Below are 140,478 nucleotides of genomic sequence, written 5' to 3'. Positions count from 1 at the left end.
TTTTGCCTTTCATCAAAACCTTTTTGTTTCCAACACTGCCACAGAAGCCATCCTGCTGATTTTATGCCTTCTGAGGCAGCTGAGCTATCCTGGGTGTGAAATAAATCTCCAAGAGCTTGTGAGACCTGGCTGGACCTGGGGCACACATCACTGTGCCCCACTAGGGCTGAGGGAACACAGGGCTGACAGGGATCCAGGGAATTCCGTGGCACTGGGGCAGAATTCCACGCCAGGTCCTGCTGTTAAAGGGAATTAAAACCCTCTGGACCTCTGCAAGGAGTCTGTGCCTGTCTCTTGTTGGGATGCAGGTCCCAAAGTCACAGGAATTGGGAGGTTTTGGACATTGCTGAGTGAGCTGTGGGGGAATCTCCACCCCTGGGAGTATCCAAAGGCAGGATGGGGGCTGGAGATTTGGGGATGTGCTGTGCTGGGCACGCTGGCACTGCCTGTGGTTGGCTTTGGTGGCCTTTCCCAACCTTGGAGGCCTTTCACAACCTTGGAGGCCTTTCCCAACCTTGGAGGCCTTTTCCAACCTTGGAGGTCTTTCCCAACCTTGGAGGCCTTTTCCAACCTTGGAGGCCTTTTCCAACCTTGGTGGTTTTTCCCAACCTTGGAGGCCTTTTCCAACCTTGGAGGCCTCTCCCAGCCTTGGAGGCCTTTCAAAACCTTGGAGACCTCTCCCAACCTTGGAGGCCTTTTCCAACCTTGGAGGTCTTTCCCAACCTTGGAGGTTTTTCCCAACCTTGGAGGTTTTTCCCAACCTTGGAGGTCTTTCCCAACCTTGGAGGCCTTTCCCAACCTTGGAGGCCTTTTCCAACCTTGGAGGCCTCTCCCAGCCTTGGAGGCCTTTCAAAACCTTGGAGACCTCTCCCAACCTTGGAGGCCTTTTCCAACCTTGGAGGCCTTTCCCAACCTTGGAGGTCTTTCTCAACCTTGGAGGCCTTTCCCAACCTTGGAGGTTTTTCCCAACCTTGGAGGCCTTTCCCAACCTTGGAGGCCTTTTCCAACCTTGGAGGTCTTTCTCAACCTTGGAGGCCTTTCCCAACCTTGGAGGTTTTTCCCAACCTTGGAGGCCTTTCCCAACCTTGGAGGCCTTTTCCAAACCTTGGTGGTTTTTCCCAACCTTGGAGGCCTCTCCCAACCTTGGAGGTCTTTCCCAACCTTGGAGGCCTTTCCCAACCTTGGAGGTTTTTCCCAACCTTGGAGGTCTTTCCCAACCTTGGAGGCCTTTCCCAACCTTGGAGGTTTTTCCCAACCTTGGAGGCCTTTTCCAGCCTTGGAGGCCTCTCCCAACCTTGGAGGCCTTTCCCAACCTTGGAGGTCTTTTCCAACCCTGGAAGCCTTTCCCAGCCTTGGCGGTTTTTCCCAACCTTGGAGGTCTTTTCCAGTCTTGGAGGTTTTTCCCAACCTTGGAGGCCTTTCCCAACCTTGGAGGTCTTTCCCAACCTTGGAGGCCTTTCCCAGCCTTGGAGGTCTTTCCCAACCTTGGAGGTCTTTTCCAACCTTGGAGGTCTTTTCCAACCTTGGAGGCCTTTCCCAGCCTTGGGGGCCTTTTCCAACCTTGGAGGCCTTTTCCAACCTTGAAGGTCTTTTTCAACCTTGGAGGTCTTTCCCAGCCTTGGAGGCCTTTCCCAACCTTGGAGGTTTTTCCCAACCTTGGAGGCCTTTTCCAGCCTTGGAGGCCTCTCCCAACCTTGGAGGCCTTTCCCAGCCTTGGTGGTCTTTTCCAACCCTGGAGGCCTTTTCCAGTCTTGGAGGTTTTTCCCAACCTTGGAGGTCTTTTCCAGTCTTGGAGGTCTTTCCCAACCTTGGAGGCCTCTCCCAACCTGAGTGGTTCTGTTCCCGGGTCCCTGCAGCTCCTGGCTTTGAGCTGGCAGTGCTGGGGAGGTGCAAGGCCAGGTCATTACTGACTCTGACCCTAACAAACCCAAACCTGAGTGACTCCTGGGGAATTCCCTGCTCCTGGACTCCTTCCAGCAGGAATCTGAGGCACTTTTGGACTCCTACAGGCGCCATTCAGCATCATTAAGCACCTGAACACCTTTACAGATCGGTCCCCAGGAAATCTCCTGGCCAAATCCTGCAATGTTTGCTGGTTTTACACAAAAGCAACTTTTTCAGGAGCACAAATCCTATTTCCAGCTGAGGAACAGGCAGAGGACAGTGTAACCCACAGCATTGCTGCAAGGTTCCTGTCTCCTGCAAACCCAGTTCAGGGTGTTTCACCTTCCTGCAGGGATGGAAAGAAATAATTTCTTTACTGGACAAAACAACAATTTTTCTCTCTGCTGTCCAGTTGCAGATGGGAACAAGTTTGTCACACCTTGGCTCCATCAGAGCTGGGTTCTGGTGCCTGTAAATTCTGTTTAATTAATGAACTCTGCCCTTTCTCAGAGCATGGCTGGAGCCAGGGGAGCTGGTGGCAGGTGAAGAGTGGTTTTGCTGAAAAAATGTTTAAAAATACAGCCTGACACCTGAACAGAACACAAAATGAGCTGCCAAGAGGGCAGTGCAAACCAAGGGACAAAATCAACATTATCAGACAACTGGGTACCAAAATGTGCAGTGGAATATTCAGACAGAAGGTGTCTGGGCAATGGGATTGTCAGAATATATCTTAAACATTGTTCCAAGCTAAAATATCTTCAGGCAGATGGATAAACCCACTGCTTTCCTCCTTTTTGTGAGTTTTTTGCATATTTAATTATCCACCCTACTCTGCTGCTTTTTTTGCATGGTTTCTGCTGGGGACTGAAAATCAAGAGTTCAATTCTTACCAGACCTGATCATTCATCTTCAGAGGGACTGACTTATTACATTAATGAACAGATGGCTTTTGTTGTATGAGCTTTTTTCTTGGCTTCATTACTTTATTTTTTTCCTCCAGTTTCCATGTCCTTTCTCTTGCTAAAATATAACCTGGTTAATTCAAGGGCCCTCTTTGCTGTTTGTACATGCACAGAGAAGATCCAGACTGATCTAGGAGAGTTTTTAAGCATTATCCCAGAAAAAAAAAAAAAAAAAAAAATTTCTTTCTTTTCCCATCCTTTTAGCTGTAGTAACACTTTAACTGCTGTAGTTTTGATTTGGACACAGGAGGGCACCAGAATTCCATTTCTTAAACTTCAGTTGTGCCACAAAAAAAAAAAAGAGGAGAGGATTTCAGGAAAGTCTCTGTAAGAACAGGGCTTCATTTAATGACTTTAACTTCATATTTTAATACTTAGAGACGTTTAGAAATGTAGAGGAAGGTTCTGCTTTTGCAGCCTGATCGTTTGCAAATGTGCTGCTCTTTCAGCTGTAAAGGACCCAGGAGTAACATGACTTTTGTAGAGCATTAAAAATGCGGGTGACCCTCAGACACCCAGATTCTCCCAGCTCTGATCAGTCCCTCAGAATCAGGGGTTTGATGTGGCTGAGAGTTCATTTCTGCTGCAGCCTCAATTAGAATTTAATTATTGATCCTGCTCCTGCTGGGGGCAGAGTAGAACAGGCTCCCACCAATGGCCCTGTGAAGCAACAGAGAAAATGAGCAGGAAAACATGGATCTGGTGATAAAAAATGAAATAAAAGACTTTCTGAACTCCTCCAGCTTTCAGTGAGAGCTGAGCTCACTCCCTGACATTTGCAAACCCTGAAATTTGATGGAGCATTCCCCAAGTTCCCCATTTGGGTAAAACCAGCACTCCAGTTGCTACTTGCCTGCCTTTCATGCTTTGCTCTGGTTTTCATTTGCTGCCAAGAATTTGTTTCACCTGGGCTGGGAAAACACTGGCACAGCTCAGGCAGCTTATCTCAAAATCAGGAATCTTACAGTAAAATCAGGGCCTGGGCTGTCAGTTCCACTCCTGAGCAGAAAATTGGCAGCCAGAATTCAGCAGCCCTTGGAAAAGAGTTGGTGTCTCCATGAAAACTTTTCTTCTGTAATGATCTGGCCCCAGATCTCAGCAGGTTCCTCAGTCCCCCTCCTGTCCCCTACAGGACACCTCTCATGGAGCTGTTTCTCCTCTTTTTTGAGGGGTTGTGCTGCAGAAATCAGTTCCCAGGCCAAGTAAAATAAAAGAAATAAAGAAAGAAATAAAACTGCCTTTCTAAGGAAAGAAGCAGCTGGTTTTGCTCTGCTGAGGAAAAACATTTTAACTGATTTTGGGTGTTAGCACACAGAGGGCACCTTGAATTTCAGCAAGGAATATTCCATTCAAAGCACTGAAACTTTACAAGATTTAACCATCAGCCCTGGAGGGTGATGGATGGAGCATTCCCAGGATGGAAGGGAATGCAGAGTGATCCAAACCCCATTCTCCTCTGCTTCTCTTGTTGCCATACACTGCCCAAAAAGGCCACAGAAAAGCCACATCCCAATCACAGCAGGGAATAGTTTGAAATCCAGGTAGTCCAAAACCAGACCTAGAAAATCACAGTTAATTGTCCTGACATCCCAGTGCCACCGCTCTTCACATGAAGGCCTCACAGCCCTTTGCAATATGAAGTTCCCATCTATAAAGCCTGGCTGAATCTTTCAGGATTTGCCAAAGCCATGAATATTTTCTGTTCCCACAGCTGGGACACCCCATCCCAGCAGGAGGGGCCTCTCTGTGAGCCCCCAGCTCCAGGGAAACCCCGCTCAATCCTCAACCAGAGGAACAGCAGCTCTTTCTGCATGAGAACAAGGGGTTTATGTGCCAGAACAGCGTCTGAGCGAGGCTGGCTGTGCTGTGTTGGTGTTTCATAAATAACAAATCAGTTGAGCAGCTCCAGGTTGCAAATCTCGTCTCCTTTTCCTTCTGTGCCTCCCTCCACGCTCTGTGCTGAGGCCTCAGGTGCTGCTGCAGTTCTCAGGAGCACCTTGAGCCCCTGGAGCATCTCTCCAGCTGCAGCCCTTGGACAAGACCCAACCATCATTTCAGGGCAGGGTTTGGGTCAGGGTAATGAATTTTCTATAAATTCATTTTTCATTTTCTATAAATTCCTATTGGGTTATGAATTTTCTGTCATTTTTTCAACCTCTGAGCCTCAAGCTGGGCCCCCCAGGGGGTTCCCCTGTTGGGAGAGACCCTCCTGGAGCTGTTTTGTGTCGGGAAAGAGATGCACTGGATTTTTTTTTTTTTTTGGTCTTCATGTTCTTGTTTATTATTATCTTATCTAAAGGTTTGCACGCTGTCCACACCAGGCTCAGTGCACTGGGAAAGCACCACAAAAATGGCCAACAATCTCTTGGTACAAGGTCTTTTAAGACTAAACTATCCAATTAAGGAAGGACATCTAGATTATTTCCCCTTTTAACCCAATAACTGATCCCAAAGAGCTGCAATGCAGATTTTTCCACCCAATTACAAAATGCCACCCAAACCCATGGAGAAGAAGGAAGAAGAAGCATGAAGAAGAAACCCAGGACAAAACCCTGTGCCCTCCATCTTGCTTCCATCCACAACACACTAAAAACCCCAAACCCTCAATTTCTCACCCAGTGACACACCTACACTGCTCTCTATAATCTATTTTACACTTTTGTGGATTCTGGTCTATCTTGAAGTCCAGGAAACTTTCTCCATGAATGAGGTCAAAGTCAGAGCTCCCATGGGGGTCAGGGTGCCCCAGAGCAGCCACAGAAATATTCCCTGTGGTGCCCTGGGTTTCCACAGTTTTCTGTACATTCATTTCCCCGATTTGGCTGCCTGCTGCACCCTGGGTGTGACAGGACTGCACATCCTGGGTGAGTAACACTGTGCGTGTGTGTGACAAACCCAGCTCTGTCCTGGGGGTGCCACATCAGCACCACTGCTACAAAAACCAGGGCACTGTGCACTGGGACTGTGCCTAAGAGTGACACTGAGTGTTCTGAGTGCAGCTTTTGGCTTTTGTTTGGGTTCATTTGTTAGAGCAAATTGCTGATCATTAATTCTTATTTATGCTGCTCTGCCCCTTCCAGGCGCCAGTGAAGAGGAAGGAAAACTGAACTTACTGGAAACACAGGTGAGAGAGGAGGGAGTATGGAAAACTCTTCCTGAACACGCCAGGCTGGGATCAGAGACCCAAAGTGATCTGCCCAGGGCACCCCGAGAGCTGAGCAATAACTCTGCCCTGCTGCCTCTCACTTGCAGTGTAAAATGATCAAAAATGTGACGATCTCTCCAGATCTTTGTGCTTTAATGCAATTAAAGAGTGGTCAGGTGTTAAAATACTCTGAATGATCATTGCTCTCTTTCATGAGACAGAGGTGTCCTGTCCATGTCAGGGGGCTGGAAGGAGATAAGATTAAAGTCCCCTCCAGCCCCAACATTCCATGAACCCATGGGCTCCACAGGCACTAACACAGACCACATCCAGTTACTACAGCCCCGGAGAGATGGGAAGAGCCTGGATCTCCCCAGTTTGGCCCTAAGGCTGGGTGAACAATGTGATTTAACACCTCTCTAGGTGTCACTGAGCAGCCCTGTCCCGGGACCTTTGCCAGCCCAGCCCACAGTCCTGCAGGATGCAGCCAGCCCTGCTCTGGCCCTGCAGGACCCAGCTGGTGCTCAGCGGGTCCCCGTGTCCCCACTGGAGGTGCTTCACCTCCAAGCCCTTGCTGGAGTGGCAGCTCCTGGCCCTGGAGTGGGGCTTGGCGTCACCAAGCGCCGAGTCAATCTCTAGAACATCGAGTCTCCTGTCAAGTGTGGCCCTTGTGACATTTCCCAGATGCCTGGAGTGCTTTTCCAGTAACCTCGTTGTTTTCTTAGCTATTAATGAGTTACTCTGAAAGCACAGCAGCCTTGGAGCAGCCTGGGCTGGTGGAAGGGGTTGGGATGAGATGGCACGAAGGTCCCTCCCCACCCAAACCATGCTGTGATTCTGTAGAATCCCAGAATATCCTGAGCTGGAAAGGACATGTGGGATCACTGATCCAGCTCCTGGTCCTGCACAGACACCCCAAAATCCCACCCTGGGCACCCTTGGAGCGGTGTCCAAACCCTCCAGGAGCTGTGGCAGCCTCGGGGCCGTGCCCATTCCCTGGGGAGCCTGGGCAGTGCCAGCACCTCTGGGGGAAGAGCCTTTCCTAAAATCCAACCTTTCCCTGATCCCCAACCTCTCCCTGACCCCCAGGCTCTCCCTGATCCCCAACCTTTCCCTCATGTCCAGCCTCTCCCTGATCCCCAACCTCTCCCTGATCCCCAACCTTTCCCTCATGTCCAGCCTCTCCCTGATCCCCAACCTCTCCCTGATCCCCAACCTTTCCCTCATGTCCAACTTCTCGCTGACCCCCAGGCTCTGGCTGACAGTGAATCTCCTCATTTTCAGCGCCAGCAGGACCATTTCTCCTCCCTCACACCCAACCCCTGAGGCAGCCATACCGAATCCAGACCCAGCCCAGACCCGGCCCAGTCCCGAGCGGCTCCGGCCGTGTCCCGGTGCCGGGGCGGGGCCGTGCGGGGCAGGTGATGCCGGGGGCGGGGAGAGCCGCCTCCTTCTCTTCTTCCTCCTCCTCTTTCTCTTCCTCCTCCTCCTTCTCGTCCCGCCGCGCTCTCCCCGCCCTCTCCTCTCTCGGCGCGCCGGGGAGGCTGCGAAGTTTGGGCGTGTGCGGGGAGTTCGTGGAGCGTGTTTGGGACCGGCTGTGGGCGCCAGGAGCGGGCCAGGAACGGGGCCAGGAGCGGGGCATGGCTCAGCTGCCCGGGGCGCCCGGCCCGCGGCTCCAGCACGGGGCTGCGGCGGCCGAGGCGCGGCGCTGAGGAAACCCCGGGACCCCCCGAACCCCCCGGGACCCCCGGAGCCGCCGGCATGGCCCGCTGGATCCCCACCAAGCGCGAGAAGTACGGGGTCGGTGAGTGATGCCCGCCGGGATGCCCCGGACCTGTGCGCCCCTTCCCATCCCATTCCCTCTGTTCGGTACCTTCTCTCCCCCTCCGTCCCATCCCTTCTCTTCCATCCCGTCCCTTTCCCTCCTTTTCCTTCTCTCCTTCCTCTCCTTTCGCTCCCATCCCTCTCGGGCTCCGGTCCCGGTCCGGCAGTGCCCGCTCCCCGAATCCCTCGGGGTGTGTGTCCAGCGCTGGCTTCCAGGAATCCCTCAAAGTTCAGGGCTGACTTTTATCATTTTGCCTCTCCAGCATGTTTTACACTGAAAAAAGCTATAGCACAGCAGAAAAAATTTGCCTGCTGGTGTGCCTGGAAAGAGATGTGGCTGGAAAAGGATGAAGAGGGTGTCATGGGCAGATTGAGGGCTCTGGGTGATGTCTTTGCCAGCGGCTGGAAATCTTGATTTAGGGTGAGGGATGGGGAGAGCTTGACTGGAAATGTCCCAGGCCAGGCTGGACGGGCTTGGGCAACCTGGGATAGTGGAAGGTGTCCCTGCCCACGGCAGAAGTGAAACTGGAGAAGCTTTAAGGACCTTCTGACCCAAACTATTCCGTGATTCTGTTTCCATGATTCACAGACTGACACCTTCTACCTCCGGCTCTGTCCCCTGTTTAAAAGGATTTTTCTGAGTGCTGGCTCACTTGTGTCTAACAGGAACAGAACTCTGTGGTGTTGCTGATAAAATTCCGCTTTGCTTGAGAGTTTTAAACCCACAGTTTTGAGGTTGGTGGTGAGAACTGGGCAGGGAGCATTTGGCAGGAAGCCACTTATGACACAGCGAGCTTTTGATAATTTATGTTACTAATAGTGATCTTCTGTGCCACTGGTGCTCAGCACTGGACTTCTCAATGTGAGAAAAAATTACTAATTTCGTGCTTGCAAAGTGTTCATCACCCCAGCTCCCCTGAGGGTGTTCAGCCTGCGAGTTTGGAGGTGAAAAACCTCACCCTGCACGATTTTCACAGCAAATTGAGCTGGGTGACCCCTCCAGTTCAGTGTGGCTGTGCAGGAGCTGCAGAGACATTTTACAGCCTTATCTGGTTTCTCCAGGTAACTGGCAGGGTGTGGAGTGCTGACACCCTGAACTTTGTTTCTTGCTGTTTATCCATGGAAGTGTGCACATGAGATTGCTGTGGGCATCTGTAATTTCCAAACTTCGGTGGATGATCAGATAACCCATATCCTGTGGGGTGATGGGCTCTGCTGGTGTTTTCTGAGCACACCTTTGAGCTGTTCCCCAGCTGGAATGGCCTTGGGCAGCAGATGAATCAGAGGCACTCCTCTGACTTCCCTTTTATTTATTACCTTCCGGGGTGAGTTTTCCGTGCTGGCCCCAGCCAGCTGCTCCTTGTGACAGCTCCTCTCCCACAAAGGGCACTGGCCTGAGAGTAAGCAGGGTGGAGGGAAAAAACGCCTCTTCCTGCATGTTTCCACCCAAAAAGTGTGTGCTGGGACGTAGCCTGTGAGTCCTGGGTGGTCAGCTGGGTGAAAAAGGTGTTTTCTCTGCCCAAGTGACATGGGGGCTGTCCTGCTGCAGCTCTGGGGTTTCATTTGCAGCCAGGACTGATAAGGTTGATCCACAGGCAGTGCCAGAATTATTGAGGCACTGCCTGGCTTTGACTCACTGCATTGTAATTTTGTCATTTTGGTGTTTGCAGGCTTGATGAGTTTCTTATCTGTGTGTCCTGTGCCCAGCTCTCACTGCTTTGGGGTTACCTGGGAGGGTTGATGGGGTTTGAGAGGGAGATTTGGGCTTTTGGGCTGGGACTGTACCAGGGCTGGAGTGGCTGCAAGGAGGGGAATGCTCTGGGTTGTGTGGGTTGGTGACACATCCCACATGTTACACATGAAGTGTAACAACGCAGCTTTTGTTCAGAAGGAAAAGAAGAGACTGAGGGGGGATCCCACCAATTCATATAAACACCTCCAAAGGGTGCCAGGATGGTGCCAGAGCCTTCCCAGCCATGGCCATAAAATAAAACACAAGTTCCACCTCACCACGAGGAAGAACTTTTTCCATGTTCTGTGGAACAGCTCCAGGGAGGGCCTGAAATGTCCCTCTCTGGAGACATCCCAAACCCACCTGGATGATTCCTGTGTCCTCTGCTCCAGCTGGCCCTGCTGGATGAACTCCTGAGGTCCCTTCCACCCCTAAATAGTCGGGGATTCTGCAAAAGAACACCCAGATTGTAGCTGCTGTGGAAACTTCTGTAGAACTACTTGGATTTATTTAAAACGTGACCTGGAATCACGGCAGTGTAGTGGGGAATTCCAGGAAGTCAGCTGTGTGATTCAGTGTCACTTGTCTGATTTCTGCCCTTCAGAAGGGTTTCTGTGCTGGGTTCTGTTTTACAGATCCATGCATTGTGAGTTGCAGTGGATTTGCTGGGTTTATTCTGCCCTGAGCTGGTTGAAGCTGGGGAGGGAAGATGGCAGAGGGCTGAGTTTGGAGTGGCGGCAGCAGGGAGGGCAAAACTGGGAATTGCAGTTTTTAGGTAATCAAACGTGAGAGACAAGCAGCTTGCAGCTCCTCCCTGGCAGTGAATTCCCAAGCAAGTGACAGATGGGGTTTGGGGAGGGACAGAAACACCACGGAGCAGCTCACAGGCAGCATCTCCTCCTGCCTGGCTCTGACAGAGCCTCCTTGCCGCAGGTTCACCTCTGATGGCAGACTGAGGGAGCGTCTTCATGGGAAGCTGATCAGTTCTTGGGCCACGCTGAACACAATAACCTGTTCTGGTCATGTGCTTCTCTCCAAAAGGAGTTGTCATTTGCAGAAATCCTTTCACAAAGTCTCCTTCCAGTCAAAGAACTCTGCTCTGAGGGAAAGAACACCTTAGTGAATGCCTAAGACTTTTAACTTTTCTTATCTATTTGATTTAAAGTTATTAACTCAGAGCATAAGGAACCAATAATGTAATTACTTTCTTTTTCTGCTGGCAGTAACCTGGATTTGCACTTTACCTCCAACACCTGGGTTGTAAAAGCAATTCTGTCATTGCTCATCAGCTGTGCCTCACTTTGTGGCCTGGAGCCTTGATGGAGGGAGAGAACCTGGAGTCTGTGGAATCCTAAATTAGCCTGTAATAAATCCATTATAAACAAGCAGCCAGGTCCCTTTTCCTGACCCTTTCTTTCACCCAGAGCAGGGCAGGGTGGCAGTGCTGCCTTGGGGCCAGGTGCTTTCCAGTGGCTGCAGTGATGATGGATCAGGCACACCAGGTTCTTGTGGCCCCTCTAACTATGAACCAACAGGATGTGAAATGTTTATTCATCCTTGTGCAGCCTGAGCTGCAAATGCACCAATTGTTCAGTGAATACACAAATCTGAGCTTCCAGAATCAGGAATTATTAACTCAGGTTTGCTTGGAAGAGCTCTGAGATGTGAAAAGCAGAGTAATTTGCATTTTGGGGAAGGTGGTGGCTTGCACCTGGATGCACTGGGAGGGCTGGGGGGATTCCACAGTCCTGAGGGAACAGCTGGAGCTGTGCCAGGGGGTTTTGGGTTGGATTTTAGGAAAGGCTCTTCCCCCAGAGGTGCTGGCACTGCCCAGGCTCCCCAGGGAATGGGCACGGCCCCGAGGCTGCCACAGCTCCAGGAGGGTTTGGGCAGCCAGGGATACCCAGGGTGGGATTTTGGGGTGTCTGTGCAGGGCCTGGGTTGGATCAGTGATCCCAGTGGGTCCCTTCCAGCCCAGGACACTCCATGATTCCTTGACCCTCATGTTTGGGGAGGGTGGGATTCTGGGGTGTCTGTGTAAGGCCTGGGTTGGATCAGTGATCCCAGTGGGTCCCTTCCAGCCCAGGCCATTCCATGATTCCTTGACCCTCATTTCTGGGGCAGTGTGGCTGTTCCACAGAGTGTGTGTGGTGGGACTGGGGAGGGAGCTGGGAGATTATCCTGGCATTGCCCTGCCCGGTTTGGGTGGCCTCACCCTGGCACCTGTCCTGGCTGGCAGGAGCACAGACTGGGTTGCTTTCTTTGAAGATAAGCACTGAAGTCTTTCCTTTGTCACATCCCACTGGTGGCTGGTTCCAGTCGTGGCTCAGGAGTGGCAGCAGCTCCCAAACCCCAAGCAGGGCCTGGCAGCCCTGGGTGACTGATGGAGCAGGGAGGGAGCTCAGGACCAGCTCTGCTCACCGTGCTTTGGTTTGTGGTGACTCCAGTGAGGCCTTGGAGTGGCTGCCTGGAACAGGGGCTAGACAGAGTTAGAGAATAAGGTGGGCATATTATTATTATTATTATTATTATTATTATTATTATTATTGATAAATAACAGCAAATCAATAAATATTTATTAATAATAGCAAATTAATAAATATTTATTAATAATATAATTAATAAAGATTTGTTTATTTATAAATAAAAATATAAATATGTATTAATAATAAAATGGTAAATATTAATAATATAATAAATATAAATAACAAATTAATAAATATTAATGATATAATAATTAAAGAGAATTCATAACAAATTAATAGATATTTATTAATAATAGATAATATTAAAGGCCTTAAAGGTAGCTACACCTTGGCCAGTCAGCAGCCTCCAAGGTGCACAGTGGTCCTGAGTTTTTCAGACAAATGTGAGTTTGGTTCATTTACATATCAGGGGTTAATTGTCCAATTACAGCTCCAGGTAATGAAGCCATTTACCCCCAATTCACTTTTGTTGATGTTTTTTGGGGCCTGGGGCAGCAGAGTGTCCCTGGATCTCAGGGCTGGAGGGATTGTTCTGTATGCCCAAAATGGGAAGCCAGTAACCAACACTCTCTGTGGAGTTCAGAGGGATGCACCAAGGCAGGGCAGGATCTGGAAAACAGAAATGCCAAAACTTGAGGCATCACCTGGGGTGCTGGGCCAACAGCTCCTGGCTCCCTGTCCCGTTCCAGGCACCTGCAGAGCTCTCTCTTCAGTCTGGGATCAAAGCCCTGCTCAGTGCTGGGAGTTTGCATCGTGTCAAATTAGGGCAAAATCCATATTTGTCTCAACTTGCTCCTTGCTTTCCCCCACCGTTCCTGTTCTGACTTGGAGCTCACATCCCCTCTTGTGCCTCTGGTTCCTTGCAGGGGCTCCAGAGGCTGGAAAAGCCAATCCCCCCATTCCAGCTGCAGAGCTGCCCACCTTCCTTCCTGTGCGTGCAAACTCTGCTCATTTCTCCTGCTTTATTATCGTTTATGGCTAAAAATTGGCTGATGGCAATGCCAGCAAAATTCCCAAAGGGGAAAAGCAAACCCTTGGCATTGTTAACAGCAAAGAATTGAATTTTCCCAGCAGATGACACTTCATTTCTGACCTAGTTTCCAACTTTTATTGCTGTGTCTGCAGTTGATTTGATGTGAAATTTGGCTGAGCTGCTTCTTGCTTCCATACTCTTTTCTATTTTTTTTTTAAATCTATATTAGCCAGGGTCTGTCTTCTCTTATTTTTGGTGATTTCCACTCTATTGCTGAAGTCATTCCCTGTGAAATTAATCCTGTGGACTTCAAAGGCATCTCATTGCCATGAACAAGACTTGTCAATGTTCCTTATCTTACTCTTGCTTTGAAAAGAAATATTTCCCCAAGTGTTTTGTGACTTGTGTTGAGTTTGTGACTGACACCACCTTGGTGTTCAGGAACTGTCCCACAGTTCATCTTTTTAACAATTAAATCCCTTTTTGGAGGCTCTAAAGAGGCACCCACAGCTTCTGGGTGCTTCTGGAACTTGGGCTGAGCTCTGTCCTGCTGATTAGATTATTAATTGTTCTGAGAGGCCAAGAGATCACAGGAACCAACTTAGTCCCCCAGAGCTGGGTGTGGGACCAGTGCTGAATTTCACACCAGTTCTGGATTGTTCTGGTGCTTCTTCCTCTGGCATAGGGACTGTATTTGCCAGCACAACTGCAAATGGGAGTTTTGGAAAAGCAAAATAAACACTCATGAACTGAGAAAAGCATAAATATATTGGTCAAGAGACAGTGGCAGTGCATAATGTATAATATTCTTTATCGTCATGTGTAATAATCCTTATCATTCAGCTTTGAAAAATGCACACCCCTTCTACCTGCAAACTTTAATTGGAAATCTATATTTTTTGCTCTCCAACTTGCACTTTACTTGACTGGTAGGACACTTCTCTCAACTATTGCTTTTAAAGAAAAAGCTCCTATTTCTGCCAGGACATTAAAGTCACAGCCATGACCAGGCTGAGAACCACTTCAGCCCACAGCCATAAACACATTGGAGCTTGCTGCTGGAGCTGAGGAGATGTTTCAGGTCCAGTGCATTTAACTGCTGATGCCTGAAATCCTGCCATGGACTTGGGTGCATTTGCCAGCAAAGCTGTGCTAATACAGCCAGCCCATAAATACAACTTTCTGAACAGCTTTTTGGGCTGCCAGTCCGTGGTTGCCTTCGTAAAGTGATGATGTTGCAGAGTTTCAGTTGGAGCAGTTGCTAAAATGATAAAAAAATGTCTTTTTGGTGCAGTACAGGCTGTTCTTCCCAGGGAGATCTCCCTGGACCAGAGGGGAAAGCTCCATTTACAGGATTCATTCTGTGGCACATTGTCACAGCACACAGCCAAACCCAGCAGTGCCGTGGGAGCATTCTGTGCTCGCTGACAATGAATTTTTGGGAGGTGTTGGTGCAATCCAACACCTGGTCCTGGTCCTGGAGGTGCTGAGTCTGAGCCAAAAGTTCATTAAGGTGCAGTGGAGATAACGATTCCTGCTCTTGGGAAGTGTGGAACTTTGATCCTCCATGGCAATAAAGCCATTTATGGCTTCAGCTCCAAAGTTCTGAGAGTGGCTCAGAATGTCAGGGGCAAGTAGTGGCCAGTTAGTTGTGGAAAAATGCCTTGTTTTGTTTTGGTTTGGCTTTTGGAGGGTTTTTTTTTGCTTTTTTAGCTTATTTCACCTGATTCTTCCCGCAGTTCCATTCTCCTGCTCTGACAATGCCATGGGGGCTTCAAGCTGCTGAGAGTTTGATGTAAAGGAATAAAGCAGGGAAGGCTTCAGTGCTGAATTCTTCATCTCCTGGCATCTCAGGCAGTTTAATTAAAACTTAGTGCGAATTTTGGAGCAGTTTGTTCTTCATTCTTCCTGGCAGCAGAGGGATCAGTATTCTTGTTTGGCTTTTTGCTTCTACTTTAAGACCCAACCCCCATTCCCTGCCAAGATTTCCTGCTCCTCATTTTAATCCTGTTCCCCTATTTCTTATCTGGGATAGGTGGCAAGAGAAAAACACCTTGGAATTCACATTTCTCTGGAGATGAGAAGCTGTGAACAGACAGACACCAGTCTGTCTGTGCAGTGCCAGTCCCTGATGGGCTCTGTTCTGCAGAATGGGATCAGTGAGCCCCAGGCCATTGAGGGAAGGTCAGTGTGCCCCAAAGTCCACCTTGGGTGAGCAGAATTGCAATCCCATTGTTGTGCATGTCAGAAATTCTCCTTGTGTTACCCCTGCCAGCTCCAGAGAGCTCTGGGGTTTCCATGCCGGGGATTGCCAGTGGAGCTAAAAACTCCCTCAGCTCTGAATCCCAAATTTCTCCCAATGGGCTGAGCCATGCTGTGAGTTCTTTCCCCAGACTGGGAGAGCTGCTCTGTCTCCTCCTGAGCCCTGGCTGAGCAGGGAGGGTGTGGGAGCCCTTGTTACAAATTCCCAGCTGTTACAGAGGTGGGTTTTGTTTGCAGCTTTACCCTGGATTTGCTGTTGGTTGTGGTGAGGTTTGAGCTCAGGGTTCCTTTGTGGTGCAGTTCAGCCCCCAGGCACAGCTGGACCCTGTGCCCAGATGTTTCCCTCCTTAACCCCTCATGTCTGCCCTTGCAGTGTGCAAACAGCAGAGCTCAGCCTGGGAGCACTCACAGCTCTGAGCAGGGCATTTCCAAGTTTTCCTCCTCCTGCTTTGATGTTTTGCCCAGTGAGAACTGGGACAGTCATTTCAAGCCAGTGGCAAATTCAATTAATTCTTTTGAAAGTGCCACACGCTTTCAAGTTGGAAACGAGCTGAGCAGTCCAATTTATGGAGTGCTGGGGCCTTGCTTTTACAAATCTGCCTGAAAATTTCATTGGAAAAGTTACTGTGTTGTACTTAAAGTACCAAAGCACAAATTGCACATTTAGCTTGCAGGAGGAAAGGTAATTACAGACAGACTTGGTGAAATCCAGTTGCAGTTGTGTGGGTCTTGTAAACAAACACTGCATCTTCACAGGCTGTAAAAATGAGAATTAAATCAGAGGTTGCTTTTGTGGAGTTGGATTTCAGAGCCCTGGTAGGGATGTGCAGTTATTAAACCAGAATTAGTGCCACAGTACTGTGGGGTATAAACTCCTTCTTGTGGAGGGCACAGCCCCAAGAATGGCTTTGTGTTCTCCCAGGTCTCTTTGTCCAAAGGAACAAAGGAAAACCATAATAGAAAGCTGAGGTGTGTTGAGTTGCAGTGAGGCCAGCAGGCTGGGCTGAGCACAAACCAGGCTCTGCCCCTCGTAAACCAGTGGCAAACCCCTTTGTGCTGTGGTCATGTTACAACAGTTTCATGGGTCAGGGTGATTATTTGAAATGTTTTAATGTATTTTTGGGACCATACTGATCCTTCAGTCTGGGCGTTGGTGCTGGGATCCCAGAGAGGCAGAGCCAAGCTGCAGGGCTGGGAGGACAATAACATCAGCCCCTTTAACCCTGGCAGGATCACCAGGCCTGGGGCACTGCAGCCTTACAAGCTGTTTGATGCTCAGGCTGAGCTTCATTGTTTATCTGCCCTTTTCATGTGCTGCTCTCACTGGGATGCCCTGGGAGCAAAGCTGGGGCATTCCCAAACCACAGCCTGGGCAATCACAGCATCAGGGGAGATCAGGTTGGAGGAGACCTCAAGGATCACCTGGCCCAAGCTTTCCTGGCCAAACCCTGAAGAGCACCATAAAGAGATGCCTCCAACCTGCTAAAATGTACAGAGGTGTGAAGAGAGGCCAGGCTGCTTTTCCAGCTGTGTCTCTGCAAAGGGAACGTTTCCTGGTGTTCCAAGGGGACTGGAATTGCAGGTCTGGCTGTTTTGGTTGGTTTCTTTTTTCTGAAATCACGGCCTAGATCTGGTTGGGTGCTGTAAATTCAGGAGCAGTCTGGCTCCTCCACTGGCAGCACTGATTTATTTCTCCTCTGGCTCACAGCACTCACTCCAGACAGGAGCTGAGACAGCTCATGTAGATTAATTCCTTATCTGAGCTTAAAACCCCCAAGGGCCCTTCAGAGTGAAAATAATAAAGGAAATGGAGAGGCCAGTGAAGAAAATGACACAGCAGAAGGTTTGTGTGTGGGTATTCACTGGGTGGAAATAAAGCAGAGTGTCTGGGAGGGTCAGAGCACAGGAGCAGCTGAAGTTTGGCTCCTTCCGCCCTGAGCACTCTGAGACAAAACAGTTTGTGCTGGGGTGAAATTGTGCTGTGCCCAGATCTGGGTGTTTGGGGTGTATCTGTGTCCTGTGTGCAGTTCAGATGCACTCTGAGAACTGAACATTTCTTGTTTTTACACAGATACCGTGGTGTAAACACTTTGTGACAAATATTTGAGGGGAAGGCGACGGATGGGGATTCTGCAGACATGAAAATACAGATATTATCTCTTTTTTTCCTTACAGTCAGGATATCTCGTGCTTCAGCAGTTCTGAGTGATGTCAGTTTGCCTGATTTGGATCTGAGAAGCTCTAATTAAAATCCAGGGACTCATTTGTCCCTGCTCCAGAGCACTGCTGTGGAGCTGCCTGTGGGTTTGGGGTGTTTAAAGCCATAAGAGGCCAGGGGATCATCCCATGGGAGCCTTGTGTAACCTTGGGAAAGCCTCCCCATTCCCATGGGCTGGGCTGTGAGGTTGTTTTTCCTAAAGCAATCCAGGCTTTAGGAGATTAAACCATTGAGGCCAGGATCTGATCCAGCCCCGGATGGGGAGTGAGACAGGATTAGCCCAGAGATGGTGAGGGCATGGCTGAGAGCCTTCCCTGCTCCCACATCTGGGAATCACTTCCATTTGGGCTCTTGGGGCAGGACAGGGTCTGCGAAACCTCTGATTGTTTGTCTGGCTCACTCCAAGGTGATCTGTGGGATCTCAGCACAGCATCCTGATGTGCAGAGTCACCGAGACAACCCTTGGGGGGCTCGGAGGTCCTGGAACGTTGCCAGAAGTGTCTGGTGGCTGGGCTGTGATCCTGCATGGGAAACAACACCTGTGTGAGGATGGGAGGATCTCACGGGGATAAATGGTGAAGGGATAGGTTAATTATAGAGTGAAACACAGGTTTTAGAATTTCAGTACAGGGGGGTTCTAGGGGACAAGATGGAGGAATTAGGGCGTGTCCTGTCCTTCTTCTTCTTCTTCTTGGCCTCCATCTTCTGTGGTGGTGGTGGCACTTTGGGATTGGTTCTTACTAAAAGTGCACTGATCAGTAAGGGTGAAAGGTATTGGGGAGAAAAGGTAAATATCTTACACGTAGTTTTGGGTATAAAGGTAAGTGACCGCCCCGAGGGCTCTCAGTGTGCTCATGGCTGTTGTGCTGTGCGGACCTCTGTCGGGCCGGGAGGAAATATTGTAGATAAAAACTGATAAACACTGAAGACCGAGAAAAAGCCTGAAGACTCCTTTGGTCCTTTGGAGCGCGGGCTGCCCCAAGGCCATCCTGAGCCTTTCCAGGCCATCAAAAACAGGCGAGAACAGGACAGTGATCCATTATTCACAGGAAATCGGGGAATCTCTCAGGCTTTGATCAAGTCCATCAAGGCCTTGTGCTGGGCAGGTGGGCAGGGCACGCCCTCATTGGGTCTGGCTCCTGGGACAGTCTGAGGCTGGAAGTGTTGGAAGCTTCTGGAGGGCAGTGGCTCCTCCTGCTTTTCTCCTGGTTCCCAAAGAGAGGGTGAATGTAGTAGGAGTCCTTGTAAAATATATGTATTGTATAAGTGGCCTTGCCTCAATCCTAGTTGTTCTAAATGGGCTGCAGCTGTGATGTCCTTAATTGGGCAGCAGCTGTGGCTAATGAGGATAACTGGGGTAAAAGGGGGTGGGTTGAGGGCCTTGGAGGGGCCCTGATGAAGCCACAAGGAACAGCACTGCTGAGAAGAGCTGCTCATGGAAAAACCACCTAGAAGGTACAGGACTCTAGAAATAGGATAATAACAATATGAGTACAACAGGTGAATGTAAAACCCCAGAGTGACAGCATCCAGATTACAAAGGGCATGTCCCATCCTCCTGCAGAGGCAGCTGATGTCATTGCTCAGATGATTTCATGCTCATTTCTGAGATAACCCAGTTTAGAAATGTGGAGTGTGTTCATTGTGTGAGGTCAGCCTGGACCAGGGAGTGCATGAAGTCATAAACCCCCAGAATTCCAGGAGTTTGGGGCTGGAAAGGACCTTAAGGAGCCTCTCATTCCCTGGGCAGGGATGGGCCACCTGCAGCTCACTCTGCTGTCTAAGGGTGGCTGTCAATTAAAGCATTTCCAGCTGCATAATCCCTTGAAATCTGAGTTACTGACACCCCAAATGCTCAGCACTCACTCATAACTTTTGGAATTGATCTGAATGGTAGTGACCACCATCCAGGAGTGGGAATTTTCCCATAACAGTGACTAAATGTCCATATTTCCCAGTGTTGAACCATGAATTACTTTTTTTTTGACACAGAAGTAGCCTGACATCTAAATCTTAATTAAGCCATTCTCAGTTTGTCGGACACAAATTCCTGGGAAGTTACCAGAATGTTTTTGCTCCATACATAAAAAAGACTTTGTTCTTGTGAAGAATGAATTCCTTGGGTAGTTCCTTGTTTTTTCAATAAAGCCACTGTGTGTTTGGATCTTGGCACCGGGGACCATCCCGGGCTCCTCCAAGCAGGGCTGTCCTGCAGAAAGGCCATTCCTGGGTGCTGCAGCAGAGCTCAAATCACTCTGGTTCTGGCTCTGGCGTTTGGCTGTGGGGCTGAGGGATGGAATGAGCTGGGGCTGGGCTCCTGAATGGGATCCTTTGTTCTGGGGGGCAGCCCCAGCCTCTGCTGGCAGATGGGGGGCAGGGGGAGCAGGCCGTGGCATTTGGACAGGGCTGTTGTGTCTTTGTGCTGGGTGGGGCAGGGGCTTCAGAGCCAACTCACAGATAATGGATCTTGCAGGGGCTCTGTTTTCCAGCCAGTAATTCACATTTCAAGTGCCCTCATGGAGGGAAATATTCCATTTCCTTCTGATTTGAGTTACACAGAAATTGTGTGTGATGTTTGCTGCTTCGTTCTCTTTGCATTTTGAAGCATTTCAGCCCAGCTTGGCCTTTAGGGCAGTCTTGGGAAGGAATTAATCTGTGGGAAAAATGGGGTCTAGGAGTTAATAGAAACGTGGAATCATGGAATGGTTGGGTTGGAAGAGACTTAGCAGCTCATCCCATCCCACCCTGCCATGGCAGGGACACCTTCCCCTGTCCTGGGGTGCTCCAGCCTGGCCTTGGGCACTGCCAGGGATCCAGAGGCGGCCCCAGCTGCTCTGGGAATCCATCCCACCCTCACAGGGAGGAAATCCTTCCCAGTATCCCATCTAACCCTCCTCTGTGTCCCTTTGAAGCCGTTCCCCTGAAAATGCCACATCTGTCCCTGGTTCCCTGAGCCCCAGCTCAGGTTCCATGAGCTGCTCACAGACCTGTTGCAGACTGAGGTTTCTCCCTGGGCTCTTGCACAGAGGAGCTTTGGGGGTTTAAAGTGTGTTTGGGGGTTTTTGCTTGCAGTAGAATTGTGCTGTTGTTATTGTACTGGTTGTTTTGTGCCTGGTGCTGAGGGCCCGTCCTGTGAGTGCTGCTGGGTGGCCCTGGCTCAGGGCTGTGCGCTGGGGCTGACCCGTGCCCAGGGCAGTGACAAGGCCAGAGCTGCTCCCTGTGCCACCCTCCTGAGCCCTGGGGAGCCCGGGCTCTGCCAGGTTTCCTGTGCCACTCCTGCAGTCCCTGCTTTGGGGTGACCTTGGGGCAGAGCAGCCCCCAGGTTGTGCAATGCCCTCAGGGTTCCTCCTCCAGCCCCTCTGAGGAATCACCCTCTGCCCTGGAGCGTGAAAATTGCTGCTTATCTTCAATTCTGGCCCTGGCTGTGCCATAAAATCAACTGCTCCTGGAATTATCTGCTGCCCTTTCCAAACCTGATGGATTCCATGGGCTGGGTGCCCTTGGAAAACACATTCTTCACCTTTTAACCAAACTGAAGCACTAAACCAAACACGAGACATTGCCTCCAGTCACGCTCAAAGAAATGATCATTAAACAAACCCAGGCTCGTGTTTTCCACCTCTGCCTCCTTATTTGGATTAAATTTCCTCAATTTCAGTGCTGCTTTTCATCTGGGATGATGAAAGGAGCAGGATCAACACTCTGAAGTGAATTTCAAAGGGCAAAATCACAGCTGAAGTTTAGCTCGGAGCAAAAAGACTTAACTGCAGATATTGCTGCAAATTTGAATACAAAAGTCTCTGTACTATTTTTCCTTCTTCCTTTCTTGCTGCTCTGTCAGGATTTAAGTGAAGGGGTTTTATTTTTCCACACCATGCCCATGTTAGTGATGCGAAGCTTCCTTTTCCTTTCAAGTCAGCGAGAGGTCACGGAGGGGGCTCCCAGCACAAATCCCTGCAGATGGGATGGCTGGGGACAGCTCTGACTTCCAGCAGCAGGAAACATCCCTTGCAACCAGCAAAGTTCCCAGGGAAAATATGCCAGCAATTTGTCTTTTATAATCTTGTACATAAGCATGAGGGAGGAGGTTTCAGACAGTGACCCTCTGTTCTGGCTTAGTTCAGTCTGGCAGGGCGAGGAAAGATAAAATTGACTTTTCTTGGTTGGTTTTTTTGATGTGGGAGTTCCTCCAGGTTGTAAATGCTGCATGTTGGGATGTGAAACCTGCCTGGTGGAGCAGGCTAGGGGAAGGGAAGGGAAGGGGAGTGCAGGGCTTGGTTCTGTCTTGTGGCTGCTGTGATCTTCAGGAAGGGGAAGGGATGTCTGGGTCCTCCCTGGCGCTCTTGGGGCTCAATTAGCTCTGTGTTCCCAGCAGGAAGGCTGGGCCTGTGTCCACCCACCTTTCCCTGGGCAGCAGCTGATGGGAAAAATGCAGCCTGGTGTTTGTATAAGGGGTGATTGTCCCAGAAAAACCCATGGGGGCATGTGGGGATTGTGTGTGGGAATCCCCGGGTGCAGCAGCCCTGCAGGGGCCAGGCCAGGGGGGAACTGGGGGTGCTCCGGGGCTGGAACCCCTCTGCAGGGCTGGGAGAGCTGGGAATGCTCACCTGGAGAGGGGAAATTCCAGAGAGAGCTGGGAATGTTCATCTGGGGAAGGGAGACCTGGGAATGCTCACCCGGATCCAAGGGGAGCTGGGAATGCTCAGCTGGATCTAGGGAAGGGTCCAGGGAGAGCTGGAAATGCTCACCTGGAGAAGGAAAATTCCAGGGAGAGCTGGGAATGTTCATCTGGAGAAGGGAAATTCAGCTGGATCCAGGGAAGGGTCCAGGGAGAGCTGGGAATGCTTGTCTGGAGAAGGGAAATTCCAGGGAGAGCTGGGAATGTTCATCTGGAGAAGGGAAATTCAGCTGGATCCAGGGAAGGGTCCAGGGGGAGCTGGGAATGCTTGTCTGGAGAAGGGAAATTCCAGGGAGAGCTGGGAATGCTCGTCTGGAGCGGGGAAGGGTCCAAGGGGAGCTGGGAATGCTCACCTGGTGAAGGATCCAGGGAGATCTGGGAATGCTCACCTGGGGAAGGGAAGGATCCAAGGAGAGCTCAGAGCCCCTTGCAGGGCCTGAAGGGGCTCCAGGAGAACTGCAGAGGGACTGGGGACAAGGATGGAGGGACAGGACACAGGGAATGGCTCTCACTGCCACAGGGCAGGGATGGATGGATGTTGGGCAGGAATTGTTCCCTGTGAGGGTGAGATGGAATTCCCAGGGAGCTGTGGCTGCCCCTGGATCCCTGGCAGTGCCCAAGGCCAGGCTGGAGCACCCTGGGACAGTGGGAGGTGTCCCTGCCATGGCAGGGGTGACATTGGATGGGATTTAAGTCCCCTCCCAACCCAAAACCACTCCACAATTCTCATTCACATTCAGCTTTGGCCATGAACATTATCCAGATTTTTCTATTAGAATGCGAATGGAATTTTTACTTCTGGGTCAGGTCTGGGGTGTTTAAGGTGTCTGGGCCACACACCCAGCTCACCAGCCAGCTTTAAAATCCTGATTTGCAGCCCCTTTGTGGGGAGGGACAGGAAGGTGGGTGTGGAAGCAGCTCTTAGGAGCAGAAATCCAGTAAAATTCCTGTGGAAATCATGGATTCAGAGCATTGTCCATGTGTCTGTGGCCCCAGGGAGCAAACCCTGCCCTGGGGTCAGGGATCCTGCAGGGCTGCACATCCCCAGGCTGCTCCTGCTGGGATGTTTGTAGCCACAATCTTGTGAGGAAAGCTCTGATCTGGGAGAGTTTGTGGTGGTGAAAGCCCCGGGGTTGTGCTGTGCTGGAGCCCTGCCAGGAGGCAGAGCCCCTCACCCCATGGGAATGGGAGGCACTCCATGGGAATTTCCTGGCCGAAGAGCTCTGGTTTTTATTTATTTATTTCATTTCCAGTCCAGAGCTCCTCAAACACAAACCTTGGGAAGTCTCACGAATTCTCCTCTGAAAATGTTTGGGTGGTTTTTTTTTGATTTCTTTAAAACAAATGTGTTTGTTCACCAATGGATTTCCTTAGGGATACATAAATATGGGAACTTTGTGTTTGGGGAGATTTCATTGCTGAAATTTTGGATTTCATTGCTACATTTAGGATGTGGTCTATTCTTAAATCAGTATTTTAAATAAATCAGGCGGTCTGGGTTTGATCTGCTCTGACTTTGCTGACAATTCCTTGAACCACAGCAAAGCTTTTCACTGATTTTATGCCTTTTTACTTGGTTTGAAAGGAAATTCCATCTAAACTTTCTCACCTGGCCCCAGGGAGGGCTCTGCTTTGCCCAGTGAATCTGCAGCAAGTCCCAGGGAAAAGGCACTCCAGCACTTAATCCTCTTCCCCCTGGAAATCCCATCAGCATCCAGCTTAACTTCGTCTTTGGGAGGGATTAAATTCACACAGAATCCCAAGTTTTGGTGCTAAAATTGGTGCTTGGCTGGGGAGAGCCTTTGGCAGCAAACAAGTGTGATTTGGTTTGGGAAGGAGTGGTTTGGTGTGGGATGGGGTGGGTTTTATTACAGCATCCCATTTCTGATGTGTTCTGGTGCTGGAGTTATCCTGAGACAGACTGAAAAATGAGAATTACAGAAGTGATGTGCCTGAGGTGCTGGTGGCTCTGTGGGCAGGTTTTTGGCCAGGTGGGAATGCTCAGCTCCCCAGAAGGTCTCCCAGGCCTGTCTGGGGGGTAAAACCCCCTTTGTTGTCTGTTAGTGACACTTGTCCATGATAAACTCTGGGGATTGACACATGGTGCCCTTTCCCAGTGTATTCCATACCCAGGGTGACTCCATCCCTTTGTTCCTTTTCCCAAACCCTGCCCTGCCTTTGGAGAGCCCATTCCCAGAGCTGATTCCCTCATGGTTCTGATTTGTCTCTTTTCTCCCCATTTTTCAGCCATCTACAACTACGAGGCCGTGCAGGACGTGGAGCTGTCCCTGCAGGTGGGGGACACCGTTCACATCCTGGAGATGTACGAAGGTAGGTGCAGCTCAGAGGAGCTTTGAGAGGAAAACGGGAACAAATCAAGATCATTTTTCAAATTTTAGATTGTATTTTCAACTCCTGTTGCACCCCAAAGCACAGATTTGGTGTGTAGTGGCTGCTGTTGCCTCTTAATTTTTAAAATAGTGCTAAAATGCAGAAATGCAGAGGGTTTCTCATCTCTGTGCTGTTCCAGGCAGAGTTTATCAAGGTCAGGTTTCACCAGCATCTCAAGGCAGCACTAAAAGGAGAAGAAACATTTAATTCTGGCTGCTCACTGCTGGTTTCACCTCTTGGCTTTGGCTCCTCTTTGGGCCAGGCCAGGCACCTGTGCTCATGGTCCTGCTGGAAAATAAGAATAATAATTAAAAAAAGTCCTTAGTTTTTAACCTGAGTGAGTTCTTGATCTGAGTGGATGGTAGAAAAGGAGAGGGAAGGGCTGATTGGTTCATAGTTCATGTTGCTTTGAGCTGTAATATCACAGACTGGCATTAAATGTTCTTAAAATGCTCCAGTTGTGGAGCTTCCATGCCCTTTTTGGGCTGTTTCTCCTCGTCCTTCACTGGGACATTTTTCATGATACCTTAATGTAAACCACAGAGTAAACAAAATTCTTAATTTAAAGATTAAAATGACTCTTGAGTGTTTCAACTCTCCCTATCAAATTTGACTCTTTGACAACGATTTCAATATTGAGACTGGAACAGAGCCATTCAATCATTTTAAGGAATGCTGTGGTCACTGCTTCCCTCTCCAAAACTCAAAGGTAAAATATAAATCCAATTCTTTTCAACAAGCAGCATCGATTTGAATGAAGATTCTGTGCTCAGGATCAGCACTGAGAACAGGGAGCTGCTCCTTTTTAATTTGTTTTTGGCCCTTTGCTCCCTTTCCACGCTCAGACCTGGGAGCAGCTCCCAGTCCTGGCAGATTCTGTCGTGGTTTTACCCTCTGTGGGTGATCATGGTGGGGGAGAGGGGAAAAAGGGAAATACCCAGTGGAAATCACTGATTTATGACATGGTTCTGCAAAAAGACACAGGGAAGGGGGAGGAGAACTCCCTCGGGAAGAGGAGGCATCTTGCACTTGCCAAAATTTGAGGGGATTTACTTCTTTCTCCCTATTTTTAATTTTTTAATCATTGTTTTGCCCCTATTTCTTGTAATCAGTTTAACAGAGGCAGGAACAGGGAATGAGTACATAAATGGCACCTTTTTTTTGGCCTGAAATCTCCCAGTTTGGAGCTCTGTCAGGAGAAAATTGCCTGTGAATAGTTTGGGGGAGACGTGAATGTTTCCATGTGTGGAGGGGAAAGGGATGGCTCCCAGATGCTGAGCCATCAGTGGGGAGCAGGAATCTGTGCCTGAGACACCTCAGGGCACCAAAAATTCCCTTTCGTCAGCAAGAGCAGCCAGAAATCCAGGCCAGACAGTTGGGAGTGTACAGGAGGAGATGCAGAGATGGGGACTCTGCTCTAATTTCCCATAAATTCACCTCAAACCCTCCCCATTCTGATATTCTGCCTGCCTGGGAGGAGCTTCTTATTCTTCCCCAATCTCTTTTTTTTGGATGTCAGCTCTCAGCTGTGTTCCCAGCTCTCTGGGGGTCTGCTTTGGAGGATAAATCTTCTCACAAGAGGCTTTTTCTGCTCCTTTTCATGCCAATGCTGCCTGCTCACCACTGGAGCTGATAAAAACTGGTTTTGTTCCTCTAATCACTGCTCTTATCTGGACACACAGGCCTCGAGTGAGGAAAAGTTTCCATGGAACCAGGGCGGGGGCTCTGTGGGAGGAAAGGCTGGAGATGCCCTGTGGAGGCATTTTTGGGGCTGGGAGATTCCCCATGAAGTCATTTTTTGGAGGGTTGGGACATGCCCTGTGGTGTAATTTTTTGGAGCTGGAGATGCCCTGTGAAATAATGAAATATGTGAATATGGGAAATATGTGAAATAATTTGGGGGGGGTTGGAGCAAACTCTGTGAAATCATCTTTGGGGGTTGAGATAATAATAATTCTTTGGGGTGGGAGGAGGAAGCCCCATGAAGGCATTTTTGGGGCTGGGAAATTCCCCAGGTAATTCTTTTTTGGGGTGGAAGATGCCCTGTGGAGGCATTTTTGGGGCTGGGAGATGCCCCATGAAGTCATTTTTTGGAAGATTGGGACATGCCCTGTGGTGTAACTTTTTGAGGGCTGGAGATGCCCTGTGAAACAATTTCTGGGGATTGGAGCAAAACCTGTGAAATCATTTTTGGGGGTTGAGAGATGCCCTATAAAAGAATTCTTTGGGGCTTGGAGGAGGAAGCCCTGTGAAGGCATTTTTGGGAGATTCCCTGGGTAGTTATTTTTTGGGGTGGGAGATGTCCTGTGGAGTCATTTTTGAGGTAGGAGACGCCTTAAGAAATCATTTTTGAGGTGGGGAGATGCCCTGTGGAGTCATTTTTGGGTTTGGGAGATGCCCTGTGGAGTCATTTTGGGGTGGGAGATGCCCTGTGGAGTCATTTTTGGGGTGGGCGATGCCCTGTGGAGTCATTTTTGGGTCACCTTGCCTTGCCCGTAGCTGAGGGCATTCCCAGGCTCTCAGTGCCATTCCTTGGGGGGTTTTGGGGCTGTCCAGAGGCTCTGGGTGTTGTCACTGTCACTGCCCAGCCCAGGATGCTCAGGAGCCCATCCCACCATGGCCCCAGGGCTGGTGCTCCCGGTGTTCCAGAACATTCCTGCAGGCAGCAGCAGTGCCTTCCTCAGCCTCCTGGAGTTCTCTGTGCTCTGGGGTTGTGGCTCTGCAGGGATCCAGGTGGATCCATCCCAGCTGGGCTCTGGTGTTTGCAGTGAGTGTCATCTGCTCCCAGACACAGCCCTGAGAGAGCTGAGCTGCTCTGGGGCTCAGGCCCAGGCAATCAGGGGGGTTTTGGGTGCATTTTGGGGCAGCTCTGAGCTCTCAAACCTCTCCTGAGGTGGCTCCCAAACCCTCTGGGCAGTCCCTGCAGTCAGGTGCTGCTCCTGTGCTGCCTCACAGTGCCAGGAAACTTCCTAAAATCGCAAAATCCCTGCTTGGTTGTGCTGCAGCTGCAAAGGCTGGAATCACAAAATATCCTGAGGGACCCACAGGGGTCATCCAGTCCAACCCCTGGCCCTGCACAGACACCCCAAAATCCCACCCAGACTGGGGCTGAGGCTCTGAACATGCTTGGCCTCTTGTTCTCCAAGCCCCAGTTTCCAAGCTGGGCTGATGCAGTTGGGGTGGATGGTGAGGGCGCCTGGGAAGATTTGGGTGTGATAACAGAGGGGGTGATAAAACAGGAGGGATCACACAGGGGGTGATAACACAGTGGGGATAAAAGAGTGTGGATCACACAGGGAGTGATAATACAGGAGTGCTCACATGATGGGGATCACACAGGGGGTGATAACACAGTGGGGATAAAACAGGGGGTGATAAACCAGTGTGGATCACACAGGGAGTGATAATACAGGAGTGCTCACATGATGGGGATCACACAGGGGGTGATAACACAGTGGGGATAAAACAGGGGGTGATAAACCAGTGTGGATCACACAGGGAGTGATAATACAGGAGTGCTCACATGATGGGGATCACACAGGGGGTGATAAAACAGTGGGGATCAGCCAGGGGGATCAAGAAGGAGTGATAACATGGGGTGATGAAACAGTGGGGATCACACAGGGAGTGATAACACAGGGTGGATCACACAGGGATTGATCACACAGGGAGTGATAACACAGAAGGGATCACACAGGGAGTGATAACACAGGGGCATCACACAGGGATTGATAACACAGGAGGGATCACACAGGGAGTGATAACACAGGGGCATCACACAGGGATTGATAACACAAAGGATCACACAAAAGGGATCGCACAGGGGTTGATAACACAGGAGGGATCACACAGGGAGTGATAACACAGGGGGATCACACAGGGATTGATAACACAGGAGGGATCACACAAGGACTGATAACACAGGGGCATCACACAGGGATTGATAACACAAAGGATCACACAAAGGGGATCACACAGGGGTTGATAACACAGGAGGGATCACACAAGGACTGATAACACAGGAGGGATCACACAAGGACTGATAACACAGGAGGGATCACACAGGGAGTGATAACACAGGGGGGATCACACAAGGAGTGATAACACAGGGGGGATCACACAAGGAGTGATAACACAGGAGGGATCACGCAAAGGGGATCACACAAGGAGTGATAACACAGGGGCATCACACGTGGGTGATGATAACACAGGGGGATCACACAGCAGGGAATAACAGAAGGGGGATAACCCAGGGAAATGGATTCGTTTTTCTGACCTGCAGCTCCCCTGTGCCAGGGATTCATCAGGGGGTGACATCCCTGGAAATTCAGCTCCAGCTTGGATAAGGGACATAGGAAGGAGGTCAGAGGGAAACCACAGGCTGAGCAGTGTGACTGAAGATTCCAGATATTTCCAGTACAAGCTGTCCATGGAGTCATTGAATGCTCTGGGTTGGAAGGGACATTTAAAATCATTCTGTCCCACCCCCTGCCATGGGCAGGAACATCTCCCACTATCCCAGATTGCTCCATCCTGGCCTTGGACCCTTCCAGGGATGCAAACACTTGCAGGGGTGTTTCTGTGTGCCAGTAACAATCTGGGTATGACACTGAGAGCTCTCAGATCTCTTCTTGGATCCCTTTCCCTTTTACACACACAGAGCCAAACCCACTGCACATCCCAGGGCTGTTAGTTCAGGTCCCACACTGCAGAGCAAGGTTTTGTTTTCCCCTCATGTCTCTGCCTGCAGAAGGACACGAGCTCTGGACAAGATTTCTCCTTCCCCTGACAAGAAGACACTCAGTGCATGTTCCTCCTGCCTGCCAAGGGTTCAGCACTGTGCACGTGCTGCAGAATGCAGGAAAAGCAGGGATTGGAAAAGGAACCTCGCTGCCTCCAGGGCTGTGGAGGCTGCTGCAGTGCAGGGAATCTGGCCTTGAGCAGGGAGCTGGGAGGACACTTGGCTGTTGAGGGGAACCTCTCCCAGTCTGCAGGATTGATCATTATTGTTGTTAGCTGTGGGATTTCAGGGGAGCTGTGGGTGGAAGGAATGTGTGCTCACATACCGTGACCCCTGGCAGGTTCTGTTCTGCTGAAAAGAAGTTTACCTTGAATTTGTTCCTGCTTTCAGTCAGCCCTGGGGAGGGTGAGGCAATGCCCTGAGTGCTGTGGGACAGGACAGGCCCCCAGGAGGAGGAACGGGGACCTTGTGGTCCCACGTGTGACCTGGCCTTGCATCACTGGGGAGAGCTCGATCATCACTGGAGTGTTGTCCTTAGATTTTTCTTTTCCATGCTGCAGAAAATCCACTTAGTGAAGGGTAAAGTTGACGACTTGATCAACTAAAAAAAAAACCAACAAAACAACAGCCCCAAACTTTTAGTAATTTCTTTGCAAGTCTGCTGTTTTTTGTTTTCACTCAGATTTCAGTCTGAGTGTTGGAGCAGCTGAAATTTTCCATGTCATCATCAACTGCAAAACCTTTCTCCATTTCTCTGCTTGGAGAATACACTCAAACACTTAAACAGTCTTGTTCCTCTGAAGATTTAAGCAGATTTTGGGTTGCTTTTCAAGAAATCATGTAATTAACTGAACACTGCCCAAAGACTGATGTTCCTGTTAGTGATGGATAAAATTATTGAAGGTGGGAGCAGAATTCTGACACAAGTTGCATGAGGTGCTTGCAGAAACAGCTTTGCACAATCAGGCCCAACTTGCTTTTATGCAATGATTGCAAAATATTTTACAGGAATGGGGGGAAGGCCAGGGGGCCCTTTGAAACAGGAGGAAGTTGTGCTGTCAAAGGGCTGAACGTGTTAAATGGGATTGAAATCCCTCCTGGTAAATTCCATGAGCTCTGTCTCCCACCCTGAGTAATTTGTGCTTTCCCCTTCAATTAATGACAGTTAGATAAAAATAGAACCTAAATCTTCTCATCCCTAATCCAGGACCTCATCCATGGCTCCATGAGCAATGGATAATCTTATTTTCCTCCTGTGGAAAGAAATTGAACTTCTTCTTTCCTCCTAATTTATCACTGGAATATTGGGAGTTTTGAGGTGGAGGTACCTCCCGATTGCTGGAGAAAGGGCACAAAGCTGCACTTCAGAAAATAAATAAGTAGAAATACAACCACATGCATATAAAAATACTCCAAAAAACCTGGATTAAATCATTCTAGGCTCTAATTTATGGTTGAGGAGTGTCAAATCCATGGTTCTTTATGGAACCTTCTTTGATAAATATAGGAATATTGGAGGGACCAACAATAAAACCACCAAAAAAAAAATCCACAAAAAAAAAATTTAAAACCAAACCCAGAGAAACCGGTCTCCCCTCCTCTCTTCTTTGCCTGATTATTCTCTTAAACCCCTTTGCCTTCTTGATGCTGCCACTCAGCTGGACATAATCTCCTTGGATGGGCTTTAATGCCCCTCCCAACCCAAGCCAAGCCATTCCATGGAAATCCTGGGTAAAACCCAGGTGCCAAAGAGAGGAGAAATGTTCCCTCAGAGACATCTGCTCCTGAGGCCTGGGCAGCACAATTGTTGCATCTGTCTTAGAATTTTTAGATCTTATCAAGGTCTGATTGATAAACAGGATTTGTGTCAGGGCAGGGAGCTCAGCTCCTACAAACAGAGCTGTCTTCCCAGGAGTGGATCCCAAATTGGTGTTATAGAGAGGTGGTGAGAATCACAATTTGTGTTTAATTGCTGTCAACAGGAAATAATGAAATACAAATATCTGTGTTTGCTTTGCCAGGCTGGTACCGAGGATACACACTCCGGAATAAATCCAGGAAGGTACGACCTCACTTTTGGGTGGCTCCCATTTTAATTTCACACCTTGCCAGACCCCATCTGGTGCTGAAAACTCCTGTATTTCTTGTCTTCACCTCAGGCAGGACTCCTGTCCTCAGTGACAGAAATCAATGACCTTGAGCTGAAAGTTCAGAGCCATGTGTTGGGAATTCCTCCACTGGAAGCATGAGGAATGCAGTTGGAGCTTCCAAAATTACCTGTTCCCATCTCCATACAGGAGATTATTGCTTTATCATGATGCTCTGGGGCCTGTGCACATCCAGCATTAGTTCTGTTTAATGGGAACATCAGGGTTTTGACTGGAAAATATTCCAGAAATTACACATCCCTGGCTCTCAGCCTGAGCTGCTGGAGCTTGGGCTGGAAGCTACCTGGAAATCCAGGTTCCCCCAGGAATGCTGGCAACTCTCCTGTGGTAACATCCCCCACAGCTTCTGCTTTTAGGAATAAAGAGGAGAGAAAAGGGAACAGAAAAAAGGATTCCAGCATTTCCAGAAGGTTTCTCTGTAACAACACAAATTTGGGAATTTCTGCAGGTGCTGGTGGTGGGAGCTTTTCTAGGGAGCACAGGGTAGCCTGACTCCAGGAATATTTCATGGCAGTGACTGATAATTTTCAAGAATTTCCAGCATTTTCTGCAGGAAGATGAGGGTCATTGGTGTAAAACAAGGAATCAGCTTCTCTGAGTTGCCAATGTGGAACCTGCTGCTCCTCCCTGTCCTTTTTCCTGGCATACTGGGACATTTCTTACTCCTTTCCCCTGTTTTTTGTTAAATATCTTTCTGTCACATCCTATCCCACAGTAGAATTGATTTATTTCATTTCTCTCTTTATTTTTAGGGCATTTTCCCAGAAACTTACATCCATTTGAAAGAGGCCATCGTGAAGGACCGGGGGTAGGTTGGCACTTCTTTGGCAGCAAAACCCAGGGAATTTCATTCCCTTTAAACCCCAAAGAACCAATTTATACAGCTGTAGCTGTCACAAAACCAGGGCGTATCTCCTGAGCTGGACTAGCAATGCATAATTCCATTTTTCGGAGCACTGACAAAGAAGAGCAGTGGGGAGTGAGGGCAGCAGGAGATGATTTGCAGGGTTAAGGAAGCTCTGCTGGACAAGTCAGTAGTGGGGAGGGTCAGTCCAGCTCCATCCAGCTCCCCTGGGGACTCCTGGAAGCCATAGCAGACTCCTGCTGGTAGCCAGGGCCCAGCAGGAGCGTGGATTCCTTCCTGTCTTGGAAAACACTGGAGGAAATGACTCCTCCTTGGATTCCTTGAGCTCTATCTGTGCTCGTAAAGTGAGAGCAAAACAGCGGCTGCAAAGGAAGGAACTTTATAAAACACTTCTTTTTCAGCTCTTATTTTCAGGTAACTGTTACCATTGCGTGTGGGGATTCTTCCAAATTTAATTTCTGTCTCTTTATCCTGGGTTTGGAACAAATCCATGGGGAATAAGAGGGAGTGAAAGAAGCTTGAAGCATTTTGCATTAAAAATGGATGATGGATGTGGATGTGTGTGTATTGAGAACAGCTTAAGGGCCTTGACATCATGTATGAGTGAATTGTGTGAACATCAACTCCTCTGGAATTTCCATTTTTACATTTATCAAAAAAGGGTGTTTTCCATTAAGTTCAAGCCCTGAGTGTGAAAGCTCTCTCTGATGTCTCCCTTCTCCCCAGGCAGCACGAGACGGTGATTCCCAGTGAGCTGCCCCTCGGCCAGGAGCTGACGGCCACACTGCGGGAGTGGGCAGTGATCTGGCACAGGCTGTACGTGGTGAGTGCTGGGGCTGTGAGGGGAGATCAGCCTGGGGGGAGTGGGCAGTGGCTATGGAGGGAGTGGGCAGTGACCTGGCACAGGCTGTATGTGGTGAGTGCTGGGGCTGTGAGGGGAGCTCAGCCTGGGCCTGGTGGCTATGGAGGGAGTGGGCAGTGACCTGGCACAGGCTGTATGTGGTGAGTGCTGGGGCTGTGAGGGGAGCTCAGCCTGGGCCTGGTGACTGTGAGGGGAGCTCAGCCTGGGCCCGGTGGCTATGGGGGGAGTGGGCAGTGACCTGGCACAGGCTGTTCGTGGTGAGTGCTGGGGCTGTGAGGGGAGCTCAGCCTGGTAATGGTGGCTGTGAGGGGAGCTCAGCCTCTGAGGGGAGCTCACCTGGGCTTGGGCCTTGGGGGGAGCTCAGGCTGTGAGGGGGGCTCAGCCTGGGAATGGTGGCTGTGAGGGGAGCTCAGCCTGGTGCTGGGGCCTTGGGGGGAGCTCAGGCTGTGAGGGGGGCTCAGCCTGGGAATGGTGGCTGTGAGGGGAGCTCAGCTTCTGAGGGGAGCTCAGCCTGGGGCTGGGGCTATGAGTGGAGCTCAGGCTGTGAGGGGGGCTCAGCCTGGGAATGGTGGCTGTGAGGGGAACTCAGCCTGGGAATGGTGGCTGTGAGAGGAGCTCAGCCTGGGAATGGTGGCTATGCAGGGAAGCTCAGCCTGGGAATGGTGGCTGTGAGGGGAGCTCAGCCTGGGAATGGTGGCTGTGAGGGGAGCTCAGCCCGGGAATGGTGGCTGTGAGGGGAGCTCAGCCTGGGAATGGTGGCTGTGAGGGGAGCTCAGCTAGGGAATGGTGGCTGTGAGGGGAGCTCAGCCTGGGCTCTGCAGGGAGCTCTGTGCCTCTGCCTGGGGCAGAACTGAGTGATGGAATGGGGCCTGGGGGGCTCAGAGTGTTCAGCTGTGCCATGTGACACAGGCAGGGGGACACTGTGGGTGTCCCCGCCCTGGGGCAGCAGGGCCTGGCACAGGTCACACTGTCACCGTGTCAGGGCTGCCTGGAGGGCCCAGCTCTCCTGGGAGATCCAGGCCCTGCTCTGACTGTCCTTGCCAGCCCTGCACGAGGGCAGGGAAGCCCAGCTGGGCACAGGGCTGGAGTTTGACACAGCTGTGGGCAGGGTGGGCTCTGCTGGGTTGGGAGGGCTGTGGGAACCCCATGGACTGGCTGATCCCCACCCAGAGCTCCCCTGGGAAACAGGGACGGGAGAAGGGGCAGAACCAGGCATGTGCCATGGGGGCAGATGTGACTTGTCACAAAGCACATCATGGAATGTTCTGGGCTGGAAGGGCTCACTCATCCAGCTCCTGGTCCTGCACAGACACCCCAAAATCCCACCCTGGGCATCCCTAGAGTGCTGTCCAAGCTCTCCTGGAGCTGTGGCAGCCTCGGGGCCGTGCCCATTCCCTGGGGAGCCTGGGCAGTGCCAGCACCCTCTGGGGGAAGAGCCTTTCCCAAAATCCAGCCTGACCCTCCCTGGCACATTCCCAGCCCTCCCTGGGCCCTGTCCCTGCCCCACAGAAGGAATCCCTTGGCTGCCACAAGGCCTCCCATGGCTGGGGCTCTCAGCAGGGTGGGGAAGGAGCTCTCATGTCCCAAATCCCTGAGCACAGAGTCCCCTCAGCAGTGTCACAAGCTGGCACTGCAGGGATCTGAGGACTGTCCTGCAGCAGGTGCTTCTTGCTCAAAGAAATGAGTCCACAGGGAGTTGCTTTATTTTAAAGACACATTAAAGAGTCAAATTTGATTTTTCTCTGAGCAGTAACGAGTTCAGCCTGCACAAATTGTGCTCCAATACTTTAATTAAGAAGAGGGAGTGAGTTGAAATGAGCTCTAATCACCCAGTGCACCCAGAGCAAGTTTTCCTATTGGAAATTTCACCAGGCCACAAATAAGTTGTGTTTGTGTGCCACAAAACCACAAGAATTTATTCCACCCTCTCAATTTAATGAGAAGCTCTACGTGATGGTATTACTGTGTGAAAAGAGAGTTTTGTTCCCGGCATTTTTTATTTCTGAATAACTTTCAGGTCCCAGCCTCAGAATCTGTTTTTTTAACAAGCAGAAATCTTTCATGTTCCTGTGCTTAACCACTATAAGTCTTAAAATAGATTTGGAAAATGTTGTGGTTTAAAATGGATTTGAGTTTATTTTATTTTCCCTGCAGTATGTATTAAAAGAATTTTTTTAAAAGCTAAAGGAGGAAGGAGGCATTTGAGGAGAAAAAGGAAACATGAGGGGATTTTTTATTTTGGCAGCATTTAATTTCACTTCTTTAATTTCTGGGGGTTTCACTGCAGCAGTGGCTTTATCTCCACTGCAAAATAAATACAAAAATGGGGAAAGTTTTTAATTGGTCTGCTTAATAGGAATTAGCTGTGGAGATAACTCAGGTCAAATTGAGGTCTGCTCTGAAAATTCACACGAATTGCCTTTGCAAGCTTTTTTATGTAAGAACATGGGGTGGGGGTTGTTTATGAAATATATCTTAAATCCTTTCTATAGGGCTAAAACCTCAAGCAGCCCACATCAGCACCTTGGTGTTCACTCAAATCAACTGAGGCTGACCCAAATCACAGGCAGGATTGTTTTCATACCTTTAAATTTGAGGGAAATATGAGTAATTTGTGTCATCCCTGTTCATTGCAGAGATGATAATGAGGAGATAATTGCAATTAGGTTCTTTTTGTGCTGGGTGGGAGCAGGGGGGGTTTGCAGCTCACCATGAACAGCTCCAGCCCCCAGGGAGCACCAGAAGCACCACTGGCTGTGGGGGAGATGTGACCCAAACCCAGCTCCTGGCCTTTGGGCTCTCAAACCCCAGGGAAGGCTCTTAATGCAAACCCAGGCACCGAGTTAGGCTTGAATTTCTCCTTTGGAGCTGAATAACCTCATCACTGTGCCAGTGACTCAAATCTGTGGCAAAGAGTCAGAATCCTCCCAGGAGCTGCCCCACTGAGGTGGCAGAGAGAGAGGGAAGCCTGGGCTCCCTTATTTAATGGGTTGAATGTCTTCCCTGACACTTTAAGAGCTTATATCTAAGCACACACTGCCACAAACAGGGTGGCTTACCACATATCCATGTTTAATTACAGCCTTGGAGGTGCAGGAACAAGGTGTGGGGATGGCATTGATTTTGTGAGGGTGGAACCAGTGAAGGGCATGGGAAGTATTTTCATTAATTAGAGATGGGAACAGGAATGCAGGAGGGGACTCTTCACCAGGCAGGTTTTGTTCAGTGTCCTTGCTCAGTTGTGCTCCTTTAATATAATTTCTCTGTCCCTTTTATAAAAAACCTCCATCAGAGCAGTCTGGAAGTGCTGGAAATCACCAGAGATCTATTTTTAGTGGGTGAGGTTTTTCTGCAATAATGTCCCAGGGAAAGGTGAAGCCCTTAAAGACACTTAAAAGATCTTAAAGGCACTTAAACCTTGGCAGTGCCAAGTGCTGCAGAATTTACTGTGTGGCTCTGATCTTTTGTGGTGTCACAAAGTGCCAGGTATTTTTAGTTCAGTAAAACTTGTGTGGCTCTGCAGCTGCACACATTTCAGAAGGGTTGCTGAGCTAAGGTTCCCAGGTTTTCTTTGGTTAAAATTGCCCAATTTTTTTTTTGCCTCAGAACAACAAAACCACACAGTTCAGGCATGTCCAGCAGCTCACCTACAGCCTGATAGAGTGGAGATCCCAAATCCTCTCCGGGACCCTGCCCAAGGATGAACTGGCTGAGCTCAAGAAAAAAGTCACTGCCAAGATTGACTATGGCAACAGGTGAGCTCCAGACTCCACCTGCAGGGCAGAGGAGCTCCCAAACCCCAGGGAAGGCCCTTAATGCCAAGCCAGGCACTGAATCAGGCTGAAATGAGGTGAAATGGCAGCTTTGAGTCCGTGAGACATCGTGGCCACCTGGCAGGTGGAGATGGAGCAGTTGGTTCTGGATGTGCCACAGGTCTCTGTGCCTTGGCAGGAATTCTCCTCTCTTAATTCTGCTCAAATCCTGGCACGGGGGGGCCTTGCCCTTGGAGCACAGTGTGTGCCTGGGTTTGGGTGTGGTGGGGAAGTGCTCTGCTTTCTCAGCAGTGAGGGGCAGGATTCCACAGACACCCCAGCCCCCCCAGTGGTTTGCAGTCCCCAAGACTCATTCATCTGCCTGTCAGCTGTGACCCAGGTCCAGTGAGCAAATTAAGAAGAAGCTTCTGGCAAAGAATAACAACCAGCTGCAATCTGGGAGCTTTGTAGATACTCATCCACCTTTGAAACAAAGCCATTTAAGCAGGAATAAGGGAGATGTCACCTTAGGATTGACTTGCCTGACAAATTCCTTCTCTCTTCAATGGGGAAATGGGAGGGAGGAGTTTTTTGAGACAAGAAAACCAGCAGTGAGTGAGGTTATTCCAAGGAGTTGAGCACTGACAGTCCAGGCAGTGATTTGATCTTTGCTGCTGCCACATTCTGCCTCTTTTGTGTCTCCTGGGGCTGTCCAGGATCCTGGGTCTGGACCTGGTTGTCCGAGATGACAATGGGAACATCCTGGACCCAGATGAGACCAGCACAATCTCCCTCTTCAAGGCCCATGAAACTGCATCCAAGAGGATTGATGAGAGGATCCAGGAGGAGAAGGTACCTCTGCTGTCCCTGGTTTGCCCTCCGTGCCCACTGAGCTTTTATATTCCTCTTCATGTTGTGCTCCTCTGGCAGCAGAACTAAATTCTCCTGTTTGTAGTGGAAATACAAAATGTAATGAAAATATAAAATGTAATGGAAATATGGAATTCTTTGCAGTCCCTGCAGCAGAGTTTGGACCTCCGGGGACAGCCAATATTCAACTCCACACACACTTACAGCCTCTATGTGAACTTCAAGAACTTTGTCTGCAACATTGGGGAAGATGCAGAGCTGCTGATGAGCCTCTATGACCCTGACCTCTCCAAATTCATCAGGTAGGGCTTTTTTTGGGAATTCTTAAGCAATGTAGTCATCAGGGTGATCGTTCATAGAAGTCAGCAGGTTAGAAAGGGAGATCCTGCAGATGTTTTCCAGTTCTGTTCGTTGCTGCCCCAGTGGGGGAAAATTAATTCAAATTACTTTGGAATGAGTTTCAGAGAGATAGGAAGTCCAGGCACTGTCCCTCCTAAAGCTGGGTATTTCTTTGATCCCACATTGTCTTTTTATATTCTTAATTTTCTCTGCTGTGGCTGCAAGCCTTGGTTAAGTATTTTATTAATTGTTTCCCAGTAAATCATGGATTTAAATGATGTTTGCTGTCCAGTCAGTGCCAGTTCACATCTGAAGAGTTGGGAGGATGTGAGGAGCTTTATCAGGGAGGCAGTTCTGTGTCAGGAACACTCTGTGTCCATCACTGCACTTATCAGGTGTGGCCATGCAGTGGGAATTGTCCAGGGCAGCAGCTGCCAGGGCTCACCCCATCCTGCCTCCATCAGTGAGTCACTTCAGAGGCATTTTGGGATAAAAGATTGGTCAAATAGTCCTTAAAGATTAAAATGCTGTTGGGCTTTTGCCAGGAAAGGAGGATGTCAGGTGTTGATTTGTTCAAATTTACTTTTTCTCCCTTTCTTTGCAGTGAAAATTACCTGGTTCGTTGGGGCAGCAATGGGATGCCTAAAGAAATTGAGAAACTGAACAACCTCCAAGCAGTGTTTACTGTAAGTTCAGAGAATCCCAGAACAGGCTGGGTTGGGAAGGACCTGAATCCCATCCAGTGCCACCCCAGCCATGGGCAGGGACAGCCCCCACTGTCCCAGGCTGCTCCCACCTGGCCTTGGGCACTTGCAGGGGTCCAGGGGCAGCTTCTCTGAAAATTCCATCCCAGCCCCTCCCCACCCTCACAGGGAAGGATTTCTCCCCAGAACCCTATCTCTCCCTCTGGGGAGAAGCCATTCCCTGTGTCCTGGCACTGTCAGTGTGTCCATCCCCCTCATGGTCTCCCTCCAGATCCAGAAGGCCACAGTTTTTACCTGTATAGAACCCAACCAAACCCCTCCTGTGGTATTCACATTCCCTGAACAGAGAGAGACACAATTTTCTCTGCCAGGATTTTTCCTGGGGAAGGCAGTGAGAAGCTCAGAGAAGAAAAGAAAACAATTCTTACCTTTGCTTGCTGCTCCTGTTTGGCACATGTGGAATGTGTTATGGAGATTGTTTACCTAAAGTGATTTGGTTACTGGACACTGGTGAAGGTTGTTTTGTTTCCTTGGCTAGTTGGGTTAGAGCTGTGTCCTGGCTGTCTCAGACAGTCATGGGATTTTCTTTAGTATCTCTTTAGGATGTAATATAGTATGGTTATAGTATAGTATAGTATTGTATAGTATAGTATAGTATTGTATAGTATAGTATTGTATTGTATTGTATTGTATAGTATTGTATAGTATTGTATTGTATAATATAGTATAGTATAGTATAGTATAATATTGTATTGTATAGTATTGTATGGTATAGTATTGTATTGTATAGTATTGTATAGTATTGTATAGTATAGTTATAGTATAGTATTGTATTGTATAGTATTGTATTGTAATGTATAGTATCTATACTATATATATACTATCTATCTATATATAGTGCATATATATACATATATATAGTATATAGTAATTAGTATTATTAATATTTAGTATAGTATTATTATTTATTATAGTATTATATAGTATAGCTCAATAAAGCAATTTCTCAGCCTTCTGAAATCATGGAGCCAAAGCACATTATGCCCTGGCTGGGGGATCCCCCATTTCCCCTCCCTTCTTCCCTCCCTCCCCCTCTCCTTCTTTCTCCTTTCCCCTCAGAAGGGCTTTGATGGAGGTTGATGTGAGCTCTCTTTTCAGGACTTGAGCAGCTCAGACCTGATCAGGCCCAGGATCAGCCTGGTGTGCCAGATCGTGCGCGTGGGGCACATGGAGCTGAAGGATGGCAAGAAGCACACCTGCGGCCTGCGCAGGCCCTTCGGCGTGGCAGGTGGGCACTGTCACGCTGGGGGCACCTGCAGGGCCCAGCAAACCCCTGGGGGCACTGGGACACGGGGCTGGCAACGGGGAGCTGTGTGCTGTAAGTGCCAGCACAGCCTGGGAGCTGCCAGGGCCAGCATTGCTGCTCCAGGGTGGATAAATTGTCCCTCTGAGATCTTCATGAAGGTGGTAGCTGGAGATCAAACACTGTCACTGCTCACTTTTGTCACCTCCCACAAAGATAACAGGGAATAAATGGGTGGTGAAAGTCTAGGGAGCAAGGTTTGGTGGAGTTTAATCCCTTCCCCGAGCCCAATGGTCTTTGCCATGGTTCTCACTTTGTCTCTTTGTCCCGTCACACATGGAGCTGAAATCCAGATAAAACCAGACAAAACTTGCATGAGAACAGCTCCTCCAGCTCCTCGCTTGCTAGTAATACGTTTAAGGTCAATATTTTTTAACACCTTTAAAATAAAAGTGTTTTATGGGGGGTGAAATATTTGTAAGGGGACGTGGCTGCGTGTCCCAAATGGCTTTGGGGTTAAATCACATTATTCCAGATTTTTCTGGTCTTCTTTGGCTGCAGCAGACTTATCAGGGCCTTATCAGAGTGGCATTTGCTCCTCAGGACTCATAGGATAAAGCTGGAGGTTTTAAAGGAGCCTTGGTGAACCAGACTGCCAATTCTTATTTTATTCCTGGGATTTCTTGTGAAGGGGCTTGCTTGAAATCCTTGGTGGAAATCAATATCCAGAGGAGCAGCATTTGAATACCAGTGGAATTTCTTTGCCTTGAAATGCCCCAGTGCCACCTGGCTTTCTCAAAGGGTATTTTATAAGAGTATTTTATCAGGGTGTATTCAACATGTTCCCACTCACTGCTATGAGCTGACAGTGCACATCAATGTAAATGTGCATTTAAATTGAAAAACACATTTAAATGCGTTTTTTAAAAGGTTAAAATGAGAGTGATGCCCTTCATTGCTGTCACAGAATCCCAGATTTTTTGGGGGTTGGAAATAGCCTTAAATCCCATCCAGTTCCACCCCTGCCGTGACCAGGACTCCCTCCACTATCCCAGGTCGCTCAGAGCCCCTGTTTTGAGTGACACTGGCCCAAAGTAACCCCTTGTTGTTTCCATTCTGAGAGGGCAAAGCTCTCTCTGGGCTCTGGGCAGCTCTGAGTGATGCTCTGGTGTCGTTGCAGTGATGGACATCACTGACATCATCCATGGCAAGGTGGACGACGAGGAGAAGCAGCATTTTATCCCCTTCCAGCAGTGAGTACTGGGCTGCAGGGCTCACCCACCCCTGGCCAAAGCAGGCATCCTCTGGGGAAGGGCAGATGGAGCCTGGCAGAGCCCCAGGGGCTCTACAAACAGATCAGCTGATAGCAGAGGCAGCTCTTTGCAGGGAGAGGTTCCTGTCACCCTCAGGAGCCTCTGTTCCCCGTGGTTTTCATGGCTCTGTCAGAGACTCAATTGCTTGGGGACTTCAGCCTTGCAGCTGGAATTTCTGGGTACCTGTATGTCGCAGACATTTTTTCATAGAAATGTTTCATTGGGACTTGTTCGTTTTCTGGGAAGCAAGGGCCCCCAGAAAGAGAATGTAAACAATTGTTATCAGCTGCTGTAGAATGCAATAAGATTGCACCTGTGATTGGTTCATGTTCCCATGTTTATAATTAAGAGCCAATCACAGGAGCAAGCTGGGGACAGAGTCCCTAGACACAACTTTGTTATAAATTCTTTCTTTCTATTCTTAGCTTAGCAAGCATCTGCAACTTCTCTCTTTATTCTGTTTAGTATAGTTATAATGTATTATATATCATATATCAATAAATCCAACCTTCTGATCAAGAAACAAGATTCTTGTCTCTCTCTCACCCCAGCAACCCCATGCAGGGTGCTGTAATACCTGTGGGGTGAGGAGGAGGAGCACAGAGTGGAATAATGTTGTGGGGCTGGGGGAATGTGGCTTACAAAATGTTGTGGGGTTGAAAGGCAGGATTTTCAGAGAGGCTGAGCAGAGACACAGCTTTCTGTCCCTGCTGTGTGGGACCCTCTGGGCCACTCCCTACCCACGTTTCTTGGTCAGTCATAGGGAAGGGGGGGTTCTCCCTCTTCTGGGGAAGAAATTCCAGCCCCAATGAGTTCTGCATTTCTGCACTGAGAGATGGACTTGTGTGTTTGTTCTGCCGGCTCTGATTGCTCCCCTTTTTTGGCACATTGGAGTAATGAAAATGGAGCTTGTTTGGGTAGACCCAGCCTTGTTGTTACAGCCCTAAATAGAGCAAAGCATTGGCTGCAGCCATTTGTTATTACAGGGTATTTTCAGGGGAGATTTGGGTTTGTTTCCCTGCCCTTTCAGGCCCTGGAGGGATGGCTTTCCCTTTGCAGAAAAACGTTAGTCTGCTACTTGGTTTTTTTAGGGTTTTTTTTTTTTTTTTTTTTGTGAGTTTGATTGCTTATTTTTTATTGGTTTAGGTGGTTTTGTTTTGATTTGGGGTTTTTGTTTGTTTTTTGTTAATTGTTTTGTTTGGTTTTGTTTTGGTTTTTTTTACTTGTTTGTTTGATTAGTTTTTTGTTTTGTTGGTTTGGGATTTTTTCCCATCTTTCTTCTGCTCCAGTGAGGCTGAGTTCAGACCCCCAGCTGGACACCAGTGTGGGCAGCCTGCGGAGACCTCATTTCTGCCTCATTATTGGTGGTGTGGGTACAGGAGTGAAGTCAGGCTCAAGATCCAAACCTCACTAGTCTTGTTTGTGACTGGGGATGGGTTCAACCCATAGGTGTTGTCACAGCAGTCAATAATTTATATTAATTTATATTAGTTTACCAATAGTTAATCTGCATAGAGACAGCTCTGAGGCAAACCTGAAGTCAGGGCTTAATTCCTGAGGTCATTGTTACTTACCTTAGGCCTGAGGGATGGACTGTGGTGCATCTCCTAGTGTGAAAGTTTCAATGGATTTTATGTAGGTGCAGGAATGAAAATCCCCATGGAATCCTTAAAAAGCCCCACATTTATTTGTAAACCGGCCAGCTGCTGGCCAGCCCTCTCCTGTATGTGGTTGGTGTCAGTCTGTCGCAATTCCTGACCCCGTTTTTGTGGCCCCCCTGCCCAGGATTGCCATGGAAACCTACATCAGGCAGCGGCAGCTGATCATGTCCCCCCTGATCACCTCGCACGTCATCGGTGAGAACGAGCCCCTCACCTCCGTCTTCAACAAAGTCATCGCTGCCAAGGAGGTCAACCACAAGGGCCAAGGTGCAGCCTGGGGAAACCAGCCTGGGGGAGGTTCCAGGGAATAAATGGGGGGTGAAAGTCTAGGAATCAAGGTTTGGTGGAGTTTAATCCCTTCCCCGAGCCCAATGGTCTTTGCCATGGTTCTCACTTTGTCCCTTTGTCCCATCACACATGGAGCTGAAATCCAGATAAAACCAGACAAAACTTGCATGAGAGCAGCTCCTCCAGCTCCTCGCTTGCTAGTCATACGTTTAAGGTCAATATTTTTTAACACCTTTAAAATAAAAGTGTTTTATGGGGGGTGAAATATTTGTAAGCAGACGTGGCTGTGTGTCCCAAATGGCTTTGGGGTTAAATCACATTATTCCAGATTTTTCTGGTCTTCTTTGGCTGCAGCAGACTTATCAGGGCCTTATCAGAGTGGCATTTGCTCCTCAGGACTCATGGGATAAAGCTGGAGGTTTTAAAGGAGCCTTGGTGAACCAGACTGCCAATTCTTATTTTATTCCTGGGATTTCTTGTGAAGGGGCTTGCTTGAAATCCTTGGTGGAAATCAATATCCAGAGGAGCAGCATTTGAATACCAGTGGAATTTCTTTGCCTTGAAATGCCCCAGTGCCACCTGGCTTTCTCAAAGGGTATTTTATAAGAGTATTTTATCAGGATGTATTCACTATGTTCACATTCACTGCTATGAGCTGACAGTGCACATCAATGTAAATGTGCATTTAAATTGAAAAACACATTATTCCAGATTTTTCTGGTCTTCTTTGGCTCAAAGATACTCAAGATTCATCTCTGAAAGTTTGGGACTTGCTTCAGAGAATCTTCTTGCCCAGAAAAATCTTACTGAGATTCAGGGACAGGAAGGACTGGGCAAGAGAGAACCAGACGGGGACATGGAATTGTCATGAAATCACAGATTTTTTTGGAAGCACAGGCTTAAATTTCACAGGTTTGTACCTGTTTTTTTTCAGTAAACAAGTGTCATCTCCCTTTCTTAGGTCTCTGGGTCTCCCTGAAGTTGCTCCCTGGGGATCTGGCTCAGGTTCAGAAGGATTTTTCCCACCTGGTAGACAGATCCACTGCAGTGGCTCGAAAAATGGGGTTCCCTGAGATCATCCTTCCTGGTAGGTCCTGTGTGCTTCTGCATTCCATGGAGTGAAAGAACCTGAAATTCTAGAATTCCTGTCACAAAAAGATTTTTTTAAAAAAATTATCTGAAAACTTTATATTTTTCTTCAAACTTCCTGGTTATTTTTTGATTTTTTGTCTCAAGAAGTTGAAAACATGAGTTGCCTTTCTTATGGCAAAATGGTGATTTATGGAGCTTTTGGAAGAAAATTTGGTCAACATAATTTTTAGTTTTTAGTCAACATAATTTTTAGTCTCTTTAGTCAACATAATTTTTGTTGCATATGGCTTTGACCCACCCATTCAGAGTGGGTTTAACCCTAGAGAGCTCATTAAATTAAAAAGCAAAACAAAACATAAGTACAGAGGTTTGTAGAAAGTTCATTTTAGAAGATTTCGTGTAATTTGAGACAGAGATGAAAATGGTGTGATGGGAGGTGTTGTTAATTAAAGGCTAAGAGGAAATTAGGATAACATGGTACCCAAGGGTGTTAAATTTCAAGCTGTCCCAGTGGGAATGAGAATCCAGCTCATTAAACTCTGGGAATTGCAGGTGATGTCAGGAATGACATCTACGTCACCCTGATCCAGGGGGAGTTTGACAAAGGCAAGAAGAAAACCCCCAAGAACGTCGAGGTCACCATGTCTGTGCATGATGAGGATGGGAACCTGCAGGAGGTAGGATGGCCTCTGACACCCTCTGAAGATTTATACCCAAAATCCTCCATATTTACCTTTTTTCCCCCTCCCTGTGTTTTGTCCAAAGAAAGCCATCCACCCTGGGGCTGGCTACGAGGGAGTGTCAGAGTACAAGTCTGTGGTTTATTACCAGGTCAAGCAGCCCTGCTGGTACGAGACTGTCAAGGTATGGCTCTGTCATCACTGTGTGTCACCTGAGTCAGGAGCAGCAGTGAGGCGCACACAGACTCTCTCCAGCTGGTTAATCTGAGTTTATTAGAAACCCATTTTTTTATACACCCTTCTGATACAACCTGATTGGTCATTTAATCAACACCATTGGTTAATTAAGAAGACGCCCTTAGGTAAATATCTTATGAGAAAACAACTGCTCAAAACACCAGCTGCAAGATTGGTTTAATTCTTTCTCTGAGCTTCTCACAGCTTTTCCCAGAACAATTCCTGGGAAAGTTTATCTGTTTCTCTCTCTCTGACTGAACTGTCACATCCACAGGTCCCCCTTTTTGTTGAAAGGAGGAGGCAGGGTCTGTAATCCCCTTGCAGGAAGGAGAGCAAGCACAGTTCAGGAGTCTCTTCAGCAGTTTGCCAGTTGTTAATCAGAACCTCAATCAGACGCTGATTTAGGATGGTCAGAGAGATTTCCAACATAAACCATCAAATTCTTTCCAATCAAGCCTTGCTGTGTATGTTTTTCTTGTAAAAAGCCTTTGCTAATTCTCAGGCAGTGGCACACCTCATTGGTCTGCTCGAGGGTCAGGCAGTCTGACCCGTCACAGCCCTTTCCAAAAACATCAGCATCTGTGTTCTCCTCTGTGTGCACACCAGGGCTGATGTGGAACAGCAGCTGCATCAGCCCTGGGATGTGCTGCAGAGTGGCTGGGGACAGGGACAATGCTGCTTTTGTGCTGTTCTCCATGCAGGTGGCCATTGCCATAGAAGAAGTCAGTCGCTGCCACCTGAGGTTCACGTTCCGTCACCGCTCGTCCCAGGAGTGTGAGTGCCAGGAAGGGACCCCTGCGGGACTGCTCCGCTCCTCCCACTCTGATTTCTGCTTATTCAGTGTTACAGATATTATTCTTGCTCAGTTTACTTATTCCCAGTTTGTGGCAAGCAAAAAAACCAAAATATTCAAAATTTTTGCACCCAGAATTTGGTGCTGTTTTTGTCCTGAAACTGAGATTTTGTAAGGAGCAGCAGTTTATCCCCCTGAAAGATAATTGTCAATGTTTGTTATTACTTTGGCTTCTCAGTGTAGGTTGTTGCTTTTAATTTATTTCCCAAAATCCACTGCAAGGCCTGATGGGCTTCTAATGATCTTCCTATAGGAGGATTTCTAATTAGGCTAATGAAAGGCTAATGAGAGCATTAGAGCCAGAAGTTCCATCAGATCACTTCAGAGCCCTGAAATGAGATCAAGAATGTGAGGCTCAGCCATTGAAGGCTGTCAAAGGCACCTGGTTCTGAGGGCAGTGACATCCTTCCATATCCACAGCTCACAAACCAAAATCCCAACCAAAAATACCTACAGAATTCTATATCAGAGGATCATTGAATTGTTAAGGTTAGAAAAGACCTGGAAGATCAAGGAGTCCAACCATTAATCTGTCCAGAAAAACCCCTAAAACTGTGTGTGAAAAACCACTAAAATTGTGTGTGGGAGATGCTCCAGGAGGATGTGTTTATGTAGCTGCAGTTACCTATTAAATAAAGCTGCTGATGAGGTTAGAGGGCTGCATTTTGGATTGTGTGGACATGAATAGGACAATGGCTAATGAAGATTTCTCCTGTTTTGCAGCCAGGGACAGATCTGAGAGGGCTTTTGGCATGGGCTTTGTGAAGCTGATGAATGCAGATGGAACAACACTGCAGGATGGCAAACACAATTTGATTATTTACAAGGTAACCTGGGCATTTCCAGCCTTGTCTCATGTTTGACTCATCAAAACTCTCTCCTGGCTGATTTTCCAAGCAGTAGAAAGCTACAAAATGTCTGTGTGGGATGGGAAATTCTCCTAAACTCTGTGGCTTTGGAAATAGCTCAGTTCATTGCAGTATGGGCAATTTATCCCTGAAATTTGGAACTCAAACAATGATAGAGATGAGAAAATGTTTCAAACCCATTCTGGCTGTCACCATGGGCCATGACCCTTCTCCCTGCTGTGTCCAACCAACAGGGTGACAACAAGAAAATGGAAGATGCCAAGAGTTATTTGACTCTTCCTTGCACCAAAACAGAGGAGGAGAAGGAGGCTCCCTCAGGGAAAAACCTGCACTCTCTGGCCAACTTCACCCCCACAAAGGACAGCACAAAGGACAGCTTCCAGATTGCCACTGTCATCTGCTCCACCAAACTCACCCAGAATGGTAGGGCTTGTGCTAGAGCTCTGAATTGCAGAGGGCATTTTCTTCAGGCAGCTTTTTGTGTGTGGCCAGAGAGCTTCAGCTTTCATTTTGCTGCTCATGTGTCAGTGGCAGCCCTGTCCCATCAAGCTCCCAGAATGTGTGTGCAGCCCCCAGAAACCCTTTCACACAAATACTCAATCCAGACTGCCAGTGCTCAACCCAACAAGGTTGTTACCACATGTGGAAATGTCACCTGTCAGTGACAGTGTCTGTTTTATCAGAATTTGAAGTGTTTGGGGTTAATTGCCTTCTTTCCTCTGCCTGTTCAGAGAGCAGCACTGAGGGCTGAGCTCTCCAGGGTGATGATGTGCATTAGCTCTGCCCTGCTGCCAAAGGGGTCACAATGAAGAGCAGCCTGGGCTGCTCAGTGATGGGAGACTTCCAGCAGCTCTGGAAGGGCCTGTGCTGAGTTGAGCACTTGAATAAAATTCCTGGCTTGAGATACCTGCTTTTGAGTCCTTAAAAAAACCTGCAAAATGCTCTCCAAATGTGTTATCAGATGGCAGCCAGGTTTCCATTTATAGCAGAGCTTTGCTGTTTTGCCAAGACAAAAGCACCTCAAGGTAACATTCTGTACCTCAGGGTGATTGTTCTTTGTGCACTGACTAAAAATAGCCCCCAGCCTTGCTGTGGGCTCTGTGCAGCCCTTCAGGCAGCTGCAGTTGCTGATTGCTCTTTGTGTCCTTGCAGTTGACCTGCTGGGTTTGCTGAACTGGCGCTCCAACGCCCACAACATCGCCCACAACCTCAGGAAGCTCATGGAGGTGGAAGGAGGAGAAATTGTGAAGGTATTCCCAGGGATCTGAGCCTCCTTGGTGCTCACGCTCTCGTGTGTCAGCCTGGTGTTGGACCCACCACCAACCCTGGTGTTGTCTGGCTAGGCTGGGAGGGCAGGTCTGAGTGCTGAGGAATGGGAGAATCATCAAGTCATGGGATGGTTTGGCTTGGAAAGGACCTTAAAATCAGCTTTTTCCACCCCCTGCCATGGGCAGGGGCACCTTTCACTGGCCCACCTTGCTCCAACGTGGCCTTGGACACTTGGACACCAGGGATGGGGTAGCCACAGCTTCTCTGGGAGCCTGTGCTCCACCTCTCATTAGTGGAATTCACCAGAATTACAGAAGTTTAATATTACAGGGATCAGGGAGAGAGCAGTGACTTTATTTTCCTCTTTATCCTTATGAAATAAGAGATACATCCAAAGCCTAACTTTTCATTTTCAACTCCTTTGTGAATGAGGGCTGTGAGTCTGAGAGCAGAGACAGCCCAGAGATCTCACAGAATACTGTGGGGAGTGGACCTGAAATGGGGGAATTCCCACAGAAAACATGAAGGATTTAGGAGGAGGCCTTACCTGCAGAGAGGGGTCCCAAGAGTGAATGTGCTGGGATATTGCAAGGTGATGGTTTTATGGAGCAGCTGACCATGACATTAATGTGTCACTGTCACTGCAGACAGGCTGAGTGCAGTGTCCTGCCTGGGACAGGCCCAGGCTGCTTTGGAGAGCTCAGGATTTTCATCCTGTGGGATGAAACTAGAACAGCAAAGTGGGGCCATTTAGGGCGGAGAAGAAAGATCTTCCTTACTGTAAAGATGATCATGACAATCATGTGCATGTGCTCAGGGCTGGGATCCCTTCTGAGAGGTTTTGTCATGAACACAGGGCTGGGATCCCTTTTGAGAGGTTTTGTCATGAACACAGGGCTGGGATCCCTTTTGAGGTGTTTTGTTATGGGCACAGGGCTGGGATCCCTTCTGAGATGTTTTCTCAGGGACACAGGGCTGGGATCCCTTCTGAGATGTTTTCTCAGGGACAGGATTTACAGTTCAGCCAGGCTGGAAGGGGAGGAATGATCCAGCTCATGCTCCTGTGCAGGATGCCAGTTGCCTTTCCCCACCTTTTACTGTTCCTTTCCCCCTCTAGTTTTTGCCAGACACCCTCGATGCACTTTTCAACATCATGATGGAAATGTCAGAAAATGAAACCTATGATTTCCTGGTGTTTGATGCCCTGGTGAGTGAATCTTTTATGGCTGCAGAGTTTGTTTTCAGCCACATTTCCAGTCTGTTCCTGGTGATTCCAATGAGCAATTGGCATTTTGCTTTAGAGATAAATGATATTTAAACACTTCTTAAGGCTGTTTCAGGAGCCAGGAGTGAAGTACACATCAGGTTTTAATAGCCACAGTGAAAAGAGTAATAAATTCCACACACACTGTGACTGTTACAACATGAATAACACTCTCTGTAGCATTAATGCTGTTGATAAAACAAAATTATAACCCAGCAAAATAAATTAGAGACTGTTCTATTGGAGTTAGTGTGCAGCTCTGTGCATCTGTTTCCTTCTGGATTTTTGGCAGGTGTTTATTATTTCTTTGATTGGAGACATCAAGTTCCAGCATTTCAACGCTGTGCTCGAGACTTACATCTACAAACACTTCAGTGCAACCCTGGCCTATGTGTGAGTATTGGCCCAGTGTCACCCAGCAGTGGCACTGAGGGCTTTGGGGATGACATCAGCTCTTGGTGATGGATTTCATTAGGTAATTTTTGATGATGTTAGTGGGATAAAGGCAGCAGAGAGCAGAGTTCCATCCCTTCTCTGTACTCAGGAGAGAAAGAATCCTTCTTATTGCTCCTTTTGCCCTCTAAAAACTTCAGTTGTGAGATTTTTTTTCTGTGAAATCAGACAGAAAAGACTTCTGTCATGGATCTTGGCTTTTCTTGATCAAGCATCCCTCAGCCAAAGGTCACCACCCTTGTGGTAACAGAAGTGAAAAGTTCAAACTGAGGCCAATAGGGAGGGCAAAACCAGAAACCAAACTGCTTTCCCTCTCTGAAAATCTCCTTTTAATTTTTACTGATCCATATGAACTGGCTGTCACCCTAAAATAAACACAACTTGAAGTCCCCCTCTCCTGGAGTGCCTCCTTCCCTGCCCTGCCACACAACCACTGCTTCCACGTGGATTCCTTTTCTCCTCCTGCCCCACTCTGGGAGTTCTCACTCAGGGACAGAGCCTCAGTCCCTTCCCCTGGAGTGGGGTTTGCATCTTCCTGGGCAGCTCCTGTTAGGGCAGAGGAAGGGCAGAGCCAGAGGATGCAATCTGTAGAGTTTCAGCCCAAGGTTTGAGGAGGAGATGGGCTGTGAGGAGGAGCCCTGGGCTGTTCCTGTGCCTGCAGTTCCTCTCTGGGGTGAGCAAGCTGGGCTTGCACAGGAACTGAGCCGTGCCTGCATTGGTTCCCCTTTTTGTTCTATTTCCAAAGGAAACTCACCAAAGTGCTGAACTGCTACGTGGGGAATGCTGAGGACTCCAGCAAGACAGAGCTGCTCTTTGCAGCCCTGAAAGCCCTGAAATACCTGTTCAGGTTCATCGTGCAGTCCCGGGTGCTGTACCTGAGGTGGGTCCAGCCTTCCCTCCCTGGGCCTCCTCTGGGAAACCCACTGGAGTTCCTTCCAGTAAATATCACTAAGGCAGATGTTCTTCACCAAATCCTCTATCACTGACTCACTAAGAGGATCTTTCTGCCCTTTGTCTGTGGCTGGAACAAAGGAGTTGAGCAAAAATTGAAATACCTGATTAGAAGGGAGAAAAACCTTTTAGTCCCCCCTAACATGCAATAAGCAGCACATGGTAGAGCTGAATAGGAACACAGTAGTTATTTTTATAAAATAAAACATGGAATTTCCTCCTCATTTTCAGAAACTTTAAAAAACCAATACACAGATACTTCAGTCATTAAGTGAGGTGGGAGATGACACATTCTCCAGTTGGGGTAAAATCAGAGTGGTTTAACTGCAGCTTCAAAAACATCTTTCCAGAGATTCACAATGAGGGTTTGAAACCCTTTATTCATGTCCATTCTGGATTTTTTTTTCCTGTTCAGTACTTGGAACCCAAGCAGAATTTGCTGCAGTGGCAGCCTGAAAAGTTCAGGTTTTCCCCTCTGACAGATCCCAGCAGGAAATGGCTGCAAAATCTCCAATTCCATTTTTACCCCCATGGCTTTGTCAAGGCAAATGGTATGAAGATGTTGTTGTTGCACAGGATGAAATCCTGATTCAGCTGCTGGATTTGTGTGTGTGACTGGCCCTGTTCTTTGCAGTGTGTATGGGAAGAGTGAGGATGGGAATGAATTCAACGATGCAATTCGCCAGCTCTTCCTCTCCTTCAACGTCCTCATGGACCGGCCCCTGGAGGAGGCTGTCAAGATCAAGGTGAGCAGAATTTCCAGGGAAAAGTGAAAAACTTCAATTAGATCAACTGGTGCAGTTGGGAAGGGGCTGGGCCAGAAAAAGGAAGGAGAGAATTATCCATGAATCCCTTCTCCTCCATCTTTCCCACTCTGCACTGCAGATCTGGGGTGGCTGGAGGCTCTCTGGATGCATAAATTTGATTTTTTTTATTTTAAACCAGTTCTCTGCAGTTGTCCTCACTGGATTTCCCATGTGCTTTTCATGTCCTTGGTTTCTTTCTTCTTTCAGGGGGCAGCTTTAAAATATTTGCCAAGCATCATAAATGATGTCAAACTGGTATTTGACCCCGTTGAGCTCAGGTAACTGTGTGAAGTTTGTTTGTCCTCTAAACCCAGTTTATCTGGGAGGAAGAATTTTGGAAACTTCATTAAAAACAGCCACTCTGGTTATGAACTGATGGTGCAGATCCTGTGCATGGACTCAAGGAAGTGCTTGCTGGGCTTTAGAGGAAGTCATTGGAGTTCAAAGGATTCTCTGCATCCCAGTTTTTCATTCTGGGAGTGTCCAATCCCAGGTTGGATGGGCTTGGAGCAACCTGAGGTAGTGGGAGGTGTCCCTCCCCATGGCAGGGGTGGAGCTGGGTGATTTTAGGGTCCCTTACTACCCAAATCCTTCCAGGATTCTGGGATCCTTACAGGCACCTTGAGATTTTACTGAAAAGCAAAATCTGAGGGCAGTGAAATGTTGAAATCTCGTGCAAGTTTGCACCAGCCAGTTCTTGGTGAATGCTCCTGAAAAGTGTGGCAAAGGCTGAGCCTTGGCTGGGAACCCAAAAGTTGTGTTTATTCAGGAAATTCTCAGCCCTGTGGGTTGCTGGTTGTGGTGCTCAGAGCTTTGCCCAGAGCTGCCCAGCCCTGTCTCCCTGTCCTGCCACAAGTGATTTGCTGGGAAGCAGCAGACAGGCAGCAAATGGCCGTGGAATTTCATTACAGGGAATCTGGGGCTGGAGTGAGTCACTGCTGCTGATGGAAGGGGCATCTGGGAGGAGGCTGTGCCTTTGTGCTGGGCATGTTCCAGCTTTCTCCAGGCTGCTGAGTCCGTTCAGATGAGGCTTTCAAACTGTCCCTGGGTGTGACAGCCAGGGGGATTAACCTGTGAGGGCACAGAGCAGTGGGATTAACCTGTGAGGGCACAGAGCACTGCCTGTTTATAGGGTTTGGGATGCACCTGGTGTGTCCTGGAATAAAAGTTTCATTTAAAGAGGTTCAAGCCTGCAGTTTCTGAACACTGCTCAGTTTTGCTTTCACAGAATTCACAGAATTCTGTTACTAGGTTGGAAGAGACCTTAAAGATCATGGGTTCAACCCACACCCTAACACCTCAACAGGACTTTAAGGCCTGTGCTAAGTCCCTTGAAAATCACTCAGGGCTCTGTGGCAATGTGCCTGTTGGATGGAATTCCCAGAGGAGCTGTGGCTGTCCCATCCCTCCCATGTTGGGGCATCCTGGGGCAGTGGGAGGTGTCCCTGCCATGGCAGGGGCTGCAGTTGGGGAGCTTTAAGTCCCTTCCAACCCATCCCATTGTGGGGTGCTGTGGTTCCATGTGTGGCCCAGTGTCTGTGAGGGATGGATGGGCTGGTGCTGATGCTGATGCTGGGTGGCTGTGCTGACCCTCTGCTCCCTCTGCCTTGCCCACAGTGTCCTCTTCAGCAAGTTCATCCAGAGCATCCCTGACAACCAGCTGGTGCGGCAGAAGCTGAACTGCCTGACCAAGATCGTGGAGAGTGACCTGTTCAAGCAGGCTGGTGAGTGGCACTGGGGAGGCTCTGGGCTCTGCCAGGGGCACACAGCCTTCAAAAGGAGTTCCCTGACAGTCATCAGGGGCAGTCCACCACTAAATCCAGCTCTAGAAACATTCCTTGCCATGGAAACTGAGGTTTTTGCTGTCCAGCCTTTATACAATGCCCAGTGTGTGGGATCCTGATCCAGGGTGGTGATTCAGAAGAAGGGACAAGCTGTGGGTGCTGTTTGATGGAATTTACAGAATTTATAAATGAAAGGGTGGGGTTAGATGGGATATTGGGAAGGAATTCCTTCCTGTGAGGGTGGGGAGGGGCTGGGATGGAATTCCCAGGGAGCTGTGGCTTCCCCTGGATCCCTGGAAGTGCCCAAGGCCAGGCTGGAGCCCCCTGGGACAGTGGGAGGTGTCCCTGCCATGGCAGGGGTGGGATGAGATGATCTTTTTGGTCCCTTCAACCCAACCCATTCTGGGATTCCATTATTCATATTCCAGATCATTTATGACTCTCCAGTCCATTTGTCATAGCTCCAGAGGCTTTAAGCAGGTTGTGGTGTCCCAGATGGAATCAGGAGCAGGACTCTCCTGTGAGGTGCCCATCCCCAGGGCGTGCTGAGGCTCTGCTCTGTCCCTGTGTCTGTCCCTTTGCAGAGTGCAGAGATGCCCTCCTGCCCCTGCTCATCGATCAGCTGAGTGGGCAGCTGGATGACAACTCCAGCAAGCCCGACCGCGAGGCCAGCTCCCAGCTCCTGAGCAGTGTCCTGGAGGTCCTGGACCGCAAAGATGTGGTGAGCACGAGCTCTCAGGGCTGCCAGTTCAGCTCAGTTCTTCTTTTGAGAAGTCACAGTAAAGAAACATCCTCTGCTTGTGCTTTAGTGAGTCAGAATTGTGATATTTATGGAAACTGGGATGTCTTGCTGTGCAGTTCTTTGTAAGGGCTCTGTCTGAAGAGGAGCCAGGAAAGGTTGAATTAGTTGTTATCACTACTAGAAGCATTTACTTCCCTTTCTAGGGACCAAAATGTCATCTCAGCTGCTTTGGTGGCTTGTTCAGTAATTTGAAGCAAGTCAAAGAAGTATTACATGGTATAAAAATGAGGAGTTATGGAATAGGGACAGCACTGCTCAGCCAGAAAAATGTACTTCCCACTCTGTTCATGGGAATTGTTCTGAGTGCCTGTGAGCAGAGTGCTTTGAGCTGTTCAGAGAAGAGCTGTCAAAGCCCCAGCACGAGCTGATGAAGCTGGGGCAGATCCATTAAGGGAATTCTCCACCCAGTGAATCCCAGAGTGTTTGAATCGATCGCTCGTGCACTTAAATCTCCTTTTTCTGCTTCCCCTAATGAAATTCAGCCCTGCCAGGGCAGTCCTCCCACACAGGGAGCTGCCCCTGGCAGGCTGTGCCTGAGGAATGGTCCCCAGTGTCCCTTGCTCGCTGTCCCCAGGGTGCCACTGCTCTGCACATCCAGCAGATGATGGAGCGGCTGCTGCGCCGGATCAACCGCACGGTGATCGGGATGAGCCGCCAGAGCCCGCACATCGTGAGAGCCCTTCCCACCTTCCCTGCCTTGTCTGAGGGGTTCAGTCCCTGAGAGCCCTTCCCACCTTCCCCACCTTCCCTGCCTTGTCTGAGGGGTTCAGTCCCTGAGAGCCCTTCCCTGCCTCCTCTTCCTCTGACTGAGGGGTTCTGTCACTGAGAGCCCTGCCCCACCTTCCCCACCTTCCCTGCCTCTGACTGAGGGGTTCCATCCCCTGAGAGCCCTTCCCACCTTCCCTGCCTTGTCTGAGGGGTTCAGTCCCTGAGAGCCCTTCCCACCTTCCCTGCCTCTGACTGAGGGGTTCTACCCCCTGAGAGCCCTTCCCTGCCTCTGACTGAGGGGTTCCATCCCCTGAGAGCCCTTCCCCACCTTCCCTGCCTCCTCACGAGCTCTGACAGGGGTTCTGTCACTGAGAGGCCTTCCCCACCTCCTCTGCCTCCTCAGAGCTCTGACTGAGGGGTTCCATCCCCTGGGAGCTCTCCCCTCCTTCCCCAACACCTTTAACTGAGGAGTTCATCCCCTGGGAGCCCTCCCCTCCTTCCCCAGCCCTCCCTGACAGTGGGTTCATCCCCTGGGAGCCCTCCCCTCCTTCCCCAGCCCTCCCTGACAGTGGGTTCATCCCCTGGGAGCTCTCAGTGGGCAGCAGTTCATTCCTGATGAACTCATCTCTCCCTGCCCTGCAGGGCTTCTGTGCCACCCAGCCGTGGCTCCTGGTGTTTTCCTGAGGATTAGGATTCAGGTTATCCCACTCCAGTTTGAGCTGAGTCACTGGGGGTGATTTCATTTCCTTTTGGCCCCTGTGCACAGAGTTTTGTGTCAGTGCAGTGCCTGACACAGGATCTGTGCTGCATTTTGTCACCTGGGCTCAGCAGGGTGAAATGCTGGGGGATGAGACCCTTCAGGGGCATTTCTGACTGAGGGGTGCAGGCAGCTCTGGGGTGCTTTAACTCACCCTGGAGTTCGTGTGCAGAAGGATGGGAAAGCCAGGAGCTGGGGATTTGCCTGATTTTTGATGAGTCTGGGATCACTTCAATGTGCCACCCATGAAGTTTTGTTTTTGTGATTGTCAAGAACCAAATTTTTGAGGATGGCTTGGGAAATATTGCCTGTTTAAATATAAATTATTCTTTCTGTCACATCTTTTCTTTCTACATGGGGTGTCATGCTCTAGTGAATATTTGATAGAGAACTGGAAATTGAGCTGGTGTGTTGCCAACTCAGGCCCACTTTCCTTTTGTTTTCTTGTCTCCATTCAATTTCCCTGTGAGACTTGGAGAGAACTAAAAGCTGTCTCTGTTGTTAAATATCATCTTTCATTTGTTCACTCTGAAACACTCTGTTAGCTGACCCTGCTAAATCTGAAAATCAGAGTCAGCTTGGAAAAGACCTTTAAGATCTGATGGAGTGGGTCAATATATATATAAAATAAAATTCTGTGTTGGGAGGATGTGTTTCTCTTGTGATCCATGGGGAGAAAGAAGGCAATACCCAGATTTCAAACTTGAATTTTAGGAATTCTTGGCTGGTTTGGAGGAGCAGTCTCAGGTTGATGTCAGGACACAGATAAGGAGGATTCTGATCAGTGATATTTGATCAGGTCACTTTTAGAAGTTACAATGCTTAACCCAGGAGAATAACCAGTGATTTGTGGCTTTCCCTTTGCAGGGTATTTTCGTGGCCTGCATGACAGCCATCCTGAGGCAGATGGATGATTTCCATTACAGCCATTACATCAACACTTTCAAAACCAGGCAGGACATCATTGTAAGTCAGCCTGGCTGGGGAGTGAGCTCAGCCCACCCAGCAGCAGCACTCTGCTCTGCAGGGTCATTCTCTGCTCACTTTGGGGGGAGCAAACCCCAATTCTGGGAATTTTCTGCCACAATTTCTGGGAATTCATTCCTGTCACCCCTGCTGGGCACTGGGGGGGTTGCTGACTTAGCAGAGCCCTGGACCAGTGTTTGTGGCATTGAGGAAAAACATCTTTCATGGGTAAAAAATGTTTGATTTGAGTCAGGAACCAGAAGAGGGAATGAAGATGGAAAAGTAAAGCATTTCATTGTCTGGCTCTCACTTTGTGCCCCTGTTCTCTTTATCTAATTCTTTCTCCTCCTCTGAAGTTTAATTAAATGCTTCAATCTTGCTTTAGTGGCAGCAGTGCAGAAGGTTCTCAGAATGTTAAAAATTCACATCCCCAAAAACTTTGGGTGTGAAACAAGGTGAAATATTAACATTTCTGAGGGGTTTTTCTTCTTAAAACCAGCAGATTTTCCCCCAAACTCCCCAAAATGACCCAAACTAGAATATTTAGCAGGACTGGTGCACAACACAAGAACTGTTGGAGCGTTTTTGCCCCTTTATTCCTTATTTTACAATTGGGAAGTGTCATTTTATTGAAATACCAGCTGGGGAAGGGCCTGGAGTTGTGTTCTTCCTGTACCAAAACCCACCAGAAGGTTTGGAATTCATTTTGGGGAGCCAAGGTGATCCCTTTTTTCCCTGTGCAGTTGGAATTACAGAATTTCACAGAAAATCACTTGCACAATCAGCTCTTGGGGCAGCGTGGAGCAACACAGCCATCTACAGGTCACTCTCACTTCATGTGGCTTTGGGACTGGTTTTATCTTACCCAGGTGGGAAAGGAAAGGAAAGGAAAAAGGAAAGGAAAAAGGAAAGGAAAAAGGAAAGGAAAAAGGAAAGGAAAAAAGGAAGGGGAGGGGAGGAAAGGAAAGGAAAGGGAACAGGGAAAGGAAAGGAAAGGAAAGGAAAGGAAAGGAAAGGAAAGGAAAAAGGGAACAGGGAAAGGAAAGGAGAGGAGAGGAGAGGAGAGGAAAGGAAAGGAAAGGAAAGGAAAGGAAAGGAAAGGAAAGGGAAAGGGGAAAAAGGAAAAAGGAAAGGAGGAGCCCAAATCAGGCAGATTCAGGAATTCTGGAAGTGTTCATCCAGTGAAAAGATTTTCAGGATGATTATGGGAAATAATTCTTTCTAATCTGATTTTTCTGCACTTCTAAATCCACAGGAGCAAACCTGCCTTTGTAGTGGTGTGGTAGTTGTTAATACCAACAGAAAATTTTTTGTTTTACTGCAATAACTGCTTTTATTTTTCTTGTTCTTTATTGGGTTTCTTTGTGCTGGTACTTCCAGCCCTGCCTTGGCATCATTCCCTGTTAGTCTGGCACTTTTAGGAGTTAATTCATGTCTTCACGGTGCCCATGTCAAGGCCAGCCCTCTCATCAGGCTCTGATTTAATAAAGCCAAAAGGATTTTTACTGAGGCAGCACCAAGTGCTCCATTTCTCCATCAATATCTTGCCAATTCTTCAGCCCAAACTGTTCAGCTCAACAGATTTTTTGCTGGTGATCATTTCAAGGGGATGGCTCCTCCTGTGACCTTCTTTGTGTCCCTCTGACATTTGAATATTAATGTGCTGCTGCAGAGAATAGAATTGATTTAAGAGCTCAGGGTGGCTTTTGGACCTGCAGAGACCACAAGGAGGAGATCAGTATTCCTGATACTCCCTTCTTTTGCTCATCTCTGCTCATTTTCCTCTTTTTTCTCTCTCATTCTGCAATTCAACCTTGTTTGTTCCAAGTTTGAAGTCTTGTTTGTGCAAAAAGTGTCTTTTCTACAACAATGTAGAATAATTCTAAATCACATCTCTGATGTTATATTCACTGCTTCTCCTTAACTGTTCTTAAACAGGACCAGGAAAGGTTTAACTCTAATTAGTGAGTGAAAATACACTGTAATTTCAGGCTTTCTAGATCATTCTGTTGCATTGTCACCACTCAGAGACTTGGGAACAAGCCCTGCAATATTGGTTTTGCTCTCTAATCCAACTTGTGCAGGGCTCTATTGCAGTGACTGGAGGAGGTCGCTGGGGTGAGAGAGAAGGACGAGAATCTTGTTTCTTGATCAGAAGGCTGGATTTATTGATATATGATATATAATACATTATAACTATACTAATAGGAATAAAGAGAGAAGTTGCAGAGGTTTGTTAAGTTAAGAATAGAATCTATAACAAAGTTGTGTCTAGGGACTCTGTCCCCAGCTTGCTCTTGTGATTGGCCCTTAATTATAAACACATGGAACATGAACTAATCACAGGTGCATCTTATTGCATTCTACAGTAGTTGATAACAATTGTTTATATTCTTCTTCTGGGGCTCTTGCTTCCCAGAAGATGCAGAAATCTGAAAGAAAAGATTTCCGTGAAAAAATGTCTGTGACAGGGCTCCAGCATAGCTTAATGCAAACCAGCAAAGACAGATCTCATTAAACAGACCAGCATTGTGTGCAGTTGTTTCTCCTTGTGCCACTGGATGGATGAGATGTCAGCAATAATTTCATTATTGGGCCATACCCACAGGATGAGAGCCCCCTGTTAGGCAGGGCAGGGCATTGATTGCTAATTAGCATGATATTACAGCGACCTGAGTGGGTCGCTGGGGGTGAGAGAAAGACGAGAATCTTGTTTCTTGATCAGAAGGCTGGATTTATTGATATATGATATATAATACATTAAAACTATACTAAATAGAATAAAGAGAGAAGTTGCAGAGGCTGCTAAGCTAAGAATAGAAAGAATTTATAACAAAGTTCTGTGTCGCTGTCTCGGCTGTTTTTGATGGCCTGGAAAGGCTCGGGGTGGCCTTGGGGCAGCCCGCGCTCCAAAGGACCAAAGGAGTCTTCGGGTTTTTTCTCGATCTTCAGTGTTTATCAGTTTTTATCTACAATATTTCCTCCCGGCCCGACAGAGGTCCGCACAGCACAACAGCCATGAGCACACTGAGAGCCCTCGGGGCGGTCACTTACCTTTATACCCTAAACTACGTACACAATATTTACCTATTTTCCCCAATACCTCTCACCCTTATTGACCAGTGCACTTTTAGTAAGGACCAATCCCAAAGTGCCACCACCACCACAGAAGATGGAGGCCAAGAAGAAGAAGAAGAAGGACAGGACACACCCCAATTCCTCCATCTTACTTCTCCAGACCTCCCTGTACAGAAATCCTAAACCCTGTGTTTCACACTCTAATTAACTTATCCCTTCACCATTTATCCCAGTGAAATCCTCCCATCCTCATACAGGTGTCATCTCCTGTGCAGGATCAAAGTGCAGCCACCAGACGCTTCTGGCAACGTTCCAGGACCTCCGAGCCCCCCAAGGGTTGTCTTGGTGACTCGGCATATCAGTCCTGCTGTGCTGAGATCCCACAGTTCTGTGTCCCGGGAATCTTCCCCCGAGCTTGCTCCTGTGATTGGCCCTTAACGGTACACATGGAACATGAACCAATCACAGGTGCATCCTATTGCATTTCACAGCAGCTGATAACAATTGTTTACATTCTCTTCTGGGGCCCTTGCTTCCCAGAAGATGCACGAATCTGAAGGAAAGGATTTCTATGAAAAAATGTCTGCAACATCATGAGCATTAATCAGGGCAGTCCCAGACATTTGCATTTCATGAGGTCACAGCAGCATCTCCCAGTAATCCCATGGACACAACCCCACCGCGTGCAGCCTGATGGGTTTTATTTCTCCAACAGGATTTCCTGATGGAAACATTCATCATGTTCAAGGACCTGATTGGGAAGAACGTGTATGCAGCTGACTGGATGGTCATGAACATGATGCAGAGCAGGTACAGCCTTGAGTCTGGGTTAAGTCTGGCTTTGGACCCCTGGACCTGACAGGAGGGTGATTCACACAAGGCAGTTTTCTTGTTTTTCTAAAAAATGTGTTTATTTTATTTATGCTCTTTTATTTATTTATTTATTGTTATTTTTATTTCTTAAAGCTTAAGTCTGGTTTAAGTACAGGCTGAAGTCTGGGTTAAAGTCTGGCTTTGGAGCCTCCCTGGACCTGACAGGAGAGTGACTCACACAAGGCAGTTTTCTTGGGTTTTAAAAAAAAAAAATTTATTTTGTTTATGCTCTTTTCTATATTTATTTCTTGTTATTTTTATTTATTTATTTTTATTTCTTAAGGCTTCAGTCTGGTTTAAGTACAGGCTTAAGTCTGGGTTAAGTCTGGCTTTGGGGCCTCCCTGGACCTGACAGGAGGGCAACTCACACAAGGCAATTTTCTTGCTATTTTTTACAATTTATTTATGTAATTTATGTTCTTTTCTTTTCTTTATTTATTTCTTGTTATTTTATTTATTTATTTTTATTTCTAAGGCTTAAGTCTGGTTTAAGTACAGGCTTAAGTCTGGGTTAAGTCTGGCTTTGGAGCCTCCCTGGACCTGATGGGAGGGTGATTCACACAAGGCAATTTTCTTGGGTTTTTTTTTTTTTTAATATTTATTTAATTTATGCTCTTTTATTTATTTATTTCTTGTTATTTTTATTTATTTATTTTTATTTCTTAAAGCTCAAGTCTGGTTTAAGTACAGGCTTAAGTCTGGCTTTGGAGCCTCCCTGGACCTGACAGGAGAGTGACTCACACAACGCAGTTTTCTTGTTATTTTTTTTAAAAAAAATTCTTTTATTAATGCTTATTTATTTCTGGGGTTTTTATTTATTTATTTTTATTTCTTAAGGCTTAAGTCTGGTTTAAGTACAGGCTTAAGTCTGGGTTAAGTCTGGCTTTGGAGCCTCCCTGGACCTGACAGGAGACTGACTCACACAAGGCAGTTTTCTAGTTATTTTTTGAAATGTATTGATTTCATTTATGTTATTTTCTTTTCTTTATTTATTTCTTGTTATTTTTATTTATTTATTTTTGTTTCTTAGGGCTTAAGCCTGGTTTAAGTGCAGGCTTAAGTCTGGGTTAAGTGGTTTTGGGGCCTCCCTGGACCTGACAGGAGAGTGACTCGCACAAGGCAGTTTTCTAGTTATTTTTTAAAATGTATTGATTTCATTTATGTTATTTTCTTTTCTTGATTTATTTCTTGTATTTTATTTATTTATTTTCATTTCTTAGGCTTAAGTCTGGTTTAAGTACAGGCTTAAATCTGGGTTAAGTCTGGCTTTGGAGCCTCCTTGGACCTGACAGGAGGGTGACTCAAATGTGGCAGTTTTCTTGTTATTTTTTAAAATGTATTGAATTTATTTATGTTATTTTCTTTTATTTATTTATTGTTATTTTTATACCTTTTCTTCTTATTTTTTTCAGCCACTTCAGGTTGGTTTCAGTCAGATTCCAGCCAGTTTTACCTGTGCATTTCCACTGGTAGAACTGGAAATCTCTGTCCTGCCCAGAACATGATTGAACCCTGGGGTCTTTTTTCCAGCTTAAACCAGAGAAGCTTTTTGGTCTCAGTTCTGGGGGAATCACATGGGAAACCTAAACCCAGAGCTGGCCAATGCTTGACCGCTCTTCCAGAGAGGAAATTTCCCTGATATCCAACCTGAGCCTCCCCAGTGCAGCTTGAGGCTGTTGAACCGAGGGTTAACTTTGCCTGAATGTTCCCTGATTTAGAGGAATTCCTGCTTTTTTGGGAGCATCTGTTGCTGTCTGCTGAGCTTGCACATAGGAGCTGTGAGCCCAGAGCTGCAGTGTCACTGATTTTGGGTACAGAATCACCTTAGTTGATGTTTTTGTCTCTTCAGGGTTTTCCTCCGGGCAGTGAACCAATTCACCTCCGTCCTCAACCGCTTCTTCCTGGATCAGACCCATTTTGAGCTCCAGGTGATTGTCCTGTTGTTTCTGGATTTTCTTATGGATCCCAGCCCTGTTTTCTCTGGATTTTCTTATGGGTCCCAGCCCTGTTTTCTCTGGATTTTCTTATGGGTCCCAGACCTGCTAGAACAGCTAAACCCCACTGGTAGCAGGCTGTGGCTCACTGAGGTTCCCTCCCTCATGGAGGAGGCTCTGCATTTGGGGCTGGGCAGCTTTTTTGTGCCTGTTGTTGCTTTTCCTTTGTTTCCTCCTCTCGGGTTTCTGTGCTTGAGATGACCCTGAGGTGTTGGAAAGTCTCTTTTTCCCAGCCCTGTGACCAAAGAAGTTGAGATTCATCAGTTCTGCTTTTCAAGGTTGTTTATTTTCTCTTATCTGTTCCATTCTTTCTCTGACCTGCTGAGATCTGTCCAGCAGGTCGGGTTGTGGCACAGTGCCTGCCCTTGGGGTGGTGTTGGCTTTTTATACTAAGAACTACCTGTGCTTTATTTACAATAATTTTCCAATACCTATCACCCATGTTAGACAGTCTGTCTCTGCTCTAAACCAATCCAAAAGTGTCACCATCATAGCAGAGGATGGAGGACAAGAAGGAGAAGAAGAAAGAAGAAGAAGAAGAAGAAGGAAGAAAGAAGAAGAAGAAGGAAAAAAGAAGAAGGAAAGAAGAAGAAGGAAGGAAGAAGAAGATGAAGAAGGAAGGAAGAAGAAGATGAAGAAGGAAGGAAGAAGAAGAAGGAAGGAAGAAGAAGAAGACGGAAGAAAGAAGAAGAAGGAAGGAAGAAGAAGAAGAAGAAGAAGAAGAAGGAAGAAAGAAGAAGGAAGGAAGAAGAAGAAGAAGGAAGGAAGAAGAAGAAGACGGAAGAAAGAAGAAGAAGAAGAAGGAAGGAAGAAGAAGAAGAAGAAGGAAGGAAGAAGAAGAAGAAGGAAGGAAGAAGGAGGAAAAGGAGGAAGGGACAGGACACACCCAGATTCCTCTGTCTTGCCTCCTGAACCCCCATTCTAAAAACCCCAAAATTCTACTTTTTCACCCTGTGACAAATTCACTGTCATTCTACTCAAACTCCCGTGGTTTGTAACTCCTCACACAAAGTTGGTAATTGTTTCCATGGGCTGAAATCAAAGGCACAGGTGGTTTTAGTGTTTGTGACTCCATGCCAAGGTCTCTGAGCCCCCTGCCAGGGTCTGGAGCCCTCCAGGGCAGCCAGAGCAATGTCCTGGGTTCTGACATCCTCCCATTTTAATCTCCTTTCTCTCCCCCAGCTCTGGAATAACTATTTCCACTTGGCAGTTGCCTTCCTCACTCACGAGTCCCTGCAGCTGGAGACCTTCTCCCAGGCCAAACGCAACAAAATCATCAAGAAGTGAGTTCCCATTTCCCCTTTTGCTGTCAGGAGGCTCCGTTTGGGCTGTTCAGACACCCCCAGGGTGGGAGGAGGTGCTGTGGAAATGCTGATTGAGGCACTGTGGTAAAGGGGTGAGCAGGACAAGATGTCAGGGCTGGAAATTAGGGCTGGTTGTAGTTTGGTCAGGCAGATCTTGAACTGTTGCAGCACCTTACCGGGGTCTCTCCACTGGAAGGTCTTTAATGGAAAGGTTGGCATGATTCCCAAAATTCCCTTTTGCAATTCCTCAGCCCTTGTGGAAGGTAGGTCAGAGGAATCCTAAAAGCCCTCCAGCTTTTAAGTCCCCCACCTTTTACTTTTCTTCATTTCAGAGCCATTCATAGCCCCAAACCAGCAATTTTTAGTCACTGAGCAGCTTTTACCTCTTCATTCCCTTGGAATTGGGTGCCTGCATATCTCTGAGCATCCTGACACAGACTTTTGTTAGGATTTGTCCCCTTTTCTCTGCAGGAGTGGCTTGAAGAAGCCTAATAATGAAATCTTTTTGCATTGCCTTGATGTCAGAGGTTAAAGCTTTAGGAAAAAACACCCAAACCCAACCAGAGTGGGGTGGAATTGCAGGAAAAAATACCCAAACCCAACCAGAGTGGGGTGGAATTGCAGGAAAAAACACCCAAACCTAGCCAGAGTGGGGTGGAATTGCAGAATTCCCCTTTTTTCTTCAGAAGTGGCTTGAAGAAGCCTGATAATGAAATCATTTTGTATTGTCTTGATGTCAGAGGTTAAAGCTTTAGGAAAAAACACCCCAACCCAGCCAAAGTGGGGTGGAATTGCAGGAAAAAACACCCAAACCCAACCAGAGTGGGGTGGAATTGCAGGAAGCAGAGGGGCTGCAGCTTTCAGGAAATCTGAATTCCCAGGAAATTCTGCTCTCAGCAATCTGCAGTGCCCTGCCAGAGTGAGCTGTGGCCATTTGTGGCTTTGCCATTCACTTCCCCAGCAGCATTGCCAGGATCATTGCAGGGCTTGGGCCTCTCTCATCTCTTCTTTCACTGCTTTCTCTAGGTATGGGGACATGAGGAAGGAAATTGGCTTCAAAATCAGGGATATGTGGTATAACCTGGGTGAGTTCCAGCTAAAGAGTTATCTTTGCTCCAGCTCTCAAGCTGCCTTTCAAATCCTTTATTTCCTTATAAAAGCTGCACGTGTTTCACGTGGGGAAATGCACTTACAGTTCAGCTGTTTCAGCACACAAAAATCTCTTTTTTCTGTGAATAACTTGGAAAAGCTGATTTTCTCCTCACATCAGCTGCTGATATAATTTCTTAGATTCCCTCCAAAGGATGTTCTGCCGTGTAAAGGATGAGTGGGATTTTTCAGACAGCCTTTTTTTGTGATTTACAATTCAGCTCAATTATTTCCTTGGGCTACTCCTGAATTTTGGAGCTGCAACCTGGTAATTCTTCCTTAAGTAACATCCACATAAAATCCACATTCTGAGCAGAGTGGTTGTTGTGTGAATAATGTGCTTAAACATCGGGAAATCCAAATCCTGCCACTGGATGTATTTGACTCTGAATTTCTTGCAGGTCCCCACAAAATCAAATTCATCCCAGCAATGGTGGGGCCAATCCTGGAGGTGACCCTGGTCCCAGAACCTGAGCTGAGGAAAGCAACAATTCCCATTTTTTTTGACATGATGCAGTGTGAGTTCAACTTCAGTGGGAATGGGAACTTCCACATGGTAAGGGATGCCATATATAACCCATCTATATAATAATACAATATATAGAGATATTAAATGCAATATAATATAATATAATGTAATGATGAAATATAATACAATGATGAAATATTATATAATAACATATATAATAATGAAATATATATAATAAATATAATATGAAATATATACACAATATGTAAAAAGACACACTATTTTAATATATATATTCAGTATTATGCATCATGTAATAGTCTATTAATTATAAAATGATGAAATACAATTATATAATAATATATAATAATAAAATATATATAATAATGAATAGAATATGAAACATATATATACAATATGTAAAAAACCACAACTATATATATATTATATTTTCATATATAATATATTCAGTATTATGCATAATGTAATAGTCTATTCATTATGTAATGATGAAATAATTATATAATGTATAATAATGAAATATTTATATAATAATGAATAGAATATCAAATATCTATACAGTATGTAAAAAGACAATATTTTAATATATAATATTATATATTCAGTATTATGCTTAATGTAATTGTATATTCATTATATAATAATGAAATATAATTACATAATAATATATAAAAATGAAATATATATACTAATGAATAGAATATGAAATATATATACAATATGTAAAAACCCACAATTACATATATTATATTTTAATATATAATATATTCATTATTATGCGTAATGTAATTGTATATTCATTATATAATAATGAAATGTAATTATGTAATAATATATAATAATATATAATAATGAAATATTTATATAATAATGAATATAATATGAAATATATATACAATATGTAAAAAGACACAATATTTTAATATATGATATTATATATTCAGTATTATGCATAATGTAATTGTATATTAATTATATAATAATGAAATATAATTATATATAAAAATGGAATATATATAATAATGAATATAATATGAAATATATATACAATATGTAAAACACCACAATTTTATATATATTATATTTTAATATATAATATATTTAGTATTATGCATAATGTATATTCATTATATAATGATGAAATAATTATATAATAATATATAATAATTATATAATAATTAATATAATATGAAATATATATACAATATGTAAAAAGACATAATTTTAATATATAATATTATATGTTCAGTATTATGCACAATGTAATTGCATATTCATTATATAATAATGAAATAATTATATAATATATAGTAATTAAATATATATAAGAATACAATATGAAATATATACAGTATATAAAACACAGTTTTGTATTGTAGTATTATATATACAATATTATGCAAAATGTAGTTTTATATTCATTATATAATGAAATAATTATATAGTTATTAAATATATATAATAATGAATATAATATGAATATATATACAATATGTAAAGACACGATATTTTAATATATAGTATATACACTGTATTATACACAATGTAATTGTACATTCATTATATCTGACTATAAAGTAATATGTATATAAAATTATATATATAAATACAATATAATACATGTATTTGCAATATATACACGATACTGGTACCTTCACTACAACTGTTCTGCATTGTCCCTAGGGCAAAAGAAAAATAGAATACTTGAACAAAACCAAAAAATCCCCACCCAAAATTGTGCCCAGCCCCTTGGGAAGTGCCTGTGGTTTGTAGGGTTCAGGACTTCCCTGTTCTGTCCTGCCTGAGCCTTTCCCTGACTTCGATGATCCCTGAATTCCCCTTTTTTCACCCTTCCCTGCATTTGCAGAGCTGTCAGTGCTCACCTCTAAACTGGGAAGAGTTTGGAGAGCCTCAGAGGGCCTGAAATGTAATTTTAGCTGTTTATTCACCTTTACAACAACAACAGCAATCCCCCACGAGGGGCTCTGGCAGTGAGTGAGTGCAGGGAGCTGAGGGCAGTCAGAGATCAGGGTTGGCCGTGTTCCATTGCACCACGGTGTGGCCGTGTGGGGTCAGACAGGGAGCGCCTGATTTCCTTCTCCAGTCCTGGTGATAGTGCAACCCTGGAGAAAGTTAAAGATAGAATCTAAAATGTTAGGCTTTGTGCTTTCCCTGATCAACTGCACCTGCGTAAGCAGTATGGTAAATTATATAATTGTTAGATGTGATGATTGTTTAGTAATTAAAATGTAATTATTATGTAACCATAAGAAGAATAGTGAGAAACTATGTTGGAAATTCAGAGAGGGGCTAAATTTATGTATACAATAGAACAATATAAGTTTAATAATTAACATGAAGGTTATGTAACGATAGAGTATAAAACATGATCATTTGGGATGTATGGTCGGAGTCAGATTTGGGTTGAATATACCCCGATTCCCAGAGCTCTTAATAAAAAGCACCGCATATAATCCCCCGTGATTATGTGTTTTTAAACACTAACATTTGCATTTGGGGTTTTTATCCCTTGATTCTGCCTCAGCCCTGGGAGCAGCCTGGCCCTGCCTGCAGTGCTGGGGGGAGGCTCAGAGCCCCCAGGGGCTCCTCAGAGCTGCTCTGCTCCACTGGGGGTTCTGTGTTTGCAGTTTGAGAACGAGCTGATCACCAGGCTGGACCAGGAGGTGGAGGGGGGCCGAGGGGATGAGCAGTACAAGGTCCTGCTGGAGAAACTGTGAGTTTTATTTTAGATCTTTTATACTATATATATTATTCATATGTAATATATTTCTATATTATTTCATATTTTATATTTTATGTATTTTATTATTTTTACATTTTATATTACATTTATTTTATATGCATAATAAATTATTTATTAAATAATAAATAGTTTAATGTATTATATTACATTTATTATTTTATATTCTGTATTATTTATATAATATATTTTATTATATTTTATATATTATCTATGTGCTATATAGTTTTACATTACTTTATACAATATCTATAATATATATACTATATATTATATATATAATATATATAATATATATAATATATTATATATATTATATATATTATTTATATTATCTATATAATCTATATAATATATATTAACTATATATTATGTATTTTTATATTTTTCTCTATTTTATATATTATTTATGTATTATATACTTTATATTATTTTATGTTATATATTATAGATTCTATTTTTATCATATTATATATATATTATATTTCTATATTATTTGCAGTACATATAATATATATAATAATAATATTAAATAATAATATATTGTTATTATATATAATATCTATATTATATGTAGATATTATATATAATAATATTATTATATATTATATAATAAATAACATTATTTATATGTTACATATTTTTATATAATGTTATATTTTATATATTATATATGTACTTTTATTTTATTTTTTTACATTATTTTTTCTTTTCTATATTATTTATATATGGTTTATATTCATTTATTTTATATAAGTTTTTTATGTATTATATATTTTTCACACTTTATTGGGCTGCTTTCCTAATGCAAAGAAGCCCTAATTCATGAATTATTGCAGTGAGCAGGGAGCAGTGCAGGTGTTCTGGGACTGATTGCCCAAAAAGAGGAGTTTATTCTGCACTTCTAACTGCAGATGGAATTCAGAGTCAGCTGCCAAACTGGGGAGGGGGCTGCAAGTGGAAGTAATTGGGTAATTTTGGAAAATTAATGAGTAGTGAATCTGCCATATATATTTTAAGGTTGCTATAAGAGTATTCCCTGTAATCAGCAGACTCATCTAATTCTGATAAAGAATTGTAGTGACAAGAAATGTATGAAATGTCTGTTTGAATCCAATCTTTAGTGTAATCTGGTACTTCTGAGACATTTCTTTATGGCCATGAACTGGCTTCATTTCCTGTGTGTGAACCCAGAGCAGTGGTGAGCAAGCAATGAAATCAATGTGCAGAACAGATACTTACTTCAAAGGATTCAAAGGCTCAAATTAAAGCAAAATTGGAGCTTTTAGCAACAAAGACTTAATTTTTTTTGACCAGCAAGTGCTGTCCTGGCCTGCCTGAGTTGGCTGTCTCAGGTGTGGGTGTCCAGCACTGTAGAAAGCGAAGGGAGACCACCCATCCTTTGATCAGCATCGAACTCCAATTTATTGATCCAACATGCACATTTTATAACTGTGTTAATTAAGTTCATACATATTGCAAAACCTGAGCTCATCGTTGGTTACAGATTAAACACCAACCCTTCCTTTTGTTTTCAATACCTGTGGTTTGTTATTGAGACCAAGACTTGTTTTTTCCCATCTTGTTATGAACGGTTCTCAAGGCCTCCATGTTTGTCACTCTGCTTTCTCATAACTATCCAAGGACAAAATATTTACTTGTTATTAAAAAACAACCTGAGAACTTCTGCTGTTTACAGAAATGTGCCTGAGAACTTCGTTGTTTACAGGAACAGGCTTTGAGAATTTGCTCCTCACCGCTGCCTTTTACTTTTCCATCAGCTGTATATGATTATGGCATGTCTGAACAAAACTCTATAAGCCATATCTGAGCAAAATTCTCCAACACAGCACTGAGTGTCCATCCAGGGAAATTGGGTCATTCCCACTGCAATTTGGGTAATTCACCCCAAAATGCCATTTCCCAGTCCTGGGAGGCCCAGCTGAGTGTCCTGGTGTCCTGCAGGCTGCTGGAGCACTGCAGGAAGCACAAGTACCTGGCAGCCCCAGGAGAGGTGTTTGCCCTGCTGGTCAGCAGCCTCCTGGAGAACCTGCTGGACTACAGGACCATCATGCACGATGAGAGCAAGGAGAACCGCATGAGCTGCACCGTCAACGTGCTGGTACGGCTGGGGACAGGGCCCTGGGACACCTCCCTGGGCTGGGGACATGTTCCTGGGACTCATCACCTGGGCTGGGGTCTCATCACCTGGGCTGGGGACATGTCCCTGGGACACCTCCCTGGGCTGGGGACACCTCCCTGGGCTGGGGACATGGCCCTGGGACACCTCCCTGGGCTGGGGACTCATCACCTGGGCTGGGGACACCTCCCTTGGCCTGGGGACATGTCCCTGGGCTGGGGACCAGTCCTTGGGACACCTGCCCACCTCTCACCTGGGCTTTGGGAACACCTCCCTGGGTGGGGACACCTCCCCTGGGCTGGGGACAGGTTCCCTGGGCTGGGGACACCTCCCCTGGGCTGGGGACAGGTTCCCTGGGCTGGGGACACCTCCCTGGGCTGGGGACTCATCACCTGGGCTGGGGACATGTCCCTGGGTTGGGACCTTCCCTAGGCTGGGGATCCCTACCCAGGCTGGAGACAGCTTCCCTGGGCTGGGGACACCTCCCCTGGGCTGGGGACTCATCACCTGGGCTGGGGATGCCTCCCCCGGGCTGGAGGCTGATCCCCTGGGCTTTGGGCATCTCCCCTGGGCTTTTCTAGACCCCCCTGGAATTATTTTTGATCTAGAGAATGATTTTAATGAATTCCTCATGCCATTTTTGGTTAATGGTGTGCCCAAGTCAGGCTCTGGAGCCATAATCACAGAAAGATGGGCAGTCCAGAATCAAGGCCTTGGCTGGTCCTCCCAGTCTGGAACCCTGGAGCACAGGCAGAGGAGGTGCCTGGCTGTTGGCTGGGATCCCTGTTCCCCTGCAAAGAGCCTGTGTCCCTTCAGACAAGTGATTTCTCTGATTTGTCCCTTTTTGGAGGTGCTGGTGCCCCTCTGGTATGAAGGGATGGTCCCAGGACTGAGCAGCCAAAATGAGCAAATATCCCTGAAATGCCTAAAACTGCTGCTCAGGTCACTTATGTGGAGATGATTCTGCAAATCTGGGCTGCTCTGCATTGCCAGTGTTTGACTTTTTCTCTTGTTGGCAGAATTTCTACAAGGAGAAGAAGCGAGAGGACATTTACATCAGGTAGGCTGTGTCCTGCACAAACCCTTGTTCCCCTGCAGCTCCCTTGGACACAGGAGTCCTTCACAGCCGGGAATTGTTTTGTTTTGCTTTGCCCAGGTATCTGTACAAGCTCAGGGACCTGCACACAGACTGTGAGAACTTCACAGAGGCTGCCTACACCCTGCTCCTGCACGCTGAGCTGCTCCAGGTATCCCAGGCTTGGGGATTGGTGAGGCACAGACTGCTCAGAACAACCAAAGCACTTTGTTTTCTGATTTAATGGGACTTTGAATCATGTAGGTACCAGTGGTCATTGAGGGGCTTCACAAGCTTGCAGATTCCACAGCAATGGAATATGATATATATAAAATTATGACTATGATATATATAAAATTATATAGTCGTATATATAATGATATAATGTTATAAATAATCATATATTATATGCATAAATAATAACTGTATATTATTAAATATAAATATTTTATATTGTCATATTTATATATAATATAGATATAAATTATATATAATAAATTATTATTATATATAATATGTAGTATATATTATGTGTTTTATATATAATTATATTTATATTTTTATATATATTTATGTAAAATATATATAAAATAAAATTTTATATATATAAAATATATATAGAATATATATATAATATATATATAATATAAAACATATATAAAATAAATAATATATATAAAATAAAATAAATAATATATATAAAATAAAATATATATAAAATATATATAAAATAAAAAGCACTTTGATTTCTGATTTAATGGGACTTTCAATCATGTATGTACCAGTGGTCATTGAGGGGCTTCACAAGCTTGCAGATTCCACAGCAATGGAATATGATATATATAAAATTATGACTATGATATATATAAAATTATATAGTCGTATATATAATGATATAATGTTATAAATAATCATATATTATATGCATAAATAATAATTGTATATTATAAAATATATATTTTATATATTCATATTTATATATAAATATAAATATACATTATATATTATTATATATAATAAATTATTATATATAATATAAAATATATTATCTTTTTTATATATAATTATATTTATATTTTTATATATATTTCTATAAAATATATATAAAATAAAAATAGGTGATTTAATTAAATAATAATGAAAGAAAAATCATGATTAGCATCATTATTAGCATCCTCCTGCTGCAGTGAGCTGGGAGAGAATGTCTCAGGTTTACATCTCTGCCAAACTTCCTTTGCCTCCATGAGGGGTTTGTTTTGAGTCACCCTGTCAGGATTTCTCTGGAAGTGTTGCAGTTGTTTCAGCTTTGCCTTTTGCCCTGTCCCAGTGGTCAGAGAAGCCCTGTGCCCCTCACCTGCTGCAGAGGGACTCCTTCTGTGTGTACTCCCAGCAGGAGCTCAAGGAGAAGCTCTACCAGGAGATCATCTCCTTCTTCGACAGGGGCAAGGTGAGTGCTCACCCTGCTCCTGCAGCAAACCCTGCCTTGGCAGGTTCCCTTTGGTGTGGATTTAGGATTTCCTTACTGCTCAGTTCTTGCCTCAGTGCTTGGGGCAGGCTGGGGTTGGTTGAAAGGTAAAAGCAGATGTGGTTCCACACCAGGCTGGGGTTTTGGCAGGGACCCCAGCACTGCCATCAGCAGGGCACCTGCTTGTCTGGAGACGTTGAAACCCTATTTCTGTGTTGGCCAAAGAGTGTCTGGAAGTGAAGCTGCTCAAGGTTCTGGGTGGATGGGAGCAGGGCAGGTGTTTCCCTCCCTTCCCCTGGGAGGGCTCCTGTCAGGTTTTGGGCTTGCAGGGAGAGAGGTTCCCTGGCTGCACTGACCTGGGAGCTGCACCTTGGAGAGAGGGTTCTGCCAGGGCTGAATGGCTTTGAGCTGAAATAAGGGAGTTTAGATGGAATTTGGGACAGAATTCCTCCCTGGGAGGGGGGGATGGAATTCCCAGTGAGCTGTGGCTGCCCCTGAATCCCTGGCAGTGCCCAAGGCCAGGCTGGAGCCCCCTGGGACAATGGAGGTGTCCCTGCCCTGGCAGGGGTGGCACTGGGCTTTGAGGTCCCTTTCCACCCAAATTCCATGATCCCATGATGAGACAAACCCCAGGTGCTGCAGGAGGAGGAGACCCCCATGGCTTCTCTCTCTGCTGTTCAGACCTGTCCTTCCTCCTCCCAGTTTGTCCTGTCAGATTCTCAGTGGAGACCTGGCTTTGTAAATCACTCTCAGATCTCCACATCACAAGATCTGTATGACTGTAATAACCCATGCAAAACCAAAAATGCACAGAGGAGTCTGAGGGAAACCTGGCAGAGCATGAAAGTAGTGCCTGAATTAAAATCAGCTGCATTTTTGTTTACCTATCTGTGCTAATGAAGGCTTTTAACTGAGTCTTTCATGTTGCTTGTGCTCTTCTTCCCCCTCCTGCCCGTCCTCCCCCTCGTGGAGATGTGGGAAAAAGCCATTCAGCTGAGCAAGGAGCTGGCTGACATGTATGAGAACAAGGTCTTTGACTACGAGGGACTTGGCAATCTCCTGGTGAGGCTTTTCTTCCATATCCAGCAGGCTGCTGACTGCTTCACTTAATACTGTTCAAGCAGCATAAGCCTAAAATAAATGTATGTTAAAGACAAACAAACCAACTTAACCCCATGGCTTTGTAAAGGTTAGTAGTAGAATAAATATTTTCATAGTGTCTTTTCACCTCCTAATTAGCATGATAATACCATGTGCAGATGTTTGGAATTCTTGGTCTTAAGCAAATGAAGCAACAAGAAGAGTGTATTTTCAGGCTCCATAAATCTCATCACCTTGTTATTTCTGTGGTGAAAGTGCTGGGCATGAACACAGAGCTAGAGAATTCTCTTGGCTCAGAATTCTGCTTTCTAGTGGTTAAGGATGGAACCAGATGGTCTTTATGTTCTTTCACAGCAGAATCATCTGCCCAGTTTTATTTCTGCCAGTTCTCTGACATTTGTCACCATTTGTGTCTTCTCCCTTGCAGAATATATTTGTATTTCATTTGTTTTCCCACAGTGAAGGATTTCAAATCTCCTTCTGGAATCCTAAAGCCATGGCATTGTTCTCACGTCTGCAGAGCAGGAAATGAAATTGGTTCTGGCCCAGACAAAGCAAATATTTAATCAAGTAAATGGATAAGGATGAGAGACTGCATCAAAAAGCAGTTGTGGAGTGTGTTCTGAGGGCAGAGATCAGGAATTGTCCCTGGGAATGTGTCCTGCAGCATTCCAAAGTGAAAGTGTGCTGTTGTTTTCTTTTCCAGAAAAAAAGAGCCACTTTTTATGAGAACATCATGAAGGCCATGAGACCTCAGCCTGAGTACTTTGCTGTTGGCTACTATGGACAGGGTTTTCCTTCTTTCCTCAGGGTAAGGATCCTTCCCACTCAACTTCTGCACTGCTGGAGACCCTGAAAGTCACAACTTCTGCAGAGCTCCCAAGAAAATTGGGTGCCAAACTTCCTTTCCTTTCAGTGGCACTGACAGCTCTAAATCCCAGGACTGTCTAAAAAGAGTCAAGTCAGAGATGAAATTTTGTGTGTTACCAGCTCAAGTGGGGTCTGGGTGTTACAATAGGTTTTTTAGATGATTGATAAGTTCTTCTATTTAGGCAGAATTTACCTTTTGTGTTTGTGCTCCCTCTGAAATGTGATTGTTGCTATTAGGAAATGTTCAGCCTGTAAAGAATTTATCCCATTGCTTTTCAGCCTCAATCAGCCAAATTTTCAGGACAGGGATTATTTCAGTGGTCAGGGAGAGTTTGTCCCACACAGAATTCAAGTGCAAAGGTGCTTCTTATTCCAGCTGCTGAGCGCTGCTGGATCTGTGTGGAGGACAGGAATGACTCAGATCCAGGGTCAGCAAGGCTGAGAATATTCCTGTTATTTAAAATTCAGGGCCATTCTGCCTTCTCAGACTGGAGCTGTTTGAAGCTCTGGAAAGGAGGAAGTGAAGCCAAGCTCAAAAAAAGAGAAGATTGTTAAGTTAGAGCTGTGTGAGGAGGTGGCATGGAGGGCTTTCAACTCCAGGCCATGTTTGGGCATCCATCCCCTCCTGGAACCACTGCCAGGTGACAATGACTGGCCATGGTCTGGTGTGGGTGTGTGGGGCAGACCTGCCAGGGGTGACATTGTGGGGCTGGTGGCCAGGAATGGGGTGAGGTGAAGGTGCCACCTGTGCCCAGGGACATCCCTCAGGGAACTCACAGCAGGGCCCTGGAATGAAGAATTTCCTGGCACATTTATTCTGTTACAAAAATCAGCTCCTGGCTGAGATCCCTGTGCTGAAGCTGGGAGTGCTGGGAGGTGTGAGCAGGGCAGTGACTCTGGGATGTGTTTGTGTGGACAGCCCCACCTGTTTGAGGGTGTCCCTGCTCATTGCAGGTGGCTTTAAAAGCTCCTTGCCAGCCCTGTTTGATGATTCTCTGTGCAGCAATGGATTTTTTTAGACAAATCTGAGGTTCCCCTTGCCAGGCCTGGCTCCCAGGAGCTGCTGTGCCCTCATTTGTCGCAGACATCTTTTATGAAAAATCTTTTCCTTAAGATTTTTCCTCCGGAGAAGCTGAGAGGCCTCAGGAACAAAATGTAAACAATGGTTATCTGCTGCTGTGGAATGCAACAGGAGGATTTTTCCTCCTTAAGGAAAAATCTTTTCCTTAAGATTTTTCCTCCTGAGAGGCCTCAGGAACAAAATGTGAACATTGATTATCTGCTGCTGTGAATGCAACAGGTGGATCTTTGATTAGCCCATGTTAGATGTTTCTAATTAATGGCCAATCACAGCCCAGCTAGCTCAGACAGAGAATCTGAGACAGCTGCCTTTGTTATCATTCCTTCCTATTCTATTCTAAGCCAGCCTTCTGATGAAATCCTTTCTTCTGTTATTTTAGTATAGTTTTAATATAATATATATCATAAAATAATAAATCAGCCTTCTGAAGCATGGAGTCACATCCTCGTCTCTTCCCTCATCCCAAAACCCCTGTGAACACGGTCACGCTCATTTCAACCTGTGTTCCTTCCCTCACCTCTTCTGTCCAGCTGGGATCTTCCCTTCCCATAAACCAGCTCTGGGGGGCTTTGGGGAGCTCTGTCCCTCTGCTTTGCTGAATTTTAATTCCCTTTTTCTCCTCCTGCCCCCAGAACAAGATTTTCATCTACCGTGGCAAGGAGTACGAGCGCAGGGAGGATTTCAACCTGAAGCTGCTGACCCAGTTCCCCAATGCTGAGAAGATGACCAGCACAGCCCCTCCAGGAGAGGAGATCAAGGCTTCCCCCAAACAGTGTATCTTTTGGGTTTGGGGCATCTTGGCACACCCAGAGCTCTCTGTTCCCTACAGCAGTGATGGGAATGAGGGGGTTCCTGCTCCTGGGGGATGTGGGGGCAGGCACTGGGCTTGAAAATGTGAAAATGGGGCTATCCAGAGCTGTAAGGGTGGGTTTAAAGAACAAGTTGCTGTCAGGGTGAGGAGCAGACTTCAGGGAGGGTTTCCTGTGTTTCACTCAGGGGCTGCTGGCTGCTCTGGCCATGGTGGGACCAGTTGGGTATTTCTGGGTGAGAGGTGGGAAATGCAGGATGTGAAAAGTGAGAGTACTCCCTTCTTCCTTGCAGTGCATTAGCATTTATGAAGTGCTGGGGTTTGTGTGTTTTTCCCCTTTGTAAGAAGTGTGAAGGGATTATGTCACTTAAAGTTGCTGGCGGCAGAGCCCTTACTATTTTTAATTCTTATTTTTGCCCTTGCTGGTGGGACTCCAGGCTGTGTCCCAAGCTCCCCACCAGCCTTAAGATGCTCTGAATTGGGAGTGTGAGCCAGTGGAGATGCTCCAGATTGCTGCCAGTGACTTCAGTCAGTGGCTCCTGGAGGATGCACGCCAGGAAAACCAAATCCTGGGCTTCCAGCCTGTGCTCAGCAGGCCAGGCTGGAGAATCTGAAGGTCCATTTTGGCCCTCAAACCCTGTGCACAGAGGCCCAGGCCAGGCAGTGACAGCAGATGCTTCCTGTGCAATCCTCCTGCCAAGCACTGAATCCACAGAGGAAATTAAAATCCATTCAAGATCAAACTTGGTATCAAAAATGCCTCTTCTGTTGCTGCTTTGTTTCAGCTGCTTCCTCTGCATCTGTTTGTGTTTGTCCTGATGTTCCTGGCTGGGGATGAAGCCGAGCTGCAGAGTTTGGAGGCAGATCTGAGCCATCCCCAGGGTTTGGGGGTGTTGGGTTCCGGGGCTCTGGCACAGCCCTGGGATGAAGGGAGCAGCTGCAGGGCTTGGATGTGGGACAGGATCTCCCTGCACTCCCACAAACACCTCCTGACACCAGCAGTGCCCAGATCTCTGTTGTCTTAGGCAGACCTTGCTGCTCCTGGGGCTGCTTTTGCTTTCAGGCTCCTTTAACCTCCTTTGCCTCAGGCTCCTTTTTATTTCTTTAGGCTGTTTTTGCTCTTTTATGACAAAACACCTCGTTCTTCTTTTGGTAGGGATGTGCTGGGGCCCCCAGGTGAGCTGTGCTGAACCTCAGGGTTCCCTGCAGCCCAGAGCAGCCCAGGGAGCTGAGCAGGGCTCAGGCCAGGCTCAGGGGCTCTGCTGGGACACACAGCTCACCAGCTGGGCTCAGGGGCTCTGCTGGGACACACAGCTCACCAGCTGGGCTCAGGGGCACTGCTGGGACACACAGCTCACCAGCTGGGCTCAGGGGCTCTGCTGGGACACACAGCTCACCAGCTGGGCTCAGGGGCTCTGCTGGGACACACAGCTCACCAGCTGGGCTCAGGGGCTCTGCTGGGACACACAGCTCACCAGCTGGGCTCAGAGCCTCAGCCAGCCTGGCTCTGTGCTCCTGGGCTCAGCTCTGCCTGTGGCTCCTCACCCAGGCAGGGTGGTTTTGCTCTGCCTCTCAGAATGCCCTTCAGAGCTGCCTCAGTGGGTTGAAGGATGTGTGGGGCTGCCTTAACCCCCCACTGGAACACTGCTGAACTCTGGGTCTCCTCCAGCCAGGTCTCACAAGCTCTCGGAGATTTATTTCACATCCAGGATAGCTCAGCTGCCTCAGAAGGCATAAAATCAGCAGGATGGCTTCTGTGGCAGTGTTGGAAACAAAACGGTTTTAATAAAAGGCAAAATAACAAAACTCTTCATAGAGAAAAACTGAGCCGGGTGCAAGAGGTTCTTGCCCCTGGTAAAACACCTCACAAAAGCCATTAGTTCCTTTGTTCTCTTCTTTTTTTCTAGTAAATTGCTTAGGTGGGACTTTTTAGCTCTTTTCCAATTGGCTGTCCTTAAGTTTGAGGTGAAGTCCCCCAAGTCCTGTGAAGTGTCTTTTTGGCTAACTAAGAGACATTTTTACGCTTATTTCCTTTTCAAAGGAACAAAAGATAATTTTGTCACTCTGTCAACAAGGAACACATTCCTGTACACTGCCACTTCAGACAGCAGGGATTCACAGAAGCCATCTCCTCATGGGGTCAGACTGGCTAAGCCTTGCTTTCCCAGCCAGCTTTTTGCTCCTGTAAAGCCCCAGCACAGTCCTCAAAGCAGAATTTTGGAGGAACATGATAGGCTGTTGTGCTTGGGGATACAATTACGAACATCTCTTTAATGTCTGTCTTTATTTCCAGGTACAAAAGCTGAGTGTGAAGCCATTCCTTTGTTCAGTTGGCTTCATGAATCTAAAAGGTGGGAGGGAAGGAGCAGCAGCCTCTGATAAATAACTGTGGGGTGAGAGAAGAGCCAGAGGCATCCACAGGCTCCTGCAGAGCCCTGCTGCCCTTTTCTTGTCTCCCAAAGGAGAAATCAGTGGTGCCAAGGACCCCCAAGCATTTTCAGGGAATTTCAGCACCTGGAAGTGTCCAAGGCCAGGCTGGAGCACCCTGGGGCAGTGGGAGGTGGCCCTGTCCATGGCAGGGGTGGCACTGCATAAAGCTCAAGGTCCTTTCCAACCCAAACCATTCTGGGGTTATTATTTGTGAAGTCCTTTTCCTTTTGGGTTTTTAATTCACAAGGAAGCTACAAACAGCAAGATGCAAGATAATGCCTGTGATTTGTGATGAATTAGTCAGGTTTGAAGAAAAATCCTTAATGAGAGCACAGGGATTTGTGGAAAAGTCTGACAATGGAAACAGGAAGGGTTTTTCTCTCCCTCTCCTGTTTTCCCAAAAGGGTTCCTGGTTTTTCATCCTTAACCAGAGCTGCTCAGATGTGCAGTGCTTCATTGTGAAGCCTGTGATGAACCTGCCACCTAATTACAAAGATAAACCTGTTCCTGAACAGATCTTAAAGTAATTTATTTTTCTTTTCCCTCAACATTTTGTGTGTGTTTTCCCCAGTAACTTGGGAACAAGGTGCTGTGCCTTGGTATTTTGTGTAAATTGTGTAAATTCCTCCCCACAAACTGTGAGGAAACACTTGAACATTTGAGTGAGGGGGAAGGGAGGTGAGGAAATCACCTTTTTACTCTGCTTCTTCCCAGCTACTACAGAGCCAACGAGGTGCAGCAGTTCACTCACTCCAGACCTGTCAGGAAAGGAGAGAAGGATCCAGACAACGAGTTTGCTGTGAGTCCTTTGCCTTTGGTTTGGTTTCTTGGTGGCATTTGGACCAAAGTGTCACCTTTTCCCTCTCCCTGTGGCCACAGAGGTTGGGAATGAAAAAGCAGGAGACACAAAGGGCGTTGTGAAGCTGGGGGAGATGTCAGGGGGCTCCACAGCTGGAGTTTGGGCATTCAGCATCCATCAGAATCCATAAATTGGTGCTGTGAGAGCGCAGGCTCAGCAGAGCCCAGCGTGGGGCTCTGTCCCAGTGAGGGGAGGTGGGAATGGCTGAGGGGAGCTGGGGATGGCTGAGGGGAGGTGGGCATGGCCGTGAGGAGCTGGGAATGGCCATGGGGAGCTGGGCATGGCTGCGGGGAGCTGGGCATGGCTGTAGGGAGAGGTGGCCATGGCTGTGGGGAGAGGTGGCCATGGCTGTGGGGAAATGGGCATGGCTGTGGGGAGGTGGGGATGGCTGTGGGGAGATGGGCATGGCTGTGGGGAGGTGGGCATGGCCGTGAGGAGCTGGGAATGGCCATGGGGAGCTGGGGATGGCTGTGGGGAGCTGGGCATGGCTGTAGGGAGAGGTGGCCATGGCTGTGGGGAGGTGGGCATGGCCGTGGGGAGGTGGCAATGGCTGTGGGGAGGTGGCCATGGCCCTGAGGAGGTGGGCATGGCCGTGGCAAGAGGTGGGCATGGCCGTGGGGAGGTGGAAATGTGGCCATGGCCTGAGGAGATGGGAGTGGCTGTGGGGATGTGGGCGTGGCTGTAGGGTGAGGTGGGCATGGCTATAGGGAGGTGGGAATGGCTGTGGGGAGGTGGGGATGGCCGTGGGGAGGTGGGAATGGCTGTGGGGAGGTGGGAATGGCTGTAGGGAGAGGTGGCCATGGCTATGGAGCTCTGACAGCTCCTTCTGGAAGCCTCACTCCATGCAGGAGAGAGTTCAGTATCAAGGCCAATGTTTGCCTTACACCTCAGATATCTTTTTTTTCCTTCTCTACCCAGAACATGTGGATAGAGAGGACAACCTACACGACAGCTTATTCCTTTCCAGGCATCCTCAAGTGGTTTGAGGTCAAACAGGTCACAACGGTGAGTTCTCCATGGGGGCTGCATCTCCTCCTCCTCAGTCCCTCATGGAATAAAGCCTTGAGCACTTGGGAGTGCCACTCCTTCCACTGCTGGATGTGGCACAGATAAAAGCAAATTATTTAGTTGCTTACTCAGGGGAGAGGAATGAATCACAGAGCCATGGAATCCCAGGATGGTCTGGGTTAGGATTTACTTAAAATCATCCAGTGTCACCCCCTGCCATGGCAGGGTCACCTCCCACTGCCCCAGGGTGCTCCAGCCTGGCCTTGGACACTTCCAGGGATCCTGGGGCAGCCACAGCTCCCTGGGAATTCCTTCCTTGGGAATTCCCTCCCAGCTCCTCCCCACCCTCACAGAGAGGAATTTCTCCCGAAAAACTGCATGAAGGTTTGAAGGTTTTATTGTGTGGCTCTAAAGCAAGTTCATTCTGTTTCCTCTGTCCCTCAGGAGGAGATCAGCCCCCTGGAGAATGCCATAGAGACCATGGAGCTGACCAATGAGAGGATCACCAACGTGGTGCAGCAGCAGGGCTGGGACCGCAGCCTGCCCGTGCACCCCCTGTCCATGCTGCTCAGTGGCATCGTGGACCCCGCGGTCATGGGGGGCTACACCAACTATGAGAAGGTCCTGCCACGTCCATGGAGCCCCTCTGCAGGGCTGGGACACCTGGGGGTGCTCACCTGGAACAGGGAAAGCTCCAGAGAGAGCTCAGAGCCCCTTGCAGGGCCTGAAGGGGCTCCAGGAGAGCTGGAGAGGGGCTGGGGACGAGGATGGAGGGACAGGAGCCAGGGAATGGCTCCCACTGCCAGAGGGCAGGGATGGATGGGAGATTGGGAATTTCTGGCTGTGAGGTTGGGGAGGGGCTGGGAGGGAATTTCCAGGGAGCTGTGGCTGCCCCTGGATCCCTGACAGTGCCCAAGGCCAGGCTGGACAGTGGGAGCTGGACAGGGGTGGCACTGGGTGACTTTTGAGGTCCCTTCCAACACAAATCATTCCAGAATTCCCTGGAGAGGGACTGGGGATAAAGGATGGAGGGACAGGACACAGGGAATGGCTCCCACTGCCAGAGGGCAGGGAGAGAGAGGATATTGTGCAGGAATTGTTCCCTGGGATGGAATTCCCAGAGCAGCTGGGGCTGCCCCTGGATCCCTGGCAGTGCCCAGGGCCAGGCTGGGCAGGGCCCTGATCCCTGAAGTCCCTTCCAGCCCAAGCTCTGCAGACTCTGGCAGCTGCCCCTGGGCCCCTGCAGTGTGCAAGGACCTGGCAGGTCCTGTCCCATCTCCAGCTGTCCCAGCCCCTGTGTGGGGCTCTGTGTGTGCAGAGCTCAGACAGGAGCACAAAGAGCAGAGCTTTGCACTGACTGCAGGGTGGAAATGCTCGGCTTTAGTGCTCTCAGGGCAGGGTCCAGCTCTTCTGGGCCTCCTTTGCAGTGGGATGAGAACCTGCTCGTGCCTTGTGGGGCACAGAGGTGCTCAGGCAGCAGAGAAAAGCCCAGACCCGCCCCTTCTGCCCTGGATTAATGGGGAATGAGAAGGCTAAAGAGGCTTTCTCTTGCCAGCAGCCTCTGTGTCTTTGGAGTCTTGCAACAGAGCAAATGACTCAGGAAAAAAAGCAGCATTTCCTGTGCAGGTTTACTCAGCTGACTTCACTTGAGCAGTGTAGGTTGTTCTTTTTTGTGATGTTTAACTTAAGCTGTTGATTCCCTCCACCTAATGATGAAATGCCCAGCACAGAATGCACTGCTTGTTTCCACAAAGGGGGTGGGATGTGGTAAAACACATTTAATTCTCCTCAGCTGTGTCCCAGCCCCATGAAATGAGGTGCACACGTTAATTGGGAGAGGGGCTGATTGATCTGGGTCTGACTCTGCTGATTCCAGAGGAGTTTGGGTGCTTTGCCAGGCCTGAATTTGGCCCTGAACCCTCCCATTTTATGAATTAAGGTTGACATCAAGTTTAGAATTACAGAAGTGGGAAAGCAGTTAAAACTAGAAAACACAAAATCTCTGCAGCCACATCTGGAAATACTCACTTCTCGTTCATATTTTCCTATTTCAGCTGCAGATCAGTGCAGAACATTTGGCTTTTGTGGAGGGCTAAAATCTGAGTTTTAATTGTTTCATTGTAGCCAAACCCTAAAGTTGGGGTTTTTAAACATCTTTCCTCTTGCAATAATTAAGCACTTTCAGGGAAAATCCTCTGGGACCAGCCCATCAGCCCTTTCCCAGGCTCACCTCCATCCTGTTCAGGTTCAAACCCCCAGCCCTACAAACCTGTACCACAGTCCAGTCTTACAGAAGTAAAAAAAAATATACTCAGAGGCTGAAATGGCTCAGAGAAACAAATGAAAAACTTATTAGGGAGTTTATCTAGGAAAAAAAAATATTCTGAGCGGGAATTGGGATCCATTTTAATGGGATACATCATGGGAATTGGCACAAATTTCAGTTTTCAGTCCAGGAAAGTGGATTTGTGTTTGTTCAACTTCAAACCACGAGCAGCTTGTGCTGATTAAAGGTAAACCCAGGAGAAGTGGAGACTAAAGGTGCTTTGTTGAAGGGAGCTGGAGCCCAAATCCCAGCATGGTCTTTATTTCTGCTGAATCTTTGTAAGCAGCCCCAGGTGAAAACGAGGGATTTGGGGGCTGAAATGAGGAAATTGCCGCAGGAGGTGCTGTGCTCTCCGTGGGGCAGCTGTGCTCTGGGGCACTGGCTGCTGGGAAAGAAAAGAGGCTTTTTGGAGTCAGAACTTGAGGTTTTGGGTCTGTCACTCCCATTTAAGTGAGAAGTAGAAGTGATGGAAGCTCAGTTATTCAAATCAATGCTGGTTTGTGAGAAGGGGATCAGGACTGAGCAAAACCTGCCTGATGCAGTAACTGTTTTTCCATGTGTTTCACTAGGAAAAAACATTACTTTTTTTAAAATAAAAAGTGAGCTTTGTTCTCTTTTCCTAACAAATAACCTTGGTTCTTTGTCCCTCAGCTTGGTGCCAGCACAATTTGGGTTTAATATGAGGAATAATGGCAGTGAATTGCTCTTAAAGGATCTTCCTCTCAGAGCTGCCTGGGGAAGCAGTGTGTGTGTCACCTGTGTCACCTTCTCCCTGTGCTTCCAGGCCTTCTTCACAGAGAAATATCTCCAAGAACATCCTGAAGATCAAGACAAAATTGAGCTGCTCAAGCAACAAATTGCGATACAGGTATGGAACTGGGAGAGGTGGAGGCACTGGTGGAGTGAGGGAATGGGGAGCAAGGAATCCTGGAATGCTTTGTGTGGGCAGGGATCTTAAAGCCCATGCTGCCATGGGCAGGGACACCTCCCACCATCCCAGGCTGCTCCAAATCTGCTCCAAATGCTGCTCCAAATCCCATCCAGCCTGGGGAATATGTTGGTGTTTGTTCAACACCTGGAGCTGCAGCACTGAAGGTCCCTCACTGGCAGCAGCTCAGCTCCCTTGCTGTGTCCCTGTTTATCTCCCCCTCTGCAAACACAAAACACATTGATTTAAATCCTTTAATTTAATCTGGGCTGCTGAACTCTCCCTCTGGGGAGCAGGAGGGCTGGTTTGTGCTCCTGCAGCTCATTCTGCTCCTGCCTCCCTGCCTCAGATGCCTCTCCTGGCAGAGGGGATCCGGATCCACGGCGAGAAGCTGACGGAGCAGCTGAAGCCGCTGCACGAGAGGCTCACAGCCTGCTTCAGGGAGCTCAGGAGGAAGGTGGAGAAGCAGTACGGGGTCATAACTCTGGTGAGGGAACCTGCTTCTTCCATGTTTTGCCCCAGAGGAACCCAACTCCTCCTTTTCCACCCGTGGGTGGGTGTGAGGTGGTGTCAGAGAATCCCAGAATCATCAGGGCTGGGAAAGAGCTTTGAGAGCAGGGAGTCCCAGCTGTGCCCAGTGCTCACCCTGTCCCCAGCCCAGAGCTCTGAGTGCCGCCTCCAGGTGACCCCTCCAGGGATGGGCACTCCAACCCTCCCTGGGCAGTTCCAAGCCCTGAGCCCCCTTTCCATGGGGAAATTCCTGCTGTGCCCACCCTGAGCCTGCCCTGAGCCTCCTTTCCATGGGGAAATTCCCGCTGTGCCCACCCTGAGCCTGCCCTGAGCCCCCTTTCCATGGGGAAATTCCTGCTGTGCCCACCCTGAGCCTGCCCTGAGCCCCCTTTCCATGGGGAAATTCCTGCTGTGCCCACCCTGAGCCTGCCCTGAGCCCCCTTTCCATGGGGAAATTCCTGCTGTGCCCACCCTGAGCTGCCCTGGCCCAGCCTGAGGCCGTTCTCTCTGCTCCTGTCCCTGTGCCCTCCTGGCAGGAGCTGGGCAGAGCCACAGGGGCCCCCTGAGCCTCCTTTGCTCCAGGCTGAGCCCCTGCCCAGCTCCCTCAGTCTCTCCTGGGGCTCCAGCCCCTTCCCAGCTCTGTTCCCTTCCCTGGACTCTCCCCAGGCCCTCCATGTCCTTCCTGAACTGGGGGAACCCAGAACTGGACACAGCCCTCGAGGTGTGGCCTCCCCCATTGCCCAGGGGACAGTCCCTGCCTTGGGGACAGTCCCTGCCCTGCTCCTGCTGGCCACTCTGATCCCACCCAGGTGCCTTTGGCCTTTTTGGCCACGTGGGCACACCTGGGCTCATGTCCAGCTGCATCCATCGGTCCCCCCAGGTCCTTTTGTGTCCAGCAGCTCTGTCCCCAAGCCGGGGGTTGTGGCCCAAGTGCAGGTCCCTTGGTGTTGTTAACCCTTGTGTCCCCGGGTTCAGGCCCTGGGCCAGCCTGCCCAGCCCCAGTGCAGAGCCAGCCCTGCTGCTGTGCCCAGCCTGCCCAGCCCCAGTGCAGAGCCAGCCCTGTGCAGAGCCAGCCCTGCTGCTGAGCCCAGCCTGCCCAGCCCCAGTGCAGAGCCAGCCCCGCTGCTGAGCCCAGCCCTGTGCAGAGCCAGCCCTGCTGCTGAGCCCAGCCCCAGTGCAGAGCCAGCCCTGCTGCTGAGCCCAGCCCTGTGCAGAGCCAGCCCTGCTGCTGAGCCCAGCCCTGTGCAGAGCCAGCCCTGCTGCTGAGCCCAGCCCTGTGCAGAGCCAGCCCTGCTGCTGAGCCCAGCCCTGTGCAGAGCCAGCCCTGCTGCTGTGCCCAGCCCTGTGCAGAGCCAGCCCTGCTGCAGATCTCCTGCTTGCTCACAGTGTTCCCTCTGTTCCCTGCAGCCCCCGGTGCTGACGGACAGGAAGCCGAGCCGCTCGGGCTCCATGGTGCTGCCCTACATCATGTCCTCCACCCTCAGGAGGCTCTCGGTCACCTCCGTGGCCTCCTCTGTGGCCTCCACCTCGTCCACCTCGTCCGACAGCGCTTCCTCCAGGCCGGGCTCCGACGGGTCAGTGAGGGCAGTGACTGGCAGTGATTGGCAGGGATGGCAGTGACTGGCAGTGATTGTAGTGACTGGCAGTGATTACAGTGATTGGCAGTGACTGCAGTGATGGCAGTGCCTGGCAGGAATTGCAGTGACTGGCAGTGATTGACAGTGATTACAGTGACTGGCAGTGACTGGCAGTGATTGGCAGGGATGGCAGTGACTGGCAGTGATTGTAGTGACTGGCAGTGATTACAGTGATTGGCAGTGACTGCAGTGATGGCAGTGCCTGGCAGGAATTGCAGTGACTGGCAGTGACTGGCAGTGACTGGCAGTGATGGCAGTGATTGGCAGTGACTGGCAGTGATTACAGTGATTGGCAGTGACTGCAGTGATGGCAGTGCCTGGCAGGAATTGCAGTGACTGGCAGTGATTGCAGTGATTGGCAGTGATTGACAGTGATTACAGTGACTGGCAGTGATGGCAGTGACTGGCAATAATGGCAATGATGGCAGTGCCTGACCATAGTACTTGCAGGGATCCCTGTGGCAGGGAGGAGTGATGAGGAGGACTCCATCTTATCAGAAGGCTAATTAATGACTTTATTATACTATATTATTCTATACTAATATACTATATTATTCTATACTAATATACTACATTATTCTATATTCTATTCCATTACATCTAAACTGAATCTGCCAAGCACTCAGCTCTGCTCACACTGCACAGAATCTCATGACTGTCAGCCCCCAGTCCCAACACACACACACACACACACACCTGGCCGTGACAGGCCAAGGAACCAAACACCATCACTGTGGGTAAAAAATCTCCATATTGCATTCTGCTTTGGCACAATACAGGCACAGTAAATTATAAGATTTGTTCTTCCTTTCTCTGAGGCTCAGAGAATGTGAAACCCAGAAATATTCTTGGGAAGAATTGTGCCTTGCTTTTCTCTGTGAGGAGAAATGTGGAGACACCTGACAGTGCCTGACAGTGCCTGACAGCAGGGGGAGGTGCCTTACACAGGATCAAGTGTCACCTGAGTCAGGAACAGCAGTGAGGCACACACAGGCTCTGGGTCTCTCCAGCAGGTTAATCTGAGTTTATCAGAAACCCATTCCTTTATACACCCTTCTGATATAGGGGCACCTGATTGGTCATTTAATCAACACCCCAGCACCACTGGCTAATTAAGAAAACACCCTTTGGTAAACATGTCATGAGAAAACAACTGCTCCAAACACCAGCTGCAAGATGTTTTTAATTCTTTCAGCTGCCTCAAGACTCCCCAGAACAATTCCTGGGAAGGTTTATCTGGCTTCTCTCTCTGACTAACTGTCACATCCACAATCAGGTGCTCTGAAAATCAAGATTTACTCCATGGAAATACATTTAGAAATGTTCCTGGAGGTCAGTGGTGTTGTTCCATTTTACAGAAGGGGCTTTGGAGCACAGACAGTGGAAACTGACCCCCAGCTGCTGCCTCTGGAGCCCCAGCTGTCCCCAGTGCATTCCAGGTGCCCCCTGCCTCAGTTTCCCAGGAAAACAGGGCTGTGAGGCACCACCAAGGGGGGAATAAGGCACACAGCACTTGTTTCACCCTGTTTGCAGCTGCATCCGTGGTGTGGAAAGGAGCTGCCACACCTGGGGACATCCCTGATGTCCCTTTTGTGTACATTGCCTTTCCACTGGGATAAGCAGAGTTCAGGTGATGTGGTGCAGCTCAGTGACACTGTGAGAGTCTCACTGTGAGACTCATGTCTCGTCTCCCCAGTGAGACTCATGGCTGAGCAGGACCTGCAGCTCTGGCTCCCTCTGCAAGCAGATCACACTTTACCCTGGACAAAAACCACATCTCACTCAGAATTCCAGGGGTAACAGCACAAATCCCACTGAAAAATCCATGCTCCTGCCTCACTGTTTCACAATAACCCCTTCCACAAACTGAGAGATCACAGCTTTTTAACAGCCAGCCCTTGCCATGTCTGATGGATTCATGTTTCATGTTTTTCTCACTCTTTTGGGCCACAGATCTACCCTGGAGCCTCTCCTGGAGAGGAGAATATCCACATCTTCCAGAGCTGAGGAGCTGCCTGTGAAAGAAGATGGTGACAACAGGATTAGCAAACTCAAGAGGAAGGAGTGGAGCATTAGCAAGTCTCAGGTTATTGTGGAGAAGGAGCCAGAAACAGAAGTCACTTCCAAAATGGTAAAAGCCCCATGCCAGTAATGACAGCAGTAATAAACCCCAGCAGGAGCTGAGTTTCCATTGCCCTCAGCCCTGCTGCTCGGGGGGAGCTCAGCAAACACTGGGAGGGGCTCAAATACCAGCAAGGCTCAGTCATCCGAGCAATTCTCTTCTTTATTTGGAAAATTCCTGTCACAGCCCCAAGTGCAGCTTGGCTGGAGGTGCCGCCTGGGAGCAGGAGGTGCTGAGCTGAGCTGAGCTGAGCTGAGCTGAGCTGAGCCCTGGGTGCCTCAGCACCGTGGCCAAGCCCTGTTGGGGTTGGGGCAAGGACCCCCTGCCCAGCCAGGCAGGATCCAGCTGCCAGCCAGATGTGGAGCTGCTCTCAGGCAGCAGCCCTGCACAAATGCAGTGTGCTGTGAGGTGCAGAGCCCTGGGATGGGTCAGGCTGGTGGGAGAAGATGCTCTGGGGGTTCTGTCAGCACCTCTGGAAGGCTGGAGCTGCCAGGCTGGGCTCTGCTGCAGCCCCTGGGAGGGCAGGGTGGTCACTGGTGAGGAATAAACAGAATCCTCCTCCTGGGATGAGGAGCAGAGCAGAGGCTGCTGGGCTTTAGGGCTCCCAGTGGGGTCAGAGGGGTCACCCAGAGCACAGGGAGGAGTTTCAGCCCACAGGTAGAGCTGTACAACCTTGGGACATTGTCCTGATGGACGTAAAAACAGTGCCACACCCTGAGACATTGTCCTGATGGATGTAAAAACTGTGCTACACCTTGAAATATTGTCCTGATGGATGTAAAAATTGTGCTACACCTTGAAATATTGTCCTGATGGATGTAAAAACTGTGCTACACCTTGGGATATTGTCCTGAAGGACATAAAAACTGTGTTACACCCTGGGATATTGTCCCAATGGCAAAAACTGTGCTACACCTTGAAATATTGTTCTGATGGCCATAAAAACTGTGTTGCACCTTGGGACATTGTCCTGATGGATGTAAAAACTGTGTTACACCCTGGGATATTGTCCTGATGGATGTAAAAACTGCTACACCCTGAAATATTGTCCTGATGGATGTAAAAACTGTGTTACACCCTAGGATATTGTCCCAATGGCCATAAAAACTGTGTTACACCTTGAAATATTGTCCTGATGGATGTAAAAGCTGTGCTACACTCTGAAGCTGAGAGAACTGGGCACCTGGGTATTTCAGTGCTCCTCATCTCACTGAAGCCGGTTGTTGATCTGATTTAACACAGGCTCATTTTTCACAGTACCAAGAAAACAGAAATTCCTGTGCTTCCCTTTCCTCTCCAGCTGAATCTGGCAGGGACAGGTGATGCTGATCCGTGCTCAGGAATTCCCATCAGCTCTGGGGGATGCTGCCAGCTCTTGGAGGCTGCAGAGTGTTTCTAGGAAGGGGAGCTGTGGTGCCAGGGTGCTGTCACTGGGACTGACAGCATTTCCAGCCCAGGAAAATTTGGCTTGTGGATGTTGGAGCTGCAGGAGGCCTGGCCCTCTGCCTCTGGAATTGCTGTTGGATGAAATCCCCAATGTCTCTGAAGGGAAGGAGCCATCCAGGGTTCCAGTCCTGCCTCAGCATGCTGCAAAGCCCAGGAAAAGCTGCTTTTGTGGCCGCTGTGCTCCATGGCTCCACAGTGAGGGCAGGAGTTGGACTGAGGGATTTTCTGGAGCTCTGGACTGAGCTGGAAAGGCAGAGGGAGGCAGAGACTGCCTGGGCTTTGTGTGTATGCTCCCTCCTGTGCAGGGAGAGATCCTGAGCTGCTCAGGGATGTGGAACTGACCTCTGACAAGGAATTATTGATGTGTTTGGGTGACAGCCTGCTCTGGGAAGCAACGAACTAATGTTGCAAAGGACCCCAGTACTGGGCACTGCACTTTTGGGGCCACACTGAGGTGGCCTCGTGGTTTGAGTGAAGAGCACAAAGGGTGTGACACTGGAAGGAGCTGGATATAAATTCCCAAATGCAAAGGATTTGCTCTGTAAAGCCTAAAACAGACTCATTTCACAGCCTCAGGAGCTGGAGGATACCAGCAGCCCTGACCTGCACCCAGAATTTTATTTTTCTTTATTTCTTGGAAAGAGTTCACCCTCACTCCCCTCCAAGTTTATTCACAGAACTGCAGCAATTTTTCAGTGTAACATCTTCCCACCTTAATTAATATATCTTAATTAATACAACTAATTAATACATTAATAATAGCACTAAAAGCAGTTTAGTGCTGCTCAGGAAGTCCAGGGGAAGCTGGGCTGTGTCCTGGGAGCACAGAGGTGCCTGTGGCACTGCCAGGGCAGGGCAGGGCTTTACTCCTGTTCACCCCTTGTGCCAAGTGTGGTGTCACTGTCACAGCTCTGGGTCACCTGGCTGTGCTCACCTCTTTGTTCCAGGTGTTTGCAACACTGTGACAGCCCTGGGTTCCCTGGCTGTGCTCACCTCTGTGTCTGTGTTTGTGACAGCTCTGGGTCGCCTGGCTGTGCTCACCTGTGTGTCCCTGTGTCTGTGACAGCCCTGGGTCACCTGGCTGTGCTTACCTCTCTGTGCCTGTGTTTGTGTCACTGTCACAGCTCTGGGTCACCTGGCTGTGCTCAGCTCTTTGTTTGTGACAGCTCTGGGTCACCTGGCTGTGCTCACCTGTGTGTCCCTGTGTTTGTCACAGCTCTGGGTTCTCTGGCTGTTCTCACCTCTCTGTGTTTGTGACAGCTCTGGGTTCTCTGGCTGTTCTCACCTCTCTGTGTTTGTGACAGCTCTGGGTTCCCTGGCTGTGCTCACTTCTCTGTTCTAGGTGTTTGTGACAGTTCTGGATACCCTTGCTGTGTTCACCTCTCTGTGTTTGTGTCACTGTGACAGCTCTGGGTCACCTGGCTGTGCTCACCTGTGTCCCTGTGTTTGTATCCCTGTCACAGTTCTGGATTCCCTGGCTGTGCTTACCTGTGTGTCTCTGTTTGGGACACTGTGACAGCTGTAGGTCACCTGGCTATGCTCACCCCTGTGTCCCTGTGTTTGTGACAGTTCCCTGGCTGTTCCCTGGCTGTGCTCACCTCTCTGTCCCTGCTGTCTGTGACAGCTCTGGGTTCTCTGACTGTTCTCACATCTCTGTGTTTGTGTCCCTGTCACAGCTCTGGATTCCCTGGCTGTGCTCACCTCTGTGTGTTTGTGTCTGTGACAGTTCTGGGTTCCCTGACTGTTCTCACATCTCTGTGTTTGTGTCCCTGTCACAGCTCTGGGTTCCCTGGCTGTGCTCACCTCTGTGTGTTTGTGTCTGTCACAGTTCTGGGTTCCCTGGCTGTGCTCACATCTCTGTGTTTGTGTCCCTGTCACAGCTCTGGGTTCCCTGGCTGTGCTCACATCTCTGTGTTTGTGTCCCTGTCACAGCTCTGGGTTCCCTGGCTGTGCTCACATCTCTGTGTTTGTGTCTGTGACAGTTCTGGGTTCCCTGGCTGTGCTCACATCTCTGTGTTTGTGTCTGTGACAGTTCTGGGTTCCCTGGCTGTGCTCACATCTCTGTGTTTGTGTCCCTGTCACAGCTCTGGGTTCCCTGGCTGTGCTCACATCTCTGTGTTTGTGTCCCTGTCACAGCTCTGGGTTCCCTGGCTGTGCTCACATCTCTGTGTTTGTGTCCCTGTCACAGCTCTGGGTTCCCTGGCTGTGCTCACATCTCTGTGTTTGTGTCTGTGACAGTTCTGGGTTCCCTGGCTGTGCTCACATCTCTGTGTTTGTGTCTGTGACAGTTCTGGGTTCCCTGGCTGTGCTCACCCCTGTCTCTCTCTGTTCCCAGCAGGGCCCAGCAGGGAGGGCCCAGAGGCCCAAGAGTCTGCAGCTGGGGGACACCAGGCTGACCCTGCTGCAGGGACCCTCGATGCAGCAACCCACCCAGAGCCCTCCCCCCATCACCCCCAAAACCCCCCGGACCCTGAGTGAGTCCTGGGATGGGGTGGGATGGGATGGAGTGGGATGGGGTGGGATGGGGTGGGATGGGATGGGGTGGGATGGGGTGGGATGGGATGGGATGGGATGGAGTGGGATGGGATGGGATGGGATGGGGTGGGATGGGATGGGATGGGATGGGGTGGGATGGGGTGGGATGGGATGGGATGGAGTGGGATGGGATGGGATGGGGTGGGATGGGGTGGGATGGGATGGGATGGAGTGGGATGGGATGGGATGGGATGGGGTGGGATGGGATGGGATGGGATGGGATGGGATGGGATGGGGTGGGATGGGATGGGATGGGGTGGGAATGGAATGGGATGGGGTGGGATGGGATGGGATGGGATGGGGTGGGATGGGATGGGATGGGATGGGATGGGATGGGATGGGGTGGGATGGGGTGGGAATGGCTCTGTGGGTGCTGGGGGAGGGAGGGGCTGCTCTGAGTCAGATCACAGCTCGGGGTTGTTGGAAATCTCAAAAATCAAGATTTACTCCATGGAAGTACATGAAAAATGTTCCTGGAGGTCTGTGGTGGTGTTGTTCCATTTTACAGACAGGGGTTTGCAGCACAAACAGTGGGGGCTGAGCCCCAGTTCAGCCTCTGGAGTGCAGTTATTGTCCCCAGTGCATTGCAGGCGTCCCTGCCTCAGTTTCCCAGGAGAACAGGGGTTATCATTTTTGTCAGAGAACAGAATTTGGCTGTGGTATCAAAGAGCAGATCTGTGCCTTGCACTTGTTGAAGCACTGCAAAACAGGAATTCCAGGGAACAGTTTCTGGGTTTCTCAGTTCCTTTCTTGTTTTTTCCTGTACTGACCTGGACAAGAAGGATGTGGGGGGACTTTTCACAGGGGTTTGGAGTGATGGGACAGAGGAGCAGTTTTAAACTGCCAGAGGGCAGGGTTAGTTGGGATTTGGGACAGAATTCCTCCCTGGGAGGGTGGGGAGGGGCTGGGATGAATTCCCAGGGAGCTGTGGCTGCCCTGGATCCCTGGCAGTGCCCAAGGAGCAATCTGGGACAGTGGGAGGTGTCCCTGCCAGGGCAGGGTGGCACTGGGTGGGATTTCAGGTCCTTCCAACCCCTCCTGTCCCATGACTCTGAATTTTGGGCAGGTTTGTTAACCCTGAAGCAAACAGCAGTGCAGTCAGTGCAGATGGCTGTGAATCCCCAGTCAGGTGTGCAGGAGCATCTCCAGTGGATCCCAGGAGGGCCTGCAGGGATCCCGGGGTGTTTGGGATCAGCTCTGGGCTGAATGATCAATGCAAGCCCTGAGGGCTCTGTTCATTAATGAATGAACTCCCCTCACGTGGCAGAGTTGTAGCAGAGCTTGCTGTGCAGCTTGGGCATTCAGCTGTCAGTGTTCCACCTGAAGGAGGTGGGATTTGTCTTCAAGAATTAACAAAATGAATCATTTCAAAGGTTTCAAAAACATGCTGAATCTAAAACAGCACAATAATCTGATCTTGGAAGAGAAGAGGGAAAAAAAGCCTATTATTGGATATTCAGGAAGTTCTGTGGTTAATTCTGCAGCACCTTTAAATGTGGCTTAAGGTAAAAATAAAAATCCCTGGGCAGTTCCACCCCTAGAACTGCCTGGCTGCTGCATTTCTGGCTGCTGGTCTTTTTGAGAGGAACAGAAGTTCCTGGGCAGGACCTGGCTGGCTCTGTGTGGGTACCCAGTCAGAATCCAGTGCAGTCAATGATCCAAACCAGCATAAAATTCTCATGAGAGGATGAAAACAAAAAAATCCTCACCAGGGCAGGGGATGAGTTGGGGAGACAACCAGAAACAAATTCAGGAACTTAGTGAAGAAAGATCTGTAAAAGGAATGTAAAACCTCTCCTCTCCTTAGCAAGGCTTTAATTGCTGGAATCCTTGTGGAGTTTGGGTTTTGTCTCCTCCATCAGCTGGAGCTCAGATCACAGTGAGTTCTGAGGGCAGCCCCAGGAGCACCCCAGATGTGCTGATGGAAGGAGTTTGCTGCTCCCTGGGGCAGCTCAGGGCCTTCGGGGAAGGGGAACCTCCTCAGGGCTTTGGGAGCTGTGTCAGGGTCCGTCCTAGTGGACAGATGACCTGATGGTTCGTAGGAATGATCTCAGACTGCAAAACACCAACACGGTCCAAGGGGATTTGCAGTGATAATCAAAACAAATGCAGTTTTATTGAAATAATTACAGCAAAAATGCGATAGAGGGATTAAGGGAGAGAAAAAGAGAGAGAAAGAGAGAGAGAGAGGGAGAGGGGATATAGCTACCAACGCAGAGACGAAGTCCTTTGGTGCAGTCCAGCCGAGGGTCCGCCTGCTACGCTGGGGAGATCTCAAAGGCTCTGGCTAACTCAGAGGTTTTTATTACTGAAAATTGTGAGGGGGGGGAAACAGATGCAATAGGGAACAGATGTAACAGCTGGTCTATGTTCTCAGCAGTAAGCGAGAACCTTTGTTTTCTTGCTCCAGTGGTCACAATCTGCAGGCAAACATCTCGCCTCAATCAGCTTGCCTCCCGCACACACCTCCCCCGGGCTGGGGGTTTCAGTCCCAGTCCTTGGAAGGAGCAGAGGGGCCTGTTAGGAGTTTCATGTCTCAGTCCTTGATGGAGAAGCTTCTCACATCTCCGTCTGTCTGTCACGGTGGTTGTAAAACAGATGAGGGTCTTCTGTGGGAGACCACCTAAAACTCAGGAGAAGTCCAGCCAGGCCGAGAGCTGGGACAGCTTCCAGAGCTGCTATTGTTGCAAACGGGGCACGGTGCCCCTTCTTAGCATACAGCAAACACTCCTGTGAAAACAAATAACACTGAGCTTTCAGGTCTCAGGGCCTGTGGTGTGTGACTGTTCTCCTTCAGAGCCAGATATAGACAAGGGGGGTCTTCTCTTCAGTGGTCTCCCAAGGGCAATCGTGAGGCAGATGAGGGAAAATTCCAACAGACTCTCACAAGCTGGAGGGGAGCTCAGCTGCGCCCAGCACAGCCAGGCAGCTCAGTGTGGAGCAGGAGCTGCTCACAGAAGGCATTGAATGAATCTCCCTTAAAATCTGTGTGCAACCCCATTGCCCTTTCCCTTTTCACCTTTCTTATTTGTTCTTTTTTTATTTTTCTTGTTTGTTCTTAATTTTTCCTTATTTTTTGTTATTTCTTCTCTTGTTCCCAGGCTCCCCCTCGTTGCAGGCTGATGGATTGGCCACACCACCCCCCCCTCCCCCCAAAAGCAAACCCTACGAGAGCAGCACCCCCAGGAACTCTGTGGAGGTGAGGAAATGGGGGCTGACAGCTCCTGGAGAGCAGCTGGGAGCAGGAGGCACCAGTGCAATGTTCCAGGCTGATCTTGGGGTGGTGCTGCTTGAAACCTGTCTCATCATTTCACTGCTTCCCTCCCTGAAACCACAAAAGAAGGAAAAAAGGGGTTTTGCTTCAGGAGAAGGCAGTGGAATGCAGTGCCTTTATTATTTCTTTTTCCAAGTGGGACTTGTGTTGTCCTTGGTCAGGAAAAAAATGTGTGGGAGTGGGAAGAGGCATGGAAAACACACCAGCAGCAAAAGTTTCAAAAACATGATCAGCCTAAAATACTGCAATAATTTGGGCTGAAAAGGAAGTGTGGGGGGGAAAATCACAATTTTCAGAGGTTTCTAGTGTCTCCTCCTAAGCCTCAGCCCAGCAGAATCTGATTTTTCAAACCATCAGTGACTTTTAAAAGCCTGTATTTAAATCCTGCCCTTTGTCTCAATTCCATGGAGTGATTTTCTTGTAGGAATATCAAACTGCCCCTGTGTCAGTGCAGGGATATGAAACTGCCCCGTGTCAATGAATATCAAACTGCCCCTGTGTCAGTGAATATCAAACTGCCCTCTATCAGTGAATATCAAACTGCCCCTGTGTCAGGGAATATCAAACTGCCCCTGTGTCAGGGAATATCAAACTGCCCCTGTGTCAGGGAATATCAAACTGCCCCTGTCAGTGAATATCAAACTGCCCCTGTGTCAGTGAATATCAAACTGCCCCTATCAGTGAATATCAAACTGCCCCTGTGTCAGTGAATATCAAACTGCCCCTGTGTCAGTGAATATCAAACTTCCCCTGTGTCAGGGAATATCAAACTGCCCCTATCAGTGAATATCAAACTGCCCCTGTGTCAGTGAATATCAAACTGCCCCTGTGTCAGTGAATATCAAACTGCCCCTGTGTCAGTGAATATCAAACTGCCCCTATCAGTGAATATCAAACTGCCCCTGTGTCAGTGAATATCAAACTGCCCCTGTGTCAGGGAATATCAAACTGCCCCTGTGTCAGTGAATATCAAACTGCCCCCTGTCAGGGAATATCAAACTGCCCCTGTGTCAGGGAATATCAAACTGCCCCTGTGTCAGTGAATATCAAACTGCCCCTGTGTCAGGGAATATCAAACTGCCCCTGTGTCAGTGAATATCAAACTGCCCCTATCAGTGAATATCAAACTGCCCCTGTCAGTGAATATCAAACTGCCCCCTGTCAGGGAATATCAAACTTCCCCTGTGTCAGGGAATATCAAACTGCCCCTGTGTCAGTGAATATCAAACTGCCCCCTGTCAGGGAATATCAAACTTCCCCTGTGTCAGGGAATATCAAACTGCCCCTGTGTCAGTGAATATCAAACTGCCCCTGTCAGTGAATATCAAACTGCCCCTGTGTCAGTGAATATCAAACTGCCCTCTGTCAGTGAATATCAAACTGCCCCTGTGTCAGGGAATATCAAACTTCCCCTGTGTCAGGGAATATCAAACTGCCCCTGTGTCAGTGAATATCAAACTGCCCCTGTCAGTGAATATCAAACTGCCCCTGTGTCAGGGAATATCAAACTTCCCCTGTGTCAGGGAATATCAAACTGCCCCTGTGTCAGTGAATATCAAACTGCCCCTGTGTCAGTGAATATCAAACTGCCCTCTATCAGTGAATATCAAACTGCCCCTGTGTCAGTGAATATCAAACTTCCCCTGTGTCAGGGAATATCAAACTGCCCCTGTGTCAGTGAATATCAAACTGCCCCTGTCAGTGAATATCAAACTGCCCCTGTGTCAGGGAATATCAAACTTCCCCTGTGTCAGGGAATATCAAACTGCCCCTGTGTCAGTGAATATCAAACTGCCCCCTGTCAGTGAATATCAAACTGCCCCTGTGTCAGTGAATATCAAACTGCCCCTGTGTCAGTGAATATCAAACTGCCCCCTGTCAGTGAATATCAAACTGCCCCCTGTCAGTGAATATCAAACTGCCCCTAATCAGTGAATATCAAACTGCCCCTGTGTCAGTGAATATCAAACTGCCCCTGTCAGTGCTGCATCACTGATGTTTCTCTCACACCTGGGTGTCTCCAGGCTGTTTGGGATTCCCTGACATGCAAATCTTGTGTCAGAATCGTTTCACCTGCCCCTGGAATGAAGGTGCTGGTGGTGTCAGACTGATTCCTTAGCAGTGGGAAGCAGAGAAGGGATCCTGTTGTGACTGAGACAGGGATGGAGCCTTCCCAAAACCTGTCAGGAATTCCCTTTTGCAGCTGAAAGGGAAGGGTGTCTCCCCCAGTCCAGTTTGCAGAGAGGATTTGGGGGTACCTTGGTGAGATAAACTGGGATTTGTCCAAAAAGAATTTGGAGAGGGATCACACTTAACTACTTTAGCAGCACAGGAAGACAAGGAAACAGCTCATCACTTAATTCAGTGTTGTGACACTGGAATAAAGCCTTGAAATATGGCATCAGGGGAAGTTTTGCTTCTTTGCCCTTGATTTGGCTGGAAGTGACTGTGGCTGCTGTGCCCAGCAGAGAGATCCCAGCTCCAGGGATGCTGTGGGAGTCACTGGATCAAGAGGATTAATAAAAGAGCCTCCTTCCCTTGGGTCTTGTGAGGAAACTAATTACTGCCATGTCCTGGCCTGCAGCATGCCCTTGGCTGGCAGCCAGAGGGAAAGGATTCTCAGGGCTGCAAAGGGAGACTGGGGAGGGTTTTCTGAAGGGTTTGTTAGTTTGGTGCTGTGAAGTTGGGTCTGTCTTCCTGTGGATAAAACAATCCTGAAATGCTGGGGTTTGGCTGAGGAGTGATGAACCACACAACCTCCTCCCTCTCCTGGCCTTTCCCATCTCATTTATTTCCAGGATGCCCCTTAAAACAGGCAGAGACAGCATGAAACCCCCCCTCCCTCAGTGCAGTTCCCTGCAAGAGCAAGAAACGCCCTCCAAGCCCCTCTGCAGGCAGACAGGATGTGGCTTGTTTAATTTCAGCTGCCCTTGCTTCCATGTTAGGGTGTAAAGTTTTGCCATTCTCATTTGAACACATTTTACATCCTTTTGGGGCAGCTCATCCAGCCAGCAGGAGGAAAAAACCTGAATTTTGACACCTGGAAGGAAATGGGTTTGGAAATGGGTTTTGAAACCTGGAAGGAAATAGGTTTGTGGCCATTTTACATTTCACCAAAAGCAGAGATAAATGCTGAAGTTAGGCTGCAGGTCAGGAGCAATTAAAGTGTGTCCTGGGCCTGCTCTAGCAACTAAAACATTTCAGCTTCTGGGGATCTGTCCTTGCTTGGCCCTGTGTGTGGAGCTGAGGCTGAACTCCAGGCTTTGCTCCTGAGGGAGCCATCAGGACTTTGGGTTTCTCACTGGTGAAGCAGAATGCCCTGCACTCCTTGCAGTGGTTTATTGTTGTGTTTCCATCTCCCCAGGTTGCTCCAGCGCTGCCCAGCAGGCGAGAGGCCAAACCTCCCCCTCCACCCCCCAAAACCAGGAAATCCAGCGTGGTGTCCTCGGAGCAGGGGCTGCCCTGAGCCTGGGGGTGCCAGCAGTGCCAGCCTGCAGTGGTGCTTCATCTCCTGCCAGCCTGGCACCACCCTGCCCTGGCATCTCCCCTGCCTTCCTTCCTTCCACCCCTGCCCTGGAGCTTTCCTGGCAAATCCCACAGATGAATCGTGGTTGGGGCTGGGCTCCCTCGCTGTGTTTGCCTGTGCACTGCTCACACACTGATCCTGACCTGTCCCTCACACACTGATCCTGACCTGTCCCTGCTCACACACTGATCCTGACCTGTCCCTGCCACACTCATCCTGACCTGTCCCTGCTCACACACTGATCCTGACCTGTCCCTCACACACTGATCCTGACCTGTCCCTGCCACACTCATCCTGACCTGTCCCTCACACACTCATCCTGACCTGTCCCTGCTCACACACTGATCCTGACCTGTCCCTGCTGCAGTTCCTCTCCCTCCTGGGCCTGTCTGTCCTCAGTTGGTCACTGCTGCAATGCCAGCAGCTCCTCCAGTGCCCTGGGAATCCTGGCTGATCCCACTGCAGGGCTCAGGGTCTGTGCCCAGCTCTGCTTGCTTTGGTACAAGATCTCATTTGTGCTTTTAATGGGGTGGGAAAAGCATCCTGTGAATGTTGGAGGTGACAGAAGCTGCACTTTGGCCAGGGCTGGACTGGCACCACTGCACTGATGGCAGAACTTCACTGGCACCACTGCACTGACACCAGGACTTTACTGGTACCAGTTCCACAAACAGCTCACGGCCTCTTTATTTATCATCAATATTGATGAAGATTTTGCTTTCTCTTCCAGGAAATAATTTTGTTTGTTCATTCTGTCACTTTGCTTCTGATTATCTTGTAGGAGTTGGGAGGAGCCACTAAAACCCTGCTCACAGCAGGAAATGCAATTATTGTTGGGCTGGGGGTTCATGTGCCATTATTGTGCTCCCCTGACTGAAAGAAGTTTCTGACCTTACTGAAAAACCAAAGTTTGTTAAACCTAATGAAAAGTTTCCTCAGCAAAGTCTTTTTCAGGGAAAAGCAAACCCAACCCAACAAAAACCACCCCCAGGAGGGTTTTGCTCAGACTGAAGTTGTCGTTTTCTTTTGTCCTTCCCAATTCTTTTGACATGAGTGTGGCTGCAGGGGCTGGAAGCAGATTGCCCTCATCCCACATCATCCCAGAGTGCCATCAGCTCCAGCCTGGAGCTGCTCTGGAGGTGGCACTGCAGTCACATCCCATCCATCCCCAGCCTGATTGCTGCACACATTCCAGCTGCCTCCGGGCTGCTGCTCCTCAGGGGAGCTCTTGGGAGCCTCCCTGGGCACCCTGGGCAGCTTTTCCCCTCCTTGGGGCACTGTGTGACCTGTCAGCTCCTCCTTGTGTTCCTGACACAGACACTGCTTGACTGCAAAACCTCTGGGTTTTCCTGCCCTTCATTTCCTGTGCGCTCTCCCTCCCTGGATGCTCTGAAAGTTCCCCTCAGAGCAGCTTTTTGTGTGGGCTGAGGGTTGTGCTGCAGGCAGAGCAGCAGGATGTGCTCTGAGCTGTCTGAGGTGCATCCTGACAGCACCTGGTGTCCATTCAGTGCCTTTCCCCCCCCCTCAGACAGGTTGGGTTTAACTCAGTGGCTCAGCAGGAGCAGGGCAGGCTGAACAGGGATCCCAGGATGGTTTCCCTGGTGTGGGCAAACAGCCTGAGCTGTCAGGTTTGGGTGGTTTGGTTCTCAGTGACTTTGGAATCCTCTTTGCAGCCTTTTTGTTCTGCTCTAACCACCTTAACATATGGAGGTGCCTTTTGCATCCAGGTTTTTTCCTGGAGAAGGAAAACTCCATGCAGAAAACACTCACAGGAGGAGGTCTGACCTTGGCAAGAATTTTTCAGCTGATTTTTAAGCAGCTGTTGGCTCTCAGATTTGGCTCTGGCTGCGCTTTCTGCAGCTACAGACCAGGATTTTGAGCAGATCCTTGGCATGGTGGTGGTGAATTATCCCTCCCTCTCTGCAGCTGCCACCTTCAGCTCTGCCCTGCCTTGAAATTGCTCCTCTCACCTTAAACCTCACCTGGCTTTGCTGCTCACAAGTTCAGGTTCTCCTGTGCCCCCTATGCCTGCCCAGTTTGGGATGGGCACCCCCTGACTGGGAGGGGAGGAGCAGCTCACCCCAAAGAGTTCAGAACTCTTCGGTGTCCCTTCCCAGCACATTTTGGGCATTTCACTGGCAAATTTGCCACAAAGGACTCTAAATTTGGTTCTGTTTTTTGCTTTCTCAGCATTATTTATGTTGTAGAGTTTTAAACTTGTCCCACTCCTGCTCCTTTTGGCAGTGTCCCCAGTTTGGTGTCCAGTTCTCTTACCTGGCTGATAAAAGTTGGCATCACTGGCTCAGAGGTGCAAGATGGAATTTCTGTTCTGTGCCCAGATGATTCAGGGCTTTGAGTCAGTTTTGGGGGGAAAAATCATCCAAGTGTCTGATTTTTAAAGGCATTTGGGCATTAAGTGTGTGAGGAAGAGCAGGGCATTAAAGTGATTTTAAATGAGTGAAGTGCCCACTCTTAGGACAGATCCCACTGGAACCTTCATTGTGTGAAGTGTTTGCTCCTTGCTTGGGTGAGATTTCATTTGCAGAGGCAGTTTAAGGTGTCTCTACCTTGTTTCTGTAAATGAGAATCATCTCTTCAGGTTCATTGGGTGCTTTAGGAAATGCCTCCAATGTGTTTTCAGCTGGAGGGTTTCAAATGGGAAGAGGACATTCCATAATGATGATCTCTGCACACCACAAATTGCAGCAATTTCTGCCCAATTCCTGGTTTTGAATAAAATCTCAGAGTTAAAACATCCCCTCTGCAGAGGAGACAAAACCTAATCCCATTTCAGAGCCAAGCTGCTCAAAGCTGCTGTGAAATTTCAACTCTTGGAGGATTTCAGTTTTTCTCCTTGGGAGAAATGTGCTCAACACTTGTTTTCTGGAGCTTTTAATTAAAATTTGTCATGCTGGGATAAATTCCTTTAGAAATGTGGCGGGGGCAGGGGGGAGCAGGCAGTTTTGGATTATTGGATTAGGGAAGGACAGGGATGTGCAGGGGATTTTGGGGCTCCTGCTCCCACCCAGCGTCTGCTCCAGCTCACACTGAGCTGCACTTGCAGTGACAATGCCCCACATTTTCCTCTCCTTATTTATTTTTACCATTGTAAATGGAAATAATCACTTTAAGTCTGTAATTTATCTAAATTGTTTTATATAGTGAAAACATTGCTGACCTGCTTCTGCTACCTTCTTTTGATTATTTTTATTTTAATGAAAAACTTGACCTTATTTTTGCTGTTGCAAACCAAATCCTGTGGTGGACCAGGGTAAGCTTTTCCAAAGACTGCAGCAGGGAGGAAAAATAAACAAATAATGTGATTTAATGGCTGTTCAAAGCACGAGGTTCCCCTGATTCTTCTCTCTGAACATTAATTAAAGCACTTTAGGACATTTTGGGCACTACAGGGATTACTCAAAGGAGGTTCACACCTTAACCCATTTTTCAGGTCCATGTGGTGCTGGTTTGTGTCTTTAGGCAGAGTTCACCCCAATGTACATTGGATTAATATTTCTCACTGTGGTATTACAGAGGTTTCATCACTCTGAACCCTGGGATGAGATTGTTGGGAGTTCAGGAGGATTTGGGTGTTGTGGAAGGAGTTGTTGTGTTCTGGGATCCTGGGTTGGTGGTTTCAGTGCAGACTGAAATAAAATGTTTGGGGTTTTTTCAGTCCTTTGCAACTGAATCAATAAAAAATTCAGCTTTAAAGTGGCTCTGGAGAGAGCTTGGGAAGGGACTGCAGCTCTCTGGGCAAATGCCACATGATTCACTCAATCTGTAAAGCAAGGTGTACACATTTCTGTGGGGTTTTGAAATGTAATGATTGTTGTAAAGTTTGTAAATACGTTTTTAAAATAAATGTAGTTTTTATGACTGAACCAGAAACAAGAGCAGTACAAGTTTTTCTTCCATGCATCACTGGCAGACAGGGGAGGTGATTCCCAAAGGGAGTTTATTCTTTTAGCAGAATTTATTCTTTTAGCAGAATTTATTCTTTTAGCAGAGTTTCCTCCTGTTTCACCCAGAGGGGAGTGATGAGGCCATGGACACGTGAAACAAAAATTGTCACATCCAAATTGTCCCTGCAGGGCCCAGAGCAGACCCTTCCCTGCTGCTCCACTCTGGGCTGGATGTGTTCTCTTCCACATAAATCAAATAATCCACACAACGATTTTCCACTGTTTTAATGCAATGTCAGAATATTTATTCACATATTGATCCAAGCAAAGACCATTTGAGGAGGAATTTATTTTAACACAGTTTTGAAACCTCGCTCTGGCTCCATTTCACTTCGGAAATTTTTAAACCTTCTTTCTTCTGCCTTCTCCCTCCACCAGCCTCTCCTGTAACCACACACCAAATCCTGGGTTTAAAGGGCAGAAGTGGCTTTGGAGATGGAATTTTCAGGTGCTAAAACACGACGGAGGTGAAGCCCTGGTGTGATTTGGTGGAGATGAGCTGGGTGAATGTCTGGGGCTTTGTTCCTGAGGTGCCTCAGGGAGGGGGAATTTGTGCTGCCTCCCTCCCACCTTCCCCAGGAAATGATGATAACTGGACTTGTTCCGTGGGGTGGAACATTTCCAGCCACTCCCCTTTTTCCCCTGTTTAATATTCCTGTAGCAACACCAGGAATGTGTTGGGTTGGAAAATCTGGGTGTGGGAATGTGGGAAAAGCTCATTTGTTTCCAGTGTTATTGAGCAGCAAGAAATGAGAAGTTCCTGAGCAAACCTCAGGACCTGCTGGGGTCTGGTCCTTCCAGCTGTGCCAAGCCAGGCCAAGTTCCCTCAGTGAGCCAGGGAGGATCATTTCAGATATCCTGGGGATTATCCTGCTGTGTTTTCCTGCCTAACATCAGTAAAAATAAAACACTAAACCATAGTAAATTACTGCTGCTGGCTGTTCACTGTTCAGTGCTGCTGGCAGTCATGGGCCACGATTCCAAAACATGTTCAGTACAAATAGGACTAAAGATGAGCTAAAATCATATTTATTTAGGTAGTTTCTGCATGAAAATCCAGTGGAACTCGGGTTCTGCATTACTGGTCCTGATTTCATGAGCCTTTTCCAGGCCTGGCTCCTCAGGGAGCCTCGAGAGCTTTGGGGTTTGGCCTCAACTTTGAGCTTTGGGGTGGCCCAGGGGCCCTGCCCAGGAAATGGAGCCCATCTGGCCCCGTCAAGGCGCTGCTGGGTTAATGGAAAAGCACAGCTTGGCCTGAGAGAGCTCCCAGTGTGTCAGTGAGCCCAGCTGGGAGCTCTGCAGCAGCTCAATGGAAATGCATTTCCAGCCTGGGGACCCTGGGAGCAGCGGCTGCCATCTGGCTGTGCCCTGCAGCAGCTGGGACAGGACGGGGACAGGGACAGGGATGAGGACAGGGACAGGACAGGGATGGGGACAGGGATGGGGACAGGACAGGGACAGGGACAGGATAGGGACAGGGACAGGGACAGGGATGGGGACAGGACAGGGACAGGGACAGGATAGGGACAGGGACAGGGATGAGGACAGGGACAGGGACAGGGACAGGGACAGGATAGGGACAGGGACCGGGACAGGATAGGGACAGGGACAGGGACAGGGACAGGATAGGGACAGGACAGGGACAGGGACGGAGACAGGATAGGGACAGGGACAGGGACAGGGACAGGGACAGGACAGGGACAGGATAGGGACAGGGACAGGGACAGGGACAGGGACCGGGACAGGACAGGGACAGGGACAGGGACAGGGACAGGGATGAGGACAGGGACAGGACAGGGACAGGATAGGGACAGGGACAGAGATGGGGACAGACCAGGGACAGGGACAGCCGTGGGACAGGGACAGGGACAGGGATAGGGACAGGACAGGGACAGGATAGGGACAGGGACAGGGACAGGGACAGGGACAGAGATGGGGACAGACCAGGGACAGGGACAGCCGTGGGACAGGGACAGCCGTGGGACAGGGACAGGAACAGACCAGGGACAGGGACAGTGGTGGGGACAGCAGCAGGGACAGTTCTGGGGCAGGGACAGGGACAGGCCTGGGACAGGGAGAGACCTGGAACAGGAGAGGGACAGGGACAGGACAGGGACAGGGACAGACCTGGGACAGACCAGGGACAGGGACAGAGATGGGGACAGACCAGGGACAGGGACAGCCGTGGGACAGGGACAGGGGTAGGGACAGCAGCAGGGACAGTTCTGGGGCAGGGACAGGGACAGGCCTGGGACAGGGACAGGGACAGGGGCAGATGTGGGACAGGGACAGCCCTGGGGCAGAGCCGGGGCTGCTGTGGCTCCGGGCAGGGCTGGGCTCGGTCTGGGTTAACTGAGGCAGGAAATGTCCCAGCCAGGGGAGCTCTGGAATGAGGGATCCTGTGCTGGGAGTGCCCAGGGAGGGACTCGGGAGCGGTGCAGGTGACAGGGAGGGACCAGTGCCGGTAATTTTGGTCCAGCGGGAGATGGCCCTGCCCATGGGACAAGGTGGATTTTAGGTCCCTTCCCACCCAAACCATCCTGGGATTCCACAATAAGATCAGAGCCGATATTTCCTCATGTGAGCTAAACTTCACTCCCTCGTCCTCCTCCAGCCCCTTTTATCCCCTCCCCTCATGGATCTCCTTTAGATTTTCCCATAGTGGTGACAGAAAAACCACATTTACTCACCATGGCTTCCTTCAGATCCCTGATCCTGGAATTCTGGTACGAGCCTGGGCACTCACTCTGCTGCTCCTCCTCTAAGTTTTCCATTTCATTTGGAATCTGGATTGGAAAAGTGACACGAGGAAGTGACACAACCTTCAGGAAGGGAGAAAGGAGATTTTCCTGCCAAAAGCAACCCCAGGTACAGATGGAGATGAAACTCCGGCACTGCAATTGTGTGGTGGAGTGTTGCACTGCACACCTGGCATTCACCTTCTCCTCACGAGCCCCAGGATGCTGAAATGAGGAGGAACAAGACATGAAATATTGATTGGAAAAGAGGGGGAAACCACTGCTGGAAAACCACCACAACCTTCCATATGTGCTTTGTCATGTAATTGCTGAGCATCCACCACCTGCCAATTGCCAAAATGTTAAGGGAAGTGGAGGAATTGTCATTAAATAACCCATCAGAAGGCTGGAATATAGGGAGAGGATGAAATCAGATTTAACCTGGACCTCAGAGCTCTATCTGTCCCTTGGAGCTGGCTGCCCAGTTTATTCAGTGAAAGTTCAAAGAGATTTTACTCACAGTGATTATGAAAACATGTGCATTTTTCTCCACACAATAGCTTTATTTCTGCAATGTGCTGTCCTTTGTGCCAGGCTGACAAATGTCACCTCACCCCATTGTTTTCCCAAATCCTCCTTCAGCCAATGCGTTCATCCCCAGACCTGGGGGTGTTTGGGGGACAGATGTCGCAGACATTTTTTCACAGAAATCCTTTCTTTCAGATTTCTGCATTTTCTGGGAAGCAAGGGCCCCCAGAAAGAGAATGTAAACAATGATTATCAGCTGCTGTGGAATGCAATAGGATGCACCTATTTTGATTGGTGATTGGTTCATGTCCCCATGTTTATGATTAAAGGCCAATCACAGGAGCAAGCTGGGGACAGAGTCCCTGGACACAACTTTGTTATAGATTTCTTTCTTGCTATTCTTTGCCTAGCTCAGCAGCAGCTCTGAAACTTCTCTCTTTATTCTATTTAGTATAGTAATAATGTATTATATGTCATATATCAATAAATCCAGCCTTCTGATCAAGAAACAAGATTCATTGTCCTTTCTCTCACCATGGAGACCTTAACAGGTCCCTGTAATAGACAGACACAGGGACAGCTGCAGAGAGAAGCCTTTGCCTCCTTTTTGGCTGCACTTTTTGCAGGCCAGGCTTGTTCCCCAGCCCAGGACCCACCTCCTGGAGCGGCCCCAGCAGGACCTGGGTGCTCCTCTTGCCCCCTGGCTGGAGCCCATAGGACCAGTGCTGGGCCAGGCCCAGCCCCACGGCCAGCACACACAGCAGGGCAGCGGCCGCCATCCTCCCGGGCTTCTCCATCCTGGGGAGACAAAAACACACCAAAAATACACCAAAACCACCAAAAGCCTGCTCACAAAGGCCCTGCAGCTCCTGCTGTACCTTGCAGAGGGGGGAAATGAGGCATTTCTGGCTCACAGAATCGTGGAATGTGCTGAGCTGGAAGGGGCTCCCAAGGACCGTGGAATTCCAGCTCCTGGCCCTGCACAGACACCCCAAAACTCCCACCCTGTGCCTGCTCCAGTTCTGACCTGCCCCTCCTGGCCAGGAGCCCCAGCTGGATTTGCAGCCTCTCCAAGTCTGGATTAGATCACTTGAAAGACATTGGACATCTGAAACATTTGGCTGCAGATCTAAATTAGGATTTCTGAGTTGCAGGCATGTGTGGACCTCAAAGGTTGCATTCCCTGGTGGTGCTTGGCAGATGTGTTCAGCTGGTTTCTGCTCTGATGTCCCTGCTCTTAAAACCTGCCCTTTGCAGTCTTTTCTAATTTTTTTTTTTTTTAATAGGAGCATCTGTAAGCACTGGATAAATAAAAAGGGAATGTGGAATGTTGTTCCAGCGCATTACCTGCTGCCTGAGAGGTTGTGGAGTAACTCCAGCTCTTCTCCTCAGGAAAATGTCTGTAAATGTGCTCCCACCTCACTTTTTATAGCCAAGAACCCCAGTGCCACCCCGTCCCCAGCAGGAGACTTTTCCATTTCTCCCTCCCAGGCTCAATTTTGGTGTTCCTGTTACCGTGGCTGTCATGCAGCACAAGCAAAGCCCATAATTGGGACACCCTGGTGCAGCAATTAAATCCAGCTCTTTTCTCTAAAAGTCATAAAAGTAACAGCTTTGCTTTTAAGAGGTTGTAAATCCCTCATTGGGATCCAGATGATCCTGCTGGGAAGTACAGGAGCTTTTCTGTCAGTGAGTTCTGGCTCCTTTAGTAAAAGTTCTTGGGTGAGTCTGAATCTGAGGGTGGGAAATAGGTGAGGAATTGAGCTCAGTCTTTAAGAATCCTGGAATGTTTTGGTTTGGAAAAGACCTTAAATTAATTTATTTCCACCCTGCCTTGGACAGAGAACCTTCCCCTACCCGAGGGTGCTCCAAGGCCTTTCTTCCAGGGATGGGGAATCCAGGCAACACCTCCTGCCCATTTCATTTGTGTCAGGCATGAAGGAAAGAACCCTTGAGTGCTCAAACAGGAGCACCAGTGCCCAGAACAGCTTGAAATCCTCCTGTCAATATTTAACTTCAGGTGCCTTGGAGTTCCTTGCTCTGTAAAATGCCAGGTGGGATTAACCTGGGTGAGTCCATGATTGTAAATGAACTTTGCAGGCACAATGGAATCTGGTGTGAACAGGATCCCCAAATCCTTTTGGGAAGGGCCTGGAGTGACAGGGACAGGGGGGAAAGGGTTTAAACTGACAAAAGAGTCAGAAAGAAATATAGAATTGGGGTTTATATCAGAACAAATTCCTTCCCTGTGAGGATGGGGAGGGGCTGGGATGGAGTTCCCAGAGCAGCTGTGGCTGCCCCGGATCCCTGGAAATGTCCAAGGCCAGGCTGGACAGGGCTTGGAGCAGCCTGGGACAGTGGGAGGTTTTGGGGATGGAATTGAGGGAAATGATCCTTAAGGCCTCTTCCAACCCAAACCATTCCATGATTCCCTATTTTTCAATCTCAAGGGTTTGTGCACTGCAGATTTATAGACTTGTTGGCATGCAGGAGCTCAATTCAGTACTTTGGACTGCAGAAATTGTATTTTTCCCCACCTGGCTGCTCCCCTGCCTTGCTGTGCACTGAATGTCTCGTGTTCCCTGTTCTCCAAATATCCTCTGCCCCAGCTCCCATGGCCTCTTGGAGTTTTCATGGATTAAAGTAATTCAGTAATTCAGTGAGTCAACAATTCAGGGGGGATTTGGTGACTCTCAGCAGAGTCACCCTTCCTGCCCCAGGGCTCCTCCCACTCCTGGCAGGGGCAGCTCCAGCTCAGCTGCTCAAGCTGTGAGGACAGCTGGGCTCAGAGCAGGAATGTGGGGTTCAGAGCAGGAATGGTGGATCCAGAACAGCAATGGTGGGTTCAGAGCAGAAGTGTGGGCTCAGAGCAGCAATGGTAGGTTCAGAGCAAGAATGTGGGGCTCAGAGCAGGAATGGTGGGTTCAGAGCAGCAATGGTGGGCTCAGAGCAGAACAGTTGGATTCAGAGCAGGAATGGTGGATCCAGTGGATCCAGAACAGCAGTGGTGGGGTCAGAGCAGGAATGTGGGGTCCAGAACAGGAATGTGAGGTTCAGAGCAGCAATGATGGATCCAGAGCAGAGCTGTGGGGTTCAGAGCAGCAATGGTGGGCTCAGAGCAGGAATGGTGGACTCAGGGGAGGAATGTGGGGTCCAGAGCAGGAATGTGGGATTCAGAACAGGAATGGTGGGTTCAGAGCAGAACAGTTGGATTCAGAGCAGGAATGGTGGGCTCAGAGCAGCAATGGTGGATATAGAACAGGAATGGTGGGTTCAGAGCAGAACTGTGGGCTCAGAGCAGCAAGGGTGGGTTCAGAGCAGAACTGTGGGGTTCAGAGCAGGAATGGTGGGCTCAGAGCCGGAATGTGGGGTTCAGAGCAGGAATGGTGGATCCAGAGCAGGAATGGTGGATCCAGAACAGGAAATGTGAGGTTCAGAGCAGGAATGTGGAGTTCAGAGCAGCAATGGTGGATCCAGAGCAGGAATGGTGGATCCAGAGCAGCAATGGTGGATCCAGAGCAGCAATGGTGGATCAGAACAGGAATGTTCCCGCTCCTCCAGCAGGCACGTTGGAGTCACCCAGGGGTTCTCCTGTGTTTGGAGCCTCCTTCCTGCTGAGCCTTGCAAACATGAGGGTTATTTAAAGGTAAAGCAGGGTTGGACATTTACAGAGCTCTGCCCAGTAACTGCAGCTCACTGAGCACCACTGCCCTGGCTCTGAGCACTCTGCCCTGAACAGCTCCCAACTTTTTCTCCACAGGTTTCTGGTGCTTCCACAGGAATTGGATTTTATGATCCTTGGGGCCCTTCCAGCTCAGGATATTCCACAATTCTCTGATTATTGTGCCTCCAACTATTTTATTAAGCCAATATGAAGGGTGGGGACAAAAATGCTGAGAAATCTTGGGGAGGAATGACAAACCAAAACCAATCCCATGCAAATTCCCCCAATTAATGGCTCAGAATCCCCTCAAGCACAGTTGTTTTTCCAACAGGTATTTTATACTTAAAACTAAAAATTCTTGTTCTTCTCACACAAACCAGGTAAGATTTGGGGTTTTTATTAAAATGAAGACAACCAAGCCACTTTTTTCTTTCACACTTTTTATTAATGCAACTTAAATTAGCTGGAACCTGCAAATTCTGCACAGGGCTCTTGCCACAGCTCTGTCCTGGCAAAAGAGGTACCAAAAATCCAGCTGTGAATGATGGTGCCACATGCTGTGATTATTCCATAGTGCTTCAGTGAAAGTTCAAAGAGATTTTATACACAGTGATTATGAAAATAGATATATATATATATATATTCCATACAATAGTTTTACTTCTGCCAGCTACAAAATATGATAAAGAAAAATAATTCATTTGTTTCTCTAGCCCTAGGAATCTTCTCCTACTGCAACAGACACAACATTCCCACTGAAAGCCATGAGGTGTGAGAAAGGACTCCAAAGTCACACTGGAATATTTCCCTGGAATTTACAGGTCATTTCTCCAAGGATATTGTGTTGTCCTAGAGCTTGATCCAGAGGGATCTGCAGGAAATAATCCCAGTTCTGAACCTCGTGGCTCTGGGATTTTGAGCCTTGGAAGTTCACACCACTCACCTGAGTCAAACCAACTAGAAAAGGAGGGAAAATCCTGCAATTCCCCCCAAACACATCCTCTGCTGACCCTCAACCATCTCTGATCCTCCCAGCCTGGGGGCAAAGCAGCATTTTTGTAACATCAACTGAGACAAGACGACAGAAATTGCACTGCAAGGGAGAGACAACCCCCGGAGAACTGTGGAACTCCACTGGTTCTTACTCCTCCTTTGTATTTCTACAGTAACAGCTTGATTTCCTTAAATTCAAGGTTAGTTTTAACTTTGGGGTGGTTTAAGCATCTGAGGTAAGTTCTTGATGCACCTTTTTTCTTTTTTTTGGTATAGTTTCTCCATGTGCTTTTTGATTGTGTGTAAAATAAAGGTGGTGTGAGCTGAGAACTCCATGGATCCTGCAGGGAGCAGCTCCTTATCGACACCAGCGTGCTGAGGCCCTGCCCTGCCCAGAACTGCTCTGTGCCAGGCCCAGAGGCTGTGGGAGGGCAGGGAGGGCTCCTGGCCCCAGGCAAGAGGATTTTACAGCACCTGGAGCAGCCCAAACACAACAGGAACACCCAGCTGGGAAAGCCCAGGGAGCTGTCAGGGGGTCTTTGCATAGAGCATGGAGGGGAAACAGGGAAAGGTTCACCTGCTGAGGTGGTGAGGGGAGGGCCCCTCTGCCTCTCTCTGCTTTGGTGCCAGCTCTGGACTTTCCTCTCTGCACTGAGTTCACCACAGAGGGTGAAAACTGCAGCAGCTGCAGCCTGGAGTGGTCAGGACATGTGAAAGCAGGATTTGTGTCACCAGCTGTGACTGACAGTGCACCTCCACACTCATTTGGAGAGGATTAATTCAAGATACCCAATTTGTGAGCAGGGATGTTCCCATCAGCTTCCACCCCAGCAGAGCCCTGAGCACCCCTGGGGACACTGAGCCCCCCTGGCATGGATCCAGACTGGAAATACACCTGTAAACCTCAACTTGGTTGCTACTGTACAGGAGTAACATCTTCTATTCATATTGCAGCTACAGATTTAATAAATAGAATTGCATATATTGTGCTTTATAAATTAAAATGCATTCCAAAGTGAGGCAATGCTAAACAATGAAACCATTGAACCTTTCCCCCCCAAACCAGCCACTCTCTGATTCCAGCACCAGCCCCCTTCCTCACTCTGCTCACAGAGGTACAAACCTCTGAAAATCAAAATTCCCTCCCCAAAAGTGATCAAAAAGAGTTTACCTAGGCACTACTGCAAATGTAAGGTGGCTAATAACCATGACTGTAACTCAGGAAGGGGAGGAGGTGAAGCAAGTCACAATGAATGTCTGATTCCTTCCTCTCCAGCATCCTCTGCCCCTATCTGACACTCTGGGACATGTGCAGGGGTGTCAGCATCTCCTCAAAGATGGCTCCTTTCACATTGGATCCCCTCAAATTTGCTTCTTGCAGGTCACAACCTGACAGATCACAATTCTGAAGAGGGAAGGAAAAACAATGTTAACTGAATAGAGACAGAACTCTGCTCAAAGTTTGACTCCATTTCCCATAACTCCCTTCAACTTTGCAGGTGGAGAAAAGCCAGCAACCCCCAAATTCCCATCTTTTTGTACACATACATAATATGCGTATACATTATATTTATATATTGTTGTCATCCTATTGCAAATGTTCCACACCTTCTTGGTGATTTCTCATGGACAGCTCCTCACAGAACTGACTCCTTCACAGCACAGCCAACAAACTCCAGCAGCTCATCTCACCCACCTAACCCACTCTTTTATATCTCATCCTTATCAGACACAGCTGTGGCCTGCTCCTAATCGTTGATAATCAGTGCAGCTCCTCAGGGGTGAGATTACCTTCTGCACTGTATTTTCTCCCATTCTATCCCCCACAATATCTATGTCTAGGAAACAATTGATGTTTGTGCCCACCTCCAGGTCAGTCCCTGCCAGCGTGGCCCCTCGCAGGTTGCAGTTCTTGAGTTTGGCGTTTTTCAGCGTGGCCACTCTCAGGTTGATGCCGGTCATCTGGCTGCCCTCCATGTCCACTCCCTTCAGGTTGGCACCTGCAACACCCACAGAGGGCTGAGGGAACCAGCCACGAGTGCAGCAGCTCCAGGAGAGGCTCCCCCAGAGCTGGGTGCTGGGGGTGACCCCCAGGTGTCACAAAGTCTCTTTTTGCCAGCCCCGAGATGGAAGGAGAAGTCAGGATTCCTCAGCTGTGGTTTCCAAGGTTTATTTTGGTTTGTTGTGGTTTTGTTTATTTTCTGTTTGCTAGAACATTCTTCTCCTGACCTGCTGAGGTCTGTCTACCATGTCAGTCCATGGCACACCAACCACCTCAGGGTGGTGTTGGCTTTTTATACTAAGAACTACCTGTACCTTATTTACAGTAATTTTCCAATCCCTATCACCTGTGTTAGACAGTCTGTCTCTAAACCAATCCAAAAGTGTCACCATCACCCAGAAGATGGAGTCCAAGAAGAAGAAAGAAGGACAGGGCATGCCCAAATCCCTCCATCTTGGCTTCTGAACCTCCATTCTAAAACCCCAAAATTCTACTTTTCTGTCTTGTAACAAACTATCATTCTAGTTAAACTCTCGTGCTTGTGAATCCTCACACAAGGTTGGTAATTTTCTCCATGGGTCAGAATCAAAGGCACAGGGGTCTGGGGCTCTGTGCCAGGGTCTCTGAGCCCCCTGCCAGGGGTGGAGCCCTCCAGGGCACCCAGAGGGATGTGCTGGGATCTGACACTGGGCAAACTGGGAGAGGCCAAGGCACAACTGGGAATTCAAGGATTGTTTGGCAGAACTAGCCCAGAGCTGTGAGCTCTTCCCAGGGACTGTACAAACACATAAATGTACAGGCACAGGGCTGATTCCAGGCAATAATTAACAAACAAAAACTTACCTTCCAAATTAGCTTTAAGGCCTGACGGATCTTCAAAGTTGCAGCCCTTCAGGGATGCTCCCTCTGCGTTGGAACACAACATCTTCACCCCCTGCAGGTTTGCACACTGCAGACACAGGATGTGAGTCACAAGGGTGTTGATAAACACAGAAATCAGCAGAACACAGATTTAAATTCTGCACTGAACCCCCAAAGCACAATCCCCCCGTTACTGTGAGGAAGTGTGGGAGTGCTCTGAGTGGAACAATCACATAAACATTGGGAAACTGATTTTTTTGTTCCAATTCCTGTTTCAGGAGACAAGTGCAGGCAGCCCAGGCTGCAGCAGCCTTACATCCAGCACGGAGCCAGACAGGTCAGCTCTCTCCAGGTTGGCACAGCACAGGTTGGCATGGGCCAGGTTGCAGCGGCTCAGGTTGGCCATCTTGAAGTTGATGTAGCGAAGATCCAGGCGGGAAAGGTCGGCCCCACTGAAATTCAGCCCCTGCAAGAGCAGTGAACACCCCCAAAGTGGTCACAGAGGGGAAGGGGGAGCTCTGGACACAAAAGAATTACAAGAAACACGTCTGGGCAGTTGTGTGTATAAATCTATACAGATAAACAATGTATTGACACACGACCAGTACCTTAAAGGGGCTGAGAAAAAGATGGGAGAGACTTTTATATGGACAGAGAATGCCAGGACAAGGGGCAAGGGATTTGGAGATCAGGTTTAGATGGGATATTGGGAAGAAATTCCTCCCTGTGAAGGTGGGAAGGGGCTGGGATGGAATTCCCAGAGCAGCTGAGGCTGCCCCATCCCTGGAAGCATCCAAGGCCAGGCTGCAGCACCTGGGACAGTGGGAGGTGTCCCTGCCCATGGCAGATTGGAACAAGATTATCCTTAAGGTCCCTTCCACCCCAAACCATTCCATGGCCCTGTATAAACACTCACAAGATCATTTAATCTATTACATAGCACCATGACATGTAAATGCAAAGCTCCCAAGGTTTGGTATTTCCTTAAAACAGGTTGTGGTTTTAAACTGTAAGAGGGCAGGGTTGGAGGAAAGGAGACTCGGATCTTTCCTTGAAACAGGCTGTGGTTTCAAACTGTGAGAGGGTAGGGGTGGGTCAGGTGTCAGGAAACAATTCCTGGAGTTCGGCTGACAGACAAAGGCTGAGCTCCCTCACCTGGCAGCGCAGCTCGGACTTGGTGGGCGTGGCCAGCAGGAACCGGACAAACTCCTTCCGAGAGATGGGAGAGTGATCCTCGGCTGGCTGCGAGTTCTGGGCACGGGGAACAGGGACAGCTCTGAGCTACAGCTCTGAGCTACAGCTGACAGCACCGAGTTACAGCTCACAGCTCCCAGTTACAGCTGACAGCTCCCAGTTACAGCTGACAGCTCCCAGTTACAGCTCACAGCTCTGAGTTACAGCTCACAGCTCTCACTTACAGCTCACAGCTCTCACTTACAGCTACCAGCTCTCAGTTACAGCTACCAGCTCTCAGTTACAGCTCACAGCTCTGAGTTACAGTTACCAGCTCTGAGTTACAGCTCTGAGTTACAGCTACCAGCTCTCAGTTACAGCTGACAACTCTCAGTTACAGTTACCAGCTCTGAGTTACAGCTCTCAGTTACAGCTACCAGCTCTGAGTTACAGTTACCAGCTCTCAGTTACAGCTACCAGCTCTCAGTTACAGCTGACAGCTCTGAGTTACAGCTCTGAGTTACAGCTAACAGCACCCAGTTACAGCTAACAGCTCTCAGTTACAGCTACCAGCTCTCAGTTACAGCTCACAGCACCCTGTTAAGGCTAACAGCTCTCAGTTACAGCTACCAGCTCTCAGTTACAGCTAACAGCAACCAGTTACAGCTCACAGCTCAGAGTTACAGTTACCAGCTCTCAGTTACAGCTCACAGCTCTCAGTTACAGCTCACAGCACCGAGTTTCACGTTCCCTGCCAGAGCAGGACCTGCATGCAGGGCTCACAGACAGCAAGGTACCTTAATAGCAACTTCCAGGTGTTCAATGAGGGAGTCAATCCCAAAAAACCTGGCTTCTTCCAGAACCCCTAGGAACAAAGCAGGGCTGGTTAATGCAGGGAATTGCTGAGCCAGAGAGCAGCACCCTTCTCTCCCCTTACTGGAGAACACACACACATTCTACTGGAGGGAACTGGGGAGAGAGAAACAGTTTGCTTGCAGCTAAAAGGAAAAACATAACTCAGACACAACATTTCAAACAGCAGCATTAGGTTAAAGAGATCAACTCCAGCATTCCAGATATTAATCCAGTATGGATTTTTAATGCTCCAGAGAGAAATAACCAGCCTATCCTCATTAAAGCAAGCACATGGAGCTGCACTCTGAGAATAAATCCACCAAAGGAAAACTCCCAACCACGGGGATGAGCACACAAAGCTCCCCCTGGTTTCACCACGGGCAGAGCTTTAATTCCAAGGAGGAAAAATTAATTCAGATGTCAGACAGGTAATACCTACCTAGCAAATGAATGCCATCATTTACACACAAAGCTTTAATTCCAAGGAGGAATCATGAATTCAGGAGATGTCAGACAGGTAATACCTACCTAGCAAATTAATGCCATCATTTACAATGAGCTGTCCGTGCCGCAAATAGTTCAAAATGGGCTCAAAATACTCGGGACTGCGGTCAATGAGGAAAGCTCCTCTAGGATCTTGCTTATTCCCCCAAGCATCTGTTTCCACAACATATATATATATAAAATTACTTTTGATGTAGTAATAGAAGAGCATTTGCTTCAGTTTTCAGAGTTTTTTACTACCAAAGGCACTGGAATAGCAAACATTCCACTTGGAAGGGTGGTTCGGAGACAGAAGGAAGGAAAAGAGGAGTGGGGGGAAAAATCAGCTTAAAATGAACTTGTTCCTGCTCTGAATAACTGAATTTGCACCACATACAAAAGAATCCTGGCTAGGATAAAAGCAGCACTGAAATTTCAGTCTGTCTCCCCAGGGCTGCCTCGTGCACTTTGCTCTTTGGCTCTGCTGACAAAACTCAGAAGATGCAACAAGATGAAAACCTCAAATCAAATACACAAACAAAGGACCCAAAGTACCCACAATGGATGGGAGCTGTGTTTGCAGCTGTGTTTGTGAGACAGATGATCAACATCAGGTGGTGAGATGATAGAGAGAAATAAAGCTTTAAAAAATTATTCCCTGTTCTGCTCTGGTACATTAACATACTCTGGATATTTTACTTTATGAACAAGAGCCTCAGCTTGACAGTGACTTTTGCCTACTTTGCTCATTTATTACTTAAAAATAATAAAGTTCATCTCAACATACTCACCTTTGTCTTTGAACATGTGTGCCAACATACTGTCAGGTTCTTTGTTAACCAAAGTGCTCCTAGGAAACAAAAGCAGCCCAGCTTTACTTTTCTTTCATCTGTAAATGTTCTAGAATTAATTTCTTGCAAAACTGTGGTGGCAAATACAAAATACAGAGAAAGCTGCAGGAGTCCAAGACCTCCTGCTTCGCAGTAAGTTACTTTTTAAGGTATTTTTAAGGCACATTTTAAAATACATTTTTAAGGTGTTTTGCTTTATTGGAAGGAAGTTTTGGAAGTTTTTGGAGACCATTTTTACCGGGTGGTGGTGAAATATCTGCCTCCCACATTGAGAGTCAGCCAGTCTGTGTGGGACCCTGTCAGCTCCTCCTGAGCTCTCCCATCAGTCTGAGGGTCTGCAGAGAATAAAGCAAGCACTTACTGGAAAAATTGTTAATATTCTTTAATTACAAAGAGGTATCTTCTGAAAACACCACAAAATGAAATCTTCAGTTTATATGAAAGCAAAAGAAACTTTATTAAATAAAAGCTTCAAGATAAGAATTAGAGACTCACCAATAAAGGGCTCCCCTTCACAGACAAACAAAACATCATCATCCCTGAGACAGGAGGGGCAGAGAAAAAGAAGGTTAATCATAATTTATTCTTCATCTAATTGACTGTGGAACCTCTCCTGACTCTTTCAGGTAAATTATGACCAGTGGCCATTAGCTGGAACTTCTGATTTTTCTCTGTATTTTGCAGGTTCTACTGGATTGGAATGGACTGATTTCACCAGAGATTTTATCTGCAGCAGCCAGGTAGGGACCACTTGTGTAATCAATTAATTCTTACAAAAAAGCTGCTTTCCCCCCAGTCTGGGGCTATTCTGTGAAGCCAAAGTACTGCCAGAATTTGTCTCCTTTATAGAAAACCCCCATTGCAGGGCTGACTGAAACAGGGGAGATTTCATGGCACAAACACTGCCCTGAACCAACACAGGAGAAGGTGAGAAGGCCTCAGACACAGCTGGTATCAAGTTCTGCATCAATAAATGGTTTGAAGTTAAAAAAACAGGAAAGGACCTTTGGGCACCCTGGCTGGGAATGATCACATCTGCTTTTAGGGAAAGCACTGGGTATGGATTAAGGAGGATTAACAGGTTAGTCCCCTAATCCAGAGGCCTGATTTGCCTTTTCCTGGCTGATCCTCACCTAATCAAAGCAATATCATCAATGAGCCCCCCTTTCCCGTTGTAAACGCTGGTGGCTTTGATCCCAAGCTTGTTGCTGGCCACAGAGAGCAGATCTGAGAGAGTCCCATACACAGCGACGACCTGGGGAGAAGAGCAGGCTGTGAATAAAAACAAACCCAGGAACTGTGCTCCAAAAGTTCTGCCCCTTCAGATTGAGCAGGGCTATCAGGAGGAGCAAAATCCATTTGGATCTCGACCAGGAAAGAAGGGAAAGGAAAACCAGGGTGACTTGCACAGCTCCCACCAAACTCACTGCAACAGCACGGAGGGAATAAAGGCTGGGGCTGGAGGAATATAATTCAGTAATTTATTTCTCTAAAGAAATATTGCTGCTTGTTCTGTTCCAAGCCTCTCCCAAATGTACTTCCCTCCCTGAAACCAAGGATTAAAGGAGAGGCTCATGAGCTGTCTGCCCTCAGGATGTGGATGGAAAATCAGGATCACAGACACAATTCAGCAGAACTGCAAGGCTGAAATGCAGCCACAGGAACCCCTGCACTCCTGCCCGGCTGGAAATAGCGGGATCATGGGCAGAATTAATGGAATTAATAATTAATACACATTAAAACACAGTCACATCAACATCTACACTCAGAATGTGATGGAAAAATCAGGATCACGGTTTCTCTGTGGAACTGCATCCCGGGCCTTTTCCTCTGCTGGACAAGCACTGCTGGGCCTCTGAATCGCTATTTTCAGCCCTGAGGCGATTTTAGCGAGGTTTTAAACAATTCAATGCGATTATTGCCCGGATTATTGCCGCACGCAGGGTCCGTGTCCCGCAGAGCCCTCATCCCACAGCAGTGCCCGGCACGAGCGGCCGGGCGCGGCTCCCTCAGGGCACCGAGCGTGACAGATCGCGCCTGTCGCGATTCCCCGCACCGGCACTGAGGAGGACCCCGCGCTCCGCTCCCGCCGGCCCGGCCCGGTGCCCCGGGAGCTGCGGGAGGGCGGGCAGGGCCCCGCGGGAGCGGCCCCGGCCCGGCCCGGCCCGGCCTCACCTTCCCGTTGCGGGCGCTGCCGTTGACGAACAGCGTCACCCGCCTCATGCTGCGCCCGCCGCCGCGCCGACACCCGGAAGGGGCGGGCGCTGACGGGCAGGCCCCACGGCCAATCAGAGCCGCGCTGCGCCGCGTCTCTGCCCAATGGGCAGTGAGGAGGCGGGCCAAAGCCGGGACGGCAGCCAATCGCGAGCAGAGGACGCGTCCATATTTGCATAATACCTCCGCGATTGGTTGCCGCCCGTCACGTGCGCGCGGGCCGTTGAATGAATTCATTTGCTCATTTTATTTTTTCTCCCGTACCAAAGCGGTGCTGCGGCCCAACCGTCGCGATCTCTCCGCCGACTCAAAGAGTCCCGCGGTCCCCGCCCAGCCCCGCGCGGACCCCCGGGGCACAGCAGCGGTGAGGGGTCGCCCCCATGTCCCTTCCTCCCTGCGGTGCTGCCGGGAGCGGGGCGGCTGGGGCGGGCGCTGAGGGTGGGGAAGGGGCGGGGGCGCGGAGGGATCCGCAGGGGCGTGGCGCGGTTTGAAGCGTGAGGCGGGCCGGGCGCGGGCCCAGCTGAGGGCGGTTCGGCGGGGGCGGTAGCGGCCGGCGCTCGGGGTGCTCGGGAGGTACCGGGGGATACCCGGGGGAGTACCGGGGGTGCTCAGGGTGTGCTCCGGGATCGCGGGGTGCCAGTGCCCAGGGGCCGGTACCCACCCGGCAGCCCCGCGTTGGGAGTTTCTCCCCCCTGGGCCGGTGGCTGTGGCTGAAGCCATCGGCCACCGCTGGGCCTCAGAGCAGGAAAAGAAAAATTAGAAAGAAAAAGATTGCCCAGGCGTTGTAAAGCAGGTTAATTTAGGCATGTTTGTTTCTAATAGTGCGCGTGTTTGCAGAAGGGGAGTCGCAGAGTCGCGTTATTGAGTTGTACGTCATTAACTTTAGAAACTAACAGCAAAAATACCTAACCTTTTGAAATTTCTACTTAGAAGCTAAAATATACTTAAAATATATATATATTACTCGTGTTTCTTCTGCTGATTTCTTTCCAATGTATTTGCATCTTTCCCATTTCTTTCCTTTTGTATTCTCTTTCTGCTGCTACTAATTAGTGTGGTTAAAAGTAGCATTGAACTGCTGATATTTATTGTAACACTTGGAGCAAACCAGCCGCAGCGTGCTGGTGATTATTGTATTTTCTACACGTATTTTATATTAATGTGAAGTTTGACAGAGTGATATCACAGCCTTGTGGCTCCTAACCCTGAGCCACTCCTGTGCACGTTTATAATGCAGATTTTTATTGCTCTGTGTTTTTCTTTCTGGTCCCTGCCCCTTGTGTCCTTTCCCTGCAGGTTTTTGGGGTTAAATTTCCCTTCCCACCCCACTTGTTCTGGAAAATGTGGATTTGGGAGAGGCTTGAGAGTGGTAATGATCTCTTATGCATAGCAAGTAATAAGGTTGCTTTTTCTATTTACTAGGAATCTGGAATTACAGCAGCAAACGCTGAGTGGATGTTTCTTCGAATAAGTCCCAAACAATGTTCAGAGGATCTAAAACTCCCCTGAAAGTTAAAGAAAATGAACAGCAGGAAGAGGCCTCTTTCCCTGTGCCCAGAGCCCAGAAGAGCTGCAGAGTGACCAAATCCAAGGCCATCAGAGCATCCAGGAAGGAGAATTTCACTGATGGGAGCCAGGCACAGTCACCAAAACGTGCCCTGAAGTGCCCCAAAGGCCCCGAGGAGAATCTGTGTCCCCTGCAGGAGGCTGCTGTGGGCTGGCAGCTCCTTGGGGGCTGCTCTGGGGGGGATGTGCCCCTCACTGAGCCCCCCTTGCCCTTGCCCACCTGGGAGGGTTTGTCCAGCAGCCCAGCTGTTCCCTTGGGAAGTGACTTCTGCCCTCCTGAGAGGGACAGAGTGGAAGGAGAAGCTGATTTGGGGCTCTCTGAGCAGAGGAAGAAGCCCATGGCCGTTGGTGCTGTGATCAGTGCTGAGTGTGGGAGCGCTCAGCGAAGTCCTGCAACACGAGCCACAGGTGAGGCTGGGGGGACAAATGGCTTCTCTCCCCCTCAGAGGGGCTTCTCCAGCTCCTTTAGTCCCAGCTCATCCCCAAGGCTCCAGTTCAGGGCAGGTTCAGGTGCTCAGAGTGTGGGTGTGCCCAGGAGCACTCTCTGAGGGGCTGCAACACCTTCATGGGAAATCCCACACACAGGGTTTGACACCATTGAACTGCACAGGGGATATCCTGCTCTGTGACACCATTGAACTGCACAGGTGATTTCCTGCTCATTAAATGCTCCCTGTTCATCTCTCCTCTCAATGCAGTGTCCTGAGTGTCACAAGGGAATGCAAAACAAATTTGGTAAACACTCACAAACAATTGAAAAGCTGAAAGGCAGACTGGGTTTGTGATTATTGATGTGCTCAGGGAGGTTGCTTGGGCTGAGCAGGTCATTTTGGATCAAAGTGGCATTAATCAGCCTTAAAAAAGATGAAAAATTACCATTTTCTAGCTTTAGGTGTTACAACACATTTTTGTGGTTTTGTGCTTTGTTTTTCTTTTGAACCTCTGTTTGTGTCCCCTTTTCAGGGACTTCCCCAACTTCACTAAAATTCAGGAGAAGATCAACCATTGGCTTGAGGGGATCACCAGAGAACAACACCCTGATCAGGTACCTGGCCCAGCAGAGGAGCAGCAGGCACAGAGAAGCTTTCACCCAGGTGAGTCCCTCCCAAACACCTGCTGGGAACTTCCACTCCCTGTGCTGGGAGAGGGGACAGGAGTCCTGGGCAGGGCCCAGCAGAAGGGACAGCCATGGCATTGATGTGCTGCTGTCCCTTGGTCACTGACTGCAGGGCAAGGGGATGTTCCAGGTTCTGTTTTCACTGGAGAGGCTGGAATTTCTTCTCCGTGATAAATTTTAATTTTTGTCACTTTCCTGTGTTTGCTGCTCTTGGTTTTTGGGTAATTAAAGTGTTGCTGGTTCCAAGTGAAGCCAATTTCAAGCGTGAGTGACCTGGTCAGTCAGGTCTGCTCAGGACTTGGTCAGTCAGGTCTGTTCAGAACTTGGTCTGCTCAGAACTTGGTCGGTCAGGTCTGCTCAGGACTTGGTCAGTCAGGTCTGTTCAGAACTTGGTCTGCTCAGAACTTGGTCAGTCAGGTCTGCTCAGGACTTGGTCAGTCAGGTCTGTTCAGAACTTGGTCTGCTCAGAACTTGGTCAGTCAGGTCTGTTCAGAACTTGGTCTGCTCAGAACTTGGTCGGTCAGGTCTGTTCAGGACTTGGTCAGTCAGGTCTGTTCAGGACTTGGTTGATCAGATCTGTTCAGGACTTGAACTATCCTGGGCTGTCACAAAGCAAATTCTAGACTAGAGGAACAGATTAAATGCAATAAAATGTACCAGATTTCTGGGTAAAGTTCCTTTTTTTTTTTTTGTACAGTTATAATTGCAGCCAGATTAAATACCAGCTCCTTTGTATTTTATGTCTAAGTGCAAATACAAAGCACAAAAGCTGCAGTGGTGAGGGAAGAAATGCCTGATGGGATTCATTTTGTTTTGCAGATCAGTTCTTTCAAACCTGCAAGTGTGAGGTCTCTGAAGGACAAGATCAACACTTTCCAGGCCTCCTTTGAGTCCCTGCAGGAGGCTGAGGGGGAGCCTGGGCTCCCACATCTGGGGGAGCCTTCCCAGCAAGGAGGTTCCTGTGAGTTGATTAAATATCCAGGGCAGATTTACCTGAAATATTAGCTGAAAGTATGAAACTGGAACTGCTTCTTGTAAAACAAAATCATCTGCCTTTATTAGGCTTGGCACAGGTGGCTGTGCTTGCTTTGAGGTTTGTTTGGTTTGTTTAAATCATCTTAATGCACCCTGATTGGTGGTTTCTCTGAAAACTCATGGTTTGGAGTCTCTTCTATTAGTTTTAGTTCCTAGATTTGTGCTCTTTGATGAATTTCTCACTGAACATGAATGTTTTTGCACTTTTTTCTGTAAAACTTTTCATTTTACTTTCATTTTACTTCTATTATTGCTGACCTTAATAACATTAATGTGACAGGAATCATTTATTTTGTTTTGGAGGTTGGTAATGTTATTTTCAAAGTGGATCTAAAAAATGTGTTCTTCTCCCTGCACCTCTTAATGGGGAAACACAAAAACAGGATTCTTTGAACAACCTGAAGTTTATCTTTGTGATTTATTTGGCTTCTGTTTTATTTTGAATTGATGCAGTTCAGAACAAAGCACCTTTTAAAAAAGAGCCAAACCTGGAGCAGTGGAGTGGAAAGTTCATGCTGGGCAACAGAGGAGCTGCTTTAAAAGAAAATTTAAGAGAAAATGAGACCAAGAGCAGCAGGAGTGAGCTCAGGATCTGCAGCATCTTGTCCCCACAACGAGCTGTGACTGTCACTGCTGCCAAGGTGCTTTGAGCTGGGGAGAAACCTCTCAGGCATTAAAATAGACATTTTCTTCTTTTGCTGAGCATTTAATTCATTCAGCATTTCCCTGGGTGCTTGGGGAAAATAAATTCAGCTGAAATAGTGGATGATGGGGAAAGCTCTGAAATCCTTGTGTGTTGGATTCAAACCCTGCATAGTTTGTGCTGTTGTAAAAATGCTGTAACTCTTTCTTTAGGAATGGGTTTGTGAGCAGCAAAATCCTGTTCAGTCCTTGGACCCTGCTGTAACTGGAGAGACCCTGGAAAGAGACCATGGTAAGAGGATTCAGCACTGTTACAATCTTTGTTAATCTTTGTTAAATTCTTATTAGGAAATAAAAATATTGGTCAGGAAATGTTTCAGCTGACATTTGTCACCTTGTCTACAATGTAGGATGCAGTAGAAACCTGATGTAACTTCTCATTCATGTAGTGCTCCTTTTTAGGATGTTGTATAAATTTCTGAAAATAGCAAATGCACATGTGGCATAATAAGAGCCAGAATTTACAGACTGCTGGATTTTTGTGGGGTGTTTCTGCTTTTATGTGGGTGCTTTTATACTGATGCTTTCAGCACTAAAGTTCTGTCACTTCTCCTTCTCTGTTTCAGTGTCCCAGCTGTGTGCTGGCTCTGCAGAGGCCAGGTGGGAGCCCAGTGGCACTGGGGGTGCTGTGCCAGCCCTCAGCAGGAGCAGGGCTGGGGCTGGGGAAGATGGGAGCACTCCCAGCACTGCCCTGGGCCACAGCAGCTCCCTGCTCAGATCCATCCTGAAGAAAAACCCAGGCAAGGAGCTCCTGGACAGCCCCAGGGCTGACCCAGTGCCTGCACCAAGGAGGAGCTTCCAGGTGCTTTGGGGACTGATTGCTGTGGCTTGGGAATGATTTGGGAATTATTTAATGCTTCTTGGGCATCTTGGAGCTCTCATGTTGGGAGAGGATCAGGGGTGACCCCACTGCACCTTCAACCCCTGAAGGGGTGACAGGAAAAGCAGAGACTTAACAAAGGTCTGGGGTGGCAGGAATGGCTTCAGACTGCCACAGGGCAGGGATGGGTGGGATGTTGGGCAGGAATTGTTCCCTGGGAGGGTGGGCAGGGGCTGGGATGGAATTCCCAGGGAGCTGGGGCTGCCCCTGCATCCCTGGCAGTGCCCAAGGACAGGGGAAGGTGTCCCTGCCATGGCAGGGTGGGATGGGATGAGCTGCTAAGTCTCTTCCAACCCAACCATTCCATGATTCCATGTTTCTGTTAATTCCTAGACCCCATTTTTCCCACAGATTAATTCCTTCCCAAGACTGCCCTAAAGGCCAAGCTGGGCTGAAATGCCTCAAAATGCAAAGAGAACAAAGTGCAAGTGTCCCTGGCCAGGCTGGAGCCCCCTGGCACACTGGGAGGTGTCCCTGCCATGGCAGGGGTGGCACTGCATCATTTTCAGCTCCCTTCCCACCTGAACCATTCCATGAAATTAATGTTTTTGAGCTTTGGTTTAATAAAAGGACTGATTATTAAATGCTGCTTAGAGAACAATATTTTAATTCATTTTTATTGAACTGTATCTTAAATTTGACAGGAATACTTAAACAGTGCCATTGATGGAGGAGGAGATGAATCTGCTGCAGTCTCCAATTGTGTAAAAGCCTCTGAAACTTTGCAAACAGGTCAGATTCTCCTTTCTAAGAAAAAAAATCACTTGGCTTTCTTTATTTCTTTTAAAAATGAGTAAAATATTATGATGCTAAGGTTTTTGCCTCTTTGCTAAGCCTGATTATTGGTATTAATCACCACTGAGTGACCTTCTTGTGACATCCTGCTGCTGACATGGAAAACAACATTGCCAAGGAAAGGAATGTCTATAAAAAAAATTTAACCCACCCCAAAACTTCAGAAACCTTGAGCACCTTCATAGAATCCTTGATTTTTGAAGGAACAAAAGTGATTTTTTTTACACTTCTCAGCTGAAACTTGGGTGACAGGGAGTTGTTTTTAGTCTGTTTCTTCCTTGATTTGTTAATAAATCCAGAGTGAAAGTCCTGGCTGGCCTCACAGACCAAGATGGTGTTTTGCTGGTTGTTTGGGTGGTGATTTTTAGGAGAACATTTAAATCTCTTGCAAAGCCTCTGCTCTGTGCCAGTTCCCCGTCACACAGCTGTTTATTTAATTTTATTTTATTCCAACAGAGAGTGCTGACAGCTCCAAAACACCCAAGAAGAAAAAAGTGACTTTTGGGGAAGTTCTGAGCCCTGAAATCTTTGACCAGAGCCTGCCTGCCAACACCCCCCTACGCAGAGGAGCCTCCCCAGGCTGTGCTCAGGGACAGAGCCCCTGGAAAAGGCCAGGCCTCCCTGAGGAGCCTCTGCCCCTGCTGGATTTTGGCTGGGATGAGGTCAGTTTGTGTATGCTCAATCCTGGGTTCATTCCCCTCAGCCTGCTGGGTTTTGTGAAGAAAGAGCTGAAATGTGTTGTATTCTTATTGTTATTCATGTTTCTAGAGTCCCATACACTGTTCCATGCCTTCTAGCTGGTTTTCTACCATGCCACTGGCTTCTCAGGGGCTCCTCCAGGGCTCTCAGCCCACCCCTTTTTTCCCAGTTATCTTTGTGAGCCACAGCTGCTGCCCAGCTAAGGACTTGGCAGCTGTGGCTCGTTTAGAATAGCTGGGACCCACTTATCCAATACATGGGACTCTCCCTACATTTCCACCTTTTTATACATTTCCTTACAATACATGTTTTATCCTGAGACTCAAAGGCCTCGTACAACACACACAGCTTCTTGCTCAGAGGCCATAATCCAGCACAGCTCCTTGAGATTCAATAGCTGTGTTCTTCTGCAGCTCCTGGCTGCCTTTTCCTCCACAGCTCTCAGGCTGCATATCTCAATCACGTCGGGGTCACCAATTGTTGTATTCTTATTGTTATTATCATATTTCTAGAGTCCCATACATTGTTTCATGTTGCTATCTTATTGTTTTTCATGTTTCTAGAGTCCCATACACTGTTCCATACCTTCTAGCTGGTTTTCTACCATGCTGCTCTTCTCTGTAGCACAGTTCCTCGTGGCTTCTCAGGGACTCCTCCAGGGCTCTCAGCCCACCCCTTTTATCCCAGTTATCTTTGTGAGCCACAGTTGCTGCCCAGCTAAGGACTTGGCAGCTGTGGCCCACACCTCCTGGCTGCCTTTTCCTCCACAGCTCTCAGGCCCCATATCTCAATCACGTTGGGGTCACCAATTGTTGTATTCTTATTGTTATTATCATATTTCTAGAGTCCCATACATCGTTTCATGTTGCTATCTTATTGTTATTCATGTTTCTAGAGTCCCATACATTGTTCCACACCTTCTAGCTGGTTTTCTGCCATGCCACTGGCTTCTCAGGGGCTCCTCCAGGGGTTTCAGCCCACCCCTTTTATCCCAGTGATCTTTGTGAGCCACAGCTGCTGCCCAGCTAAGGACTTGGCAGCTGTGGCTCATTTGGAATAACTAGGACCCACTTATCCAACACATAGATTTTGTAGGGACTCTCACTACATTTCCCCCTTTTTCTGTTTCTAACAGATGTATTCAAATACAATCTAGATATTCAAGTACAATATATACATTTCCTTACAATACACGTTTTATCCCGACACTCAAAGGCCTTGTACAACACACACAGCTTCTTGCTCAGAGGCCATAATCCAGCACAGCTCCTTGAGATTCAACAGCTGTGTTCTTCTGCAGCTCCTGGCTGCCTTTTCCTCCACAGCTCTCAGGCTGCATATCTCAATCACGTCAGGGTCACCAATTGTTGTTATCTTGTTGTATTTCATATTTCTAGAGTCCCATACTGTTGTTATTATATTCCTAAAGTCCATACCTTCTAGCTGTTTTTTTACCATGCTGCTCTTCTCTGTAGCACAGTTCCTCGTGGCTTCTCAGGGGCTCCTCCAGGGCTCTCAGCCCACCCCTTTTATCCCAGTTATCTTTGTGAGCCACAGCTGCTGCCCAGCTAAGGACTTCACAGCTGTGGCTTGTTTAGAATAGCTGGGACCCACTTATCCAGTACATAGGACTCTCCCTACAGAAATGTAAAAGCAGAGTTCAGTTGGAGTTAAAACTCAACTTCTCAGTGTGAGTCTTAGGAATTCTGAGCAGCACTTTGACCTGGAGAGCTGTTCTAGGAGCTTTCTGAACTTGAAATGTTTTCTCCTTCACTTTTTCTTAGATTTTGCTGCTGTGTTTCTTTTTGCCACACACAGCAAAGGTGTTTTCTTTAAGGAAACAAAATAAAACTACTTTGTCTACAAACACTGATGGACAAGGTCCACCAAATATCTGCTGTGATTTATTGCTAAAAATGGCATTTTCTGTTTGAAGGAAGGTGTTGAGCCTCTCCCAGAATTCCTGGAAGGTTCAGAAGCCCCTGCACCTGTTGAAATTGCAGAAGCCCCTGCACCTGTTGAAATTGCAGAAGGTAACCCCAACTTGTGTTTTGATCAGTAGATTATGAATGTTTTTATACCTGAAGACTGAAAGTTGAGAGTTTTGGTTTATTTTTCTGTTTGGGGATATATTTCAATTGTGCTAAAACTTGAATGTTAGCATTTAAATGGAAAGGTTTTCTTCTGAAGCTCCTTGCAGTAGCTGCAGTGTATACCTGAGCTTTGTTTAAACTTGTGATATCATTCTGTGAAAATTTTACTGCTTAAAGGAATTTTTTTTAGAGTCTTGATTCTGATATTGCAATTTTGATGACTTTTAAACAGCAACCCAACAACAAAAGAATTGAGAGTGGGTTGTGCATATTTATCTATGAAAACTTTGGATGTTCTAATTCTTGTTACCAAATCCTCCCAAGCTGAGTCTTCCTCTATTTTGTAGAGCAAATAAAAATTTTTATCTTGCCATGTTTGATAATCCTCAAGATGCAATTTCTAGTCAAGACTAAAGTGGCTGAAGTGCACAGTATCAGAAATAATGTAGATAATTTTCTCATTGAAATTGAGTAAAAATCCTTTTTTTCATTTCTAGTAGCAGAGACTGACAAACCTGAGGTGGTAACAACTCATTCTGCTACTAAGAGGAAGGTGAGTTTCCTTGGTGATGAAATTTATTTTGTTTATTTGAATTGTTCTTTTATCCCTCTTGATGCTTAAAGAAGTTTTTCCAGCTTCAGGTATGAGGATTATCTATATCCAGGTATATGGAAATACCTCCTGGTAGTGCTTTGAGGAAATGAGATTTTTCAGTGAAAGTGATTTTCCAGTTATTAAAAATATAGCCTGATACTTAAATTGACAATTTCTATTGAATTTTCCAGGAGCTTTTCCAAAGAATCTGACAAAATGTTTTGGTTGCTGGAATTTCAAGGCACAGAATTGATTGTACAAGAATTGATTCAGCCTGCAGTGTTGGGCAGCTCTGGTGGGAGGGGAAGGCAACAAATGGAGGAATATACAGAAATAACCCATTTTCCTAAATAACTAAAGATAAAAATGACTGTATTTTCATTATAACACAACCAGGACTGGATTGTACTATGGGAAATAAGTCCATAATATTTAATTCCCACTTGTGCCAGCCTCTAATGAGGTGAGAAGAGATGAATTCCATTTGATTCTTGTGCCTGTGGACCCTGGGGGTTTCTCTGAGCAGCAGGTGCCCCCAAGCACCCCAAACCCTGTTCCCAGCAGTGCAGGGCTGTGGCACAGGACCCTGATGGGAGCAGCTCAGGTGCCACAAACACTGAGAACGACAAGGACACCAAAAATCCAAGGAGCAAGATCCAGAGACAGAGGAATCCAAGCACAGCTGCTCCCAAGAAGACCCAGGTGAGTGCCAGCCACTGCAGTTGCTGAATTCTGCTTTTATTTTGATTTATTTCTCTCTCCTTGTGTCCTACAGGATCTTCCTGTTACTGCCAATATTTTCTTGTTTTCCTGCCCCATCTCTTTTCCTTGCTGACTTAAGGGCTTGAATTCTTGTAGGGCCAAAAGGATCTTTTTGGGGCTGGGTGTTTGTTTTGTAATGTCCAGCTGATAAATTCAGTTCTTGTTGGACTCCAGTGCAAATCTGACCAAAAATCCAAATCCACCTCTTTACTTTGGGTGCTGCTGTTTTCATAGTGAGTTGGGCATGGAGAGTGAAGGGATGTGCAGAGCTTTTTGTTGGCTTTGTTCTCCACTGTTTGTGGGATGCTTGTGTAGAAGTTATTTTTATATAGGTAAATCAGTATAAGTAAAAAAATTACTTTAAGCAGTAAAATTTTCACAGAATGATATCACAAGTTTAAATAAGATCCAGTTAATATAAAGCTCAGGTAAATATCTCTTTTCCTTTTCAGACTTGAGGGCCAACAAATGAGTTTGTGCTTCTTCCCTTACCAAGTTCTTGCAGAGACAAGTTAGAAAAGTAATTCTTTTTTGCTTATGAGTTTCTGGATTATTTTGTAGCTGGCAGAGGAAGTGGAATCTTTCTTTTAGGGGAAACACTTGTCATCCATCAAAATCCAGTAATGGGGTCACTTACTGAAAAATATTGTAGAGGATGATGAAAATTTCACTGTGCTTTATTCTCCTCCATCTTTTCAGAGAAAAACCCGCCCAAGCTATGGGAAAAGAAGAAAGAAAAAAGTCAAGGAATCTTTGTATGGGGAAAGAGAAATGGCTTCTAAGAAACCCCTGCTCAGCCCTATCCCTGAAATCCCAGAGGTTTTCTCTTCTGTGTCATCTCCAGACTCACCAAAGGCAGATGCACTTCTTACAGGTAATTTGGGGTTTGGTTTTGTTTTGCTTTTCTCTTTCTGTTCCTCAACAGTTATACAAAAAATATTTTTACTTTCAATTGTTTCTGTAATAGCAGAGTCTGGAGGATCTAATAAATTAATAACGTCCAGCTGATAAATTCAGTTCTTGTTGGACTCCAGTGCAAATCTGACCAAAAATCCACATCCACCTCTTTACTTTGGGTGCTGCTGTTTTCATAGTGAGTTGGGCATGGAGAGTGAAGGGATGTGCAGAGCTTTCTGTTGGCTTTGTTCTCCACTGTTTATGTGTAGAAGTTATTTTTATATAGATAAATCAGTATAATAAGTAAAATAATTTATGCACAAAGTAAAATCCAATGAAGTTTTCTTGTAATACACAAAGATGTTAATTGACTGAAGGCACAACCACGTGTTTGCTCTTTGCAGAGGGTGCAGGTGTGGGTGACCCCAACTGCAGGGACACCTGCAGGGACACTGCCCAGCAGCCCCAGGCTGGCAGGGTGCAGGGGAAGGGGCTCTGTGCAGCTGCTCTGTGCCCTGGGCTCCTGGAGGAGGCAGCAGCCACCAGCTCTGGAGACTCTGAGGTGCCAGGGAGCCTGGAGGCAGCTCCTGAGGTAACTGCTGGGCTCAGAATGATCTTGGGGGGAGGCACTGGGAGTGATTCAGCTGGGACAGAGTGAAAAATCCCCCAGAGCAAAAATCCATTTTGAGTTAGGTGAAATGTCTAGAAAGGGTGAAAAGTCTGTAAGGCTGAAGCTGAAGGGAAAACTGCAGGACAGAGATGATGAGGAGACAGAGGGAGACAGATAGAGAAAAACAGAAACTACTGCAGGGCAGGCCAGCCTGACCCAGGAATTCTTTCTGATCAAGAGGAACTGGTGGCAAATGCCACACAGAGTCCATAAAAATGAATATGTGTGAGCCTAGTGTGAAACTGTATGCATATGGATTTGGGAGGGGAGATAAAAAGGGACCTGAAGCTCTCAGAGGCACACATGCCTTGTTTGAGGAGAGCAATCTCTGCATGCACCCAGCACTGTAATAAACACACCAGCTTTACAACTTTCACAAAGTTGTGGGGTGCTCTTTCTTTTCTCCACAAAACACAGCCTGCAGGCCATGGACTGTCCATGCTTGGGAGGAGGGGTTGGGCATTCAGAACTCAGCTGAGCCTCTGAGCAGCCTGGTGGGGCAAAGTGAAAATTTTCGAAGATAGAAATCCATTTTAATTTAGGTGAAATGTACATTTCTGAGTTGAGTCTGTGGTTAGAACCCATAGTTATTTAGCCAGGCTTCCAGGCCTAAGCTCAGTGAAGTTACTTCAGCGAAGGACAGAGAGAAAGGGGGGGAGACAGAAGATGATGGAGAGAGACAGGGACTGCTGTAAGGGCAAGTCAGCCTGACCTCAGAATTCTTTCTGATAAAAAGGAACTGGACATGAAAGTGACATGAAACCCATAAAAATGAATATGTGTGAGCCTATTGTGAACTGTATGCATATGTATTTGAGAGGGGATACAAAAGGAGATCTGAGGTTCTTCTCAGAGGCACACATGCCTTTTTGAGGAGAGCAATCTCCTGCAGGATTCCCTGTCAGGTGTTGGGATTTTGGAGTGGCAAGGAGACCAGTAGCCAGTTCAGCTGTTTGAAACCAGTTTTTATGGATTACCTGTTGCCTATATTTAAAAAAAAATCAAGTCTTTTTTTTATTTTATCTCCCCAGTTTTCAAATGCTGTGCCAGATGCAGAAGGTGATTTTGATACATCTGATTATTTCCAGCAAGGCAAAGAGACTCCATGTGAAAAAGAAGCAAAAGAAAGCAGTTCCTTGATAGAAAAGGAAGAATTACAAAGCAATCTTCTAACTGGGCTTGAAATTGTGGAACAACAGGAGGTACAGGAGGGTGCCCAGAGAGCCAGGTGTCCTCAGAAGGATTCTGTCAGACACGAGCCAGCAAGGAGAAGAAGAAGCAGCAGCAGTGCCTTCTACTTCCCTCCTGCTGAGAACTCGGCAGTGACTGGGGCTGACCTTGCAGTTTGCTCGTACAACGTGGAGGAAGCGCTCTCGGTGCCCCGGGCCGGGGAGGGGCCCCTGCGGGCCGGCAGGGGGAGCAGCGGGGCCGGCGCCGAGCTCCGGGTGAGGCGCAGCATGAGGCTGAGCAGGGACGCGGCCGGCACGGGACTGGCCTGGATTGACGTGCCCAGGGAGCCTCCCCTGCCCGCTGCTCCCAAAGGCAGCAGGAGCAGCAGCACATCCGTCCTGGCAGGGTCTGAGAATGTCCACCCCAGGGAGCAGAACCTCCTCCCCTTGGCAGCCCCAGGGAAGGAGAATGAGGGCTCTGCTCCCCTTGCTGCAGCCCCTGGCAGGAGGTGGAGGAGGAGAAGCCTCTGTGAAGCCACAGCTCAAGAAACGGCCTGGGCTCCCACCCAGAGAAGGAGAAGCACAAATTCTGTGTGTGGGAAGAACAGGAGTGACCAAAAACACTCAGGAGCAGCAGAAACTCTTGAGCTGAGGTTGAAGGGTGTTTCAGGCATCTCTGGTTTTCTGAAGTGAAGGTGCTTCTTAGCCCTTGTGTTGTCTCTCAAGTGCAGTTTTCTTCTTTCCCACTTGTATTTCCTCACTTATTTTCTTACTCATTTTCTGGATAACTTAGAACTCATTTTCCTTGTCTTGATGCCTAAAATGTTTGAAGATCTGAACTGTTTGGCAGACTGGCTCAGAGCATTGGTCTGGTTATGGCAGGTAATGAAGAGAATTAAAAAATTCTTCTCCCTGATAAATGTGGGTTTGTTTTTAGCAGTTAAATCAAAGTCAGATGTGTCCTTCCAGCCACAATTGCTCCGAGGCTTTGTTTCCTGTGTGTGACCATTCCCTGGAAATTGCTGTTGAAATCTGCATATATTTTCTTTTAGATTGCAAAACTACACTCAAAAGAGATTGTCTGCAATGAATAAAGGAATCACTTCCTCCTCTTCCCTTTCAAGAAGTGGGGAACCTGTTTCTACCTTCTGGAGAGGCTTTGGGCATGAGCAGAGGTGGAGTTAGAGTGAGATTTAGTGTTAGAGTTCATGAACAATTCTCTGATGTAAAGGGTGGTCATTAAAAAAAAAAAAAAGCTTTTAGATATTTATTTGTATAAAATTCATCTGACAAATGAAATTGGCTCCCTAGGAAGGCTGGGCTTCATTTCCAGCCCTTCCCAGCCCTGTGTGTGTGTCCTGAGTCCATCCCCTGCTGGCCCCTGGCACCAGTGGAACAAAGAGTGAGCACTGCAGGTGCTCTGCTCCAGGCTTTGCTGCTGCTTTCATTTTTCATCTGGGCTGTTCCAGCCCTCAGGGACGCCCGTGCCAGCCTGCAGGAAATGGCTTTGTGTCCAATGCAGTCCCTTCTGTGCCCTGCTTTGTGCCATGAGGGATGTGGGATAAAATCCTTGATGTACTTAGCTGCTTTTATAGAGCTTGAAAGAAACCAGAGCAGTTGGATTTTTATACCTCTTGCTCCCAAGACAAGAATTCCTCAAGCAACTTGAAAGAAACTGCACTGTTTAAGCTGTTTGAGTTCCAGAATCCTTGGGGTTGGAAAAGAGCTTTAAGATCAGAGTCCAGCACTGCCCTGTGGCCCATAAACCACGTCCCCAAGTGCCACATCTCCATGTCTTAAATCCCTCCAAAAACAGTTGCCTTAATGTTTGGCTTGGGGATTTGCTTTGGGGTTGGTTTGGAAGCAGACTGGAGAGTTCTGGGCTGGATGCTGAGCTTGGCTGCCAGGAGAGGGCAGCCTGGGCTGAGCTTTCTGCTTGGAAGGGACCTGGCAAAGAACATCATGGACAAAACCTGAGAGGCTGGCTGAGCTTATAATGTAAAGCTTAAAGAATGAGTAAATGAGTAAAAATAGCTGCTCCTTTTACTGTTCAAAACAAAGCAACTGAGCTGTGCACTGGAATTAAACTGGGAAAGTGAAATGATGGGCTGGAATCAGGTGGGAGTTTCATCTGGATATCACTTTGTGCCTGATCAGTCAGGTTGTACCTGAGCTGTCTGGGTGTCTCTGTGCAGTTTTTAGGTACCAAATCCAGCCCTGGGTGACACTGGGGCTGTCACATCATGAATGTCAGGCACCAGTGAGACTAAGGAGTTGTCCTGGAGGGAGAGACAATGAATTTGTGTGTTTGGTACAAGAGGGAGAGACAATGAATTGATTGATGTGTTTGGTACAAGAGGGAGAGGAAGAGACAATGAATTCGTGTGTTTGGTACAAGAGGAAGACACAATGACTTCGTGTGTTTGGTACAAGAGGGAGAGGAAGACACAATGAATTCGTGTGTTTGGTACAAGAGGAAGACACAATGAATTCGTGTGTTTGGCACAGGAGGGGTTCTTGCCCAGTCTGCCCAGGGCTCTGGGGGTGCTGCCCTGGGGCAGCCCCAGCAGCACAGGGAGCTCTCCCTCCCTCAGGTTCCCTCAGAGGCTCCCCAAGTGCAGTGGAGGTGGGAGGTGGAGAACAAGGGGAAGGAGAGGAAAACAAAGCTTGGATTTTCCTTGGGTGGAAAAGGGTTGTTAGGGATCATTTGTGGATGCTTGATAGCAGTGCCAGGGTGAGGAAACCCGCAAGGAAGGAAGAGGTTGCAGTTTGTTCCAAGAGATGACAACTTCTTTATGCTGCTTTTTAGTTCCTTTTGTCCTTCTCTGGATAGAATTGGTCCTCAAAATATTTTGTTTTCTTAATCTGGAGAGGATTTGAACAAGTGTTCAGCTGTGCAGAAGGTGCAGAGGTGGGGGGCAATAATCTGTTCTCCATATCTGCCCTGAGAAGGACAAGAGATGTGATTTAGTCAGAGGAAAAGGTCTCTGTTAAACATTAGGGGAAAGTTCTCACAGCAGTGATGGCCAAGCAGGGGAACCTGGGGAAGTGTGGAATCTCCATCACTGGAGCCTTCAGGAACAGATTAAACAAATACCTGTCAGCAATGACAGATGATCCTTCCTGGGGTGGGGATAGGCCAGGATGGGCTCTGCAGGCTCTGGCTGTTTTCTGATGGTGGGGATTGCAGGAGCTGCTGTGGGGCTTGCTGAGCAGCCCAGGCCTGGGCAGGGAGCTGGGGAACTGGGAGAGCTCCTCGTGCAGGGCCCCTGCAGCATCCTGGGGCTTTGAACACCCAGATCTCACCTGAGTCCCTGCCCTGCCTCGGGGCAGGAGCTCCCTAAACTCCTGAAAACTCCTGAAACTGGGACCTGCACTGGTGCCTGTGCTGTCACACAGGGTGGGAGCAGCAGTGTAATTCCATTCTCCCATCTGCTTTTCCAAAATCTACACTTCCCTCAGAATGACCAGCAGCTTCCTGGAAAAGAACATCATGGACAAAACCTGAGAGGCTGGCTGAGCTTATAATGTAAAGCTTAAAAAATGAGTAAATGAGTAAAAATAGCTGCTCCTTTTGCTGTTCAAAGCAAAACAACTGAGCTGTGCACTGGAATTAAACTGGGAAAGTGAAATGATGGGCTGGAATCAGGTGGGAGCAGCTTTTCTGGAGTTGTGTCTTGTCTTGGTGGCCATGGTGGGGGTAGGAAATGAAACCAAGGTGTGACAGGAGAGGTGTCAGGGCTCTCCCAGTTTGTGCTTCTGGTTCCCAGCTCTGCCTGAAGGAGATTCCAGTGGCTCTTTCCCATTTTTATGTGCTGAGCTCCAGCTCAGACTGTGTGTTACAGTGGCATCTAAATAAATCCATGGCATGGCCATTCCTCTTCCAAAGCCAGGCTCTTCTCCCTTTGGAGGGCTTTTATAAAGATGAATTTGTGTTTCAAAGCACTTCCCTACTTTAATTTGTGTGGACTTTAAATGACTTAAGCAGGTCCAAGGCAGGCCTGGGTGTGGGTTGGTGAATAATTGCATTTAGCAGCTCCCCACGTAATTGCTGCTCTGACTGGCAGGGAGGACAAGGGCTGGGGCTGGAAACGCTGATTGTTTTGCTGCTGTGTAATTATGATGTTGTTAATAAGTAAGAGTAATTACACATCACTTGTGTGAGGTGCAGTGGTGATGGATTTTCAGAGCTGCATACCTGGCAGTGATTTCACAGTTGGAAAAGTCTCTGCTTCACTTTGCTCAAGGTACAAAGAACAATCCTTATCCCTGAATTCTCCAGGAGGTTTTCAAGGGAAAGTGTTCATGTTTCCCAGGAATTTTTATGCCTTTATTTTGCCTTAATTAAGGTGCACATAAGTTATAAAAGGGGGGATGAGATGACCAAATTTCTCCCATATGAGTTAATAAAACTTGAAGAAGTAAAAGTTTTCTCATTCTGACCTGATAAGCAGGGGGGAAAAAAATAACAAGAACTGTATATGCCATTTTTATTTATTTCACTTTAAAATGTAAATAAATCTGGTTTACAGCTGATTTTTTTTCTACTTTATCCTGACTACTGAGCAATAGAAGATGCTGAAACACCCAAGTGCTGCCTGGAAATGTCACTGTTGTGGGTTTGTCTGGGTCAGTTGTTCAGAAATGTTTAGAAAGTTTGTGCTTGACTCTTCCTCCTCCTCCTCACTGTGAATCCTCTCACTCTTAGACCTGGAGAGACTTTAGTGATGAACAGGGAAGCAAACAGCAAAGGCTTGGAGATGGAGAAAGGGGAAATTCCCCTGCAGAATGGCAGGGATGGCTTCAACACACAGGAACACGAACAGGCAGGGGAAGAAATTGCATTTGCAAGCTGCCAACAGGTAGGTGAGCACTGGAAATCAATAAAAAATAGTGGGGTCTTCCTTCAGCATGGCTTTAAAGTGAGGAAGTAAAATGAAAATGTTTGAAGTTGAAGTACAGTCCAGTCTCCCTGTGCCCCTGTGGAGGAGCTGGAGCTGGGCCTGTGACTGGGAGACAAGCAGCCTAATGTATTAGTTTAGTAATTAACTCCTGTAAATTGTGCATAACAGAGCAATTAACTACTTTAGCCAGGCTGGGGAGGGGGGAGAGGAAAACCTGTGTGCTGTGGGAGTGAGGGCATGGAACAGATTCCCTAAGCCAGGCCTGCGATCCTGGTGTTGGTCTTGGTTTATTTCCAGTGACCCCTTGACTCCCATCTTCCTGCCCCCTGCCCGGGCTCGGGGCTGGTCAGGCTGCTCTGTTTTTGGAAGGCAGAGCAGACAGATAGAATGAATGGCTTTTATTGTGCAATATTTCAACCCCTTTTTGACTGCCTTCGGATGGGATGGAAAATGTTCCACCCCGCACCGCAGCCAAGATAAATAAAACTTATTCCCCAAACCTGGCTGTGTGCTTCACTCAAACTGGCAGTAGTTAGAGCTCCACTCTTAAACAAGAATTTAGTTTGACAATTTTTAGGCCTTGTTCAGCTGAATGTAACAGCCAAAGAAAATACTTGGGGGAAAAAAAATTAATACATGTATTTACAGCTTGCAGGTGGCATTAATTTTTTGGGGGTCAGACTTTTTAGGTTTAAGGATCCCTGTAAAGTTGGGCTGTAGCGTAGATTTTTAAAAAACATTCTTAATTGTCTTTTTTTCTTTTTAAATTAGTTTTTTTATGAGAATAGTCACTCTGAAGGAAAATACATTTTATGTAGCTCCCTGATGGGTGATAAATTGTTGTGATTCAAGGCTTTAAGAGTTTAGGGTCTACTAAGAACCTGAAAAATCTGCAGCCACAAGCCCCAGCAAAGGAGCAGTAAAAGCTCTCAACAGAATCCTGCAAAGGATTTGCCTTCAAGTCCACTGAGTTAGGTTTAAATTCTTTATGGAGCCTTTACTGCTGGGTTTTAGCATTGCCAAGCAGTGCAGTGAAGCCCTCTCTCTGTAGCTGAGATATTCCAAGCTGTGCAGCATGTTTAATGGTCTGGACAATCCTATTTATTGATAATAATAATAATAATAACAACAACACCTTTTAATTCAGTCACAGTGTCCAGAGCTCTCCTGAGAGTTTGAACAATGGAGTAAAATTGAATAATCAAAGCAGCCACCTCCCCACCCAACCAAGCTTTTATTCTTCACAATCCCTCTCTCCACACAAAACCCCCTTGAACAGATAAAATGCAAAACTGAATATTTTAAAGTAGATAAATGAGCCTGGGTTTACATCCTGCTGATGAAATTGTTAACAGTTACCACGTGCTTCAAAGTCTGAGGAGAAGCTGCAGCACAAATGGTGCCCATTCCTTGAAAGCCCTGATGCTGCACTAAACTAAACAAGGTAGGAATTGGAAAACTGGGAGTTTTATCCCCTCTGTGCTCTGAGTTTGGGCTTGTGCTGTTCTTGGATTAAGTTGTTGCTCCTTTTCCTTGCTCTTTGTCTTGCCAGCACATGGAACATCAGGGTGGAAACAGGGATCCAATATCCCCATCCCTTAAATCACCTGGCTCACACTGGAGATAGAAACTTCACCCTGCCATAAATAACCTGCCTGTGGCACCCAAATGTTTGGACAAACAAATGCCTGCAGTCCCACGTTCAGCAGGTCAGAAATGCTGAGCTCTGGCAGTAAATAATATTCACTAATGCAAATCTATTAAGGTTCTAAGGGAATTCACATTTGAACTGGGCTTTGGAGCTGTTGAGTGGCCTCGGGTGTGCCATTGAGGAAAAAGTAATTGTGTGGGTACAAATATTAATGAGGAATAAAAGGGTCATTTTACTCTTTCCTCAAGAAAAAAAGCCTCTTAAAGTACCCAGGGTGTGTTTTGCAAGGAAAGTTTTGTAAGGTTTATGTAAGGAGTAGGTAATGTGTATGTGGAGCTTATATCAGTGCATGACATAATCCCGGCTATGGAATAGAATCCCTAAATGTTCATTTCACGTTTGTTTTTCCCACCTCTCCCCCTGCTTGTTCCTCACAGAGCTCTGTTGTCCTGGGTTTTCCTGCACCTCCTGCCTCAGGGTTGGAGCGTGCTGCTCCTGCTCTGCCTCTCCTGAATTTCTTTGTCCCCAGTGCTTCCTGCCCTTGTTTAACACCAATGTCCGGTCACAGAAGTGACAAATTTGTTCAGAGAGATGGTCCAGAAAGGGACCCAAGCAGTCAGGAGCACAGGGACAATGAGTACACAGAATTGAGCAATGAAAGGTTGGCTGGCAAGAACTTTCCTGGTCCTTGGCATGGTGCCCCCTCCAAAAGCCACAGAAACTCATTCCCAGCCAGACCCGTGGGCATTGGTGCCTTGGAAGTGTCCCCTTGTGCAGGAGTTAAGAAAATGATCAGGCTGTAGGCAGAATCATTTTCCATGAATCAGGTTTCCTCCTGACACACAGGATAGCCCGAGCCTTCAATTGTTCCTCTTTTATTAGCAAGGCAAATATCTGCTTCTGAAAATGGC

At 47.8% G+C, this 140,478-nt stretch overlaps 4 protein-coding genes across 4 annotated transcripts; 2 read left to right on the top strand and 2 right to left on the bottom strand.

Moving 5' to 3' along the window:
• The first annotated feature begins 24,473 nt into the window (after positions 1 to 24,473).
• On the top strand, positions 24,474 to 99,645 carry DOCK5 (dedicator of cytokinesis 5). Its single transcript, XM_054270534.1, has 51 exons — positions 24,474 to 24,498; positions 31,321 to 31,361; positions 32,220 to 32,275; positions 33,059 to 33,155; positions 36,801 to 36,949; positions 37,663 to 37,798; positions 37,961 to 38,118; positions 38,760 to 38,841; positions 40,018 to 40,147; positions 41,343 to 41,415; positions 43,261 to 43,403; positions 44,386 to 44,511; positions 45,069 to 45,193; positions 45,282 to 45,380; positions 46,135 to 46,207; positions 47,010 to 47,113; positions 47,389 to 47,578; positions 48,308 to 48,405; positions 49,542 to 49,631; positions 49,981 to 50,081; positions 50,887 to 51,021; positions 51,727 to 51,838; positions 52,106 to 52,176; positions 53,516 to 53,622; positions 54,267 to 54,403; positions 55,059 to 55,154; positions 56,817 to 56,915; positions 60,709 to 60,803; positions 62,716 to 62,794; positions 64,043 to 64,143; positions 65,191 to 65,249; positions 65,715 to 65,869; positions 68,452 to 68,537; positions 70,530 to 70,686; positions 71,724 to 71,764; positions 71,861 to 71,951; positions 73,107 to 73,226; positions 74,217 to 74,306; positions 75,052 to 75,156; positions 76,929 to 77,070; positions 79,976 to 80,057; positions 80,249 to 80,333; positions 81,312 to 81,398; positions 81,846 to 82,022; positions 84,512 to 84,595; positions 85,005 to 85,142; positions 86,573 to 86,739; positions 88,756 to 88,933; positions 92,709 to 92,844; positions 96,007 to 96,104; positions 99,544 to 99,645. The coding sequence occupies exons 1-51, from the start codon at positions 24,489 to 24,491 to the stop codon at positions 99,643 to 99,645; spliced, it is 5,493 nt and encodes a 1,830-aa protein (XP_054126509.1). The 5' UTR covers positions 24,474 to 24,488.
• Positions 99,646 to 103,969: 4,324 nt separating this feature from the next.
• Positions 103,970 to 108,309, bottom strand: GNRH1 (gonadotropin releasing hormone 1). The gene is made up of 4 exons (XM_054270546.1): positions 108,284 to 108,309; positions 107,593 to 107,734; positions 106,361 to 106,456; positions 103,970 to 104,054 (listed from the first exon to the last, which is right to left on the bottom strand). Exons 2-4 carry the CDS (start codon positions 107,731 to 107,733, stop codon positions 104,013 to 104,015), a joined length of 279 nt encoding a protein of 92 aa, XP_054126521.1. The 5' UTR covers position 107,734; positions 108,284 to 108,309; the 3' UTR covers positions 103,970 to 104,012.
• A 4,411-nt stretch (positions 108,310 to 112,720) lies between these two features.
• On the bottom strand, positions 112,721 to 120,058 carry KCTD9 (potassium channel tetramerization domain containing 9). Its single transcript, XM_054270526.1, has 12 exons — positions 119,994 to 120,058; positions 118,952 to 119,073; positions 118,314 to 118,357; positions 118,057 to 118,153; positions 117,759 to 117,817; positions 117,013 to 117,141; positions 116,427 to 116,494; positions 115,612 to 115,707; positions 114,773 to 114,922; positions 114,439 to 114,544; positions 113,460 to 113,593; positions 112,721 to 112,998 (listed from the first exon to the last, which is right to left on the bottom strand). The coding sequence occupies exons 1-12, from the start codon at positions 120,039 to 120,041 to the stop codon at positions 112,882 to 112,884; spliced, it is 1,170 nt and encodes a 389-aa protein (XP_054126501.1). The 5' UTR covers positions 120,042 to 120,058; the 3' UTR covers positions 112,721 to 112,881.
• Positions 120,059 to 121,513: 1,455 nt separating this feature from the next.
• Positions 121,514 to 133,880, top strand: CDCA2 (cell division cycle associated 2). The gene is made up of 14 exons (XM_054270545.1): positions 121,514 to 122,006; positions 122,562 to 122,692; positions 123,535 to 123,676; positions 124,204 to 124,391; positions 124,606 to 124,684; positions 125,019 to 125,254; positions 125,977 to 126,064; positions 126,584 to 126,789; positions 128,763 to 128,859; positions 129,417 to 129,472; positions 130,079 to 130,216; positions 130,976 to 131,150; positions 131,578 to 131,765; positions 132,875 to 133,880. Exons 1-14 carry the CDS (start codon positions 121,514 to 121,516, stop codon positions 133,703 to 133,705), a joined length of 3,048 nt encoding a protein of 1,015 aa, XP_054126520.1. The 3' UTR covers positions 133,706 to 133,880.
• Positions 133,881 to 140,478: the final 6,598 nt, after the last annotated feature.

This window comes from Melozone crissalis, unplaced genomic scaffold, assembly GCF_028551555.1.
Source record: "Melozone crissalis strain CALT ecotype California unplaced genomic scaffold, PUWL_Pcris_2 ptg000010l_1, whole genome shotgun sequence".
In the NCBI taxonomy this organism is placed as follows: Eukaryota; Metazoa; Chordata; class Aves; order Passeriformes; family Passerellidae; genus Melozone; species Melozone crissalis.
The sequence above is the reverse complement of the archived record's forward strand: the minus strand, read 5'-3'. Positions and strand labels throughout refer to the sequence as shown.

Bases quoted from the DNA above. Each gene is read 5' to 3' on its own strand.
- DOCK5 (XM_054270534.1), top strand. The intron at 38,119-38,759 runs GTAGGGCTTTTT...CTTTCTTTGCAG, and splicing joins GACCTCTCCAAATTCATCAG to TGAAAATTACCTGGTTCGTT. The intron at 60,804-62,715 runs GTACAGCCTTGA...TTGTCTCTTCAG, and splicing joins ATGAACATGATGCAGAGCAG to GGTTTTCCTCCGGGCAGTGA.
- GNRH1 (XM_054270546.1), bottom strand. From the start codon at position 107,733: ATGGAGAAGCCCGGGAGGATGGCGGCCGCTGCCCTGCTGTGTGTGCTG. The intron at 106,457-107,592 runs GTGGGTCCTGGG...TTTCCAATCCAG, and splicing joins TGCTGGGGCCGCTCCAGGAG to ATTCCAAATGAAATGGAAAA. The intron at 104,055-106,360 runs GTGAGTAAATGT...GTGTGGTTACAG, and splicing joins GGGATCTGAAGGAAGCCATG to GAGAGGCTGGTGGAGGGAGA.
- KCTD9 (XM_054270526.1), bottom strand. From the start codon at position 120,041: ATGAGGCGGGTGACGCTGTTCGTCAACGGCAGCGCCCGCAACGGGAAG. The intron at 119,074-119,993 runs GTGAGGCCGGGC...TCTTCTCCCCAG, and splicing joins GCAGCGCCCGCAACGGGAAG to GTCGTCGCTGTGTATGGGAC. The intron at 114,923-115,611 runs GTGAGGGAGCTC...CTGCTCTTGCAG, and splicing joins AGTCCGAGCTGCGCTGCCAG to GGGCTGAATTTCAGTGGGGC.
- CDCA2 (XM_054270545.1), top strand. From the start codon at position 121,514: ATGTTCAGAGGATCTAAAACTCCCCTGAAAGTTAAAGAAAATGAACAG. The intron at 126,065-126,583 runs GTCAGATTCTCC...TTATTCCAACAG, and splicing joins CTCTGAAACTTTGCAAACAG to AGAGTGCTGACAGCTCCAAA. The intron at 131,151-131,577 runs GTAATTTGGGGT...TGCTCTTTGCAG, and splicing joins GGCAGATGCACTTCTTACAG to AGGGTGCAGGTGTGGGTGAC.